Source organism: Arvicanthis niloticus, chromosome 26 (assembly GCF_011762505.2).
Source record: "Arvicanthis niloticus isolate mArvNil1 chromosome 26, mArvNil1.pat.X, whole genome shotgun sequence".
Classification (NCBI taxonomy): domain Eukaryota; kingdom Metazoa; phylum Chordata; class Mammalia; order Rodentia; family Muridae; genus Arvicanthis; species Arvicanthis niloticus.
Genome location: NC_133434.1, coordinates 32566636 through 32707986, shown reverse-complemented (window position 1 = coordinate 32707986; position 141351 = coordinate 32566636). Strand labels below are relative to the sequence as shown.

Sequence of the window (141351 nt, the reverse complement as noted above, 5' to 3'; positions counted from 1 at the left end):
TCCCCCTTCCCTGCCCCAGCAGATGAATTTTTGCAGGTGCTCTTGGTTCATCTCTCCTCTGGCCTCTCAGATGAATCTCTTGTCTGGCCTCTCAGATGACAAAACAGTCTAGAAGAGAGCACACTTCCACGTGCTTTGGCAGTGACCTTTCCCTCTGGTCTCATCCCCCATGGATTTCCACACTAGAGAAAGACATTTTCCTTATCCTACACTTTGAAGAGCTGACTTATGAGAGGCCAATGTTTTAGCAGCTTTCCTACAAGACATCTTGTGTGCATATGTCTGAGAAAGCTATCTCATTCCATTTCCATAAATAATAATTAAAAAAAAAAAAGCAAACCCTCACCAAGTGCTTCTGCATGGTTTGGGGAAGCTGAAAAGTGAGCGCAGACCACATTATGAAAGTGTTATCTCACAGGGAACAAAGTCAGGAGTCTTTTCAGTATTGTGTAAAAGGAGCAGCAGATAGCAGGTGAGTTTTACATTTTTCTTGAGTGGCAATCTATAGACTGAGTGGCGTTTTTCAGTTTATATTTGTATCCCTTGCCAAAAACACCGATAGATGAGCAAATCCTAGCTTCCATAAGGTAAGTCGCCAACATTTAAAAAAAAAAAAAAAAAAAAAAAGGTTGGTCTCAAACTTGTAAAGGATGACCTTGAACTCCGGATGACCCTGCCTCCACCTCACAATGGCTGGGGTTACAGGTAAGCATCATGGTGGCTGCAGGGTCCAGGATCCTGCTGAGATAAAACACTGACCAAAAGCAACATAGGGCAAGAAAGGATTCTCATTGAATACATCGAAGGAAGTCAGGGCAGGAACCTGGAGGCAGGAATTGAAGGCAGACCAAGGAGTGCTGCTCACTGGCTTGTTCTCCTATACAACCCAGGCCCACCTCTGTAGGGTGGCCATCACCCACTGTGAGCTGACCTTCTTACATCAACGCAATTAAGAAACAGCCCATAACAGGCCCATAGGCTAATCAGATGGAGGCAATCCCTCAACTGACATTGTTTCTTGCTGAGTAATTTCAGGATACATTGTTTCTTGCCGGGTAATTTCAGTTTGTATCCAATTAACAACAATCCAGCACAAACTTGAAACTGTTTTTCAAATGAAAATAGCCAGGAGCTATGAAAGTCGTGTTGCTGCAATCCAACCTATTGCTGCCTGTGTTAGAGCATGTGTGGTTGTTGAAATAACTCACAAAACCAGGGAAGGCTAGACCCAGATATTATCCAAGTGCCCCATTTAGTTCCCTCATAGTGTTCTGGTTACAAGCTGTAAATCCTACTTATTATCCATCTTCTTTTTTTGTTTGTTTGCTTGTTTTTTGTTTTTTGTTTTTTGTTTTTTGAGACAGGGTTTCTCTGTGTAGCCCTGGCTGTCCTGGAACTCACTCTGTAGACCAGGCTGGCCTCGAACTCAGAAATCCACCTGCCTCTGCCTCCCAAGTGCTGGGATTAAAGGCGTGCACCACCACCACCCGGCTATTCTCTATCTTCTAGAGCATCAAAGAAGCAAGACAGTAAGGAGAGGTCCCTGGTGTGATGGACTCAGATACTAGAGCCACCTGTTTCCTTCCTTTAAATTTTTAAAATTGTTTCTTCTCTCATACAATACATCCCGGCTGCAGCTTCCCCTCCCCCTTTCCTCACCAGTCCCCAGAAAAGAGCAGGCCTCCTAGGGACATCAACCAAGCTCAAAATCTGATGTTTTCAACAGAGCATTCATCAATGCCTTTCTGAATGACAGAACCAAAAACCCTTGATTTACTCTAGAATGCCTGTTTGTTGATTTAGATGTAACCATCTCATCCTAGATGACTGAGATCTACTTCCATGTTGGAGAACAGACCTCTCCCTGCCAGGGGTGAGGCTATAGCACACCCCCAGATCGTACTCCTCCTACCCCAAGGATGGCAGACAAGCATCTGGGGGTAACCCAGGAGTTTGTCACCTCCCTAGATGGGAGCTAACTCTCAGGGTGACTTTCCTAGACTGATGCACAGCTATTCAGCTGTGCAAATGGGAAAATGGGAGGTGACGTAATCATCCTAACAGTCCCGGCTTTACACGTGACTGAGAGAAAGGGTCCTGGAGGCTATTAGTGACCTCCCGGGTTTCACTAGCACAAAACTCCATGCTGGGGTAGGTGGGGGTGGGGAAGGCAAGCAGTTACAGCTCCTATGAGAAGCCTGCATCAAGGCAGAGTGAGCCAGCTGGGCACACAGATCCAATGACTCTTTTCAGCTATCTACAGGGAAAACTGTGTTCTGTTTTAGTTGCTAGGCTTGCAAGGGTGCTGTACCACGCGCCAGCCTGGGAACAAGCAGGCAGAGCAGGCTTTCGGAAAATTTTCCCGAGAAAGATGGGCCACCAAGCCACAGGCTAGCCACAGCAAGGCCAGTCGGATATTAGTAATATTTGGCCTCAAATAGCCTAAACCCCAAAGATCATCCAGCTGAAAGGAATGTGCTTCCCATTACTGGATAATTGCATTGGTCCTAGCTGGTCTGTGACAGAAAAGGGATAATCAGATAAAAATGGACTTAAATGATTTCTTAACCAAAGGGGAGTCACCCATCAATATTCAGAAAGATCAGACTATAACAGTACTTAAAGATGCATACATGTTTGCAAAAGCTTTCCAAAAAGACGAAGTTACTTGGGTGGGGAGATTCAGGACTGGGGCATGTGATACAATTGACTAGCAACATTCATGTGTGCCCAATCTGCTTTGCTCAGTCTGGGGTTTTTTTTGTTTTTTTTTGGGTTTTTTGCCCTAAGTGGGATGTTGGTTCTGTTGAGTAATGCCATTTTCCATGCTTCTAGAGCTGAATTAGGAATACCAGGAAGGTAGCAGAGACGTCTGGCTGTCGGAGGACAGAAATATCCAGAAATAGTGCAGAGCTAGTCAGGAGTGATGAAGAGATAACAAGATACAGCTAAGCCGCTGGCAACCGGGGATGGGAACATCCTGGGTACTGGGGTTAGGAGGAGGAGAGAAGGGATGGAGGGGGGGGGTGGATTTTTGTTGATTTAGCTTTTTCAAGAACGCTGAGGCTTACAGCTCAGCTTCCTTCTTGTCACCAGGATAACTCAAAACCTGAGAATCTCAATCTCTCTCTCTCTCTCTCTCTCTCTCTCTCTCTCTCTCTCTCTCACACACACACACACACACACACACACACACACACACAGTGGCAAGAACCTGGATGAGGTAATGAATATGATGAGAAAGCAAGGCAGGGACCTGGAGTCACTTGAGTCACTGGCAATATATTATGAGGTAATGAATATGATGAGAAAGCAAGGCAGGGACCTGGAGTCACTTGAGTCACTGGCAATATATTTTTTTTTTTTATTTCTGAGCAGTTATTTTAGCTCCGTGTGACGCTGTCACAGTCGGCCATATGGACTCAGTTACTGTGAAGCAGTCAGCAGATGCGGCAGCACCAGAGTGTTGGAGCTTCGCTTTAGCTAGGCTGTAACACCAGCTACTCCGGAGGGTGAGCGAGAGGTGTGCAAAGTTCTAAGACCTACCAGGGCTGCAGAGTGAGTTCAAGGCCACAAGCCTGGGTGACTTAGCGAGACTTTTGTTTTGAAATAAAATTTAGCCAAGTTCATTGTGGTGTAGCTCAGTGGTAGAAGAACGCTTGTCCAGCATATGTGAGCGCCTCATACTCACCCAGTCCCTGGTACTAGGGAGAGAGAGAGAGAGACAGAGAGACAGAGAGAGACAGAGAGGAGGAGGGGAGGGAGATAGGGAGAGATCTAGAGGAATGACTCAGAAGTAACTTCAGTTTGCCTACCTAGTGACTGCATAAATTTCTGATAGTGCAGGATATATTTCTGGAATCATTGTTAGTGACAGCTGCAAACTGAGCCAAGGATAGACCAGGTACAAACTCTTCCAACTTCCTTCTCTGTCTCCTAAATCCAGCAAGTCCTTCCTTCCTTCCTTCCTTCCTTCCTTCCTTCCTTCCTTCCTCCCTCCCTCCCTCCCTCCCTCCCTCCCTCCCTCCCTCCCTCCCTGTTTCTCTTTATTTCTTCATTGTTTGCTTCCTCCTTCCAACACATATTAAACCCTGGCTGTCTGTGCCTATGGCATGGTTAAGTTCCAGGAAAGAATGGGGCCCCAGCAGTACTTCCGACCATAAGGCTTAGACGCTGCTGCTTTCCGAAGTCATCCACATTTTCATTCCCAGAACAGTGACTGTAATACCATGTGTCGGCTTAAAAACAAATCTGTGCTTAAACAGGATGACATTATTAGAAAGAGAGACTTGCAATATGGTGGGCACTCCCATCTTAGAAATTGGAGAACACCCCAAAATCAAATGAGAAAAGGGGTCTTTTGCTTTGTAGGGTGAAGGAGGGGTGAACAGAGAGGAGCGAGATGGGTGGAGGGATGCTGAAGAAGCAAGATCACCCAGTTCTTGGGAGAAGCTGATGAGGGGTCATATTTCACTGTGCTCCACATGCTCTGACTAGTAGGAAAGGGGTGGGGGCTGGAGGAGGGAGAGGATGCTATAGGAAGTCAGACCAAGGCCAAGCAGGAGGTGAGGCTGTGAACAGTGGGTCAGCCTTGGGAACTGATGCTTTCGATGGATTGGTGGCTGATGAGACAAAGTGACTGCTGATAGATTCTGTTCCTCAACCTCATTCCCGGACGTGTCCTCTCACGTACAGACGGGCCCATGGGGTTCCCTTCCTGCTGACATTCTGATTGCTTTATTCTGTATTTCAGAGTTTTCTAGGCCGTTCATCGGTAGGTTCCCTTATGGTGGGGGAAGAAATAAACCTAATTATATCTGAAAGCACATCCAATAGTCAGAGAAAACTGGGAAGACCAGCTCCAACCTCTTCCTTTGTTTCTTGAATTTAAAAAAGGGCCAAAAGAATAGAAAGATTTGTCCTAATACAGATCATGAGGGAGAAAACGGAATAAAATTTTACAAAATGTGGGCGTGGCACGGCAGACAGAAAATTCAAAGTGTCCCAAACCCAAGCGCACATATCTTTAAGCACAGTAAATTATAACTCTATTATGCTCCACGGAATGAAAGGTATTCCATCTGGATTTCTAAAGTCCAGTTAGATATCCTCCAGAGTATTCTGTTATTTACTGCTATGTGACAAACACTCCCAAAACTTGGTGATCTAGATGAAAGTGGTTTATTACTTTTTGAAATTGTATGTGTTGGCCATCTAGGAAATTCTGTCAGTTTTGCCAGGCTGGCCCATAGTGCTGTTGTCTGCTGACTACTCAGCAGGCCCGAGAGTCTCAGATGTTCTCAGGACATGCTTGGCCATTGGTAATGGGTACCTTGTTCTCACTTTTTTTTTTTTTTTTTGGTTTTTCGAGACAGGGTTTCCTATGTAGCCCTGGCTGTCCTGGAACTCACTCTGTAGACCAGGCTGGCCTTGAACTCAGAAATCCGCCTGCCTCTGCCTTCCAAGTGCTGGGATTAAAGGGGTGCACCACCACCGCCCGGCTTGGTTCTCACTTTAAAAAAAAAAGATTTATTGCCGGGGAGTGGTGGCACACACCTTTAATCCCAGCACTTGGGAGGCAGAGGCAGGTGGATTTCTGAGTTCGAGGCTAGCCTGGTCTACAGAGTGAGTTCCAGGACAGCCAGGGTTACACAGAGAAACCCTGTCTCGAAAAAACAAAACAAACAAACAAACAAAAAAAAAAAGATTTATTTACTTTATGTATATGAGCACACTGTAGCTGTCTTCAGACACACCAGAAGAAGGCATCCAATCCCATTACAGATGGTTGTGAGCCACCATGTGGTTTCTGGGAATTGAACTCAGGACCTCTGGAAGAGCAGTTAATGCTCTTAAACACTGAGTCATCTCTCCAGTCTGCCTTGTTCTCTTGGGGAAAAAATGTCCTAAGAGTGTTCCCGTGCCCACTGTATCAACTCACTAGGCATCAATGTGTGTAGCTTGAGATGTAAAGACAGAAATCTATTGGGAAAATTTGTCTTCTCATCATCCAGGGGTGCCAATTTGTCAGATGCTGGTGCTGATGCACACCTTTAATCCCAGAACTCAGGAGGTAGAAGCAGGCAAAGTTCTGAGAATTCAATGCCATTCTGGTCTACACAGTGAAACCGGGTCTCAAAACAAATGCACTCTAGCATCTGACAGGCAGATAGAGAAAGTTCGCTGGAAGTTTGAAGCCAGCCTGGTCTACATACCTGGTCTACATACATACCTTCCAGACCAGCCAAGGCTACACAGTGAAATCTTCTCTGTAAACAGTCTTGTTATGATAGTACACACCTGTAATCTCAGTATGCAGGGGTTAGAGGCAGCCAGATCAGGAATTCCAGGTCATCCTTGGTTATACAGGAGTTTGAGGCTAGACTACATGAAACAAAAACAAAATCAACAGAACACAACAAAACCTTCAAGTTGACATGCGTGACGTCATACACTTTGTGAATCTCAGCTAATAATAACAGATCTTGATCAAACACACCTAAGAAGAGCCTAAATTAGTCTTTTATTTTGCTCTATGGAAAGTGCTACAGAGTGGAGTCTGGAGATGCAGCTCAGTGAGGAAGTGCTGAGCTAGCATGTTCAAGGTCACAGGTTCTCAATCCTTAATACTTTCGAGGAAAAACAAAACAACAGGTCGGAGTCATTACCATTAAAAAGCAGCTTTGTATTTTGCCAGTTTACTAGGCTGAGCCATTTCTCAGATCTCTTCCTCTGGAATAATTTTAGTTGGCGTGGGCACAGTGACATTTTGGAAGGCCATGGAAGAGAGGTAGCAGCTGTCTGGGTGCTTCCTTGCCAGGTCACCTCCTTGGTACAGAGAGCAGTGGGTCTAAAAATGCTCTCTTGAGTCAGGTGTACATTTAGCTCTGTAAAGTGGATACCAGCTTCTCCAGCAAGAGGCCTGCATCGTCAAAACCAGAGGGCGTTCTTGTCTGTCCTATGGTCCCAGTGTGTGCTCTTGGGTTTCAGCTAATACTTGCCCCCTTTAGTTTACATGTGCACCTCCTGTTACACCCAAGGCTTCTCTGCAGACACGAGGCTTCAGCACAAGAGCCTTGAAATGCACACAGCAGTAGCTTCCACGGTTTGGAAAGGTCAGAGCCTAGAAACAGATACATGGATGGAGAAATAGTCAGAAATATGTCCACCAAGTGGGATCTGCTTCTAGTTGAACCTTGACTAACACTGAGGCCATTAGAGCTATAACTAAGATTTGGGAAAAAAATAAGTTATTATAAATGTATATTGTGCAGTTTAATATTAGTTAAAATTAATTCGTTTAATCTGCTGTTATTTCTTTATTCACAATAAGGACATATTTTTTGATGCATAATTTTCTACTACTGATTGCCTAGTAATTACACACAGTTATTTTAAGTCTTACAAACCCAGGATTCTTACCTGCTTCATTGGAAGACAGAGTGAGGACGGAAGGCATGGACGGCTCAGCGGGTGAGGGGAGGCGAGTGTGAGGACTGAAGTTCACAGACACCCAGCACCCATGACAGTTTTACTTCCATGGGAAGTTGGTTACAGTAATAGAAATAAAATAAGCAAACAAAGAGAACAAGGTAACTGCCAACTTCAAGAACAGGAGGTTGGAAAAGAGAAGAAACTGGAGTGTAAATCTGTAACTGGGCCAGCTGGGAATGTCTGTGTAAGTACCATAATGACAACTTTGAACACCGATTTAAGCAATAGTTGCAATTTAATTATACTAGAAGGGAGGGAGGCATTGAGAGAGAGAGAGAGAGAGAGAGAGAGAGAGAGAGAGAGAGACAGAGAGACAGAGAGAGACAGAGAGAGAGACAGAGAGAGAGAGACAAAGACAGAGAAAGAAAGAGACAGAAAGAGTCAGAGAGAGAGAAAATTAATTCTTCAAGCTCTACAGAAAATCATTATGTTGCATTCAAAAATTAAAAAAAAAAAAGATCCAGGGGAGCATGTAATTTTTAATATGGTAGGAAGTAGCAGAAGTGAGAAGAGTTGTGATGGTTGCCCTGGGGAACTGAAATCAGAAGCAAGGCACAAGGGCTGGATTTTTCCTTAGAGAAATATTTGATTAAAAATAAATTTTAATAATAGAAAAGGATATATTAGGCATATATTATAAAACAAAGGAAAGGAGAATTGCAATCTTAACATCAGGAAAAAAAGAATAGATTTATGCTAAGATCACAGAAGAAGGTGATGACACCTGAGCAGACACTGTGACACTGTGACACCCTTGAATGTCACAGACCCAAGCATTCATTCACACAGTACAGCTTTGCCATGCAGAAATGAGAGAAAAACACATCTGCAACCACAGTAAGGTGTGTATAGTGTGTGTGTGTTTATATGTGTGTGTGTGTGTGTGCGTTGTATGTGTCTCTGTGTATGTGTTTATGTCTGTTTGTGTGTGGCGTGCATATGTGCTTATGTGGTTCCTGTGTGTATGTTTGTATTTTGTATGTGTGCATGTATGTGTGTGTATCTGTGGTGTGTGTGTGTGTGTGTGTGTGTGTGTGTGTGTGTGTACATGATCCTGGATGTTCTGTGTAGGGCTCAGAGGATAATGTCAAAGATGCTATCCATCTCTTCCTTTTAAAACTTTTTTTTTTAAATAAAATGTTCTTGCTTTATTTTATTTTGTTGTATTAATGTTCCCAGAAGAGTGTGTTGGTCCCCTGTACTGGAGTTACAGACTGTTACATGTGAGTGCCATGTGTGTGCTGGAGTCTGACCCTTGGTCCTCGGCTAGAGCAAGTGCTCTTAGCCTCTGAGGCGCCTCTGCAGCACCCATCCTTTCCTTTCTGATTTCCTTGAGACAGGGTCTGTCTTTGACTTGAGCCAGATGACTGGGATAGAGTGAGCATGCATGCATCACCACACCCCCACCTTTTTAGAGGGGTTCTGTGCCTCAAACTCGGGTCTCTACAGCAAATGCCTTACCAACTGAACTGTCTCCCAGTTTCAATATTACAAGACAAAACAAAATAATAAAACAAAAACCACCAATAACAACAGAAAACAAGCAAACAAAATCTTTTCATTTTGCCCAAGTTGCTTTTAAATTTGTTCTGTAGCCCCGGGTGGCCTTGAATTTGTGATCCTCCTGCTTCAGACTCCTGAGTAGCCAGGATTTGGGGCCTGCACTAATAGGCTGGCTAAAGTGGAAGATTTTAAGTAAATTTCCAAGAAGTCCACAGATCAGATAGAAAATAAGCAAATATATGAGTGATTCAGGAATAATTAACTTGACCTTGAAGAGCATCTAATATGTTTTATCTAATAGTTAGAAAGTATTTATTCTCTTCAAAAACATGTGAAATTAAAACAATTTTCTTTTTCTTTCTTTCTTTTGTTTTTTTGTTTTGTTTTTTGTTTTTTGTTTTTTGTTTTTTGTTTTTCCGAGACACGGTTTCTCTGTGTAGCTCTGGCTGTCCTGAAACTCACTCTGTAGACCAGGCTGGCCTCAAACTCAGAAATCCACTCGCATCTGCCTCCAAAGTGTTGGGATTAAAGGCGTGGGCCACCACTGCCTGGCTAAAACAATTTTCTTTTTTTAAAAAAGCCATAGGAGGTCCAGCAAGATGGCTCAGTGAATTAAGTGTTTGCTGCCAAACTTGATGATCTGAGTTCAATTCCAGGGACCCACTTAGTAGAATAAGAGAAGAAAACTGGCTCCCCAACATACACATACAAATTAACTACTTACTTACTTATTTAACTAATTAATTAATTAACTTTTTTAAAAAAGGGAAATTAGCCAAAGGTATACCAAAAGCAACAGTTCACAAAATCATCTACCTGGAAAGTTAAAAAATGTACTTGTAAAAGTCCTTGGCTTAGGAACTGGAGGGATGGTTCAGTGGTTAGGACAGCATGGTGTGGGGCTAGAGAGGTGTCTCAGAGGTTAAGAGCACTTATTGCTCTTTGCAGAGGACTTGGGTTTAATTCTAATCACCTAAAAGTAATCTTGGCCTCAGGAGGAAATTATAAAATTTTGTAGTAAAACATGCATGAGATGATTTTCAGACATTGTACTTTATTTAGAATCAGAGTCCGAATCACTAACTTGAGATTATTTCAAATGTTCTCAAAAAAATTTTTAGGCCTGAGCAATGCCCATCATGTAGAATTTTAACCACGTTGATTGATGCATTTCACCCATCTCCAGAATATCTTCATTCATCACCACAAACCAAATACAGACTCTTTGAAAGAACACTTAAAACATTGCATACCTGGACAAATTACTAAAATAATATACAGAATGTTAAAAGCACCTGTTGCTCTTCCAACAGAGCTGACTGTGGTTCCCAGCACCTATGTGAGACAGTTCACAACTGTCTGTAACCCTAGCAACCAGGGAATCTAATACCTCTGGCTTCCTTGGGCAAGTGCACACACCCACATGTGAGTACATACACTTACACATAATTAAAAATAATCAAACAGAATATGTTTTTAAAGAACAAATAACTCAAAGTCCTAGTCAATAATAGCCTTAGACAATTCTGTTTCAAAGCAATAAAAGTTTTTATAAGCAATCGTATTCTCAAGGAGCTAAAAGAGGGAGAAGAAAAAATAATAAACCCAAAGAAAATAGAAAGGAAAATTGTCAGGAGCCATAATGGGACAAGCTATTAATTAGCAGATGATCATCCTGAAATGCTTGCCTCGGATTATTATATAATCTGCAACGAGTGTGCCCCATTAGCAAGGCTGTGGAGACGTAATTTTAGGAAAGATTCCTGCTATTAATATGCTTCTCCTATTATTATTATTATTATTATTATTATTATTATTAAACATTTGTAACAATCACTAAGCAATAGAACACCCCTTTGGAGCAAATTTCTGCAGATCCAAGAAGATGTACTGTCTTGTAGTGATATTATATATACAAATAGATGACTTCTTAAGTCTTAATGATGATCCTATAAGAATAACTAAAATTATATCAATGATTATTAAGCTCTTTTATAATGAGACTGCTATTAGATCCCTCATGCATAGTCAAAACTGCAATGAGAACTCTGCCAGTCTCCCAAGTGTTATCAGTTAATTGCCCTGAGAGAGATAGTAACCAGACTTTCTCCTGCTCAGAGCACATTCCAAGAAGTTGTAAAACAATTAACCAAGGTCACTAAAAGGGAATTCACAATTTATTATAGGTACCAGGACAGAAGAGTTTGCCTGGGTTTATCTATACAAAACTTCACTAATTTCTTAAGTTATAGTTTCAAAGTTTCAGCAAACCTGTGGAGCTAGACAGGTGATGGATGTTTAGCCAGATAATTACTCCTAATGGATATGCATGTGAACATTCTCTGTTGTAAACTTCTATTTCAATTTATGATTTGATTTTTGGTGTGAACTTGTGATGAACTTTGTAACATGTGACCATGTACTCTGAAAGATGCATAAGTACTGAAGACAAAGACAAAGAGAGTAGTAGTTGTTAGAAGTTAGAATAGTCAGTTTAGAATAGTTAGGGAGTTAGAATAGTTAGATATAGAAATAGAGATAGAATAGATTTTTTTCCATTTTCCCAAATAGAAGTTTTCCTTTTCCCCACTTAGGACCTTTCTGCTTTTCCTCTTAGATAGCTTTCATAGGAAACTTTTTATACTTAGTAATAAACTCTATCTAATAACTTTTCTTAAGTGTCTTTTCTTCCTGCAACTTCAGACTAGCAGATGTAAGTTAGAGCCCAGCAGTTCCTGCTAAGATAGAACAAAGGCCACATTGCTTAATCCTCTGTTGTTAGGCTACAGGTGTTAATCACCCTAGCCTGCAGTCTCTTACCCTCAGAAGAAGTTTTTAGGACTTTTTTAGAAGTTATCACCAGCATTCCAGTACAGGCCAGAGAGCCAGAAAGTCCTGAGACCCTCAGACTTTAAAGCCATCACCAGAGTCCTACTCTGTGCCCCTGCCACTACCCTCTCAGAGCTGGGCTGGCTCCCGGCAGAAAATATTGATGAAGATAAAAGGCAGACATTGAGAGTCTAGGTAAAGACAACCTAAGTCTAGGTTGATTGACAAACACAAAGTTGAGTCTTTCAAATAGTGTACAACATGAGAACCTTTTTATTAAAAGAATAAAAAGCAAGAGAGAGAGGAAATACAAATTAATGACATTAGAAGAGAGAACGAGCCCAGGAGCCCATGGATAAAACAAAGAAGAATGAGTCCAGGCATGGTGGCTCCTCCCTGGGAGACCAGCTCACCTCTCAGGAGGACTCTGTGAAGCAAATATTACTGTGCTCTCAAGGCTAGACTGGTCTGAATTGTAAGATCCTGTCTCAAAAACTAAATGAGGGTTATCTCTAAAACTAACATCTGAGTAAAATGGCTCCGACCTACAACCACAGCACTTGGAGGACTGAAGCAGGTCGACTTCCATGGGTTTTATCAGTATGGGCCACACTGTGAATTCAATACCAGCCTGGGCTACAGAATGAGATTCTGTCTCTAAAAAGAAATATTGTTGAGGTTCTGCCTCAGAAACAAAAAACAAAGCAAAAGCTGAGCAGGGGGACATATGCCTTTAATCCCAGCACTGGGGAGCAGAGCTCAAGGCTAGCCTGGGCTACATGGCGAGCTCAAGGCTAGCCTGGGCTACATAGCGAGACACTGTCTCAACAGTAAAACAATCATCATCGTCGTCATCGTCATCATCATTAATGTGATAGAATTAAAATATCTTTGAAAATCAAGGAAAGAACAACAATTCTTGGAACTAAGAGTGAGTTCTGCAAAGTTGTAGGATATAGAGTCAACGTGCAAAAATGATTGTACATTTATATACTAATAATAAACATGCAAAGAGTAAAATTTCAAACAATACATTTTATAATCACCTACCAAAGAAAATTATATATGTATATATGTATGTATGTATGTATGTATGTATACAACTGAAGCTATACTCAGAGTCTCTCCTGATGAAAAATTAAAAAAAGAAAAATCAAAGCTTACTTCAATAAAAGGAAAGACACTATCATGCTTGTGGGTTCCAAGGTTCATGCTAATGAAGACATCTGTGGGTTAATGCAGCAAGCCTCAGCAAGGCCTCTGTAAACAGACTGCTTATTCTACAGTGTGTAAAGGCAGACACAGGCTTCAGAGAAGCTAAAATAGCCTCGTGGCAGGCAAAATAAAGTGGGAGGCATCGCTGCACCTGACATTCTGGTTTACTTCCTACAGCAATCAATACAGTGGGAAGGATTATATACAGAGCTGGGTGGCACAGGCTGGAGAACCGGAAGCTGGCCCACCTACATGTGCCCAACTGATTTCTAACAAAGAGCACAAAGCATCTTCATGGAGAAGAGACAGCTTTTCAACAGCATACCTTCCACCACACTGCAAGCCTTATACAAAACTCAACTGGAAGCAGTGGCCAGAGGGCGCTTCCGTGCCCTCTGCTCTGTCTCTCCCGGTTCGAATCCAGCTGAATCCAGCTTTCCCCGTGTGACTCTGCCCGAGTTTAATGGGGGAAAAAAAAACCCAACTGGAAATAGACCGGGAGGTCTATTTACTGAACACACACACATACACCACACACAGAAAGTGGGGGGGGGGGGGGAGAGAAGGGAAAGGATCTAGAGCTGGGCAAAGACTTCTCACTCAAGTCTCGGGAAGTGATGGCCACCCAAAAACTCCCAAGACACCGAATCTGGATGCAAACAGCAGAGGCTTTATTCGGGAGAGTTAGTCCGCTAACAGTGGTCTGAATTGACAAAGACCTGCTGGCTAAGGGGCTTTTTAAAAGGGGAAAACCACAAGCCAGGGGAGTGAGGAGGGGGTGAGGGGTTGCTAAGGAAACAAAACATAAAAATAGCAGAAAATTCCAGAGGAGCCCAACCTAAGTGAGTCAGGGTCATGAGAAAAACACTCTGTATACTCATTCTTCTCAAAAATGTGGTCTTGCCATGTCATTGTGGCCTTGCCCTGTCAATTATTTCTCAGTTGCTCCGGACACGGCCCTGCCCTGTTATCGTGGTCACTAGTTTCTCAGTTTACATTCTTCTCTTCCCTTTTGGTTAGCTGGTTCCTGAAACCGGCCAGTCTACATTTTTAGCTTGCTTCTGAGAAAATTTTCCATGTCCTTTAAAGTGAGGCCTAAAGAAAAGCCTATATACATTTTATAAAATGATTTTTTTTATAATTTTTCACTCTACATATCCTGTGAAAGATCGGGCAAAGGGGAGAAGGTCTTTGCACACCGCACGTCTAAGCAGGGTGTGGTTAGAATTTGTAAAGTGCTCTCCAAGTATCAAGCTCATTAGAAAATGAAAGCAGGCATAGGCACAGTTTATTTTAGGACCGACCTGTCTTTGGGGCCAGCGAGGGAGCTCACCAAGGACAATTCTGTGTGCTAAGTCTGACAAGCCCACAGAAGAAAGAACCCGTTCCTGAAAGTTGTTCTGTGACATCCATGTGCATTACACACATGCACACATGCACGCGCACACAGAAACATACATCTCACATACATCAAGAGTTCTGGCTGGCCTTGAAGTTACAATGGACACTTTGCCTAACAGGATGGACAGGAAACGGAGGTCTCAGGCTTCATTAGCCATTAGCTAATGCCAATTAAAACTACTACACAGTACCGACACCATCCCAGCAGAACGCCTCACGGGCAGACAGAAGCCACAGTGAAGGCCCTCAAGGCTGGTGCAAATTGAACTGGTACATTCTGAAAAACTAGGAATTCCTACCAAAGCTGAACATAACTGTATCCTTAGCTTCGATATTCTACTCCCACAGAAATGCCCAGATTTCCCAAAAGACACAACGAGAACATTAATAGCTGTGTTATTTGTAATAGCCCAAACAGGAAACAGCCCAAATGTCCATCAACAAGAGGATGGGGAAATGAGGTGGATGCATTCTTACAACATCACAGCAGCTAGAGTGAAGAACCGTGTGAATCCCAGGGACTGAGGCTGTACAGTGGAAGCTGGGCAGAGTGTGTGAGTTCCAGTACGGGCCAAGGGGCCTAGGGGCAGAATTAGGGATGGGGGAGGGAAATAGATCAAAGATGAGGCAGCGGCCGGGGGCTGGTCAGTCTATTTCTGTTGATCTGGGTGCAGGCTGTGCATGTTTTTCTCTTGGTGGGAATGTTTTGTTTTGTTTTGTTTTGTTTGTTTGCACATTATACTGTTCTAAGAAACAATGGACATTGAGAACATACAGTGCAAAATAACACAATATCATAGGCTAGCTGTCCAGGGGATAGGGGGCAGTGACAGGGTGGTCTCTGCCTTCCCAGCATTAAGATCTTAAAGGCACACTGCCATGCCTGGCTTTTGTATGTGGGCTCTGGGATTGAACTCAAGTATTTATGTTTGCACGCCAAACATTTTAGTGACTTAGCTATCTTCTTGGGGCCAAGACAAACATCCTTTTCAAACTCAAATGAGCACGTATAGAATGGCTATGTATTACTCTTTGGAATAGATTCTAACACTCACCAACCAAATAGTGAGAGATGAAACCTCTATTCTCTGACAGGGATGCATTGAGATGAGTATTAAAGACATGATTTTAAAGTGACAGGAAAACTGTACATTAAAAAATGTAAAAGCATGTATCTAAATTATTCATGGGCCCAAGAACAAATCTTACAGGAATGAAATATTCAAGACTGAACAACAGTGCAAACAGTAGCTATCAAAACTTAGGGGCCTGTAGGAGTGTGCTTAAGAGGGCATTAATAGTTCTACGTGTGTATATTAAGATGAAGAAGGCTTAAAAATTCATGATTTAAAAACCAAACTCTAAAGGTAAACATGCAGAAGAGGTTGAACTGACCAGACAGCCCTTGTCTTATATCTCTGCAGTACCAACCTCAGAGAGTGCCACGTGGATACAACAGAAGCCAGCAGCCACCCCCAGCATTGTCCTGTGGCATTCACAAAGGTAGCCAACATCTCTAAGTCTGCCCAGCAGGAGCTAGTTGAGCCTCCTACACTCCACCTTCTTGGGTCTCCTTCAGTCTGAGCTTGAGCTGCAAGCTAATCCTCCAGAGTCTTCACAGAGCAATGGTTGCTGAGGCAGGGCTGTGTGTGCCTGAGACCTCAGTGTTCAGGAAGAAGGGGAACAGAGAGGTTGGCTAGGCTACCTAGTGAGATCTTGTCTCAGAAGGGACAAGAAAAAGCCCATAAAACAAAAACAACTCTGCTGGACTTACAGCTGGTACCTTGCGCTGGGACACTCAGCGAGGGTGGCACCTGTCAGTTCTGTGTTGGTCCCCATCTGATTTGTCTCACAATATCCTAGGACCAGTGTAACTAGAGATGAGGAAGAGAGAAACCCTGAGTTGGGGTAGTGGCTTTAACTATTTTATGACAAAGACGGATCCACCCGCCATTCATGTGATATAATAAAATATCTTAGAAGGAGCCTAGAAGAAATGAAAAGTGTTAACTATGGCTTTCATTGGCTGGAGAAATTATAAATAATTCACTCTTAATACGTTTTTGTATATTTCAGGAGTTTTCTCTATTCCTTCTGCCCAAACCACAGAAGCCACTGGCTGCGTGTGGCTATTGCTCAGGTGAGATGCATCTGACATGGAGGGGCTGGCATTTTGATTGTATTTAATTTTAACTAATTAAAGCTAAAACCAGCCACAAGTGGCTGGTGATGCTGTCTTGGACAGGCCAGATCAAAAAATAAATGCAATTAATGTTGCTCATTCCTAAGGATTTTTTGTTTTGTTTTCATTTGTTTCCTTTGTTTTGAGATGGGGGGAGTGTCTCACTATGTAGTCCGGGGTAGCCTAGTACTTGCTGTCAAGACCAAACTTGCCTCAAACTCACCAAGATCTCCCTGCATCTGCGTCCGGAGTGCTGCACGAAAGGCATACACCACTCCATCCAGTCCCAGGCATTATTTGTCCATTATTTAAAAGCTTGGGGAGGTGGCTCAGTGGACATTGCATTAGCTACACAGAAGCATGAGGACTGGAGATCAGCACCTAGAGCCCACATAGATATCTGGGCAGGAGTAGTGGCCACCCGTAACCGCAGGACAGGGCTAGCTGGAGTAAACTGGCTAGTTAGTCTAGCTGATTCGCAAACTCAAGGCTCAGCCAGAAGACCCGGCCCCAGCAAACAAAGCAGAGAGTAGAGCAGGAAGATGCCAGACGTCAGCTTTGGTCCTCTGCGTGTGCACATGTGCCATACACACGCAAAATTTGTAGTGTAATAAACACAATGGAAGGCATAAGTCTTAAGTGCAGCTTGGTGGGTGACTGTCACTTAGATGGAGATCTGCAACCTTGCTGGGACCTCAGAAGTCCTCGGAGCCCCTCATACCGCACGGTGTCCCCCAGTGCCCCTATTCCACCAGCCTTTCTTGCTTTTAAGTTTGCTGTGAGTGACTCCAGGCACTGCCGTCTCCTTTGTGGCGGCTCCTTTGTTTAGCACTCGGCCACTGACACTGTCCACACTGCAGTTGGTCTTTCTCATGGCTGAGTAGTGTCCCATTATAGACTGCAGGTTATTTTTTCTGCTTTACTGTTAGGAACTATTTCAAAGACAGACACTATGAGCATCTGTGGGCTTATGTCCCCCCCAAAGACTCTTTTGATGAATCTAAGAGACCCCATATATCCAAGAGTGAAACTAGCAAGTCAGAAGGTTCCTTTGACTTCTGTATATTGCCAAGCATTTTCCTAAGGGGTGACTATCCTGTTTTCAGTAACAACACAAGGGAACTAGTTTAAGCAGGAACTTCATGTTTAAATTTTAAAAGAATATTTTGTGTTTATTCATTGGTAATATCTGCCCCAAGTCCCCCTTTCCCTCTCCCTGAACTTTCTTCAACATCTCCTCCTCTCCCTCCTCTCCCCCTCCTCATCATCATCACCCACTTCGTCCAGCTAGTGCTGTATGCATAATCGTGGACAACCTACCAGTGGCCACACCCCTGAAGAAAAATAACTCCCCCTCCCTCAGCAGACATCAAAGGCCAGTAACTCCCCAGCTAGGGATGGCACCTCATGAATCCCTCCTCAACCCATTCTGGAATTATCGACTGGTTTGACTTTAACCAGAGCATGTGCAGGTGGCCGCAGCTGTAGTAGATTCATAAGTGCAACAGCCATTTCACATCCACAAGACAGCCTTTTAGAATGCCCTCCCCATCCTCCAGCTCTTACGTTCTCTCTGTTCCCTCTTCTGGAATGTTCTCTGAGCCTTGGGGTTTGAGTCTGATGTCTCACGGGGGGGCTGAACACCCAATTGTCACCTTTTTCTCTACAGTTTGATTCTGTATTGATCACTGGTCACTTAAGTTTCTCTGACCAAGGGTGAGCGCTGCAGTAATCTATGGGTTCAAACGTAAGCATTAGGGGACAGCTTGACAACTTGTCTATTGAGCAAAATGACAATAATATGTTGCCACTCCAAGGCCTACAACCTCTGCAGCCATGAGAGTTTGGACAGGTTTAGATCCCAGGTACAAATCCCCCTCTGTAGAGCAGGACTCAACTCCAACCAGAAAATAGCTGGTTACCCCATAACAGGCATGCCCCTGTTGTACCCATGGGCACATTTAGCCTGGTGGTTGGTATTGTATCATGCAAGGTCCAACACTGGGTAAGCCCACTGGTGATTTTTCTCCCCCATTGGTCAGAATATCACCTGCTGGTATAATGACAGCCAAAAGGAAAGGAATTTCCTGGTTAATTCTGGTTTTATTTCCTAGTGTGTCACACAACCAAAGTGTGTCTTGTCTTCAGTAACAGGGTCCTACCATCAAGTCACATGGGAGTCAGGAGCAGTGGCAACAGCCTGAGCAAGAATTTTTAAATATTTAAACTTTAAAGTTTTTATTTGTTTGTCTGGACAAGGTCTTGCTATGTTACTCAGAATAGGCCAAAACTTAGTATGTATCACAGGATGGTCTCAGATTCATAATCCTCCTGTCTTGGACTTAAGTGGGCATTGCTTTTATTGTCATGGGTAGAATGTTATTTTGAGAAATAAAAGACAGCAAGATAAATCTCTCTTTAAAGACTAACTCCGGGGGGCTGGAGAGATGGCTCAGTGGTTAAGAGCACTGTTCTTCCAGAGGTCCTGAGTGCAATTCCCAGCAACCACATGGTGGCTCATAACCATCTGTAACAAGATCCGGTGCCCTCTTCTGGTGTGTCTGAAGATAGCAACAGTGTACTCACAACAAATAAATCTAAAAAAACAAAAAACAAAAACAAGACTAACTCCATAATTATCAGTAAATTTAAAACATATAGAATATAGTATCTGTAAAATCAGATTAATGGGGGAATTAGGAGAGGTTCAGCTTGAATCAGAGAACTCTGAAAATCACCAGCTGTGTGGCCTTCAATAAGTTACTAACCCTCTCTGTTCTCTGGCTTCTTTGCATGTCTGTTGGAACATTCATGGGATTTCCATAAGATTAATAAAATGATTATTGTAAAGCATAATGTGGGGCTGGAATATGAGAATATGGTAGGTATTCAACCAGGTTTTTTTTGGCTATCAATGTTATTATTTGTGTTAATCGTGTTCATCACTAGACTATCCAGTTTAAATGATTAACGAGTCACTGTTATTAAAACCTATCTGGTAATTAATTCCCATCCTTATTCTTTGTCTGTTTCATCAATGATCAATTCTTAGGAAGTTCGTCCCTCTTTTTTGTGACCCTGGCAGTTTTTCTCTCAAATGGTTGAATACTTTGAATGGCTTCTAGACTCAATTTGAGTGCCAGTTCAATAGGGTGTTGCTAAGAGAAAATGTATCTAGTTTGCCAAAACTAAATTAGCTCCATACACAAGAGAGTAAGTTTAATCCAAAAACAGTTGATTTTATATAAATATTATATATATGTATATATAATATATACTTTATATATTATATATACATATATATATATATGCTTTTCTATTCTCTTTGCTCCTCATGGACTAAAATGTCGTTATTAAACTTACATTTATACATCCAAACAATGAACACCCACTAACGCCGTTTGAAAGCTTCTCATCTCCTAACTGCTCACTCACCCGACTGGTGCTGTAAAACCTTCCCGACTGACTTACCCCAATAGGTTAAAATGCTTTTTCTACTTAGCACTGGATATTTGAATGGCTTTTAAAAAAAATGTCAACTCTTCTTAAGAATGCTGGTCTTATTTTAAACTAAATGTTAATACTGCAAGACATGTCATAATGGAATTTGCTCTCCAGGCCAGTCCCAGTAGATCTTTCATTTTCAGTGTGACGCTATTCCCTATTGAGCCCTGAGGGAAAATCATGTCACTTAAATATACAGGTGTGGGTGGGTGTGTTTCAAACACAATCGATTAATTGACCTGTTAGCCATGGAATGGCCTTGTTTCCTGAACCCTCAGCTTCCCAGCTTGGTCTGTCAATATCTATGGTGCAAGTGTATAAGAGAAAGGCGTCTATTACTTCAACTGCGACAGTTTTCTGGTCCCCACATGGAGCCTTTGTTATGTGTGACACTGGCACAGCTTCTCCCCACCCCCACCCCCACCCCCACCCCTACCCCCACCCCCCCAGCATGTACTGTAATGTCTGAGACGGCCTCCCAGTTCCCTGCTCAGTGCTCACTCTGATAGGCCCCCTGCCCCCACCCCCTCTGCGAGTGATGTCTCTGTCCTCTTTCTCTGAAGAGTGTGCCAGACCCAAGCTCTCATGTTAAGACCCTTGAGTGAGAGCCACAGAGAGATGCCCCCTCCCCACTTTACCGACCAAAAAGCATTGCTTTAAGAGCTACAAAGGGCAGTTAAATTTCCTGTCACTATCAGGAAGTGACAGCCTCCATATTTTTTTGGCCTCTCCTGTTCGTCAAGGCATTCACTTTGCTTCTGGTTGCCATCTGGCTATCAGAGGTGGAAGGCTGCCGAGGAGACAGGGACCTGGGAGCAGAGGTCCCCATACCAGCTCATTCCTTAACAGAGAAGCCCCACCTCCCTTTGTTCCTTTGTATAACTCCTTAGGATGGTTCTTATTCTAGCTGATCCTCAGGAAATACTTGCGGGGGAGCCATCCTTCCTAATCACCTTTCAGCAGACAGGCTTCTGATTGAATTCAAGGCCACATCCGGGGCGTCTGGTTTCTACAGCGCAAAGAATTACTGCTCCTGTTAGAATGTTCTGAGTTCTGAGGCTACTGATGTCTGTCATATTGCATTTTCTGACCATTTTCCAGGTCCCTCAACACACACACACACACACTCGGGGGAGGGATATGGAGAGAGAGAGAGAGAGTGAGAGAGAGAGAGAGAGAGTGAGAGATCCAACTCATTGAACTCCATCCTCATCCTTATATATTTTATGACCATACATACACCCTGAGGAAGCCAAAGCTATCACAGCACCCAAAGCACACAGAGGTGCTCAAAGGAGCTGGATTGAATGAGGGGCTGTGGAGTCCTGGAGTCGGGATAGAGATGAGGACAACATCGCCAACCTCCTACAAGTCCTTAAAGAGGCAAAGTCAAGCTGGAGGGGTCATAGAGAGGAGTCACGTTTTAAAAGCTCAACAATGGGCTCGTTGGCGAGTATAAATAGTGACTTCCCCAGCTCTGGAAAAGACAGGTGGACCTATGAATTGAACCTCAAGTGGGTAGCTGAGTCAGAACAGCTGGTGAGAGAACGAGGGGAAAGACGGGTGAGAATGATAGCATAAAATTGGCTTGGAGCTTTAGGAGGAAGGCAGAGGCTAAGGGCGGAGCTTTAGGGGGAAGGCAGAGGCTAAGGGCCAATCTGCGCATGTGCAAACATATGACCAGTCACTAGAGAGCTCCTTCAAGGGCCCCATATCTATGTGCACCGTCAGCAGATAGCCCCAGCATCCTGGACCCCTGGCCTCTGCACCTACCTGTCCTATTCTATGAGCAGAACCGGCAGATCTCTGGCCTAGGGAGCATCCAGCCTAACTGAGCAGTGTCTGCTTCTCTGATTGAGAGCTTGGCCCCAGACAGAGGTTTGAATGCTCGGCTTCCCCTGTTCCTTCTACGCTGACCACTCAGGCTTTCTGGGGGTCTTAAAAGAACTCCCAGTCCTTGGGATGGAAAAGAACAGGAAGTAGCCTTTTTCCCACTGCAGACCCATGACCAGAGGACTTGGCCCAGCCAAACCTGTATCCAGGTGCTATTCTGTATGTAGATCCTTGAACCAGTCCTGGGAATTAAGCCAGTCCCTGTCCCTACCCAGATGTGGGATTAGTCTTCCTGAAAGATGGAATTCCTGATACTGAGTGGGCTGTGGGAAGGGATTTGGCAGGGAGTTAGTACATCCTGAGGCTAGGATGAAATGCTGGCTGTCTGACCTGGGCCTGGTCTGCATCCTACACTAGTCCAAGACCTAGCAGCAAGAAGGAAGAGGAGGAAGAGGAGGAAGAGGAGGAGGAGGAGCAGGAGGAGGAGGAGGTGAAGGAGGAGGAACGGAATTTTTAAATTTAATCCTTCATGTCTCTTCATTCATTCTCATGTTCCTTTCCAATAACTTCTAGCCCTTTCCAGGTACTGATGAAACCCACAGGAAGCTCAACCTCAGTGCATTGGCTGGTGAGGAGTGCAACATCCAGTCTTGATCTCCACCCCTTGTCTCCCAGTCTCCATGTATAGAATAATCGTAGAACAATTAAGTCAGTGTGATTTCAGAACTGATTCGGTGTTGTACCACCTCAGCAACCCCTGACAGCTGCCTATACATTACCATCACTGGTTGAACACTCCCAACCACCCTAGAAACACACACACACTCTTACACACACTCACACACCACACTCACATACACACACATACACATACTCACACATACACACATTCACATATACATACACACTGACACATACACTCACACATATACACACACTCACACAGACACTGACACATACACTCACCATACACACACACACACATACAAACACACATACACACTGACTTCAGATTAAACGTGCCACCTTGTCCAGTGGAGTTAGCTTCAGGCAACCTTTCACTTTCTGCAATCGCCTGCCTGGTCTGAAATGCGTGGTGTGATGTCTCTCTGCAAACCACAACAAGCAGTCCGACCTCTAGGAAATTTCCTCCCCAGGCTTTCCCTTGCCCCCCCCCACTCTGTCTTTCCAGAGAACTCAAAAGGTGGTGCTGAGAAACAAAACACAGAGAGAGAGAGAGAGAGGGAGAGGGAGAGGGAGAGGGAGAGGGAGAGGGAGAGGGAGAGGGAGAGGGAGAGGGAGAGGGAGAGGGAGAGGGAGAGGGAGAGGGAGAGGGAGAGAGAGAGAGAGAGAGAGAGAGAGAGAGAGAGAAACCCAAGTACACCAACAGTCTCAACCCAAAGAGAACAGTGAACACTGCTTTCTCCAGTGCCCCTTGCTCCTTGAGAGCCCTCCCTGTTCTCTGACAGCCTCCACCTACCTCGAGCGGTTTTCCTTCTCCAGCCAGGAGCTGAAAAGCCCCCAAGGGTTAGGGGCAAACTCCTGGAAAAATCACTTGAGCACCAGGCAAATGCCAAAGGAATCCCAAAAGGCACCTTCGGTGGTTTCGGCCTTCAACCCTCAGCCTCCTTCCTTTGTTGTCCCCTGACTTCCCACCCGACCCCAAAAATTCACCGAGTCCTGTTCAAATCGATTGTTTTATTGACAGTTTACATACAGAAGCATTTAGAAAAGGACGTGGGTTTCGGGGTCAACTCCTCCCCGGGCCACCCACGTTTGTGCTGCACTTCGCCCAGAGCCAGAGCCTTGGTCCAGACGCCTGAAACCCCACCCCCTGATGGTTTCCTAAAAGAACTAAAACCTGACCCCACCCAAGTCCCTCGCTGCTCCCGCCCCCTCCCTCCCTCCTTCCTCGTCCACCTGCCCACCCGCTCACCCCTCGTCCCCCTACACTACACCGTCACACTTTACAGGACACGGAAGTCTATAGCCCACGCTCGGCGGGGACTACACGCTGGGCAAAGTCTATTTTCCTGGAAGGAGGAGCGACGCGAGGAAATAGGGTGTCCCTCCCCGACTTCTCACCCCGCTGCTGCCACGCTCAGGCCTAAGACGAGCCCGCCAGTGAGATGCGCCCGGGGAGTCACAGCTCCCTGCGCTCCCAGCACGCTCCTGCTGGGGTCTGGACCCCATGGAGTTGCAAGAGCCACTGTGGCACGCACTAACCTCTAGCATCTGCAAAACATTGACAACGAAACTGGCCGGGGAACCAAGACGGCACCCTGCGAGGAAAAGGGGTGCGCAGTCCGGGAGCGCTTGAAATTAGGAGAGAGCCGGAAGAAAACAGATTCCGACTCTCACACCTGACACACTCACACCCAATTTCCCAGAAGGTGGGAAGGGGATATTAGCACCAGACCCAGAAATGTCGCTGTTTTTTAAAACAACGAAAATAAGAAAATCAGTGCGCTGAGTTGAAAGGCCTACCAGGACCCTAGCTTGGCTCTAACTAAACAGAAATGGGGTGGGGTTAGGGATGGGGGGACGCGCGCATTTGGATCATTATAGGAAAGGAGAGTTGAGAATAAAAATTAGCGAGCTTCTGGCACATGCAACCTTGAAAAGGCAGAGTGGGATCAAGGTGAGAGCCACAGCGCTCCACGCTGGGTACCTGTCCCGGGGATCCCGGGCAAACGCCGGACAAACCCCATTATTATCACTAGATGTGGCCAACGCGACTGGCGTGGCGCGTTCTCCTTGCCTCCAATTTCCACCGGATGGAGTGCGCGATGAATTTCGCTGATCGTCGGCGTGGAATGGAAGGCATAGACGGTTTCTAGCCGCCCATGGGTGGTGTCTTAGAGGAGGTAGGAGCCTGACTCTGTGCTTTGGGTAGGGATAGGGATTCAAACTCGCCAAGAGAATGATCATTGAATTCGGCCCACTCCTAGAAATGCCTAGTAGTGACCCCTGGGGAGGGCTAAGGAGGCAGAGTAACTGAAGGGTGGGGCGGGGTCCCGTGAGGGTGGTAAAGTCCTGCCATCCCTAGGCTACGAGATACCCAAGGTGGAGGTGGGCAGGCCAGGCGTACTGGGGGCTCAGCCCGCTGTCTGCCTATAGTTGCCGTTTATCTCCTGGGCGATGTTGACTGCTTCCGCTCCCAGGGGCAGCCGATCGCTGTACTCAGAGCCAGCCTCGAACTCCTCTTGGTTAGCCTTAGACTGAGACTCCACCAATGAGCAACCCGCCAGGCTTTCCTCTCTCTGAAGGTCCCCGCTTGGGTCCCCCTGCTCCACATCTTCATCCAGACCTTCTTCCGGGACCTCCTCTGGCTCCTCACCTCCCGCCTCTCCACGGGCAGGGTAGCTTTTCTCAGACTCAAGGTATGAGGCGCGCGGGTCGAAATCCGCAGCAATGCGTTTCTCCATAGGGTCCGGAGCCTGTGGCCGCAGGATTAAACGATAGGGTTTGCCCGGATGTTTGGCCAGCAGATGGCAGCAGGCGGCACCCAGCAGGGGCACGGTGGCCAGCACCAGGAGAAAAACGCTCACGGTCACTATAACTAGCAGGGACGGCAATTCTTTCTTGGTGGAAAACACCACTTGCACATGGCACGTCTCGCCCGCCAGTGCCAAGCATACGGAGTAGTTGGTACCAGGCCGGAGGCCACGAAACCAGTAGGCATTGACCCCCTCCTCCACTCGTGACCACTGAACTGCCGTGCCACCCCCTGCAGGACACAGATAGAGTAGGCGCAGTGGCCTCCTCCCGGGCCGCCGCGCTCCGCTAGCACCATCTGGCCCAGGGCCCCAACGCGCAGCAAGAGGCGTCAGTTGCACCCGAGCCTCACGCTCTGCTACATCCAGTGCGATGACGCCCAACTCAAAAACGTGAGGCTTGAGATCTGAGCTCTGGTTGAATGCATGGTTAGACACATAGCGAGAGGGGTCCCCATGGCCACAGTGTTTCTCCCCCATCGGATCTGCAGGGATCTGACCTCCTATCTGCTCTCCTTCATCTGTCTCCTCCAGCTCTGCCTCGATTTCACCGAGGACGCTGACTCGGGCCAGACCTTGGCCTTTGGTTTTGCCTTCAGGCTTGAAGGGCAGGACGCTGTTGCTACGGCCCTTAGTGGTGGTCTTGCGCTCAGAGGTCGGGGCCTGCGCATCAGGTTCTTCCCCTGTTCCAGGAGCGTGTTTTGGCGGCCCCACTGCAGCCACCGTCACCCGTAAGGACGTTGAGTTGGTGCCCAGCTCATTGTGTGCACGACAAGTGTAGATGCCTGCCTCTTTGGCACTCAGGAGGGGCACCAACAGAGAGCCATTTGCGAGGGCCAAGAAGCGCGGGGTGGCCGGAGGCGCTGGCCAAGCAGGTGCTGGAGTCGGGGTTGGCGCTTCAGTCTGCGTAGGCAGGTCCTCATCTCCGTCACCCTCCCCATCCTCTACTTGATCTCCTCCATCTTCTTCCTTGCTGAGAACCGGTGGCATTAAGACTACAGTGCCACCGGGGATCTGAAGTTGCCATTGCAGGCGGGGTGTAGGGTGGCCTTCGGCGACGCAGTGTAACATGAAAGCCAAGCCTGCGCGCAGAGGAGTGCCAGGCGCCTCAGGCGGCGGCTCTGCGCTCAGACGCACGCTGGGCGGTGCGCAGGGCAGGGCGGGCAGGCGGTGCACTGGCACGCCCTGCAGCTCAGGGGGCGAGGCGCACGCTATAGAATCGGGCTCCGGTAAGGAGACCCGGGTGCTCGCCGCCCAGGCCTGCAGCCACACGAGACCACAGCTGCAGTGGAAGGGGTTGTGATAGAGTTGCAGGTGTGACAGCGCGCTTAGTGCGTCGAACGTGCCGGGCTCCAGGGTACGCAGCCGGTTGTTGTTGATGCGTAGGGAGCGGAGGTCCGGGAGCGCGCCGAGTGCATCCCGGGGCAGCGATCCCAGGCGGTTGTGGTTCATTTTCAGCAGCTGCAGCGCGCTCAAGTTACGAAGGTCGCTCCAAGGGAAGTTGGATATGAGGTTGTGGCTTAGGTCGAGGTTCTTGAGCTGACTCAGCACTGCCAATGCCCCTGACTCTACGGTGCGCACCTCACTGTGAGCCAGCCACAGCGAAGTGACCTGCGTGACGTTGACGAAGGCCCCCCGCCTTAGCACCGTAATCTTGTTGGCAGACAGACTAAGCGTGGTCACGTTGGCTGGCAGTCCTTCTGGGACCTCGCGCAGCTCCTTGTAGGCACAGTCTGCAAACTGGTGGGCGTACTTGTCAACACAGGCGCAAGGCTCGGGACACGCTCTGATCACTCCTAGCAAAGCCCAGGCCAAACACAGGGCTCCAAAGGGCCCCATCATGGCTCCTGCAGAGGGAAGTCAAGGTGTCAAGGTGAAGGGGGAGACGGTCACTTGTGCCACACCTCTCTCCCCTCCCCCTCCCCAAGAAATTCTACCTGCTACACCTATGTATCCAGAAACCTTGGGTACTAACTGAATGAAGCCCAGTGAAAGTCTGCAGATTTAATGAAGGCGTGTTTTCAGAAACTGTCTTGTTCCTTCAGAGGGCTTGGAGCATCCTCTCCCCAGCCCCCATCTATCCGGATACTCAGCTGGAGCTGCCCGCTCCAAAGCATCCAATGCCTGTGGTCTGCATTGGGCCCCACACGGATCCTTCTTTCTCGATGTTCATTTAACTCGGTGGTGAAATGGAGATGCAGAAAGATTTTCCGTTCATGACTAACTAACTGTCTTCTCTGGAATCCTTTGTCCCACGCACAGCACTTGCACACACTTCCTTACAAGCAACAACAGCGCAAACAAAAACTCAGGCATCTCCCTGCTGCCTCCCACTACAAGGCACCGAGACTCTACCAGGAGCTTCACAATGAGTTATAAAGACACAAAAACACGGGCACCCAGACATCTACACAATATACCCTGGAGGCCTCATTGTTCTCTCAACTCAATGCAGCTCTGCCACAGTGTTCTCTACCGGGAAGCAGAGCACTTTTCTGTGCACAGTAGAACTGACAGACACAGGGACAAGTCCTCATGTAAACCAGCCCTCATGTAAACTCAGAGACATAGATGCTACACTGCCCTCCTCTGAGACCAAACCACTAGCCGATGAGCACCATGGAGAACTTGTGAGGTGTGGTGTGAGGGTCTAGGCAGCCTCCACCCACTTATGCCTTCTAGCCTCCCTGCCCTGGGCTGCAACTCCCCTCAGGGGAGAGTCACAACTGCTCAACCATTCTTCCATCCGAGAAGAAAATTCTCCCCCCCCCCCCCCATGCCTATAGCAGGCATGATGAGGAGACAGTCACTGGATTCCACAGAGCCCACCCAGGTGAATCCCTCTGCCACAGGTTTTTACAGGACAGCCTCTAGCTAATAAAGCCGGAGACAGTCCTAGGTTCTATACTTCTCTCTAGAGCGCCAAGATGCCTGAGTGTACCGCCTATCTCTAGACACACAAATACATGAACACAGACTCCCTGCCCCCCACTCCCACCCAACCTGAGACTCGGAAGAACCTCTCCTACACCCCATCTCTGAGGTTAGCGGGTCCCCTTCTTGCGTTTGCTCCTAAGGAGGTACCTCCCTTTCCTGTTCCTCCCAGACAGCCACCCAACCCTGGCTACGCTGGACCGATCCTGTGGGCTGGGGTTGTGGGCTCGGTCCACTGCTTACCTGGTGCTCTCTGACTTGCAGTGTGCTGTCTTCGGGCTGCAAGCCTTTCTCCAGACACAGGTGACAGTCTAAGGGAGCTTCTGGCATCTGTTGCTGTGGCGGTGGAGAGAAAAGAGGTAGTGCGTTAAAAAGAACTCCCCTTGGTCCCGAAATCCTACTTCAATTTTTTCCCTTTCTTATCTGTTCGCCCTACTTCTCGATGATTACAGGTTTGAGAGCGGTCGCGCGCCCCCGGGCTCAGCGGGGACGCGCACAGTCTCCCACCTCGTGCCGCGTTTACATTTGATAAAGCCATAGAGATCCTCTGCTCACCCCAGGCTGGGTCCTGTCGGTCTCAAGGGGCTCCATATGCCCATAACCCTAGGCTCCGCCCCTTCCAGCCCACCGTACCCCTATAACCCATTTTCTATTTCTCCCAACATTTACACATCCGATGACATTGTCACACTTCCTCGTTATGCCTCCAAACCCCTCCCCAGCACACACACACACACAAACCTCTCCACATGACCTTCACAGGTTAGAACTACCCGTCAACATGTAATAATCGCGTCAACGCTCTAAGTTCTCCCTACCTTCACACACATTTTCCCGAGCACACCTTCACTCGAACACTCACCGTTCTCTTTTGCGCGCACACAAATATCCACGCTCACTCACCCTCACGCGCCCGTCCCGCCAGCGCCCGCGAGCTTCGCTCCTAATTGAATGCGAGCCGTTCTACGCCCCGCAACACGTGAGACAAACCATCTTTGAGGAATTTGGGAGAAAGAAAAGCATAAGACTGGAGGGGTGTGTCTTTGCCTTTAAACACTTTTTTTTTCTCCCCAAAGCAAGCAGTGGCGCAGAAAGACCTCCAGCAGGACCTGCTGAACTGCGATGCCTGGCTCTCCCGGACCCTTTCCTCCTGGTGGCTGGTGGCTGCTAGCCTCCCCCTCCCCGAAGCCTCGTTCAACACGATGCATAATTGATAGTGTTAGCAGAACGCCTCACCCTCTCTGTCATTTTTTTTTTTTTGCCTGTATCTCAGCAGATACAAATCCTAGCTCCCCTCCACCCCCAATCACCGCCAGACTAACTCGCCAGATGAGTAGGCGCAGCCCTGCAGGGTGCGCGGAGAGGAGACGCCCACCTCCCCTGCCCAGCGCAGACACTGCTCAGACTCTTCAGCCTGAACTCCACGCTCGGGTCTTTTGTGGAAAAACCAGTGCGTGCACTCTACTGCCCGTGGGCTACCTAGTGCTCACAGTGGGGTGGCTGCCTTCTGAGCTCCTAAAATACTAGGTTGAACTCACCCAAGTGTCTCACCCTGCCCTTGCTTGCTGCAGGCTAATAGGGCACCGAGGTGGCCACTGATAGTGGCGACAGGGACCCGGATAGTTTCAAAAAGACGTTTGCTCCTCTTGAGTGTTGTGGACTAGAGACTTCCGACCCCTGAGCGTTTCCTGCACCCCCACTCCTCAGTATCCTTTCAGGATCTCTAGCCAGCATGCCATCAACCCCTGCACGCTTACACACAACACACACACACACACACACACACACACACACACACACTGTTAAAGCCTAGGCAGCAGCCACCGCCCTGCCATCACACACCCTCGTGTAACAGCTGGCCTCAGCAGACGCGGGACTGGCTGTTCTCTTTGGCAAACCCTGGACATTTCTTTTAGTGACAAGCAGGAAGATTTCAAGGGATGTCTAGGCATTTGACTAAAACGTATCATCTCACTCCCCCGTCTGTGGCATCCCAGGAGACAGAGCTGCTAGCCAGAACTGGTAAGGGGGCATAGGTTTTGAGAGACACATAGAGTTCCCTCCTTCTCTTTCATAAACACTGTAATACTGGGGTGCTTGTGTTCTCTCAGCCCTCATCAGAGTCAGCCTTCTGTCTTGGTTGGATGGCAGTGTGTTTGGGGCCTCTGCAGAGATCAATACCCCGATTTGAGTGTTAAGCATTTTAATGAACTGGGGGGGGGGGGGCGCAGAGAGATGCAGGAAGAACACTGCATTTAAAGGGACCACCCGTCAGGGTTTCTTTGTAAATTAAATATGAACACACTGGTGTGTGCACACTTTGGTCCCTCCTTCTTTTCTACTCCTGGCTGCCGGCTGCTGGGACCTCCACAAGCTCAGCCAATTTCGGAATCTAGAACTTCATCACACCTGCTCGGGCCTGGAAACCCCACAGACCGGGAAGAGAGTGCTTGAGCGGTCCAGGGAAGATGTCTTTGAGAAGGGGGGGGGGTGAGAACTCTGACTCCTTCCTGCCTGAAATTCTGCATGTCTGAGGCTGTCCAGCGCAAGGCTCTAACCTGGGACAAGGCCGCGGAGGGTCGGAACAGCCGGCCCGATATCAACTTCTTTGTCTGCAAAGCAAGAAGAATGAATGTCCTGTCGCATTGTTCTAGCAACCTTGGGGGGTGGAGGACAGGGGGTGCCTTGCACCAGAAGAGGGTGTGGCAGCAAAGGGTCTAAGACTTTGTGCTCTGGGGTGGAGAGTCCTGAGGACTTTCCTGGTGGGAGGGAGAAAGACGCAAGGCGTGGACTTTCCTCCGCCAGTGGACACCCACTCATCCGATTTTCACTTCCAGTCAGCTCTTTTTTGAGTTTGGAGGGACTCAAGCCTGCCGAGGGAGAACTTAGAAGGAGCGAAGGGCCGAGGGCTGGAAGAAAGAATGGGCTCGTGAGCTCCCTCGGACCGTGGGGACGTGCAGGCGTGTCTGGAGTAAACTCTCCGAACTCTGGCTTTCTTCCCCAGAGAAGCCGAAGCCTGGGGACTCTCTGTGGAGAGGGCGGTCCCAGCGTCTGCAGGATAGTTTAAGGGCGTGGCGACCACGCTGGCTGAGGTACTGATTCCCGTGGATCCGGGCTTCCCACCCACTCTCCCGAAAAATGCTTCTGTTGCCCGAATTTGCACCAGGGAGGAGACATCCCTTACCCCTTCTTCAACCCTGCAGAACCTAGTGCCGGTCCAGACAAGGCCAGCCGGAGTCGCCTCTAGCAGCGTCCGCAGGGTCTCCCTCCGGTAGGAGCTGCAATTCCTGATTCAACCACTGAGCACTGCTAGAAGACCACAGGCAGAGCCCTGGCGCCGCCCAGAATTGCCGTCGATTGCTTTTAATGTTAATAATAATAGTGACCTAGGGAAGGAGAGCCGGGCGTAGAAACACTTCTCACCTCCCAGCCCTGTCCTAGGGCTCTGATCTTTAAAGGAACGAGTGTTTAATCAGGTGAGTGGAATACATGTGGAGGAAAAGAGCGACAGGAAGTTGCCAAGCTTGAAAAAACAGAGGGCTCCAGATTCAGAATCTGTCCAGTTCAGTCAGGGTCAAGCTTTTGACCAAGCTGAAATCCTGACTCTAGACAAACGCAGAGGCCCAAAGCTAACGCCCCTGGACTGTTTTGTGGATTGACCTCCACAAACTTCAACCTTGAGGTCCCAGATAGTCCTGGCGGTGGGAGTGCTGAAACCGAAGCCTCCACGGACATGCTCCTTCCCGGCGCTAGGTCCGCGAAGATCTGGGGTTCAACCCTAGTCCCCGCGCGCCCCCTGCTGGATACTGCCTGCAGAACGCAGAGGCAAGGCCTTGACCTTGAAGGGATGGTGCGAGTCGGCCTGGGCACCAAAGAGAGTTCTCCCCGGGGCTTTGCAGTGCTGTTGGGAAATGCTATCATGGGGGGCGGGGGAGGGGCGCTTAACCAAAACCTTCGAGTTTTCTCTTGGTATACCCAGCCTGCGCCCCCATGAAAACACAATCGGCCCTCCTTATTCTAACAGGTCTGGCCAGTTCGTGGGTCACTGGTTCCCAGTGCCTGGAATCCACCAGGGCACCACTCTTCCTGCCAGTCAGTCGAGTCAATTGGTGAGCACAGTTGCACTGGCAAGAAAGCTTCCATCATACTTCCCTGGCCCTGGCCGGGAGCGCCTTCTCTTGCAGGCCTGTCCCTGCCTCTCATTGCGTTACCAGAGGCCTCTAAAATGTCTCTGAGCTGACAAAGGAAACTTATTGGCCTTAAGCCGGCCGAGAGTCGGGGAATAAAACTGAAGGAATAGGTGTTTGACGAAAGGTTTAGAACAGGTAGTGTGTGCAGGATTCTGCAGCAGCTGCTCGGTCGTGCACCCTTGTCTTTTAATGTGGCACGTGGATGATTTGATGGACTTGTCAAGGGGTGTAAGAAATGCTTCCAAGAACAAGATGGCCTGGCATCAGCAGCCTGCTCGGGACATCTTCCCTCCAGCTCCCCTACATCCAGAAGCTCTGGAACACACTGCCTCACTCTTTATAGTGCCTGCAAGTTCACACACACACACACACACACACACACACACACACACACACACACACACGTGCACGACGGGGCAGGAGATTCCAGCAAGCACTTCCACTTTCCTTTCCTAATTTTTATCAGAAAGGTCACTCCCCAGAAAAGCCAGGCCCTGTTTCTAAGCCACCACTTCTCTTTCCAGCATCAGACTCTAGCCCACACCAGCTATGGGGTCCTGGTTTAACCTCTCTGCATCTCTAAGAAATAAAGGACAGAGGCTGCAGAGATGGCCCAGCGGTTAAGAGCACTGGCTGCTCTTGCAGCAGACCTGGGTTAGACTCCCAGCACTCACATGGCAGCTCACAACTATCTGTAATTCTAGTTCCAGAGGATCCCCGACACTGGTTCTGGCCTCCCCCAGCATCGGATATAGAAGTGGTACACAGACATATCCATGAAGCCATTCACCCCTCCCCATGAAATAAAAATAAATAAATCTTTAGAAAGAATATGCTTGAGAGAATTTTCTCCTGAGGATTAAATGAACTAAGACTAAGACATTGCAAAGCACGCAGTCTGTGGTACTTGGTGCGTTGTGAAGCACATTCTCTTACCAGTTGCTGGATAGAATCAGCCACCATTGCTGTCTTAAAGACTTGGGTCTACATAGGATGAACATGCTGGCACATGCATCCCTGGTGCTTATGTCCTGCTTAGCCCACAGGGAGAAGAGCTTGGCTCTGCCCCTAAACATCTTTCTTCACCACCTGTCCCCTCTGTAAAGAGTCAGAATTGCCGGTTATTATTTGTACAGGCTTTTGGTTTCATATCCACAGCAGATTGTGATGCATGTGGCCGCCACCAGCATGCCTTCCCGGGAAGCAGGATTTGCCACCACAGCATTGGCAGAAGGTTTTTAATTAAAACCGCATTCTCTTTAAGTATTTACCGAGCTCTGGGACTTTAATTATTTTTCTAGAGAAAAACAAAAGCAAGCATACACGTTTGTGCATGAGAAGACTGTTGATTTCTGAGGAAAAACAGCAACTTGTGGCAGGTACCTGGAGGCAATGGGGAGGGGTTTCTGGAGTGGTTCAAATGAAGCCTGACATTATTAACAAACCCAGGTCTAGCCCACGACCTTCCTTCCAGGGCTTTCATTAAATTAGCTTAACACACTGCCATTGCCACGAAAATTAACGATGCCTCTTCTGGCAGTAGCTGGTGTACTTTGCCTGGGTGTGCTAATTCTGGGGACTTCTTGGAAGGCACAGCACTCTTCATGCATGGTGCCCCACTTCACCTAATGCACCAGTGGTTAGCGTGCACACCCACATGGACACAAAATTTTTTAAAACCTTAAAGAATTTAAGGGCTGAAGAGATGGCTCAGAGGTTAAAAGTAGGACCCAAGTTCAATTCCCAGTACCCACATTGGACAGGTCACAACCAACCACATATAATTCCAGCTCCAGGAAGATCTGATGGATTTGGGCTCTTCCAGGGTACCGTGACTCATGTGTGCAATCCCACACACTGATACATAAACACACATGTATCTTCTTAAAAGATAGTTGTGGGGGTTTTTTGTTTTGTTTTGGTTTGGTTTTTGGTTTTTCGAGACAGGGTTTCTATGTGTAGCCCTGACTGTCCTGGAACTCACTCTGTAGACCAGGGTGGCCTTGAACTCAGAAATCCGCCTGCCTCTGCCTCCCAAGTGCTGGGATTAAAGGCGTGTGCCACCACTGCCTGGCAAAGATAGATTTTCTTAAAGAGAAATCAGGGGCAGGATGATGCTGGGATACCATGCAAGATTCATTTGCCAATGGTAAAAGTCCCACCTTAAAGAGGAGAGACCAGTAGTCACCTTGTCATCTTGCAAAGCAGGAAAAGCAAAGCAGGCTGCAGGGCTAGTTGACTCTGTGCCTCTGCCATATCAGCAGCCCCTGGTCCCTTTCTCTTCTCTTCCCCTTAATAGGATAGCTGGCTGTGCTCCCTGAAGCTGTTAGAGGATTCTAACACAGCAGACCAGTGCTGGCTTTCTGAGGCTATAGGTGGTGACATCACATGGGGTTGTATAGCCGGACGTGTGAGCCGTGAAAACTCTGGCAACAGTAAAAGTCTTCTGAATGAACAGTGATCAAAGTTAGATCTCTACCAGAAGACGTGTTTCTAGCAATCTAGAGTAATCTAGTCTTGAGTCAATCCCAAATTTCCCCACAAGCAGGAACCCCTTCCATTAGCCAAGCTGAGGATTTGCATCTTCAAAGAAAACTAAGACAGGTCCGACTGAATTGCAGCATCTGACTATAGCCAGAAGGAGCTAGAGTCAGTATTTACATGGAGATGAGGCTGGCCTGTCCATTCTGTGACCTGTGTCAGGACTCAGGGCAGTGTGTGTTTGAGGAACTCTTTGCTGGGCATATAAACCAAAGAATCCTTCCTCTGCTTTCACAGAATTCCTGAAAGGATGAGTCTGTTCTTGGAAATGCCTCTGCTGGGATCCAAAGCTATTTTGGTAGCAGCAGACGCTGTATATTTATGAGCAGGATATGTTTATGATCTCAAAGATGTTCCTGCATGACATTACATCCTGAGCTTGTCACCCATCCATGGTAGAGAAAAGAGGCATTACACCGTTGGCTGGCGAACAAGAGGAAAAAGGCGCCAATGGTCACAAGAAGAACCTAGAGGAAGTAGAAAGTCGTGAAGGTGTCGATGGGTTTGGAGCCCTTGCCTTGCCAGTCATAGCTACTGCCACTTCTGGGTTTCCGTTCTTCTGTTTGTTCGGCTGACCTTTGTTTTTGTTTGAAAAAGTCTCATGCAGCCAGGCTGGCTGTAGTGGTTTGCATCAGATGCCCACCCCACCCCGCAAGTCTCAGGTATTTGACTACTTGGTCCCCAGTTGGTGTCTACTTGGGGGAGAATTAGGAGGTGTGGCTTTACCGGACAGTGTATGTCACTGGGGGCTATACTTTGAGGTTTCAAAAGACTCACACCATTCCCAGTGTCCTCTCTGTTTCCTGCTTGCAGTTTAAGGTATGAACTCTGGGCTTCTGTTCTTTCCTCTGCCCCCTCCAGTCTGCGACCGTGGATCCTGATTGTCAGAATAAACCATGAACACATGCCAGACCCTGACCAAGGAACTTTCCGGACCCCTAAGGCTTGCTGAAATCCCCACCCCTATGTTGAAAATACAGCCATTTCCACCTCGATGCCACGCCTAGCTCAGTCACCCAGCAACACCAGCGTCCTGATAACCAAGACGGGCAGTTTCTAGATAGTTCAACCTTGTCCGGACACACGGCTCCAGGAAGCACAGGCTGTGGGATGGACGGGCATGTGGGTTCTCCATTTAACTTTCCTTTCACTAGGTTTCTCTGTGTAGCCCTGGCTATCTTGGAACTCATTCAGTAGACCAGGCTGGCCTCAAACTCAAGATCTGCCTGCTTCTGCCTCCCAAATACTGGGATTAGATTAAAGACAGCGCCACCTGGCAAATTTTATACAAAGTTAAGGATGAGATTGGATTTCTGATCCCCCTCCCTCTGCCTCCTGGAGGGCCATGATTATGCCTGTTTAGGTGGGTGCTGGGGATCAAACCTGGAACTTTGTGTCTGCTAGGCAAACACTATCAAGTGAGCCACACTCCCAGTCCCTGGTCACTTACTCTCCTCAGGAGAGACAGAATACCACAGTTATAAGAGAAGGATCCTTATGACATTTAGCTGGCTCTGCTCAAAACTATTGGTGGGCCAGGCGGTGGTGGCGCACGCCTTTAATCCCAGCACTTGGCAGGCAGATTTCTGAGTTCGAGGCCAGCCTGGTCTACAGAGTGAGTTCCAGGACAGCCAGGGCTACACAGAGAAACCCTGTCTTGAAAAAAGCAAAAACAAAACAAACAAACAAACAAAAAACTATTGGTGGGCCCTAGAAAGGAACTTTATTATTATTATTATTATTATTATTATTATTATTATTATTATTATTTGAGATAGACTGAGATAGCCCCAAGATAGTGTGTCTCAATCGAGTAGACAGTAACAGGAGAACAAACTGTAGGCTTGCATACTGGCCCAGCCGCTGCATTAACTTCCCACTACCCAATCTTCCTGTATGAACTCCAAGTGTCCCCTCTCCTTGTTGAGGGTCCCTCTTTCCCCCCCAGAAGAGTGTCTGCCCTTCACCATTTTGAAATACACAGTCTCTCCTGTAGAGGTCAGACTGGTCTCTTCTCTACCTTCTGTCTCTTTACTCTGCCTTAGAAATCTAACAGGAAAAGTAGAAAGATGCATGCACCCAGGGTCCTTCAGGCGCCACTATTACTGAGATCTGTGTCTGGGGGTGCTGTAGTCTTAGGAGTAACTGGTTTTCAGATTGAGTTGGGCTTCTTAGGCAGGCTGTGATAGCAAGGAGATTGTCCAGAGCAAGCCCAAAGTCTCTAATCCCTTCCCTCATGCCCTCAGCAGGGTCAGCCTTTCTCTTGGCTTCTCCGTGGAGGAGCATGCTTTATCACTCAAGGTCGTTGGAACACTTAGACCTAGGGAGCTAACTCGTTCTCCCCAAATACTGCACACTGCCCTATGGACACAGAGTCCCAAAGGCAGTGGGGGAAGCACTCCTGGAGGTTAGAATCTTATCAGTGAATATGTGATTGGGATATCCACCAAGGCAAGGGAGACTGGGATGCCTCCTTCACCGGTTCGCTGTCACCTGGATCTTCACAGCACATAGAGAGGGGCCATAGTACATAGGCGCAAGGAGTTCTTTTCCTGTAGATTCCCCAAGGCATGACCTGGGGGAGGATCTCCTTCTCCTGTATTCCTCAGCCTCAGGGCTCTTTCCCACCCACTGCCCCATTGAAGCTCAGAGCAGTGTATGGCAGAGCACTCAAACGGTGGGACAAAATCACACTTCCTCTTGGTTCTCGGAGGCTCTTGCTGTTTTCATTATCATTGAAGCTGGTTTTCTAGAAGCCACATGTTTTGCATGCAGGTTAAGGAATACTCCAGAAGACAGTAAAGGGGAAGAAGGGAGAGCAGGTGGGAAGGAGGGAGTGAGACAGTGGTGTGGTTTCTGGGTCTGCATCCCAGGGAGCTCCCAGGCAGAACAACCTCTCAGAGCTCTTCCCACCTCCCCTCAAGGGGACTTGGCTTCCATGGAGTATGGCATCAGACATGGGCTAAGGGCTACCAGAGGGTGGAAACTCATATGCATTTCCCTCTCTGTGCCTGTACACAGTTCTAGTAGCTTGGAAAGTCTGGGTAAGGCCTGTGCTGCCTTAGGGCATCAGGAGAGAGGGGACAAGAAGGGAGCCATGGAGCTGTGGTGATAGACTGACAGAGTCCCAGTGTCACCAAGTATCATCAGAGGCCTGGGGTCCCCTGTCCCTGGCTTCTGTCCTATAGTAGAGAGGAAACAGCTGAGAGGGGACAGAGCAGTAGAGGATGCTGGGAAAGGCATGGCATGTGCCCTCTCCATGGCCAGTTCATGTCAGAGATATGCTGAGCTTGGGGGCCAAGCTTGGGAGACCCTATACAAATGAGGTCTGGGGGTGAGGGAGGCTGCCTCTGAAAGGGGGCACTGGTAGCCTTCCTTAAGGTCCCCAGTTTTCCCATCCAGAGTTCAGGAGCACCAGGACCAGAGCCATGGCCACCTCTACCTGGAACGACAGTTAAACTCCCCCGTTGGAGACCCGGAGGGAATCCTAATGGCAAGGCTGGACCTCACGGAGGAGGAGCACTCCAGTCAGGCCGCTGCCTGGGAGAGATGTGCTATGAAGGCTTCCTGGGGGAGGATAGGCGTATTACAGACCACCCCAGGTCTGCAGCCAGTGAAGGTCAGTTCCAGTGGTTTCATCCTGGGGATGGCCAAGGATAGTCCATCGTCAGGGAAGATTAGGGCTTCACAGGTTGAACTTCCTGCTGAATTCCTGTGAAGCTTTGGGGAAATCTGTCTCCCTTTTCAGACTCAGTTTCCCCTCCTGTGCTAAGTATTCCTTCTATCTTTTGACCTGAACAGGATTTGCTCTTTCCTCAGGTCAGTCCCTACAAAATCCAAGCTGAGGAGAGTCCCTCAGCCTAGCCCCTCCCCCGAGAGGCAGCCCCACCCCCACCCCCCCAGACAGCCCATTTTCAAATGCCCCAAATTAGCTTTGCTGGAGAGACAGCAAAGGGCTGGAAAGGGGACGCTCCTGTGTAGCCATCGTGTGAGCGCCGTTTTCCTCATCTCCCTCAGTCCTTATCTCCAGACCCAGCTGCAAACTTGATGTATTTATTTGCTCTGATGTGTGTAAGGGGGTGGGGCTCTATCCAACCCACAAGTCTGCCGGCACTGTGAGAAAGTGACCTTCCAGCAGATGGCTGTCTGCTAGCCAGGTGGGGGCCAGAGGGAGGCGGCGACTGCTATAAATCCCTCCAGCCTGCTACCCAGGGGGTGACCCCATCAGGGTGAAGGACATTGTCGAGGGTACTTGGAAAGGTGGGATAGAACCTAAATTCTGAATGGACTGGAATCAGGCAAGAGGGGGCAATAAGAAGACAGTGGATAAGAGAGTGGAGGGTATTGGGGGGCAAAGGCCTGTTCTGGGGGGGTCAGCACAGAGGCTTCTCTATTGAGAAGAGAGGTGGATTCTCATTGTTTGTGTTCTTTAGCTGATCAGCTAAAGGTTAGTACTTGTTTAATTCTTAGGAGTTACATAATATTATCACCCTTCATTTGCATATGAGTGGTTTTAGAGAATCAGACAAACACCCTCACCTGTCTAATCACGCTGGTCTTACTGGCTGACTCTTTGGAGATTTTCTATGGTTAGCTAGCTGTTTTCTGTAATCAATCTGGCTATCAAGTTGAGGATATTTACAATATGTATAAAGTGCATTGTTCTCCGGGCGGCTGGTCCAAGGGAGAATTCCTTTGAGCTGAGTTTAAGGAAGTTCCCTGAGCCAAGACTGAAGGAATTTTTCCCCTCACGTGACAACAAACATTTTTTATGGTTGGATATGGACTTTCAGATTTCCTCTGTGTGTGTGTGTGTGTGTGTGTGTGTGTGTGTGTGTGTGTGTGTGTGCATGTGAATGATGGGGAAAGTGAGTGAAAGTTCTAGATTCTTCTCTCCACAGGCATCTTTTTCTTTTTCTTGTTTTGTTTTGTTTTGTTTTTTTGAGACAGGGTTTCTCTGTATAGTTCTGGCTGTCCTGGAACTCACTCTGTAGACCAGGCTGGCCTCGAACTCAGAAATTCGCCTGCCTCTGCCTCCCAAGTCCCAAGTGCTGGGATTAAAGATGTGCGCCACCACCACCCGGCCACAGGCATTTTTTTCATTTAGGCCCAGTGGATCTGGAGCTGACATCTGGGTTCAGAGACAAAGGCTAATGAAATGTCTGGCCTACCATTTTTCAGCGTGGCCCCCACCTCAGCGTAGCTCTCCTGTAGGACTAGAACCTCCACTACTCCGAGGGGGCGTGTCCTCAGAGCTCTCCCCTTGTCTTCTTTCATTGCTTTCCACACGTCCCCACCCCCACAGCAGGCTCAGCACTCCATGACCAGCTCCAACATGCACTGTAACTGGAGATGGGGCCTCTCCAGAAATTGTACATGCTCAACAAAGGCACCCCCCCCCCCAGGGAAGCGAAACTGGTCCCTGACGGACAGCTGACAACCTTATAGAAATCATGACTCTGATTTCTCACTGTCCAAACAGCTGCATTCCATAAGTACAGATGTGAACAAAAGAAAACACTCTCCTTAGTAGTCACAAATCAAAAAAGTCCCAAAAAATTAGGATAAGCTTGAGCAGTGGGACCAGGTTAGGGGGAGACAGGCACTTCAGAAGGTCTCCATTTCCCATTACCCGAGATTGGACAATCAGGGCACCACTGGAAGGAGACAGGAAACTTCTCCCAAGCTCAAGGCCAGATACTTGGAGCTGTGACCTAGGCATGGGCACCTCGTGGGGTTAATCCTACTTCTGCCTGCATAGGCAGGAGAACTGACCTGGAGCAGGATATTGGCCTTGCTGGTCCCTGTGTTCACTGGTAGGATGAAGACAAAGGCGTAATTCAATGGTTTGGGAGGAGGCATTGACGTTATTTGTGCTGGTGGCTAAGTCATGTCGGGCATGCAGTCTCCCTCCTAGTACGACAGCCAGGAGACTATGCACCAAGGTTGCACCTGATGTCCTGGGCTCTTGCCTCTAGAGAGATCTGCACATAGCTCAGTCTTTCTCGTGATTGGTGGACTTGGCCCCACTGGGGTTCAGTGAGCAGCAGCAGAGGGCTTTCTAGATACGTCTAAAAGATGGCCCCAGAAGGTGTTCCTCAGAAGCTTCAGGGAACTTTTCCATTGCTAAAGCCACACCTAAAGAATGAGTGGTTCAGATTTTCCCTGGATTCCCGACCTTTCCTCCAGACGTGACCTTGAGTCTGAGCTAACCCCACATCTAACCATTTAACCCCAGCTAGACTACAGGTCATGTCCTCCCCACTGACAGCTAGCTTAACCCACGTACCCCACCCCCAATTCTGACTTGGGCCCTAACCTGGCTCAGCTCTCATTCTCCCATGGTCCCTGTCCTAATTTTACCGATTAGCCAACATTTTCCAAACGCTTCTATATTTGCAGGCTTGCTGTGCCTGTGTCCTTCCCTGTTAAGTTTATAGTTACTTAATATTGATGATAAGCAGACCTTTGAAGAATTCCAAGTTAGTGGCATTTCGAACAACTGTACCTCAGAAATCAGCAAGATTGGTAAAATTGTTCTTGATAGGTGTTCAAATAAATATAGAGTTCAACATTTTAAAATTGTTCTCTGTGAGTTAGCTACCTAGAACTGTCTCCTGTAGTCCCAGAAGGATGCCCAACACATTACGAAAGGCAGTGATACCTTATGCCGAGGCTACCAACCCTAGCAGACCTGTGCACAATGGTCTGCCAAACCTCTGGTCAGACATGTGGGCTGTGGCGCCCTCTGCTGGCAGAAGCTGGGAGTAGTGTGAGGTTGGCTCCTCTTCTACCTGGGTTCAGAGTCCCGACTTAATGGTTAGTGTACCACAGCCAGGGAGTCTATGCTAACTAGCTGTGCAGGGGAGCCAGACAAACCTAAGGTGTTGGCAGGGAGTCTCAGAAGACCTAGGAGATCTGCTGAGAGGGGCAGGATCAAGGTTAGACTTTGAAGGTGAAATGGAGTAGGGTCCAGGGTGGCAGAACAGCAGACACCTGAGTAGCATTGGGGTGATGTACAGTTTGGAGAAGTATTGTTGGGGCTAAGCTAAATCAGACTTTCAAAGGACAGCCACAAGGACATGAGCTAGCTTTTGTACCCAAAAGAGGGGTTGGGACAGAAATGAGCCAACCACTGCTCACTTGCTATGATGCCTGACTCTCCTTGCCTCCCTCCATAGACCTGGACACCTCTCCCCGAACATGGTGTGTATTCTTATGTTGCTAAGACTTGCTGTTCGTTTTCTTAAAGAGTGGTAACTCTCATCTTATTTGTTTGTAAATTAAGACCTTAAGTCACAAACTCTGATCTTCCCATTTATTCCAGCCAAGATCTCATGAAGCAAAAATATACATTATCTCACTTCACAGAGGACCAGGGGGTTAGGAGTACCAGATCAGGGTCACAGTCTACCAAAATCTGAATCCCAACTTCCAGACCAATAAGGTTTTGGTTGGTGTGTCTGTGGGTAGGTACATCTTGACAACAATTTAAAAATGTGGCACACACAGAGTATTTAAACTTTGCTATATTTTGGTCAAAGGGTCAAGCTGAGAGATTAAAACTCTGGAAGTGGAACTTGGGCATCCGGGACAGGAAGTAGGTACACTGGCGGCGCTGCTGACCAAGCCCGGCAGCTCACCCAGCCAGGGAGCACAATTCCCTAGAACGCTGTGCACTGAAGGTTGGGAAGTTCTAAGCTAAGCTCCATCCAGGATATGAAAGACCATGGATGAACCACAAGTTGCCAATCCCCTACACTGCTCCTCACTTTTCAATTTATACAATTTTATTGCCAGCTCTAGAAACTTGAAGACAGGAGAGGACCCAGCAGCGATGTGCCCGCAGGTCCTGGTCTCTGGCTCGTGGCTCCCCTCTAGGAGGCGACTCTTGAAGTTGGTGCTTCTCACCTTTGGAAAACATCCTGAGGAAAGTCCACCTGGGTTTCCCTACTTGAAATGGAGGATTAATGTCCTTAGCTCTGGACAAGGAGATGTCCAGCTCTGCCAGACTCTGAAAGACTCCCCAAAGCCAAGTTGGGGAATTACATGCTCACCCATGCCTGGGAGAGCCTTTTGTCCCCAGGAAAGAGGGGGCTTGAAGGCTCCTCTAGGGAAGGAGGGAGGAGTGATTTGTAGGGTTTCAGGATTCACATGTTTGCTAAAGGCTGTGGCAGCAGTGATGGGGGCGGGGCTTCCTTCTGTCATTAACCCATCATCAGCTGAAGACAAGCAGCCTGCTGAGGCTGGAACTCAGTGGGCCCTGTTTAGTTCAGGGACAGGCAAGGTATGAGACATGGCCCCAGCACCGCCTTGGCAGTACAGCCAAGCGAGGGTCTCAACTTCCTTTCCTCTCCCATCCTTATCCCCACCCAGAACCAGAGCTCTAGACAGTTTTCAGAGCTCAGCCTTACTGTGGAAGGAATGAGCTTCTACAGAATGCCTTAGAGCAGCCGTTCTCAACTGTTGGTTATGATCCATTTGGGGGCCAAACGGCCCTTTCATAGGGGTCACATATCAGATATTCTCCATACCAGATGTTTACGTTAGGCTTCATTAACTAGCAAACTTGGTCGTGAAATAGCAACAAAATGATGCTATGGTCGGGGTCACCACAACATGAATAACTGTATTAACTGGGAGGGTTGAGAACCACTGCCTTACAACACCCCTAGGATGAGTGAGAGGTGTGAGCAAGCAGGCATCGCCCATGTGAAAGTGGAGGCCTTCAAGCTGCCAAGATTGGCACTCTGGGCTGTCTGGAAAACACCCCAGGAGCAAACAGGGAATGGCTCAAGGAGGAAGGCGGACAGCAGCAGCAGCTCAGCCAACTTCAGGGAACAACTGACCTCCAAGATGGTCATAAGGTCAGGGGCCAAAGGCTCAGAATGAGAGCTGGGGTCCAAGGCTAAGAAGGATGCATCTTATCTGCTGGTCCAGTAGCCTGCTGCCCAACCCTGAAAGCCCAGGGTAGTAGAGCCAGCTGGGGACTGAGGTAATACCTCAGGTCAGCCAGCCCATTGCACAGAACACTGGTGTTCTGGCCTTTTCCTGATCATACTCAATGTGCATGGCCAGGGGCTTTCTCTGCTTCCCTTTGGGTGGGGGGGAGGATGTGTGGTCTGAGGCAACAGAGATGGCCAGAATTGAGCCTACAGAACTACCCGGAGAACTTGGTAACACTACAGTTCCTGGATCTCTGCTGCTAGAAGGCCCCTCTGGAACAAAAATACTTTGAGAAAAATAAAATTGAACACGGTTGGCCTCTGGTCAGTTGGGGCCAAGAGAACCCAAATTCATGAGGACAATTTGGTTCGAAAGGCACTTTGCGTGCTCGTGGGGCTGCTGGTATAGCGGCCAGTGCCACCTAAAGTATTATTTGTGGGCCATCAGCAGGTCACTTGGGACATGGATTGAGCATCCAGGGAGAGCTGCAAGGCTCGTGGTAGTGGTAGCTGGTAACTGGGGCACTTGAGAACCCAGAGGCCATGCTTTACTTTATGCAAGCCTTCCTGGTTCTGCTTCTAGAAGGGAAGTCTAAGTCTGGGGTGCCTTTGGTGTCTGCTGCAGGAATTTTTGAGAAAGGGAGTTTGGTCCCAGAGAAAGGACACCTGTTCTGAACTAAATGACCAGGACCTGGGAATGTAGCAATGGGTGGGGCCTGGCTCAGGAATGCCCCTCCCTCCGTACTAAGCAGCTAGGCCAGGCATCCCTTATTTTCAGCTCTGCCAGAGAGAGAAGCAGTATTGTCTTCTACCCCAGCAGGGGCATGGCCTTCCAACAGTCCTTCCAGGTAGGTGCTCAGAGCTTGCAGGAATTGGGCAACTTGGGTGGAAGCCGATGATGGGGTGGTCTGCAGGCTCAGATAGCGGAGATACTTTTTCAAGCCCTCTTGCCGGTGGCTGCGGTACGCAGTCAGCAATTCCAGTAAGCTCACATTGTGGAGGGCCAAGAGGCGGGCCTCAGGCTGTGGCAGGACATTTGCCTGAATTAGGGGCTGCAGGGAAGCAAAGCACTGCAAGCTACTAAAGGAGTAGATATGCTGGACCAGCTGCAGTCCTGGGGAGATCTCAAGGAGGGAGCACAGGTCTCTCATGGCCAGCACAGCAGCCAGGGCGCTCCGTTCGCTCATGTTTCTCGCCAGGTAGGTCTTGGCTAGGTTCCTAAGTTTGAAGCTGCTGGCGCCCGGTATGCGTTCCCGGATGAGGGGCAACACCGCCAAGAAACCCGAGATGGCGTCCTGGAATTCCCACAGCTTGTTAATATCATTCAGGGCCTGGAAGAAGATGGGGAGTCCGGGCCCCCACAGCCTAGGACATGCCAAGATGGGACGGTGCATGGAGGTGAGGAAGCCGAGGAAGTGCTGCAGCCCCGTCTCCAGGGAGACGGCCTTAGAGTAGACACTGAAGGCCTCGGGCTGGATTAGCACTCGGAACTTGCTCTCCCGGTTCACGGCTGCCAGTTGGCTAATTTTCTGGGCTAGGCAGGAGAGAAGGGCAGGGTGAGGTTTCAGGGTTCAGGAGGTGGGTGCAAGGGTTCGGGCTGCTGACCCAACTGTCTAGAAATCCCACCTTGAAGCCTACTGGCAGGAACCCAGTATCTTCCATTTGTAGTTCTCTCCTGCCTGATTGGGGGGTAGGAATGGCTCACCTGCCCTGCAGCTGGCTCTTCCTATCCCTCCTGCCCTGGAGTTTGCCCAACCCTTAGAATTCTGCCCTTTTTGTATTTTCTCAGCCTCTACCTCCAACAGAGACCCCAGAGTGTTTCTTCTCCGCCTTCTCTTCTGTTCCTACCTCTAACCCCGTCAGTCTCTGCTGGATCAGCCCCGGGCTGTACCCCTTAAGAACATGGCCCAGAGACTCCTCCTGAAGCCCAAAGATGGATCTTTTTGTGCTATGGAAATACCTGAAGATTCTAGCTGGCTAGGCTAGCCTCAATATCGGGCCCATAACTGTTGGCCAGAGTAAAGGCCCAGGGCAAGGATGACAGAGAGAAGACTAGGGGCTTCCAGGAGAAATCACAACTCTCTGTGACCTGGGTTCTGGAAGCCTCCCCTTGTATCCACTGGTGGGCTGGGCCCTGTTCTAGGAACTGTGTGGTCACAGCCAAAGGTCAAGAGTAGATTACTTGCAACAATGGCCTACACACTGTTCCCAGCCTCTCTACAGAGGTTTTGTCAGAAGAATCTGTGGAGTTCCTGTCTCCCTCCTATGTCCTGGTTCCACTCAGGCCGATATGGTAACCCTTGACATCCCAAGTGTCTCAGAGTCCTCTGTCCACCTGGTTGTCACAGCTGGCTAGGGGCTGGCTGGAGACTTAGAGGTGGCTCTACCTGCATTTTCCCTGGGAACTCACAGACTAAGCTATAAAGAGGTAGGGTAGGTCTTGGGGAACCCACTTTCTTCATCAATCTTGAGGTCAAAGAAAACCAGGGTCCTGTCTTCTAAGCCAGGTTCAGCGAGGCTCTCATCCAAGGCATTGAGGGAATTAGAGCCCTCCAGCTGGATGCCACCGGACCCATCGCTGCTATCATCCAGCTCGTGGGAGGACTGCAACACAAAGAAGCCAACAGGTCAGGAGTTCAGAGGCCTTGAGGGTCCAAGGCAGGATGAGTGTGCGCACAGGGGGCTGGAGGGATGATACCCGCCTCCCTGTGCACAGGAGAGGGTGGATTGGTGGGGATGCACAGATGTGTATGCAGGTGTGAATTGGACGTTGTCACATGTAAGGGTCGCACACGTGAGCCAGGGCTGTGGCTTCTGGAGAACGCCTCTGGCTGCAGCAAGAGTTAACATCCCTGGTTGTTGTTTTTGTTAACTTGACACAAGCTAGCGTTATCTGAGAAGGGGGAGCCACAGTGTGAGAGAATGCCTCCTTTTGTAATTAGTGATTGATACAGAGGAGCAAAGCCCACTGAGATGGTAGTCCCCGTAGGCACATGATCTTTGGGTGTATAAAGAAGCAGGCTGAGCAAGCCAGGAGCAGCAAGCCAGTAAAAAGTACTCTTCCGTAGATTCTGAATCAGTTCCTGCCTTGGGTTCCTGTCCCCACTTCCCCGGATGATGGACTACAAGTTGTAACCTGAAATAAGTAGCTTTTGGCCATGGCATTTATCACCCACCCTTCCAAAACACTTGCTTTCCACAAACCTGCAGCCAAGAGAAGTTGTGTTCCTCACTAGAAAGCTAACCAGGCCTGGGCTCTCCTAAAGGAGGCTGCTTCTCATTCAGCTTCAATTTTGTAGCTCTGCAATCAGGCACCCCAACTTCCTCCCAGCCTGCCTTGCACCCAGACACTCCACATTGCTTCTCCTTCCCTGTGAGGACTTTTGGAGGCATCTTCCTAGTTGCAAGCTAAGAGCAGCAGACTGTTCTCTTCCCCACAGAAGAACCCAGTCATTTCCTGGCGTGGCCTCCAGGGTCTGTACGTTTGCTCTGGGTTTCTGTCCTTAGACTCCTAATGTCTATCCTCACACTTGGACTGGTAGGCAGAGCCAGGCCACCTTTTTTGGTCTGGGTTCAGCCTCGCCAGGCGCGCCTGACACTGAAGAGCATCACTGGCCCAGTCAATTCTTCTACCAGTGGCATGACACATGGGCTGCCTCTTCCTTGGTCTTCCTTCTCACTTCAAACACTACTGCAAAAGCGTCTTTGTGGCCCCCAGTGCTTCCACCTGACTCTTTCCTTCTGGCAATGTCTCTTCAGGCCTTGAAGGCAGTCTTCAGAGCAGGACATCTGGAGAGCACACAGCTCTACCTTGTGGTTACTGCCTTCATCTTCATACCACATCACTTATGGCAGGAAACCTCGTTTCCAGACCTGCCTTCTCTAAGGGAACCTGTGGGTGTCTCGCCGACAGGATGCCCCCTTTCTTTCCTCTGAGCTGTGGATGGAGGAAAGGCAGGGGGTCTGTCTTTTAGGCCAGACACAGCCGCATGTTCGTCACCCCCCCTGCCCCCAGGAACTGCCATGCGCTATGTCAGAGGCTGGTCTCACTATGTCAGAGGCTGGTCTCACTGGAACACCATGTACTTAAGTTAGGCGGCTGTAAACTCCTTATTCACCTCTTCTCTTAAATCCCAAGAAACTTGCTTGTGGGGGAAAGAGAAGTGGAGGCAGAAGAGAATAGGGCTGAGAAGGAAGTGGATGAATCATAAGACACAGGGGTCGGGGAGCAGGAGATAAGAATGAGGCTTCTCACAGGGCAGGGGCCAGGCCAGGACTCAGGTGTGGGTCTTAGAGGCAGACATGGAAGATGAAGGTAAGTGCCAACACAGCAGGTAAATCTGTAATTAGGTAGCAGATGCTCACCGTTCCCACCCCGCCAAAAGGGCTTCTGTCCCCTCCCAGGAGCAGAAGGTACAGTCAACAGGTTAGAGGAAGGACCAGGATGAAGCTCAGAGAAGAAGTGTCCCCGAGGAGCCAAATGAAAACAGGAGTATGACCAGAAGCCCTTAGCTGTTTGCCTTCCTGTGTGGCTTTTCTCTAACACGTCTCCAGGGGGCAGCAGAGAGTCAACGGGACCCTGAATCTCCCTGTGATTGTCTCTGCCAGCTGATCTCCAGGAGATGATTGAAAAGGGGAGAGCTGGTAGGAGGTGATGGCAGTGGTCTGAGTCAGAGCAGTCCATTTAGAGATCGTGCTGAGGCACGTGGTGTGGCCATACGGTTGGTTGCTGGCTGAAGTGACTGACAGGCTGAAGATCCTCAAGTTGTGAAGGAGCGGAGGCCAGATGGGGGGTGTTGAAATCAACCAGGAAGAAAGCAAGACATGACGGGGAAGAATTCTAGGGGGAGGTGGGGCAGATGGTCCTATCTTTCCTCCATGAGAAGGGAGGTGGGCAGATGTCTGAGACACTAAGTGCTGGACCTCAAATCCATCAGTGAAGGACTATAATAGTACAGGCCTTGCCCTGCTTTTTACTTAGGATGTTCTTAGTGTGGAGGGAAGAGAGCCATGGGCTTCCCCTGAGAAGAGCTAAGTTCCATTCAGGGAGAAGACGAATGGCCCTGCAGGAACAATCCTGCCCAGGATCTGATGGCCATGGGGAAAAGGGTTCACAACGGAGATTATTTAAATGTATTTATTGAGCAGTCGTACCTGTCAGGCTTTGGGATGGACAGAATCTCTGCATCTGTGGATATCTGGCCATAAGACTGCAGAGTGGGATGGGGTGACAAGCAGCCATGGAGGAGAAATGAATTCAGGTTTTCAGAGGCCAATCTGATGGAGGGCCCAGGCCTGGACTGGCAGTGATGTAGCCTCTTGGTTGGGCAGGGTGGCAGTAATGAAATTTCAAAGACTTCAAGGAGGGCCTTGAACTTGGGGATTCTCCATGGGGGCTTTTTTGAAATCTCTGGGGTGGGGGGACCTGCTTCCTGAGTACCACCCATGGAAGATGCGTTGGGCTGAGAAGCCATGGAGAAGTAAGGGAGAAAGAGTAAGTTGCAAAGCCACTGGTGAAAACTGGGGGAGCCCCGGAGAGAGTGTCCAAGTGACTGGAAGGTTCTGTGCATCTAGCAGAGCATGCTGATGCCCCTCTGTGTGAGGGTATCAGCAGGATGCCTGGAAGCCCTATGGTGGCAGGAGTGGTGGCCTGAGCTACAAGAGGAGGCCTGTGTCAGGATAGAATACTTCTGGGGGACAGGCTACCAAGGGCGTGAGGAAGGCAGGCGGCTCTCCTTGCTTTGTGAGAAAATGCAGATCAGACTTCTGGCAAGTGGTTAGCTGGCTGGAAGGATCAGAGTCAGGGCCTGCTCAGTGGGATGATGGAAAGACCAGCTTGGTAGACAGCAGGTCCTGGTGGGGTGGGAGGTTCTTCAGGTGCTCATCAGGGAGGCGTGTGCTGGTAATGAGGGTTCTGTACACAACCTGTACACTCTCCAATATGGAATCTCAGACTGTGAGCTTGGGGACCATAGGGACCTCCAGTCTATGCTTTTTTTGTTTGTTTGTTTGTTTGAGACAGGGTTTCTCTGTGTAGTCCTGGCTGTTCTGGAACTCACTCTGTAGACCAGGCTGGCCTCGAACTCAGAAATCCGCCCGCCTCTGCCTCCCAAGTGCTGGGATTAAAGGCGTGCACCACCACCGCCCGGCCCAGTCTATGCTCTTACTCTTGTGCTCTGCTTTTCCTGGACACTTTACAGCCTAGTCTCTGATGACATGTCTCCAGGTACAGAAGAGTCATTGGTTTCATTATAAGATGCCTTCAAAGAAGTATTCAACATGAAGTAAAATCTTGCATGGGTCGTCTGTGATGGTTTGAATGAGAAGCTCATGTTTGAATCCTTGGACCCCAGTTGGTGGAACTGTTTGGGAAGGATTAGGAGGTGTGGCTTTGTTGGAACAGATGAGTCACTGGGAGTGGACTTGGAGGTTGCAAAAGTCTATGTCATTCCCAGTTAGCTCTCTCTGTAACTTGTGTTTGTGGATCAGATGTGAGTTCTTGCCTCTGGCTCCAGCACCATGCCTGCTGCCTGCTGCCAAGCTTCCTGCCATGATGGTCATAGACTGACCCTCTGAAACTACAAATCCTAATAAGCTCTTTCTACTACAAGATGCCTTTGCATTGGTGTCTCTCCCCAGCAATAGAAAAGTAAATAAGACATCCCTTGTCTGTTATTTGTTACCCTTGGGCACACTCTATCTATCACTAACCTTCATGGACTGGCTTTGATGTTGCTGCTTTCAGTCAAAATCTTCTACATAGACCTGGCTGTCCTGGAACTCACAGACATTCATACCTGCCTCTGCCTCCAAGTGTTGGAATTAAAGGCATGTGCCACCACAATGCCCGGCTGATTGATTAACCAGGAAATGGATTCTTGTCCAGATTTCCTCATGGAGTACTTAGCAGGTAGAAAATACACAAGGAAGATCTAGAGAAGCTTCTAGATCTAGAAGATATTACAGAGGATAAACAGGGCCTGGAGCAAGCAGCCAGCAAGCACTGCAGAGGTGTTCTTGCCTGGTGCACTAAGAGGGCCAGGATGTAACAAGCATGCAGCTAGTATCTGCAGACTGTCCTTGGTACGGCTTAGGCTTTATTGCCTTGCCAGGAAATTTCCCAGGTGCCAGGTGAGCCTGAGAGTCACCTGCTATGGCTGTGGCCTTTGGGACCTTGAACAAGGGGAGGCAGAAGTCCTAGGCTGAACTCCAAGCTACTCACCATATTCTCGGCATCCGAGTCTTCTGAGCTGCTGATCACCACGACTCGCTCCTCTGAAATGGAGAGGGGGTGGCAGCATTAAACCCTTCCTGGGATGGCCACTGGCTGGGGTGAATTCCAGGAGAATCCTTGTAAGCCAATGGTCTGGGGAGGGTGGATGCCCTGTCCTGTGTGCATCCAGGAGGAGATGGAGTGTTTATGTCCCCAGAGCACAGAGACCAGCACTGGCAGTTTTCGAGGGAAGGAGGCAGAGCTAAGACATAGCCCCTCGGGTGTCCTACACTGGAATCATAGCCAAGTGCAGGGTAAACTACTGGTGCCATACTCGATGGCTGCTCAGAGCAACTTGGGCATGGGAGTCCTGGTGGCTTTGAGTGCCCAGGTGGGCACTCAGAATGTGGAGGTGGGGCCTGGGGTGTTCCAGATGACTGAGGGCAGCATGACAGTCTTATACAGGTGTCCCCCTGCATACTCCTCCTACCTGTTTTCCCTGTGTTACTGGTAACATGATTGTTGATAGGCAGGGGGGTCTCTTTTTCAGGGACGGTGCTCTCAGGGCTGGAAGTCCTATCCAGATGTGGAGGTGAGGCCTTGGAAGTGCTGGGTCTGGGCTGCTCAGGGGAGCCTGTGTCCAACCTGTCCTCATTCTCTCCTGTGGACTCCATCTTGATGAGCTTCCTGTAGCAATCTGGGTGGCAGCACTTCCTCTTCATGGGGCTGACTGTCTGAGACGCCTCCTGAAGAGTGGGGAGTTATAGGTGACGTGGGTGCCTCTGGCGTTGCTGGGCTGAGACACTGAGCTGAGTGCCAGGGGTCTGTGGCATGTCTCCCCTCCCATTCTTTTGGCCATGCTGAACATGTCTCTGCAAACAGGAGGCTCTCTCAGGTTGCCATGCACGTTGGTCATGGCCACTGTACAACAGTCTGGGTTGGTCTCATAGCTTTGACTGCCTCAGCATCCCAGCTAGGCTGAGAGTGGCTCAAGCTTATTTCGAGCTTCCCAGGGGAGCAACCCAGAGCAATGGAGAATGTGGAGCAGATAAAGGCCTTAGAAAGGCCCAGATTCTTATCTAATCACACCTCACTGCTGTCGAAGTCTTTTAGATTGAGGCAGGGCTGAGTAGAGGGCTTACCTCTTTGTAGGTGGGGCCTTTCATGGAGAAGGCATACACTGGTACAGGGTGCGCTCCAGGCACTGACTTTACCATAGCCACAGGTTGGGTCTTAGGCAGCTCCAGGGCCTGAGCCTGTGCCCTCTGCACTTCTTTGGGCTGAAAAATGAGGTAACCAGAAAGTTAGAAATGAGCAGACCCTGGACCTACAATCTGCCTCAGGTGTAAGCTTTTTAGTCCCAACTGAGGAGCTCCCTGGGACAAGGAATTCTTCCCAAACCCTCCGTGATGTCACCTCCTTCTGACCCTGGGTTGCTGGTACCCAGGCACCCCCTTCAGGACAGTCTGTGTGTGTCCTGACAGGGCAGGAAGATACATCAAGGACCATGGTGCCCAGTTCCTCAGAACATGCTTGACAACCTCTAGCCTGCATGCCTCTAGAGACAAGCTGCTTGCTGTTGAAGGCAGCATTTCCCTCAGCAGCGACAGAATTGCAGCAGTCAGGAACTCAGAGGTCAGGCTCCTAGGAGCTTGCCTGACCCCTCGAGTCTTAACTATCTGGTAGCTACTACACAAGTTGGAATTACTTAAAACTCACTAGGCCTCAGTCTCCCTCCATAAAATGGAATAATAACACTTGCTTCATCTGGCAATGTGGGTGAAATGTGCGAAATGCCATCAACATGCCGAGAAGAGTATCTAGTACTTACAGAGACCCAGGAGTGAGGGAGATGAGGATGGCTAATGACTATAATACTAGCTTGCTTACTACTCTATGTCAGACTTGGTGTTCAGGGTTTTGTGTCTCTATCTCTAAATAAAGCAGAAGCAGCTCCTCAGATGGTGAAAAGGGAGCTAGAGAGATGGCTCAGTGGTTAAGAACATTGGCTTCTCTTGCAAAGGAGCCAGGTTCAGTTCCCAGAACCCACATGACAGCTCATAACCACCTGTAACCCCAGGTTTAGGGGATCTGACTCCCTCTTCTGGCCTCTGCAGGTACTGCACACATATGGTACACTCTCATGCAAGCAAAACATTCATATACATAAAATAAAAGTAAACAAATCTTCTTTTGTAATGAAAGAATCACTACATGGCTTACCAATTCTAATCCTAGGTACTGCCTCAAAAGTACTGAAGGTAGACTTTCAACTGCAAACTACACATGGGGCCGGACAGGAAGCCCAGTGGGAAAGCACCCGGCTGCCAAGTTCCAAGCCCCAGGTATTCAATCTTCAGAACAGGAGCAGGAAGTTTAACCATCTTATTTTTGCCCTCGGGCTCTGCAGTTGCTGACATATAAAAGGTTCTTGTTTTACATAAGCCAGGAACTCCCTGTAGGCAAGGCTGGGTGCTTCTGCTTCTGTTCCCTCAACACAGTACTCACCAGCATTGAAGAAGCAGAGGATAGTAAGGTGGGGGGAGACTCGGGGAAGGGCAGTGCTGTGTCAGCCAAGCTATGACAGCACTGGCCAGCAGCCATATCTCACCCTCATGTGACCTTTGCTCCCACACACAGCCACCCACCTCTTTCCTGAGTCCTCAGACCCCAGGCGACAACCACGGTGAAAATGAGGAAGTTTTGTGCAAAAGACTGCAGCCCAAATGCAAGTTCAAACTACCTCCCAGCTGAGTCTCTTCGGAGTCTTAACGACATCCCTGCAAGAGGCTTACCCCAAGGCAAAGCCAGAAAGGTTTAATACCCTTGCTGCCCACCAGAAGAGCTGCCTGGTCCTGGGCCCATATCTTGACTTGCAGCTACACGCAACAGTGTCCAAGTTGGGGAGGGGAAAGATGCCAGGCACAGGAAGGAACTGAGAAAGCTTATCCTGCTGCGGGGACGCTGTGCTGATGAAGGCCGGTGAAGGAGAACGAGTGCAAGGCTGCCTGGGAAGTGCTCAGTCAGAGCAATCAGAACAGGAAGTACCACCTCAAGAACTGACCTTCCTGTTCCCAAAAGCACGTGTATGAAAGCCACTGAATCAAGGATACAGCAGAGGGAGTGCCGACGTGAGATTATCTAAGGGTTTTTTGGTTTTTTTTTTTTTTTTTTTTTTTTTTTTTCGAGACAGGGTTTCTCTGTGTAGCCCTCACTGTCCTGGAACTCACTCTGTAGACCAGGCTGGCCTCGAACTCAGAAATCCGCCTGCCTCTTCCTCCCAAGTGCTGGGATTAAAGGCATACGCCATCAATTATTGATCATTATTGACTATTGATTAGAATTGATTATTGATTAGCATTGACTGCTGATTATTGATTGTTGATTATCATGATAATCACTTTTGGTTATTGACTACTATTGATTATTGGCCATTGATTAGTATTGATTATTGATTAGCATGATTATTGATTATTATTCCATCACCATCATGCCTCTGCCTCCCAAGTGCTGGGATTAAAGACGTGCGCCACCACCGCCCAGCCTAAAGGTATTTTCCAACCCTGAGAAACTAGTTTTTTAGGTATATGATGGCCCTGAAATCTGTGGGATTGAGCTCTGACTCTTAGCCTTAAATCTAAAAACCATGTTCGTGGGACTGGAGGTCCATCTATGCCAGCCCCACAAAGTGGCTCAGTCAGTGTAAGCTTCAGATATATCCTGTGTCACATCCAACAGGGCCACTGCTTATATTCTTTATATTTGCTGCCTGCCCACCGCTAGGTCTGACCCCTCTTGAACTGGCTCAGGGCCCATCAAGAGCTACTCGGGCATTTCGGAACCTCTCCCCAGACAGCCAATTCTTCCTTGACCCTCTCTTCCTAAGAGCTCCAGCACAGCCGCTTGCTGTCCTCTCTCAGGCACTCTCCCTCCAGTCATAGGATATCAGGACTCCCAAGCATCTGCCTGCTGTACCCTACCACCTCTCCTCACACATCAAACCCCTCTTACCTGCTCAAGATCAGTCGAGTCCTCAGGAGTGCTGGCTGCCTCTGGGTGAGTGCTGGCTGCCTCTGAGTGAGTGCTGGCTGCCTCTGGCTGAGTGCTGGCTGCCTCTGGCTGAGTGCTGGCTGCCTCTGGCTGAGTGTTGGCTGCCTCTGGCTGAGTGTTGGCTGCCTCTGGGCTGGCTCTCCTAGCTACAGCTGCATCTGGAGGGAAAACAAAACAAGACAGAGAGCACAAGAGCACTCCGGTAAGAATTCTTAGCTGGGACAGTACCAGAAAGGAAGTCCTTGATACCTCTGAGGGGCTGCAGTTGACTGTTGTAGGCATGAATCCAAATAGAATGGGGGTGGCAGTAGCACCGGGCGATACCTTTGGCTCTAAACCCCAAGTGCACATCTTTGCATCCCCAGGGAATCATTCACTGCCGAGATAGAGAAGATAGAAGTCCATCTCCATTCTAGGACCATATCTTTTTTTTTTTTTTTTTTTTTTTTTTTTTTTTTTTTTTTTTTTTTTTTTTGGTTTTTCAAGTCAGGGTTGCTCTGTGTAGCCCTTGCTGTCCTGAAACTCACTCTGTAGACCAGGCTGGCCTCGAACTCAGAAATCCGCCTGCCTCTGCCTCCTGAGTGCTGGGATTAAAGGCGTGCGCCACCACCGCCCAGGTCTAGGACCATATCTTTATAAGCTCATGGCTCATGAGGTCCAGGAGGGAGCCCTCATATCCTTGGAACCTGCCTGGAGCCAAAAGGGGCACCCCTCAATAGTTGCTCAGAACCAAAGTCCCAGTTTAAAGATTTAAACAAAACCCCTGAGGGTGTAAATGTGTACTCATGGTTTTTGTCTGGAAAGCCACTCGATGTCACATGAGATTCATTCAGGACGGACACAGCTCCTGGATTTTGATTCAGAGCCAAGCATGTCTCTAGCTATGTGATGTGGACCAGGATTCTCTCCCAGTTGGACAAGACAACACTTGAGGTCAGGAACTGGCCTACCACTTCTGTAACAGAGGCTCTAAGACCTAGAGGCCTGCAGATGGCTGCTTTTTTCTAGGGGAATTCTTCCTTTCAGTGTCTGACCAAACACCCCACAGTTAGGTTTTCTGAGCTTCCTCCTCTCCTAACCTTACAGACCAATTGACGTCTCTTTTTCCTGGGCATAGATGGCTGACGCCTAGAGTGGTTCGCAATGATACCACATCTGGTTCTCAGCTTCTCAGTTTCCACCTGTTTGTTCCCCAAGGCTCACAAAATTACATCTACTCCTCTTAGAAGTTTGCAAAGTGCCTGCCACACCAGATCAGCATATCCTCTCATTCTGTCCCCTGGATCCCCAAACCTGATACTCTTTCATCTATCAAATGGAGATCATCTTTTTTGCTTTGTCTTCCCCTGGGGGCAGCAGTGAAGCACGGGAGCCTTTAAATGACAAACCAGCTGCCTACGAGCATGGCCTCAACCTTTACCTGTCCTCTGGGTGATGCAGGAGATGAGGTCCTGCAGGCACAACTTGAACTCCTCGAAGCCGCTGGTGCGCAGGTGGACTTTCTGGTTCTGGGGCTCCTCCTGGCGCAAGAGGCAGAGTGCCTTGCGCAGAAAGTCGTGCATATCCAGCACCTCCTGCTCTGAGGCGTAGAGCTTCATCCTCTTGACCAGCTCTGCACTAGTGCGGATGCGCTGCAGCACAGCCTCTAGGTGGCTCAGCTGGCCAGCTATTTCCTGGTAGTCGCGCTGGTAGCGCTCATTCACCGCCTCGAGCAGCTCCCGCTCCCGAGCCTGCACGTGTTCTACCACCTGGCGCACGCGTGCGCGGATCTGTGTCTCTGTGTCCGCGCGTGCGTGGTCCAGCTGGCCTATGGCTGTGCGCATTTGTGCATGGGCACTGTCGAAGGTTCTGCCCTGCTCCTCCAGAGCCTGTGTCATGGTGCCCAGCTCCTCATGCCGCTGCTGGATCTCCTCACCAATTTCGCACTGGAGATGGCTGTGGGTGCGGTCCAGGAGAGCGCATGCGCAACACAGAGGCTTGGCACAGCCTCGGCAGTAGATGCTGCGGAGACATAAGACCAACAATACTGTTTCTCGGTTTATGCTTTTTCCCACTCAGTGTCTATAGATTTGGTTATAGTACCGGATCTATCCATAAAATACCGGACAGTAAAAAGAGATGGTTCAACAAGTAAAGATGCTCAAAGTCAGGTGTGACAACCTGAGTTGGAGCTCTAAGATCTATATGGTCGAAGGAGACAACCAACGTCTGCAAGCTGTCCACTGAGCTCTCTACAAGTGTGCCGTAGCACATGTGCACCCATACACATACACACATAAAAAAAAATACATGTTAAAAAAAACTACCACGGTACCAGTTCCTCCTCTGATGCAGCAATGCAGACACATACACACATAAAAAAAAATACATGTTAAAAAAAACTACCACGGTACCAGTTCCTCCTCTGATGCAGCAATGCAGACACATACAAGAGAAGTAACTACTTCCCACCACTTATCCCCTAACCCCAGCTCTGACCCTGCTCTGCCCACTTAGGCCCTAGTTGAGTATGGTGTGGCTTTTTCCACAAACTCTGAAGTACCTGACGTACATGGCACACTGGTTGAATACTTTTATCATTCTCTTTCACAGATGAAGAAGCCAAGACTTACAGCTCAAAATTGCAGAGAGCTAATATTTGATCTTAAAAAATAAAAACCAGGGCTGTAGAGATGGCTCAGCGGTTAAGAACATTGACTGCGCCTGGCAGTGGTGGCACACGCCTTTAATCCCAGCACTTGGGAGGCAGAGGCAGGCGGATTTCTGAGTTCAAGGCCAGCCTGGTCTACAGAGTGACTTCCAGGACAGCCAGGGCTACACAGAGAAACCCTGTCTCGAAAAACCAAAAAGCAAAACAAACAAACAAACAAACAAAAAAACAAAAAATAAACAAACAAACAAAAACACTGACTGCTCTTCCAGGAGTCCTGAGTTCAATTCCCAGCAACTACCTGTAATGGGATCTGATGCCTTCTTCTGGTATGTCTGAAGACAGCTACAGTGTACTCATATACATTAAATAAATTATATATATATTTTTTTAAAAATCAAAGTACTATCACCTGGTAACTTCCTCTCTAATCTTTCATTCAGGACATTCCTTTAGTTCTACAGGGACAAACCTAATATATTCTTTTTAATAGCTCCATTAAAGCCACACAGACAGCTGTTTAGTTCATCAGGCTTCCTTTAAACAAACACTCACGTGATTTCCTGTTTGTGCATTTTCTTCCTTCCCTTCCTCTCTCTTTTATTTTTTGACTGATATGAACAGTCATTTAATAACATATCATACATGTTAGGCAGCCTAATATATGGATGCCCTTCTCTCTATGAAATATAGTACAAATAATAGACTGCCAGATCAATGAATGTATATCTATCTCTCTTAATATTTTATGCATGTAAAATATTAATTAATGTAAGGTCATGAATATGCTAATTAGTTGGATATTTTACAATGTATTTCACAGCATCAGAGTGTACATGATAAATATATATAATTTTTACTAGTCAATTTAATATATATAGCCTAACAGAGACTTTCACAGCACGTATTGTAATCATTCTATCTAGTTTTAAAATATGTTACAAGGTGAAGGGACTATACATGTGTGATTAATTAAGAATCGTGAGATTGTAGGAGCTGCAGACATGGCTCAGCAGTTTAGAGCACTTGGCACTCTTGCAGAGTCCCCAGTTTGATTCCCAGCACCTACACTGCGGCTCACAATGATCTGTAACTCCAGTTCCAGGAGATCTGATGTTCTCTTCTTACCTCTGTGGGCCCCAAGTACACACGTGGTACACATGCACGCATGCAGGTCAAACATATAAAATAAATACAGTCTTTAAAAATGCTTTAATAGAATTTCAAAATTGAGAAATTGTTCAGAGACACTAGTTCCTTCCGGTCTGGGCCTGAGCACTGAGCAGATTCCTGGCAGCAGCTCTGCTCCCAATCTCTAAGAACCCAGAGCAAGCGGGGCTCCCAGGTGCTCTAATCCTGGCATTATCTTAGGTAAGCAGACAGCAATGCTTGCCCCAAACAGGGAGTAACTGGGACCCACTAGGACCCAGGAAGTCACTCCTGGCCTGAAGCTCTGAGCAGATCTTGGGCCCCAACTCTTACCCCAGTAGTAACACCCACCCCATACAGTTCTGATAAAACCAAGATAATAGGAAAGACAGGCTCCAGTCAGAGACAGGGCAGGTAGCACTAAGGAGATCCAGATGGTAAAAGGCAAGCGCAAGAACATAAGCATCAGCAACCCAGGGTACTTGGCATCATTAGAACCTAGTTCTCCCACACTAGAAAGTCCTGAATCCCCGATATCACTAGGAAAGCAAGATTCTGATTTAAAATCACTTCTAATGATGATGATATAGGACTTTAAGAAAAACATAAATAACACTCTCAAAGAATTTGAGAAGAACACAGACAGGTAGAAGCCCTTAAAGAGGAAACACAAAAATCCCTTAAAGAATTACAAGAGAACACAACCAAACAGGTGAAAGAATTGAACAAAACCATCCAGGACATAAAAATGGAAGTAGAAACAATCAAGAAATCACAAAGGGAGACTACCCTGGAGATAGAAAACCTAGGAAAGGAATCAGGAGTCACAGACACAAGCATCACCAACAGAATACAAGAGATAGAAGAGAGAATTTCAGGTGCAGAAGATACAATAGAAAATATTGCCGGGCAGTGGTGGCGTACACCTTTAATCCCAGCACTTGGGAGGCAGGGGCAGGCGAATTTCTGAGTTCGAGGCCAGCCTGGTCTACAGAGTGAGTTCCAGGATAGCCAGGGCTACACGGAGAAACCCTGTCTCGAAACACCCCCCCCCCAAAAAAAAAGAAAGAAAATATTGACACAACTGTCAAAGTTGTGTCAAAATATGCAAAAAGTTCTTAACACATCCAGGAAATCCAGGACACAATAAGAAGACCAAACCTGAGGATAATAGGTATAGATGAGAGTGAAGATTCCCAACTTAAAGGGCCAATAAATATCTTCAACAAAATTATAGAAGAAAACTTCCCTAATCTAAAGAACGAGATGCCCATAAACATACAAGAAGCCTATAGAACGCCAAATAGACTAGACCAGAAAAGAAATACCTCCCATCACATAATAATCAAAACACCAAGTGCAAAAAACAAAGAAAGAATATTAAATGCAGTAAGGGAAAAAGGCCAAGTAACATATAAAGGCAGGCCTATCAGAATTACACCAGACTTCTCACCAGATACTATAAAAGCTAGAAGATGCTGGACAGATGTCATACAGATCCTAAGAGAACACAAATGCCAGCCCAGGCTACTATACCCAGCAAAACTCTCAATTACCATAGATGGAGAAATCAAGATATTCCATGACAAAACCAAATTTACACAATATCTTTCCACAAACCCAGCATTACAAAGGATAATAGCAGGAAAGCTTCAATACAAGGAGGGAAATTATACCCTAGAAAGAGCAAGAAAGTAATCCTCTTCCAACAAATCCAAAAGAAGATAGCCACACAAAGATAATTTCACCTCTAATAACAAAAACAACAAGAAGCAACAATCACTGTTCCTTAATATCTCTTAACATCAATGGACTCAATCCCCCAATTAAAACACATAGGCTAATGGACTGGATACATAAACAGGGCCCAGCATTTTGCTGCATACAAGAAACCCGCCTCAGTGACAAAGACAGACTCTACCTTAGAGTAAAAGGCTGGAAAACAATTTTTCAAGCAAATGGCTCTAAGAAACAAGCTGGAGTAGCCATTCTAAAATCTCCAGCCCGAGAACACAAAGGGAAGGACTCATGGCTCCACCTGTATAGGTAGTTGAGGGTGGCCTTGCCAGGCATCAGTGGAAGTAGACAGCCTAGGTACCTGAAAGTTTGGATTCCTTAGTGTTGGGGAATTTCAAGAGCAGGGAGGTGGGAATGAGAGGATGGTGGGAGCACACCCTCATAGTAATTGGAGGAGGGGGGATAGGGCAAGGGGTTAGGCATCAGTGCAAGTAGAGGGCCTTGGTGCCTGAAAGTTTTGATTCCCTAGTGTTGGGGAATTTAAGAGCAGGAAGGCGAAAATGGGAGGATGGTGGGTGTCGCGGCCAGAGCAAAATGTTGAGGCCCGGGCTGCCCCGCGTTTGGCGGCCACTGTATCCCGGTCCAAGCTGCCGCTCCGGTCCGAGGGTCGGGGTTCGGCAAGAGAGAGAGTGAGGGCAGTCTCGAGGAATGGAGACCAGACAGAGTGTGTTTCAATCCCATTTATTCTTCAGTCTCTCTTCCTCTAAGTGTCTCAAGTCCTAAGTTCCTAGTCCCTAGTTCCTAGTCCCTAGTGCCTCCATGTTCCAAGTTACTTCTTCCAAGTTCTCTTCCAAGTGCCTGCTACCTAATGCCTAATTCCTACTCCAAGTTGTACTCTCTGAAGTGTCTGATTCTCTACCGTCTGCCTCTGCCTTTTATATGTCTCACTTCTAAGCCATGCCTTTTGGTTACACCTTTAATCATGCCCTCAGGTCTTATCTCTAAATCTGATCTCTACACTTCTAAGTCACACTCTTAAGTTACACACCTTTAACTCACACACCCAAGGTATCTAAAACAAGATGCTATCAGAGTGTGCTCAGCTGTTGTAGGCTATTGTAATCCAAGTCTCATGTCAGGGTATATGGCTCAAGATGGCTGCAAAGCTGATAGCTGTTTTCTGCTAAAAGTCGGCCCCCAACAGGTGGGAGCACAGCCTCAAAGAAACTCCCAGAATTATATGGATTAGACATGACAGAGGCAGGCCGCCTGAAGACTAGATTCCAGAATTCAAACAAAAAATTATCTTGATATTAAAATTTGTTTTGAGAATTGTATATTGCAGAATACACAGCCTTGGTGTATCTACTCATCAAACAAGCTGAGCAGATCTGCTCAAACCTCTGATGTCCTGGAATTGCAGCTGGATGCAGTGAAGACACAGACATCAGAGGCTTATCAATTTACTCTTCCCCCTGCCCCTCTTCTAATATCTCAACGCCCATAATCAGCTTGAAGAAGTTAACGAAGAGTCGGCGCCCCTATTCCCTGGGCTTGGGGACTGAGGTGGTTAATATTGGGCTGTCTTTCTAGGGAAAAGTAGTGGTTTTGTTGGAACAGGGAGGATTAGCTAGGATTTATTGCATAGCCATAACCTATTGGTAGAAATATGTATAATTGTTATTAAGACGAAGTTATAATTTCTTAAATGGCACAAAATTTACTTTGATTTCAAATTTAAGGTTTTTCATTGGTATCAGCTTCTTATTGATATAAAAGTGAGATTAATATTGTTACTCTCATAGGCATTGTGCCTATATAACACATTTAGGAATACAAGGCTTAGACCCAGTCCTTCTTTAACTTTTTAAACTGATTTGAGATGGTTAGCCTGTGAGTTAAGGGCCTATGGCAAATTCATGGCTCTAAGTTTATTATTAGGGTGTTTTCTATCTTTTATTTAGCTGAGAGGAGTTAACAAACAATAGTCCAGATTACCTTACACGGATAGTTGGTTTTCAAAACGTCAGAAGTCCACAGAATTGACGTTACAAACATTTCTGTATTAATGTCCATTTTGATTAGAGACCTGTCTGCTCCTGACAGCTTCCTGTCTTGGATTCTAAGAAGAAATTGAGCATCTTTGGAGTTACTCCAGTTGTGGTGAGACAGCCACTAGGCAAGAATTGCCTCTTTTCATCTACAGACAAATTACTGTCCAGAAAAGGACACACTTGTGGAATAGTCGACTGATTATATCTGCCAAGACAGAGTAATCAGCCCTTAATAATTCTGCATCACTAGGTCTGTCAGATGATCCTGGGCCAGAAGGCTGAAGATCGAATGCTCCAAAGTTTTGTAGTATAGAGACTCTCCAGGTGCTCAGCGGTCTCTATAATTTGGCTAAGTTTTAGAAGCTATGCTTTGTGCTTCCCATAATTTCAGTTAACTCAGTCATTCTGGATTTCTGACGGGTTGAAGACTTATAGTCTCATAGCCAATCCCGGCCATTTACTTTGAGAGAAAAGGTTTGAGAGGATGGTTTTCAGCTGACATTCATTCTAAAGCCAAGAAAAAAAAAGCCAGGTTCAGAATTAAGTCTGTTAGTTAGGAGGGATGACAGAGGTTCTGTTTAGTGAACAAAATGATGGACTGGGTATTAGGTCTGTCTTGCACCTTACTGACACAAATTGGTATAGTTATGCTCTAATTGTATTCTAAGAGAAAAGTTTTATTTTAACAGGAAGGGTGTTATGTAGGAGGACCTAAGGTGGGAGTAGTAAGGAGAGGAGGAGGAGAGGAGGAGCTAGGTGACAAGGGGTGGGGGGCATGGAGGTGGATGTTTGCATGTCCCCGCCAGTCAAAGATAGTTGATATATCTAGGTTGGGTATTGGGTTACACTTCTGATTGATATTGAACATTACCAAACTTATAAAGCCTTTGATTAACATTAAAAAAATAGTATAAAAGCAAAAGCAGGGATGGGATAGGGGTTATCTAAGGAGGGGAAATGGGGAAAGGGGATGGCATCTGAAATGTAAATAAAATATCCAATAAAGATTTTCACATAAAAAAATTGTTCTGTTATCTGGGTGTTATCAAGAGTTGTAATAGGAGAAAGGAGAGAGGTGGGGGCGGGGTGTTGAGAGAAGACCTGGGAGCAGAGGCTGGAGTGATATTCTCTCTCTGGCTTTGGAGATGAAGGAAACATGTACCAAGGTAGAGGGGGCAGCACAGAATGGAGAGAACAGAGTCTCCCCAGGAGTCTGCCAAGGGAGCCAAGCTTAGCTGGAACTTTGATTTATTTAATCTCAGAACCATTTCAGATGTCTGGAATCCAGAGAGACAAGATAAGGGAGCTGTATTGTTTTAAACCCCTGAGTTTGTGTTGATTTCTTATCGAAGCAATAGGAAGTTAACACAGAAACCAGGTAGCAGCCTTGGAACAAGCTCTTAACTGTTGTAAGGCTGTTGCTTTAAATGTCAGAGGAAAGTACTTTTAGTTACTTCTCCAGAGATATTCTACAATTGACTCTCACCCCGATGTTAAGAAAATGCTCACTTGAAATCTGGGGAAAGAGCTGGGCAGTGGTGGCGCACGCCTTTGATCCCAGCACTTGGGAGGCAGAGGCAGGTGGATTTCTAAGTTCATACACAGTCGTGCAAATACACAGTCACACACACATACACACACGAGTCATGCACACACAGAATCATGTACATATACACATAATCATACACACAGTCACACACATATACACACAATCATTCATACATGCACATAGTCATGCACACATACACGCACACACAAAGACAGAAAAAGAAAATCGATTTTCCCTCAGACCTCTGCTTTCTTTGATGCATAAAACACAGTAGTCCGTACAACATTCAGAAGGAAAGAGAGTGTGACCCATGAACACTCCTTTCTAGCTAAGACAACTCTCAGGTGTAAGAGTGGCTATGAATATTCTTGAAACCAAGAGACTTAAGCAACTTGAAACACAAAAATCCTCCCCGTAGGAAAATATTTACTGACAACATCCCTTCAGTCAGGAGCTCAACCAAAACAAAGACTCTGGGCGTCGACAGCCTATAGCTCAGAGACAGAGAGCACATGTCCTGAGTCCCAGCTCCAGTCTGAGGAACACGGTGCTAATGTAATGCTAGTGGGTTGATCACTAGAGGGGACTATCCACGGCTGAGAGTCCATTAATACTAAGATAGAGTGCTTCATTACAAACAAACTGTAAGACTTCAACAGTTTTTTTCTTTTTAAAAAGTATTTGTGTGTATGTGTGTGTGTGTGTCTGTCTGTCTGTGTATCTCTGTGTGTGTGTGTGTGTGTACCTGTCTGTCTGTGTATGTCTGTCTGTCTGTGTGTGTCTGTGTGTGTATCTGGTGTGTCTGTCTGTGTATCTGTGTGTGTGTCTGTCTATCTGTCTGTGTATCTGTGTGTGTCTGTCCGTGTGTGTCTATCTGTGTCTGTCTATCTGTGTGTGTGTGTGTGTACCTGTCTGTCTGTGTATGTCTGTCTGTCTGTGTGTGTATCTGTGTATGTATCTGTCTGTCTGTGTATCTGTGTGTGTATCTGTGTGTCTGTCTGTCTGTGTATCTGTGTATGTATCTGTCTGTCTGTGTATCTGTGTGTCTGTCTGTATGTGTATCTGTGTGTGTCTGGTCTATCTGTGTCTGTCTGTCTGTCTGTCTGTGTCTGTCTATGTATCTCTGTGTGTGTCTGTCTATCTGTGTCTGTCTATGTATCTATGTGTGTGTCTGTCTGTCTATTTGTGTGTGTGTGTGTGTGTGTGTGTGTGTGTGTGTGTATGGACACAGTTTGTGTGTGAAGATCAAAAGACAATTTGTAGGACTCACTTCTCTTTGCCGTGAGGACTCTGGGATCACCTCAGGTCGTCAGGCTTGGGAGCAAGTGCTCATACCCATTGGGCCATCTTCCCAGCTTCTCCAATAATTTTTTAAAGTCTAGGGATTGAGGTTTAAAATAGGTAATCTTGGAAGAATCCTTTTGGAAGGGTGGTCTTTCTTCTTCCTTCCTTCCTTCCCTCCTCCCTTCCTTCTTCCATTCTCTCTCCCCTTTCTGGTGACAGAGAATTGAACTCAGGGCTCACGAAACTCAGTAGCTACTCTACTGAGCTACGTCCCCAGCCCCTAAACATACTTTGAAGTTGGCAAGTCTAATTTGATTTTTCTGTTAAATTCAAGGAAAATGAAACTCTACATTGCTTTAGCAGCATGCTGCCTTTGACAGTACAGTTCTAAAAGGAAACAGTCTGAGTTCTAAATAAGCAACCTGCAGGCTCCTTCTGCTAGCTGCAGGCTGGTGGGCAGGTGAGCCCAGCCCCTGTAGTCAGGAATCTTTCATCCTGTTCTGTCCCTGGGTGCGACTGCCCTCCTTCTAGGTTGGCTCCTATACCCTCCCATGTCAGTCTCCTTTGGGCAGTAGAATAGTCTTAGATGAGGGCCAGGGAGGCAGAAAACACTTCAGAAAATGGGCGGGTGCTCTTATGTAGGAGGAAGGAAGAAAGATTCTTTGATTCCTTTGCAGTAGCCGTTTTTCTGAGACACACCAAAGGTGTTTTCCCTTCTGACAACAGGATGGAATCAGACTTCCCTTTAAGGAGGATACAGCTTGGAGCTTTGAGAAAGGACTTAGCTGAGTAGGCCAGGCTGAGTGGCCCCTAGCATTCCCAACAGCTTTTCAAGGAGAGATTTTGATCCACTGGAGATAACACCGAGACTCAGCTTTGAATTTGCATAACAGCTTCTTGTCCAGTCCACTCTGCCACCTCCTAGGACTCAAGACTAGTTATGTGTAACCTCCTCAGCCCCTGCAATCCCCTGGAACTCTGAGGAGAGAGCCTTTTGTAAAATGAAGTGGCCTTGGCAGAAAGAACTACAAAGCCGTCCTGGTAGCAGGATCTACCTGTGTATAACCAGGCCCAGGTCAGGCCTGAGCCAGACCACCTTCCTGGCTTAAGTAGGCTATTAACCATTTTACACTCCAGAAGCTAACTAAACATTTCTCGCTCTTTTTGTTTGTTTGTTTGGTTGGTTGGTTGGTTGGTTGGTTTTTTTGGAGACAGGGTTTCTCTGAGTAGCCCTGGCTGTCCTGGAACTCACTCTGTAGACCAGGCTGGCCTCGAACTCAGAAATCCGCCTGCCTCTGCCTCCCAAGTGCTGGGATTAAAGGCATGCGCCACCACTGCCCAGCTTTGCTCATTTTTACAAATTGTTTTTCATGAAACTCATAGAACTCAACATACTTCTCTAAAGTATGATTTAAAGACTGACTCTTAAGCCAGGCGGTGAGTTCCAGGACAGCCAAGACTACACAGAGAAACCCTGTCTCAAACCCCCCGCCCCCCCCCCAAAAAAAAAGACTGACTCTTTTATCAAGGCTCTCATATCCTCCTCACAATCAGATAAGAGATCCCAGTTCCTTCAAACTGCCCGGCACTGTATCATGAAGGCATCTCTGGAGGCCTATGTTCCTTGCCAGGGAGCCCGGCACTGTGTGGACCTAGCACAGCCTTTGGATCAAAGCTGTATATTCAGACTCCAATTCTCATTTGCTCGGCAATAGCCGTTTCAGTGCCCAGCACAAAGTAAACTGTTGCCTCCCTAATTGATCGTTCAGTGGCTACACAGACAGAGAGACAGATAGGGTTCCAGTTAGTTTCACTTTATGGCTCAACATTGATCCCTAACTCATAAACGTAATTAACATTAAGTCCCACTGTTAATCACTCTTCTACACTGGTCAAGGTCTCACGTCCCATCTCTGCTGAGCAGCTAAGTCAAATACCATTGCTGGAGAGGAGAGAACAGCCTCTCCAGGGACTTACACCCTAACCCTGATCTTGCCTTGAGTTATTTTAAAATCCTCCTTTCTTCTCTGAAACATCACAAGGGCCAGATGTGCAGGGGAATCTCCTTTATACACATAGTATCCTACCAAATGGACCATATTTATTATCGGGTCTGAAACAAGTCTCCTGGGTAAGAGCTTATAAAAAAGGAGAAAGGAGTCATTTCCTATCTTTTCTGTTATGTTGCCTGACTGCAGGCAGCAGCCTCTCTTCTGCCACATGGCTGTGCTCCTCCCTGGCCAGAAACCAATCTTAGTACTGAGCCCTGAGAAGACGCAACGCACTAAAAATTGCACAGGGTGTGGGTGGGTGGGAATGTAAGGTGGGGACAGGCAGGGCTGGGAAGGAAGTAGCTGCTTGGCACCCAGGGTGCAAAGCTGGGGTAGATTCTCCCAGACGGTTAATTCAGGCCAGGCAAGGTCACTGGTTCCTGGAGCTGGCTTGTCACCTTTTGCCAACCACTCCAGCTTCTCATCTTGAAGACTTTCCCCTGAGTTTTCCATCCCACACACTTCTTTAATTTGATGAGCAAGTCTTTCATTATCTCCATATGGCTACAGTATCTGCCCATAGACGTTGATGGTCCTGGATGAATTCCCTCACCCCAGCCCCCCAAACTTTAAAATCTGATATCCAGTCCACAGAGAGTCCTAGATTTCTATCACTCATGTGCAGAAGGCCTCCAGGTCCTTCGAGCTCTGACAGTGTGAGACCCAGTCATTCCTGTCCCCCGAAACCCACACCAGCTTCTTGCAGACCTTGATTTCCTAAGGGATTTCCTTTTCCCTCCAGATCCTACACTTTAGTTTCTGAATATATACAACATATGGTAATATGTCCCGTCAAAAATCTTTATGAACAGGAATAAAACAGAGCTAAGAATGCAGCTAAGTGAAACAATGTTGGCCTTGGAGCTGCCAACATTGTCCACTTGAGACAAAGAACCAGAGTACAGGGAGAGGACCTAGCCATCAGCTTAAGCAGTGAGCTTCCAACAGTGTAGTCCCCGTCTCATTAACACTACAGCTATTCGGTGACAGGATATGCATGTGCATGCATGTGTGCATGAAAACAAGGAGCAAGCCGAGCAGGTTCAATGTTCTGGAAAGTGTGGAATAAAATGATAACTTCACTGAGCATGGTGGCTCACTTCTTTAACCCCAGCACTCTCTCTCGGGAGGCAGAGGCAAGAGGATCTCTTGTGAGTTCAAGGCCAACCTGAACAATCTACAGAGCCAGTTCCTGGACAGCCAGGGCTACACAAAGAAACATTGTCTCGAAAAATCATAAAAGGAAAAAAAAAGTCCTAACATCTTGCAAACCCAGCTCACCTTTCCCGTTTCTGTTCAGCTCAATCTCTAAGGCCTGATCAGACTCTCGGGAGCTCTGCCTTGCACACAAGCCTCCTCCTTGCCGCCTTTCTCTTTCCTTCCACCGGGCACTGCTACTTTGAGTCAATATGACACCCGCTTACAAGCTTCTGTCAGTCCAGGCTGGGCACGTGGTTTTCAGCAATCTAGACTGACATGCCTTCCTTCCTTCTTCCTTCTGCCCACACACTAGCTATCAGTGTCCTGAGCAGGTGACAGTGTCAAGGGAACACAACAAAAGAGGCAGTGTAATCAGAGTCACCGTGAAAACACAGTTAGGTGGTTAGTAAGACAGGCTCCCACCTTAGGTCACTCTGTGACCTTAGCTGCTCCCTGCTGGTCCTCCACAGGTTCCCAAGAGGGCAAGGCTGGATCTGTGTGTACTCACACTCCAACACTTAACAGAGAATGCGGCACACTACAGGTGTAACATGACAGTGGGCTGAGACAAGCCACACCACGGGGGTGGTGATCAAATGCCAAGGATCTGAAGGCAGACCCTAACCCCAAAGTTAAAGCCAGTTCTTGTGCCACTCCCCAGCATGACCTACTCCTCAGCTCAATGACAAAGGCCAGGATGGTATATTTTAACTTGTGGCCAGAGGCAAATTGTGGGTTATTTATGGCACAGAGGTTGGAGAAAAAAATGTTTTTTTTCATAACCACCAGTTTAAAAACCAAAAAAAAAAAAAAAACAACCAAACCCAAGATAGTGACAAAGGAACAACCAAAATTGTCCCCTGGCCTCTACATATATGAGCACACACACACACACTTGCATGTGCACTCAAGTGCCACATACACACACACACACACACACACACACACACACACACACACGTCTATTGTACCTGTACAGACTTTTTCATTATTCCCAAATATTAAAGTATAAAAACTATTTACATGGTATTTAAATTTTTAGCATTATAAGTAATTTGTTTAAAGGCAGGGTCTCACTATATACTACTGGCTGGTCTAGAACTTGCTATGTAGACTAGAGTGTCCTCAAACTCACAAAAATCTGCCTGCCCCTGCCACCCCAGTACTGGTATTGAAGGCAGCATCCTGACTCATGAGTAATCTTGAAGTGGCTTAGCATTTGTAGGAAGACCATCACTTCTCTGTGGTGGTGTTGGGGGGTGTCGGGGGTGTCAATCATCCCCTCTATTATGATGAAGGACAGCATTATCATGCTCAAAGAAATGAAAGATTTCAAATTAAAGAGATTAGTATAAAGCAGACAGGAAAACCTAATGCAAAACCCATACAAACTACATTAGAAATTCATTGTACTTATTGTTTTGCCAGGCAGTGGTGGCACACGCCTTTAATCCCAGCACTTGGGAGGGAGAGGCAGGCGGATTTCTGAGTTCCAGGCCAGCCTGGTCTACAGAGTGAGTTCCAGAACAGCCAGGGCTACACAGAGAAACCCTGTCTCTAAAAACCAAAAAAAAAAAAAAAAAAAAAAAAAAAAAAAATTATACTTTCAAAGCCTAGTTAAAATATTTCAAAATGTAACCCAGCTAGAAACAAGATTAATAATATATCATGATCCCCATTGAGTTTTTCCTCCTAGGAACCATAATCTAGTTCAAAGAAAAGACACTGATTTAATTCATCATGCTAAAAAAGCAAAGATCATATAAGAGATTATTTTTTAACAAAGGCGTGAGCTCTTCCTTGGGCTGATTCAAAGTCATACACTATAAGAGAGAGACTGACACATTTCATCCCCTAAAACTAAAGAGTTATTTAAAATATGATACCACATACTAAGTGAAATATTACCACAATAGATTCTTACAGAGGGACCTGTAAGAACTCCTCAAAGGAAAGAAAAGAGGGCACCAAACAGGCAATTCACAAAGGAGGGAAAACACAAGGGCCAATAAAGAGAGAGAAGCCATTTGATCTTAACAGTGCACCAGAAAATGCAAATTAGGCAGCAGAGGACAGGGGTGGGGGCAGGACTCGGCAGAAGGCAAGCTCTGGAAAACAAAGATTAAAGAGTGTCCCCCGAAAAGGAAATGGTTTCTGTTCCCATTGATTCGGCAAAAACTACTAGTCCCAATGTAGGCAGTCTACTTCTGAATGGCCAAAAGTTCATTTATCATACGCTACCTTATTGGCTAAAAGGGTGGAAACAGGCCCTGATAAGGTTACCCGACCTGCATTTTATTCACAAAAACAAAACAAACAAAACAAAAAAAAACCCTTCCAATTTAGCAACAGCAGCTGCCCCCTGAATGGAGGGAAAGTGTTGAAAACTAAGCAGATGGGGACGGAATGGAGACAGCACTCTCTTTTCTTTAGTATAAATTTTGTTTGTGAGCTATATAGATTCCCTATATAAATTGAAAATATGCTGTTTAACAAAAATAATTATAAGCGACTTTCTTTGCTCTTTGCATATAGTCATTTTCAGATAGCACTCCCGATGATATTGAGGTATATATATATATCTCAGAGGGGCATTAGAAACAACTACAAGCCAGCGGACCCCATTTTGAGAGGCAATTCCCTGAAGCTCTCACCCCTGACTCCAGGATGCTCCACTTACTTAGTCTGCGTAGGGGTGCGGTGGTTGGAATTGGAGCAGAAGATGTTGGACTTGCGCGTACTGTCGAGGAATTCGCTCACTGAGCTGTTGCGGAGCTCGTCCAGAGGCTGGGCCTCATGCTTGAGGTACCACTGGTGTGCATCGAAGCACTTGGTGCACATGAGCTGTTCACACTCGAAACACCAGAAGTCAGCCGACTCTTTGCAGCGGGTGCACGCAGCCTGCGCATCCACGATCTGCCGGAACACCGCCAGGCGCCGCTGCAGGCTCTCGAAGAACACGTTATCCAGGGCCTCCGCATTAGCACCGGCCGAGTCCGGTGCCTGGCAGGTGGGGCACTGAAAACGGCGCGCCTCCAGGCATGCGGAGCACAGCGTGTGCAGGCAAGGCAGCAGTTTAGGGCATTTGGCTTGAGCCTGGCAGCCCGAGCAGCGCAGAAACTGAAATTCCTCCTTTATGGCTTGCTGGTGAACCAAAGAGAGAAATGAGGCCTACAGAAAGCCCAGAAGTCCTGTCCCCTCCACTGGCCGCCCATCCCTTCAGCTGGAGGCTGGAGCCGGTAGGACCTCACATTCCATTCCAGGGAATCATTGGATCATGTCCTGGCTTACGGGCACCCCAGTTCCTCATTTACTCGGGCTTTGCAGCTCTCACTGAACAATTTACCCAGCCCCCATCTACTTACCATTAGACTAACTAGTAGGCCCTGAGATAGAAGTTTGGATATATCTTTGCCTTTAAGGGACTCAAGTTTAGAAAAGTACCAACTTCATATAAAGTGCTTAACACAATTGGCGGCGGGATGGTCCTTTAAAAAGTTAGACTTAAACTACCATATGACCAGGACTTCTACTCTTCATATATACTCAAAAGAACTGGGAAAAATATCCAGGCATATAATTATAAACTAATGTGCCTAGCAACACCACCACAAAAGTCACAGTGATCCAAGCGTCCATTAGCACATGAGTGCATGAACAAAATGTGTCTGCAAATGTAACAAAATATTATTCAGCCTTTAAAAGGAATGACATTCTGATACAATGTGGATGAAATCCTGAAGGCATTAAGGTAAGTGAAATATGCCTGCCATAAAATGAGAAATATTGTGCAATTCCAGTCATATAAAATAATAGGGATAGTCAGTTTATAGATATAGAAGGTGGAGCTATTGTGTAAATGGTTTAAATGCTCAATACTAAGACGTACTCATAAAAGTTAACTAGTATTTTTTGATCCTTAGCTATATAATGCTAATAATAAAAAAATATGGCAATGTGGCCTTATTTGTGCTTTTGTGAAGGGAAAAATGAATTAAGAATAACAGGGTGCAGGTAGTTCTTTCCGGGGTAAGTATGGAAGGTTGAGGTAATACTTCCAAGAGGACCATGAATTAGGCTTCCTTGGAAAATGACACATGACCCTGGTGGCTCATACATTAATCCCAGAGCTCAGAAGGCAGAGGCATGTGGTCTCTATGAGTTTGAAGCCAGCCTGTTGTTACATAATGAGCTCCAGTCCAGCCAAGGCTACAAAGTAAGATCCTGTGTTCAAAAAGATAAAATAAAATAAATTTTAAAAATCCCTAAACCTCATACACATAAAATAAGTCGATGAAAATTAAAAGAGAGAGAAGTTGCATGAATCACGTTGGTCTTAGCAGGCGCTTTGGTCTGGGCCAGGTTTTGTTTGTTTTGTTTTGTTTTGAAACAGATCTTGCTGTGATGCCCTCAGCAGGCTTGAACTCTCTTTGTAGCCGAGGCTGGCCTGGAACTTGTCATCCTCCTCCAGCCCCCACATCCCAAGTGCTATTACTCCTGGGACGTGAAACCACAGCTGAAAAAACGGGAAGTGTTTGGGGGAGGAGGGGCGCTATAGTTCTGCCATGTCTGGGACATGCCTTTTAGCTCCAGGCCAGGGCAAACAAGACTCCTGGCCAGGCCTTCTCCCGGGACTGTGGTCTCTCATCTGAGGTAAGAACTAAAAGGCAAGGCTTCGGGGAGTAGGAGTTACAACCCAACTATCCCCAGTGCTACCGTAACTCATCCCGGTTCCTATTTTACTTTATGCTGTCAGTTCTACTCCTGCCCAGCCTGGAGGGTCAGGACTTTGGTGTCTCTTTAGGACACTAACTCACTTCTCTATAACGACCTTCTCCATTCTCAACTCCCCCAACCAAAGTAAACGAATAAAAAAAACCCTAATAGCCCTTCATCTCCTAACCCAGTAGTACCTCCGCAGAGCTTTGGGTGTGTTCATGGTCTCCGGAGGGTTCCTCTGGGGGAGGCATGGTGGGCGTGGGGGTCAGGGCAGAGTCCTGTGGTCGACAAGGGGATCCAGGAGGTGCAGGCGCCGTCTGCATGGTGACCGGTTAAGTTTCGATTTCTGGATTGGGTCTGTGAGGGCGGGAGATGGGTCCCAGACTTGAGCTGCGGGGAGGTGCCCGCGGAGTGCCCGCCTCCCGAAAGGAAGTGAGACAGGGCTGGGCGGGTCTAGGGGAGGAGAGGCTGGTTCTGTAGTCTCCCTTCTAAAGTTAAAAGAAAGACTGTGGAGCTACAGAAGCAACTCTGGTAGAGCCAAAAAGGTTAACCAAACATGCAAGTAAACAAGCCCGGCATGCTGGCACGGCTCTGTAGCAGAACGATCGCGAGTTTGATTGCTCTACGAGGAAAGATCCTGGTACGCACGCAGCATGCAACTAGAAGAGATACAGGGCTGACAGGCGATTCCTTGTCTGTGAGCTATTCAACTCATTTCACAGCTATGTGTCTTTCTAGTTAAGAGCCAGGTAGAGAAATAAAACCCTCTTTGAGAGAGCCCCCAAGTCACCCAGAATGGAGACTTCGACCCAGTATTGGGATAGGTTTGCCTAGAAAGGCATCCCTCAGCCGAGAATGCAGCACGAGATAGAAAATCACCGGGGATTCAGAGTTGCGCAAACACTTTACAGAGAGTCAAACCCAGAGTTTGGATAGGAGTGGAGGTCTGAAACAGGAGAGCCCATTTGGGAAGTTGTCAGGGCCATTTTCAGATTTGAGATGGGGCTCCGGCAAAGTGATACCAGAGGTGAGATTAATCATAAGATGAGAGTCGGGCGGTGGTGGCGCACGCCTTTAATCCCAGCGCTTGGGAGGCAGAGGCAGGCAGATTTCTGAGTTCGAGGCCAGCCTGGTCTACAGAGTGAGTTCCAGGACAGCCAGGGCTATACAGAGAAACCCTGTCTCGAAGAACAAAATCTTTGGCCAACGAGAAGCAATTCAGAACCCAGTGGGTGAGGAAAACACATACCTGCAGACACTTTGATTGGCCAGTGCCTTTGGCTTCTAACTTCAGTCTATGTGCATCTATCCTACTCTCGGTTCCTATGTGATTAAAAGGGATAGTGACAGGTCCCTGCTTTTTAAACTTAGAGTTGGGGTGAGGTGCTAAACCCAACATCCTGGAGACTATGAGAGGCCTTGAAAGTATGCTACACCTCCAAGCTGACCAGTATCCTTTGGCCTTTAAAATTAGGCCATCAATCTAAGATAAGTCAAATGTGGCAGGCAGTTGTTTCAGTCATATTGTGTACAAATATTTGTGTTTTCTTCCCTCAATTTCTTTATCATGTGATGTAACATCTATGAAGCGAATATCAGCACCGAGCGGTGGTGGCCCACGCCTTTAATCCCAACACTTGGGAGGCAGAGGCAGGCGGATTTCTGAGTTGGAGGCCAGCCTGGTCTACAGAGTGAGTTCCAGGACAGCCAGGGCTACACAGAGAAACCCTGTCTTGAAAAACCAAAACCAAAACCGAAGAGAGAGAGAGAGAGAGAGAGAGAGAGAGAGAGAGAGAGAGAGAATATCAGCAATTATCATATGGAAGTTTGAGATTTTAAAGGAATATCCCTTAAGAAACAGTCATCTATTCTAAATTTATAATGCATTTGCAGTTGTATGAGGGATAGTTATATCTTGTCAGGTGTAATTATAGCATAGTTAAATATACAATATGTTTGCAATTGTATGTCAGACAGTTATCTCATGTTTAGGCATTATTATGATCTGCTTATTGTTTTCACTTGGTGATTAATAAAAAGATGTTAATTGTGTGTCAAGTTGACAAGGGGTGGATTTGTGATGGCAACTCTGGGTTATCAACTTGACTACATCTGAAATTAACTAAAACCCGATTCCTGATAACAACTCATCTTAGGGTTTGTTGTTGTTGTTGGTTTTGTTTGTTTGTTTGTTTGTTTGTTTGGGTTTTTTGAGACAGGGTTTCTCTGTAAACATCTTAGGGTTTTTATTGCTGTGACAAAACACCATGACCAAAAAGCAAGTTGGAGAGGAAAGGCCTTATTTTGCTTACGTTTCCACATAGTAGCTCATCAATGAGGGAAGCCAGGACAGGAACTCAAATAGGGCAGGAACCTGGAGGCAGGGGCTGCTGCATCCATCAGCAGAGGCCATGGAAGAGTGCTACTTACTTACTGGTTTGCTCTCCATGCTTGCTCAGCCTACTTTCTTATAGAACCCAGGACCAGCAGCCCAGGGTTGGCCCCACCCACAGTGGAATGGGCCCTCCAACATCAGTCATTAATTAGGAAAATGCTCTTCAGGATCACCTACAGCACAAACTATGGAGGCATTTTCTCAATTGGAGTACCCTCCTTTCAGATTACTCTAGCCTGTGTCAAGTTGACATAAAACTAGCCAGCCTAGAGGTCAATAGGCAGAGGAACTTAGAAATGGGCTATGGCAGGGATCCGGGGAAGGCAAGACTGGGAAAGGTCCATTCTTTCCTTGCTTTGTAAAACGGCCCGTCAGCCTCCCAGCATCCTATCGGAGTACATTTTCTACCTTCATACGGGCTTTCTGAAGCCACGGAAAGACAGTTACCTCAAGTGCCTGGATCAAGGAGTCTGGTGTAATGCTGCAGTAGCCCTCCTGTTTTATAACTCTGTGCTATACCCACCACCACCACCTCCGCCACCATCCAATGACAGGCTCTATTTTCTTGGCTGTGGGGAAACAAAAAAAAAAAGCCAGTTTGCTGACCACAACAGAAGAAATCCTAAATCTGGACGAGCACATCCTTCAGTGTGTTAAGTTTGGAGGAGTGATTTGAGGCCCAAAACATTTCCCTGATTCTGGAAAAAAACGTTCCTGTAATGCTCTTTTAAAGCCAAACTTCCTCGCCTCCTTTCCAGGTAAGAGACCAGGAAGGAGGTCGTCAGGAAGCTTAGAACCAAGGCCACATCCCCCAAACTGTGCGCCCGCCGTTCGGTCCTCCCAGCGCAGGGGGTGCTGTGGGGCGGCGGGCATGGACCCGGCCTGATTACTGAACCTACCCAGCCACTGTTGTTGATGGCGCAAGTGAAGCCGGAAGCAGTGGGGACGAGGAGGGGCGGAGCTGCCACGGGCTGGGCAGGGCAGGCTCCTGGTGGAGGATCGGGGCGTGTCCCGGTTAGAAGTCATGCTTGGCAGGTCGGGCTACCGGGCACTGCCTTTAGGGGATTTTGATCGTTTCCCGCAGTCGAGCTTCGGCTTTCTGGGTTCGCAGAAGGGCTGCTTGTCCCCAGAGCCGGGCGGCGTGGGGCCGGGGGCCGGTGAGTGGCTGCCCAGCACGGCGGACAGGAGGGGCTAGTCAATACCCCCAGACCTGTACCCTGCCTGTAGGAGGAAGGAGTGAGAAGGGGATAGGATATGAAGAGGGTTCCAGACAAGGCGTCGGGGTGCTACTACTGATTTGTCCTCCATAGGGCCACCAGCTGCAGCTTTGGAAGCCGCGCAGCCCCATCTTCCCGAATCTTAGTCCATCACGTTACTATTTCCAGGGTAGCCCATCATGCTTTAGAAAGAAAACAGAGCCCTAGGCAGAGGGAGCCACAACCCACAAGGCATCTGTAGAGAAATGGAAAAAGAGTCACCCTAGGGTAACAGCGCAGGGAGCAGGAGTCTCTTGTGTCTTGGCGAAGATGCACAGAACAAAAAGCCAGACCTGCAAGCTGCTCGGCTTGTTTACTTTGGCTTTCTCTCTCCAAAGCCTGACCTTGGAGTATTCAGGGCTTCTGTGGTTCTCCTGTATTGACTGTGCATTGAAAGCTTTGGCATTGCTAAATGAATCCCCCATTTTCTGCCCCCTGTTCTTAGGATTGCCTCTGACCAAGGATTCCTTCTTTCAGGGAGAGGTCAGGAGTTAGTTTATGACTTAGAATGTCCTACAGGCAAGGGCTTCTTGAAGGATAGAACAGACACTTCTTGTCACCTTCCTGTCTAGCTAGGGCTGAGGAAGAGAGAGCAGATAGTAAGCTCACCCCCAGATTCTGGGCCTGTTTGCTCAACACCCATTCAGGATTCTGAGTTCTTCAGTCAGTCAGCATCCTTGGCTTGAGCCTCAGCTTCCCTCCAAGCAGCTTAAATTGAAATACAAATTAAAAATATATTTTCAGGACGTTACAGTGGGAATAAAGATTAAAGCAGAAAGGGACACTTTAGTCTCGCTGTGACTGTTACTGACAAGCAATTTTATCCTTGTTAGCTGAGGCGCTTTCTCTGTAAGGACCCCTTGAAAGTCTACTTGTGGGGCTGTTGGTAGAGTGTGTTAATGTGTTAACACCAGCAGTGTCCGTTCCACTCAGCATGTTCTATTCCAGGTTTAGGTGGGCGACACACGTTAGACAAGGGGTTGTTGATTTGTCCTAGGTCCAGCAGAGAGAAATTCATGGATTGTGTTCTCAGGGCTCTCACCTAGGAGAGAAAAGTCTTGTGTAGGGTGTTGCACAGGTTAGTTATGATGGAGATCCCCTAACTAGCTATGGGAAGCCTCTGAAGCAGAATACACATAAAACATACACGCCGCCCACTTTAGTCTGGGACACTGTGCTTGTAGTTGTCCTGCCAGGCCCAGCGCTGGTGTTCTGTGGTTGCTTCTGCTCTTTTGTCCCCAGATGCCCCGGAGAGCTGGCCGTCCTGTCTCTGCCATGGCCTCATCAGTTTCCTGGGGTTCTTGCTGCTGCTGCTCACTTTCCCCATTTCCGGCTGGTTTGCTCTGAAGGTAAGGCTGGCTGGATGCTGGGAGGTGGGGGTGGGGGCTGGGAGGCACAGTGAAGCGTTGATGAATGGATTTCCTGTAATTGGCCCCTTGCCTCTAAATACCATCACACCTCTGAAATAGGCGAGGTGAGGGTTGCTCATTTTTTTAAGACTCATCCTGGTTGTCAACTTGACAGGATGCCTGTGAAGAGAGAACCTCAACTGAGGGATTGCCTCATCCCGTGGCCACATCTTTGGGAGCATTTTGATTGCTTGATTAGTGTAGGAGGGCCCAGCCCCCTGTGGTGCAGTCCCTAAACAGTTGGGTCTGAGCTAGCTGAGCAAGAGAACGTGCAGGTCAGATGGGAGATGGGGGTTGGGGGTAAGCGGGTACTAATAATCCTTCCTCTGTGGTCTCTGCTTCACTTCTGCCCCCAGTTTCCTGCTTGAGTTCCTGCCTTAGTTTCTTCCCTCGGTGATAATCTGTAACCTGGATAAATAAACTCTTTTCTCTCCAAGTTTCTTTTAATCATAGTGTCTCTCACAGCAACAGGAGAAAGTAGGGCAGTTCCCATCTTCAGATGGATAAGCTGAAGCCCAGACTGAACCAAAGGTATCTTGAGAACCAGGAAGGAGCAGAAATTGTTTTCTGAGTCCTGGAATCTGGACAGAGAGACTTACAGACATACAGACAGATAGATATATCTTTGCAAAATCATCCTCCCTTTGGCTCAGGTTCGGTAGGTCGAAAGAAAGGCACCCAGCAAGCACAGAAAAGCATCCAGCCAGCACAGAATGAAACTCAGGTGTCGTTTTGCATAACAGTTGATGCTTATAGGCAAGGATGAGAGAGATACAGTTGTAGTTGACAACACACCTGACAGGTCCAGGGTAAGTGAAGCCCAGGCAGGCCTTCCCCTTTGCATGGCCCTAGGCAGTGAAGTCCCTGGAAATCCTCTATGTTTGTGGGTCTAGAAGGGAGCACTGAGATTCACCCAGGTCCTACTTCTACAGTGCCACCGAAGCAAATGTCCTTTAACCCCTGGTGTGCGACCTGGCCCCTCTGGCCTTTAGTTCTCCGATTTAGACTTAACTATTTATTAAGGCGATTTAGGGATATGAAGGTGGTGAAGCCATTTGTTCAGGGTATTTGTTAGAGCAGCCCAACCTTCTCCTCAACTAATCCAAGAGCAAACAGTTCCCTGGAATGAGTCATGCCTAGCTTCAGGCCCCAGAGGTGAAGTTTCTCTGATCAAGTCAGTACTCGTGGTGACTAAGACATGGCCCATCACTGAGCTCTGTCCTCAGAGCAAGCCCTTTTCACGCTGTCTCTGACTGGCTGTGTAATTGCTGAGTTTGTCTCTGAGCTCCCAGTGTCTCTCGTCTGAGCCCAGCTAAGTGTGTTAGTGTTCTTGTCATTGTGACAGAGAGTCGAGAGGGCGGGCTTGGTTTGGCTCTCAGCTTCGCAAGTGTCAGCTTTTGGTTGCTTGACCCAATGTGTTTGATCAGAGAGAGCATCACAGTGGTGAAGGTGTACCACAGGAAGTCCTTCACCTCATGGCAGAGAAAAAGGAATATAGGAAGTAGCCCAGGTTGACTTCTGGCCTACACTATACACACGGAAGGGCATTTGACTGGCTGCGGCTGGGTGAAGTGCAGAGGACAGAGGGGGACCTGGCAAATGACATTGAATAGTCAAGGCTAACCGTTTCCAAACCCTTTTCTTGGCCATCTTGACCAGATAGTGCCCACCTATGAGAGGATGATTGTGTTTCGACTGGGCCGGATCCGTAACCCCCAGGGACCTGGCATGGTTCTTCTCCTGCCCTTCATTGACTCCTTCCAGAGGGTAGATCTGAGGACCCGAGCCTTCAATGTTCCTCCTTGCAAGGTGAGAGGCTTCTCAGCCGCCCTGCACAAAAGGAATGAGGCATGCGCGCGGTGAATTGTCAGCATGCCAGGGCTTTGACCTGTACCTGACGCCACCTTTTTGAAGATAACATTTTGCATTTGAGGAGCTGGCAACCAGGCCTGTGGGTCAAGGTGAATAGTCCCAGTGGGTAACACCTCCCAGTAGCCTCCAGCCCTTTTAATGTTATCTCTATCATGGTCTTCTGAAACAGCTGGCCTCTAAAGATGGGGCCGTGCTGTCTGTGGGAGCCGATGTCCAGTTCCGCATCTGGGACCCAGTGCTATCCGTGATGGCTGTGAAGGACCTGAACACAGCCACTCGCATGACAGCCCACAACGCCATGACCAAGGCCCTACTCAGAAGGCCACTGCAGGAGATCCAGATGGAGAAGCTCAAGATCGGCGACCAGCTCCTGGTAGGTGGCTTCTCACAAGGTAGGGCCCCAAGTTGAGGAATAGAAGGCGGCCCAGTCATCCATATTTTGAGCATGTGTCCTGAGAAGAAGTGCTCTAGTGGAAACTCTTGGTCTGCTGCTCTGGCTGCTTTGTTTTGCCCATCACTGCTGCTGTGATCACGGCTCTGGGCCTCAAGCCCTCCAGTTTCTGTTTTGGTGGGTTGCTGTCCTCTGCATACAGCCAAGTATCGGTATTTCTGTACATGTGGTTCTATCGGCTTTTTTTTTTTTCTTCCTTGTTTAGAACAGAAGAGAGACATGGGAACATTTGAGTCTTTTTCCTGTCCCCACTTTATGTATGAGAAATTAGGTACACTGGAGTTTATCGTCTTTCCTGTGTGCTACACATGTGGTAGTGTGTCCCCCCCCATACCAAGCTTGTGCTTGTCCCCTGCGTTGCCGAGCATTTATTTATCCGCCTTCAGTGAGGACCCCCAGCCCCCACAGAGCAGGGTTCAGCCCTAACAGTGGTCCTCATACCACAGTGGTTGTTTTGGTTTGATGTTTTATGGCAATGCCAGCTGGGGATGGAACCCCAGGCTGTGAGCATCCTAGACAAATGTACCACTGAGCCCACTGGCCCCAGGCCCAGCATTTTATGATGTACAGCGGCTCTGTACCTGTCCAGCAGCATCTCAGCTTTTCGTTTTCATTGTGAGAGGGCCCGTGGAGGAGGGGGACCGAGGCTCAGAAATTATTCCACTTGGTTCTGAGAACCATTCACGGTAAAGGACAGTACTGGGCCAACATGGGCTCCTACCCATAATCCAGGGTTTAGCTAGTACAGCTCTGGTAAGACAGTGCTACCAAATTCTCTTCACACAAGCACAGCCCATCATAACTCATCTTTAGGCCAGGCAGTGGTGGTGCACGCCTTTAATCCCAGCACTTGGGAGGCACAGGCAGGCGGATTTCTGAGTTCGAGGCCAGCCTGGTCTACAGAGTGAGTTCCAGGACAGCCAGGGCTACACAGAGAAACCCTGTCTCGAAAAACCAACCAACCAACCAAACAAACAAAAAATACCTCATCTTTAGGGAGATAAAATGGATCTTAAATGAAGATGTGTTGCTTTGGTGTGAGATGGTCGGTGAGGAGAGAGTCCCTCTAGGATGTGAAAGTCACTAGTGTCCATTGCCAGGATGAGTTGGCTCCTGTTACGATAGGAAAGAAAATCTCAGGAGCTGTATTCTATTCTGTATTCTCAGGGCCTGAGTATTCTCCGCGTCCCTTTCCCCTCCCACTCCCTCCCTAGCTGCCACTTTCCCTCTTCCTCCTCACATATTCTGGCCCACAGCTTTTGGGGCCCCCCACTCCTCCCCTGCCTTGCCTCTTCACTGGCAGAAGAGACTCCAGGCAGAGCCTTCATACCCTCTGCATCTCTGTTCAACTGTGCTTCCTGCTTCCCTCCCACAGGGCTCTTTCCTGTGCTGGCGCTGCCCTGCTGGTCCACCTCCCCCAGGGATCCTAAGGAGTCGCTTTGCCTCCTCAGTCAAGCTCTCTTCCCTTCTCCCCTAACTTCCAGAAGGTTCTGTTCCTCTCCCTCCAAGATTATGAGGTAGCTCTGCTGTCACCACAGTGACCGCCGCGCCCCCCCCCTCTGAGCAATGGGTGTTTCTCAGCCCCTCCCTTCTTCCGTCTAGTGGCAACATTCTTCTTTGGATCTCTCTGCCCCTTCCCTCCCAAACTTGCTTTGTCTCCTGTCCTCCAGTGTCCAGGTTTCTGTCATTGGCCTTCTCATGTTTGACAACCCCCTGCCTCAAGAGAGTTGTTCACTGGAGGGCTCACAGCTGTCCTGGTCTAGTCTGATGCTTGTGTGCCCTGCTTCTCTTTATCCTTTGGAAACTTAGTAAATCATTTTTGCTAAACTGACAGTTTTAAAATAGCTGTTACCCTCCCCTGTCCACCCCTGTGTGTCCTCTCCAGGTGAATGCCATCATCATGACCCTAGGAACCCATGCCAGGAGCCTGCCTTCCTCCACCCCTGTGCCATGCATACCGATGGCACAGCCTGTTCCCTTCTCCCATGACTTTTACAAGAGTTTTCAAGGCAGGCCTCCCTTGCAGCATCTGCATCACCACACACCTCTGCCCTCTGCCCTCTGCCCAGCCCCCCTCATTTCTTGTCTGCACTGTGAAACCATTCCTCCACTCCCAACCTTCTCTAACACAGTGTCTACCCAGCAGCCAAGAAGCTCTCTCTCCAAAAAGGGAGTCTGCTTGGTTGGTCACCATCATGTCTATATATTCCCCTCTGGGGTCCCTTGTTGTCTTAGAACAAACCCAACTGAGCAGAAAGAGGCTACCTGGAACCCTCAGTTCTCACCTGTGCCCCAATCCATACTTGAGAATCCAAGCGGAACGTTCTAGAGCCTACTGTCTGGGACTTGCTGAGAAGGTTCCACCTACTTCTACTTGGAGTTCTCACCTCCCTCCCTGACCCTGCACTTGCCTAGCCAAATGATTGGTGCTTCTTGCTGAATTCCAAGCTGGGACCTCCATGTCCATGTGTGGCTATCGTGAGTTGTCCGGAGAAGATGTTCAGGGGAGGGCCTTATCAAATGACTCTTCCCTCTTCCCTCACTGCCCTCAGCTGGAGATCAATGACGTGACCAGAGCTTGGGGACTGGAGGTAGACCGTGTGGAGCTGGCAGTAGAGGCTGTGTTGCAGCCACCCCAAGACAGCCTATCTGTGCCCAGCCTGGACAGTACCCTCCAACAGCTGGCCCTCCATTTGCTGGGGGGAAATATGAACTCAGCAGTAGGACGTGTTTCGTCCCCAGGGTCAGGTAAGGAGTGTGGCATCCTCTTTTCTTCTAGTCCCTTTGGCTTAACTGATACAGTCTATCCCATATCTAGAGCTGAACAGAGTGAGGGCTTAGGGAAGATCCCAAGTGTGCAAGTGTGCAGAGGCCCTAGGTAGCCTCTGTGAGAGAAGCCACAGTTCTGCAAGAGTAGCTGGAAGGAGGGCTGTGCGTTCCAGGCCAGAGTAGCTCAAACACATGGGTTTGGGCTTTTTGCTGGGAATCAAGAGACAGCATCTTAGGAGGATTAGCATTTCACAGGGGATGAAGGGCTGTAAGAAGAAACTTCACAAAAGGATCCGGACCTTTGTCGAGCACTGACCTATTCTCTGTCACCCTCCTCAACCCTGTTGGCCTCCTGTGTAGACACCTTGGAAATGATAAACGAAGTGGAACCTCCTGCCTCTCATGCTGGGGCTGGGGCTGAGCCCAGCCCGAAGCAGCCAGTGGCTGAGGGGCTCCTCAATGCCCTGCAACCCTTCCTGTCAGAGACACTGGTCAGCCAGGTTGGGGCCTGCTACCAGTTCAATGTCATCTTGCCCAGTGGCACCCAGAGTATCTACTTCCTGGACCTTACTACAGGTGTGGGGTTCTCCCTGTCTTTCCCTTCCCTTTCCACTCAGGTTGCTTGTGGCCCCCCCACCCCCGTGGTCTTTTAAAAGACTGTCCCCTGCTCCGGACCACTGTGTGGAATGATAATGACAACCTGACCTCTGGTCTCCCTGGGATCAGCAGGACAGCACAGTTCCATAACCAGGAGCTCTCATATAGAGCAGGGCCTGTCACATGCTGGGCTCTGCCCAGAGCACTCTACCTGCTTGTTACTGTGAACCTGTGAGGCAGGACTGCTATCTTTGTCATTCATAAATCTGCAAACAGAAGCAACAAGCAGTCCCAGTCAGTTAGGCTTAAAGCCACTATGTTAGAACCTGGCCCACCCCTACCATGTGTGTGTGTGTATGTGTGTGTGTGTGTGTGTGTGTGTGAAGTCTAGCCTACATGCCCAGCTCTAGACCTTGAGCTAACCAGCGCTTGCTACTGTTAGTGGGGTGGGCTACCCTCCCCTCCCCATGTAGCATTCTCCTACTGATGCTAATGCTACCTCCCAACAGGACAAGGCAGAGTGGGATATGGAGTACCCGATGGCATTCCTGATGTGGTGGTGGAGATGGCTGAGGCAGACCTACAGGCCTTGTTGTGCAGGGAACTTCGGCCCTTGGGGGCCTACATGAGTGGGCGGCTGAAGGTGAAAGGTGACCTGGCTGTGGTCATGAAGCTGGAAGCTGTCCTTAAAGCCTTGAAGTAGCCGTGTTAGTTGTCCATCCGACACCTAGCCCTGAACCTGGTGCCAAGCCAGAGAAGCCTCTTATAGTAGGAGGCATTGGTCTGGGCCACGGATAACTGAGGCCTGAAGATGTTCCAGGCCCAATGAGGAACCCAGGAGGCTGGGAGACATCTGTAGCTGGTCACAGCTGAGTCAGGTGTCCTGTACTTAGCCTGTGGTAGTTCTCTGGACAGGCCTTTGCTCATTCAATCCCCCAACAAATACTTAGTCCTGAGTTGCTACAGAGTGAAGTCAGAGAGCCTGGCCTGCGCTACTCAGCTGATAACCTGACTGGAGAGACAAGAAGCACAGACACAGCCTGAATGGCAGCCATGTGAAGGATCAAAGCACATTATGGCTCTGACATTCAGGGAGATCAGCGGAAGGGAAGGCAGGCGAGGGAGGGTAGCCCCCAAGAAGGGGTTACTGCAGTGGATCCAGGCGGCCCTAGAACAGGCTAGGTGGGGAGGGCATGGGATAGAGCAGTGGGTCTTGTGGGTCTGCTCCTGAAGTCACCGGGCCTTATCCACCAGCTCCATCCTGCATGTTTGAGGAGCTGGGCTCAGGGCAGCATGTGGGAGAGCCCTGCTGTTCTGTGCTTACTAGAGGCTTGGGGCCTCCAACAAATAAACGTGACATTTACAGTGTGGAATGGAGACGTGCAGCTGGCTGTGGGGTATGGTGGGCCAGGGAGGGTCTGCAAGGCACTATGCCCAGCCAAGGGCCAAGGCTAGAGGCTGACATAGGCCCTCAGCATATGAAGCTCTTCCTCTGGGGTGCTGTAACAGCCTTGGGCTATGGTTGATCTGTTTCTTTTATAGTGGGGGATCAGATTTCCCAGGGAAGTAGGATATAACTACAAATACTTACTGAAGAGCAAAAGATGAGGGGCTCTTAACGTGTTTGAGAGAGGAATGGGAGGCGCTGTGAGTAGCCCTCTTGCTGCTCTTGGATACTGTTGCTTCTCTGGGTGAGGAGAGAGATACAGCTGGAGGCCTGACGCTGGGCTCAGCTGGCTTCTGATCCACTGATAGACCCCCCCCCCCCAACTCAAAGCTAGGAAGTGAATCTCACATCCCAGAGAGGCTTGTAGAGAAGAACCAAACACACTGGCAAGCCCATAGCCCTCAGCTTGTATTCTGCTTTCTTCAGGGCCCTTTTACTGGTACCAGGCTTGCAGCGTGCCCCTCTGTCTTTTCTGGTGACAGACACTCACTCATACTGCTGTGGGTCCTCTCTCTGGTTTGGGTACTTCCCTCAGGGCCACTATGGGCCCCACAGGTAGTGGACATCCTCTTGAGGATGCTGGCCTTGTCCCTGTCTATTCACCTGGAGAACTCTCTTGGTCTCTCTAAAGCCTTTCCACTGGAGCTTTGTTCCAAAGCCTTCTATGTAGGCCACACTTTGTGGGGAGCCTACAGAAGGCGGCTATCATCCTTGCAGCCATCTTGAGCCATATACCCTGAAAAGAGACTTGATTGCATTAGCCTGCAACAGCTGAGCACACTCTGATAACATCTTACTTTAGATATCCAGGATTTTCCCTTGGGTGTGTGAGACTTAAAGGTGTGTGACTTAAGGGCGTGACTTAGAGATCAGATTTAGAGACAAGACCTAAGGGCACTATTAAAGGCGTGACTTAGAGGCGTGGCTTAGAAGTGAGACATATAAAAGGCAGGGGCAGACAGGAGAGTTCAGAACAATTTGGAGTAACAGATTATTAGGCACTCGGGAGTACAACTTGGAACTAGGAATTAGGTTAGAGAGTACAACTTGGAGTACAACTTGGAGTAGGAATTAGACATTGAGGAAGAAGACACTTGGACTAGAGAACTTGGAAGAATAATTATTAGGTATTAGGCATTTGAACCTGAGAGTAGAAACTTGGAACTTGGAGGCACTAGGGACTAGGAACTAGGGACTAGGGACTCAAGACTTGGGACTTAGACTAAGAAGAGAGACTGAAGAATAAACGGGATTGAATCACACTCTGTCTAGTCTCCATTCTTTGCATCCATCCTCACTCTCTCTCTTGCTGAACCCCGACCCACAGACCAGAACAGCTTGGGGCAGTGCAGACTCTAACAACTTAGTCCCCAAGGCTTTTGGCAGTGCAGGTCCAAACATTGACAGAACGGTCTGAGACATTTTGGACCCCAAACGTGGGGTAGAGCAGTTCTCAACATTTTTGGCCCTCAAACGTGGGGCAGCTCAAGCTGCAACAACACTTGCTACCCAGTGCCCCCAAGAGCTTTTCCTCCCGCCTGAGTGCCCTCTCTTACAGAACCATTTCTTTTCTTTCTTTCTTTTTTTTTCAGAATCAAGCCATTGTCATTTTATTTTGCTAAACAACTAGAATTTATTTTTGTTTTTAACAAAATAAAATACGCCGGGCAGTGGTCTGCACACCCTTAATCCCAGCACTTGGGAGGCAGAGGCAGGCGGATTTCTGAGTTTGAGGCCAGCCTGGTCTACAGAGTGAGTTCAAGGACAGCCAGGGCCACACAGAGAAACCCTGTCTCAAAAAACAAAAAAAAAGAAACCAAAAAAAAAAAAAAAAAAAAAAAACCCAACAAAATAAAATACATTAAGGTAAAATGAAAACCATCATACCTAAGTTGGACAAGCCAAGCCAGCAAGGAAAAAAAAAACCCAAACAAACAAACATACACATACACCCAAACCGACCAACCAAACAGCACAAGAATCAGAGAGCCATTTTCCATATTCATGCACTGTCCTGTGGTAGCTGGCACTGTGCCCAGGAAAGGTGAGATCATAGCTTAAAGGAGAACTGAAACTTTCTTTTCTTTATGAACTTCAGATTAGTGTGACAGTTCTGGGAAATGAAAACTTCAGTGGGTATCTGTGTAGATGTAGATAAGGCATACACCAACCATTAGTGTAACCTAAGTGGGCACCTCTCTGGGTGTGCCAGCATGCCAGAGGCATATCCCACAGGCTCTATCCCCCCTGGGCTTGGAAGCCTGTAGACCAGGCTAGCCTGGAACTCAGAAATCCGCCTGCTTCTGCCTCCCGAGTGCTGGGATTAAAGGCATGTGCCACCACTGCCCGGCCCATATTTTCTTTATCCACTTTTCTGTTAAGGGACATCTGGGTTGTTTCCAATTTCTGCCTGTCATGAATAGAGCAACAGTGAACATTTCTTAGCTACCTCACTTCTCCATTGGGCCATGAGCTACCTACAAGCCTTCAGCTGCCAGTGCCCTGCAGGGCTCCTTTACCTAAGGAACCCAAGCCATTTTCCGTATTCATGCACTGTCCTGTGGTAGCTGGCACTGTGCCCAGGAAAGGTGAGATCATAGCTTAAAGGAGAACTGAAACTTTCTTTTCTTTATGAACTTCAGATTAGTGTGACTGTTCTGGGAAATGAAAACTTCAGTGGGTATCTGTGTAGATGTAGATAAGGCATACACCAACCATTAGTGTAACCTAAGTGGGCACCTCTCTGGGTGTGCCAGCATGCCAGAGGCATATCCCACAGGCTCTATCCCCCCTGGGCTTGGAAGACAGGGCAAACTGGGCAGTTGACATGGGAGGAAACACAAAAGTACCTAAAGGGTCAGTCAGACATCTTCCCTGAGACTGCCAGTTGGTAAAGCATTAAAGAGGGAAAGACAGGACAAAAAGACACCTCGTTAGAGCACAAGTGGGTAAGATAGGCTAACGCCTCTGATTTGAATTGATGGAATTGAAACGTGAGGGCTGTGTGTGGGGATTCTGAGGAGATAAAAACTGTAGCTATTATAGTGTTCCTAATATAACCTGGTGTGCACTGGTCAGACATTTCTATTTTTTTCCCACCAAAATAAACTAGCGAGTAATGTGAATGGCTATCCCTTGATAATTGATATGTAAATATAATGTGGTCAGTCTTTCTATTTTGAATAGGTGTCTTAGTTATTTTTCTGTTGCTGTGAAGAGACCCCATGACCAACTTATAAAAGAAAGCATTAAATCGGGGTCTTGCTTATGGTTTCAGAGGGTGACTCCATGACCATCATGGTAGAGAACATAATGGCAGTAACTGGGCATCTTATCAGCAAGCAGGAGGCAGAGAGAGAGACACTGGGCATGATGGCCTGCTCTCATTGACACACCTCCTGATAGTTCACACCTCCCAATCCTTTTCAAACAGTTCCACTAACTGTTTGAAGTTGTCAAATATATGAGCCTATGGGGACCGTTCTCTTTTAAACCACAATAGCTAATATATCCACATGGTTTTAAAAAAAATTAAGTGGATGGAGAGATGGCTCAGCACTTACATGGCAGCTCACAACTGTAACTCCAGTTCCAATGGGTCTGACACTCTCTTCTGGCCTCGGGCACAAGGCAAGCATTTAGCACATGGACATACGTACAAGCAAACCAAAAATCCCAACACTTAAACCAATAATATAATATTAATAGCAACTTACATTGCTAAGGAATAAAGGGAACTCGTGGATTGTCCCTAACATGCACGACCAAGGAATAAAGAGAACTTGTGGATCGTCCCTAACATGGTTAAGGAATAAAGAGAACTTGTGGATTGTCCCTAACATGGTTAAGGAATAAAGAGAACTTGTGGATTGTCCCTAACATGGTTAAGGAATAAAGAGAACTTGTGGACTGTCCCTAACATGGTTAAGGAATAAAGAGAACTTGTGGATTGTCCCTAACATGCAGGACCCCTTCTAAGTGTTCCCATACCTTCCTCCACACAGCTCTTGGTTTCTTGGTTATTCTTCCAGAAGGTTTTTTATACAATGACACTAATTATTATTATTATAGGTCTTGCCCTTAGCCTAAATCTATAAATAAATTTATAGATTTCCTTCCACTCCAGAGTACTACGGTGTTCACTATCATGGCCAGGCATACCCACCCAGTCCATTTGTTCGTTTGAGACAGAGTCTTCATATATAGGCCAAGCTGGCCTTGGACTCGTGGGGTCTTCTGCCTCAACATTTTGAATGCTGGAAGTACAGGTATTCACTGCCACACCCTGCTGCCTCCTTTGTCCCTGATGGTTTGCAATGTTCTCTTGTTTCACTGCATTGTGGGGAGGACATTTGATTAAATCGGTTTAAGAGGTTTCTGTTCCCAGAGGAAAGAGCCTGGGATTGGTGGTAGTTTCTAGAGAAAGAAAGAATCTATAGTTGGAGGAACAGTAGAGTAACAGAGAAGAAGAGAAGGAAATATGAGGGGGGAGGGCTTGAGCATAGGAAAATATCTGCAGGCAGCCCCTCCCCCAGGTTCTAACCTTGTCAGCAGAAGGTTAAATTAGCCACCAAGTCACTTGCATGGGCATCCCAGCCTCCAGACAAAACATTATACAGGGATGGAGGGAGCTCCAGGGAGATTTTTTTATTAGACCAGTGGAGACTGCAGGGAGACTGTGCCAGCTGCTACTTGTGGGTGCTTCTCAGTTCCTCCTCTGAGAGTCCGGTGGAGTCCCTCCAGACAGCAAATCTTTTTTAGTATTTTCAAGTCTGGTGGGGGATACCTGGTATCTGGCTAGTGTGAGGACAGGAAAGAAAACCTCAGGGTGCGGAACAAGAAGATGTGTGTGTGTAAGTTGCATGTGTAAATTGTGGGTTTAAGTGTGTGTGTGTGTGTGTCTAAGTGTGTGTATGTGTGTGCTGGGGGTATAGCTCCTACCAGCTCACTTCCTAGATGAGGAGACTGAGGCAGGTAGGCCCAGGGTACATGTTTCCCTGAGGGTTTGTAACAAAGCAGGTTCCCTGTTCTCCTAACTACTATGCCTGAGGAGACAAGGGTTGTCTCGAAACAGAGTGTTTCAAGACCCTGGGGCCTCTACTCCTGTCAGGCCTGAATCTTCTGTAAAGGCTGGATACAGACTTGGAGGTGGGACAGATAGCAACCCATCCTATGGACCCAGACCCTCCTTAGCACAAGAGAAACAAGGGAGAGACAAAGAGACTGAGGCAGAGAGGGGAGACTGGATAGAGAGGAAGGAGACTGAAGAGCAGAGACTGAGGGGTCACCCCTCACAGTCTCCTGCCAGTAGGAGTTGCCTGTCTGGAGTTGGAACTCCAGTCCACATTCAAGAGATTTCTAGCAATGGCCACTATCTAACTTTAATGGACACCAGCAGCTGGCTTTGAAAGTTAGCTTATTGAATAAAGTGAAAAAAAAAATCTTGTGGCTGGAGAGATGGCTTAGTGGATAATTTCTGTCATACAATCATGAGGACAGGAATTTGAGTCTCCAGAACTCATTTACAAGCTGGGCAAGTATGGGTGGAGACCATCTGTAATTACAGAAAGGAGATCCCTAAACCAGCCAGAATTGGCAAATTCTGGGCTCAGTGAATCCCTGCCTCAGTAAATGAAGTGGAGGAAGATTTAAGAAGACACCTAGTGTTGACTTCCACGAGTATGCGAATTCACATATTGCCCCCCCACAAGTACATACATATGCAAAAGAGTAATTTGAATGTGTTGAGAAACGAAGGCGGGGGGAGGGGGGAGGCAGACAAATACGGAGGTAGTTCAGGAGAAAAAGGAAAAAAATGACGGAGGAGGAGAACAGACAGTAGAGGAAAGGGCAGAACGTGGACAAGAGCTGGACCCCAGAAGGGGGAGGAGCCAGGTGCTCCCAGAGTTTCTCTAGGGGCACAGCTCTGTCCACACTTAGACAGGTGTCCTAACTTTGACTTTGGAGCTGGGAACAAGAATACTGGCTTCGTAGCATCTAACTGGCTTTAGACCCTGGTGTACCCACTAGGCTTGCCACTGAGATGAAAATAAAGCCTGATAGTCACTCTGGAGTGGCCAAAGCCACCTAGAAGAGAAAAACCTAGAGAGGGACACCCAGAGGTCCTTCTGCTTTCTGCTTTAGGAGCTGATTGCCAAAGGAAACGTGAAAAAAAAAAATCCGAAACAAAACAGTCTGTAATGTGTGGCGCCATCTAGTGGTGGCTGGGTAACAACAGATTCTCTTTCAGATCCTGCTTTCTAGGGATCAAGGTTTGAAGGATAAGGAGGTACTTCTGTGGAGGTAAAATGTAGGGGCACAGGAGAGTTCACCTGGCCAGATCACTTCCATCTTAATAACAAACAAACGTCCCTGCTGTACCTGGACCTTGATGGATTTGGTGGGGCCGAGGGTAGAAAGGGAAGTGACCAGGAAGTTAGCCAGGAGATATTAGAGAAACGGCAGGTTGTGGATTAACTGAAAAGTGGGCTATTTATAACAAAGGCCATTTCCCCATGTGTTATGAGGATTCCTCCATTAAATGTAACGCCCTGTAAGACAATACAATGTGAATTTCGTAGGCTTTTCTGTGGGAGTGATCAGGCTCAGAGCTCTTCTCAGCCTCCTTAAGCTCTCCCTCCACTCCTGATGTGTTCACAGTGTTAAAATGTCTTCTAACCCTACAAATCATTTCCAAATACAATGCGACTCATGATTGCTACATTTAATAATGAAAGAAGCTGACATGAAATTAATTACATACATTCATAATGGACGACTTCTTATAAACACTTGATTAAATATTAATTAATTTGTATTATTCTTCGATTTTTTCACCTTACAATCAAGCCTTCATTTCAGGTTTTAACCATTTATTTGGGTCCCTGAGACCCCCAAGGGCTCTGTGCATATTCCTGGGCAAGGACCCCTAAGGAAAGCCATAAAAAAATAAAAGTGAGGCAGATTATGATGGTGCATGCCTTTAATTCCAGCACTCAAGAGACAGAGGCAGATGAATCTCGGAGTTTTGAGGCCAGCCTGGTCTACATAGGAAGTTCTAGGCTAGCCAGAGCTATGTAGTGAGACCCTGTCTAAATAAAAGTCTGGAATAAAAGCGTCTGGGCAATTAAGAGTGCTTACAACTCTTGTAGTGACCCTGGTCTGGTTCCCAGCAACCACATGGCAACACAGGACTGCCTATCAGCTCCTATCCCAGGGGATCTGGTACCCTCTCTAGCTTCTTGGGCTCCTGCATGCATATGATGTCCATAGACTCACACATATAAATATCACATACAAATAAATAAATCTTTAAAAGGTAAAAATTAAAAAATATATATATATATCAGATGAAGACAGCTCCGTGCTTGGTGTACTCTTTTTTTTTTTTTTTTTCTTTCTTTTTTTTTTTTTGAGGCAGGGTTTCTCTGTGTAGCCCTGGCTGTCCTGGAACTCACTCTGTAGACCAGGCTGGCCTCGAACTCAGAAATCCACCTGCTTCTGCCTCCCAAGTGCTGGGATTAAAGGAGTGCGCCACCACCACTGGGCTGCTTGGTATACTCTTAAGCACCCCATAAAAAGCAGTTTTATGAAACATGTCCAGGGCACATTCACTCACTCAGTCGTTCACTGCCCGTTTGGGCCATGCGGATGGCTGGGCAAACTGCTGCTGTTTTGTTAAATGGATATGAGGAGCCTTGTCAGATACTCTTCTAAATAACTCTGCTGATGTCCACAGAACAGTGCTGCTGTCAACTTTGTCAGAACACCTTGTCTTTGTACTGGTCGGGAGTGACTGTAGAGACTGATGACTGGTCAAAGTGCAGAGAATAAGGTGGCCGTGGAATGCTCAGCGGAAATGGAACAATACTGACCAGGCTCCGCGCTCAGGGAACGTCCGGGAAGAAGGGTTAGAAGGATGTAAATGCTGGAGGGGGTGTCAAGTGAGGTGTGGGACGATCACTTGTGGGTGTGTCACGGCTTTGCCTGCTTGAACACACAGCAATGTGATTACCTGCACAAGATCTGTGTAGGATTGGACCTGTCAGCACCTTGTCATGGGAGAGAAAGGGACTCATGGGACCCTACTTTTTACTCTGATAAATAACTCTGATGTAACCTAACCTTTTTCTCTCTGTCTCTGTTTCTCTCTCATGCACACAAATATGCACACACAGAGAGATATACGGACACACACAGACACAGGAACACACTCAGATATACACAGACACAGGAACACACACACACATACACAGACACAGGAACACAGACATATACACAAACACAGACATACACAGACACACATACAGATACACACACACACACACAAAAGGAAAAGTAGTTGAGAAAACTAGAAAGATTAGCAGAAGTGAAAACAGGATAAAAGGGTAACGGAGGATGACAGTGGTTGAAATATTATATGTGTGTGTGTGTGTGTGTGTGTGTGTGTGTGTGTGTCAGAGTGAAACCCACAATGTACAACTGGTATATATTTTAAAAAATTAAACGTTTTACTAGGCACTGACTTTTTGCTGGGCAAGGCAGTGTTCTAGGTGGCACTGTTAAAATAGTGAATCAAATCAACTAAGCTGTAAATCCTGAGGAAGTTTTGTTGTAGTTGGGAAAACTAGACATGAGCAGTAGTATTGAAGGCTGAGCGAGCGTGTCTTGGAAGAGGGCCTGGTGCATTTCAGAGCAGCAAGGAATCTGCAGGGTTAGAATGGAAAGAGAAAGAAAGAGAGACAGATGAGGCCAGAGGGGAAATGGGACCAGGTCAGGGGAGCATGGGAGGCCACTGGGTGTACACTGGGAGAATCTGAAGATGCTCTAGGGAGACCAAGCAAACAAAAACAATATGTAAAGTAGAACTCTGCCTCATAGCCTGAACCATTTGCCCGGGGGAAACCACTCCCTTTGTCACAGTCAACTGCCAAGAAGCCAGCTTGCTGTCAGCCAGACTTTAAGAAGCCAAATTGAGAGCCCAAGCAACCACCCAGGAAGCAAAACAGCTGCTTCACCGAGCCCAGTAGCTGGAACTGTGTGAGTAACTGACAGGTCTCTTGTGTCCTTGCCTCCAAGTTAGGACAAGCCAGTGAAAGACAGATATGTCCCTGTTTTGATTATGTTATGTCAGAAACAGATACATTTGCCTTTCCACAATGTCAGAATTTATTGGATAACCAATAAATTCACAAGCTACGTGGTTTTATTGGATACGATTAGCAAAACAGTCCCAGTTGTTCTTTATAGTTAGCTACTGGCAAGCAGGAGTTCTTTTATTCCAAACGTACTTTATTGATATTCCATTTACTTACTTTATTTATTCACCGTGTGTACACACTTGCATATGTCACACTGTGCATGTTGCGGTTGGAAGACAACTTGTGGAAGTTCGTATTTTCCTACCATATGGGGTCAGGGATCAAACTCTGGTCATCATTCTTGGTAGCAATCACCTCTGCCTACTGAGCCTGCTCCCCAGCCTCTCTGTTACTAATATTAACTCTCAGATCACACATTAACGCTTTGCAGAATAATATGCAGATGCGCGGTTTACAGAATGGCTAAGAACAGGCTGGAAAGGCTGCAGAGCTGAGAAAGGTGGTGCCAAGAGCTGATACAGGAAGCTGGAGACAGGACTCAGCAGTTCGGACTGTACACATAATCCTTTTGTAAGGCGAGGAGCCTATATATGGCCTCTGTTCCCAGAGCTCTTCAAAACTGGGAGTGTCTTTGCTTATTCATAAGAAGACTCTTCGCACTGGAGTTTAACTTAAGAAAGTGGCTCTTAAAGGGGATGCAGTGGCAGGATGCAGGATGCTCACCAGGAACAAATGTTTTCAGTTAGGACTTTCCCTGTGACCTCTAGGGAAGGGAGACGGACAGGGATGAGTTCACTTGCCAGTGACAAATGTTATATGTGATTTTGCAAACAATATAGAACTCTCTCTCAAAAAAACAAAAACAAACAACAACAACAAAAAGAAAAAAAAACCCCAAAAACAAACAAACAAAAAAATCCCTCTAAATAATAATGAGGTCTGGAGAACTTCCAGGTCAGTAGACACATGGCGATGCTGGGAGGGGTTTGACTAGTTTTATGTCAACTAGACAGAAGCTAGAGTCATCTGAGAGGAGACAACCTTATTGAGAAATCCTTCCCATAAGGTCAGGCTTTTAGGAGGCCTGTAGGGCATTTCTTAATTGATAATTGATGCCAGAGGGCCCAGTCCATTGTCGATGGGGCCACCCCTAGGCCGATGGTCCAGCATGCTATAAGAGGCTGAGCAAGCCACTAAGGAGCACTCCTCCATGGCCTCTACCTCTGCTTGAGTTCCTGTCCTTGGTGCCTTCCAGAACAGTGATGTGGAAGTGTAAGCTGAGTAAACCCCAAACTGTTTTTGGTCATGGTGTTGATCACAGCCACAGAATAGGAGACTCGTAAACCGAGAGAGAGGTAGTTAGCATTAGAATGGAACTGGGAGAATCCTGAGTTACAATCAAACTGGGAGAGGTAGTTAGCATTAGAATGGAACTGAGCTTCCTGAAGAGCTGTCTGAGAATCGGAAGATTGTTGGAAAGGAAAGTGCTCATTTGTCGGGGCACAGTCATTTTGAATGTTTAGCCAGGAGCTGCAAACACTCCACTTCACCAGCTCCCTCAGGCTGCCCCTTTAGGGTTACCCCAGTCTCTCCCATTCCTAGCCCCTGAGAGCAACTTACCTGTGTCTGTGAGTCTGTCATTTCACCCTATTGATGTATAAGTAGATACCTGCCCGCAGTATCCTTTGATACAGCGTCACTCAGCATTTTGTCAGGAGGTCCACCCACCAAAGCTGAGTTTATTCTTCACTGCTGAGTAGCAGTCTGGGATGTAGACGAGCCAGTGTGCTGACCTACTTACATTTGGGGAAATAGCCGAATATTTTATTTATGGGGGGCTATTACAAATAAAGCTGCTATGAACAGGTGCCACTGGGGGAAAAAAATGTCACTTTTTTTCTGGGACCAATATGAGACATTGGACCTGCTGGGCCTTCTGGTAAGTCCATTTTTAGTTTTAAGAAGAACTGGTTATGTTTTGAAACTTGAGTCAAACATGGTAGACAGGAAGAAAGGAAAGAGAAGGGGGGTGGTGACTAAGGATGGTCACATACTGGATGGTACTAGAACAGTGCGGTGCATGGAGGTGGTGGCAGCTAGCCATTCCAGAGGAAGCAATAACCCAAGCTACTGAGAAGTGAAAAAGCCACAAGACACTGTTAGCTGGGGACATTGCCTCAGAGGGTGTCAGGAGTCAGGCAAAGGATGCGTGGTGTGTGGAAAACCCTGTGATCATTTGCATATATGAAAAGTCCTTCTGAGCTTGTAGAAAGCCACGGGAGAATCGTGAGTTACATTCTAACAGGGAGAGGCAGAAAAACCTACAAAAGCATGATTTACTAAAGCTGTCAGAGTTGAGGTCAGGGGCAAGTTAGAAACTGAATTCCAGTGGCAAGCTCTTCCTGAGAAAGACAAGACCAGCTGTTCTCCTGGGCAGGAAATGTGGGGGTGGGGCAAGACTGTGCCCTTCCTGTGAGCTCTTGTCCGAGGCCCTTTCCTGGCTATGCAGGAGAAAGGCTGGGAGGCACCACTTGGCAGTATCGCACATACCCTCCAGCTGCTGCTTGCTGCAGCACAGGCACCTTACCCTATTGGTTCCCTAGGGTAGTTGCCAAAACTGTGTTCCCCTGCCCTGAGGTTGCTGCAGAGGAGGCAGGAACCAAGACTCTCTGGGCTCTCAAGGCAAGATAAAAATTCTGACACCGTTGTCCTGTAGGTAAGGCAAGGAACTCTGTCCCAGGCACACTGGAGATGGATGGGACAGAACACCGCAAGAACCTCACCTTCTGATACCTTAGGAGGCTGGGCCAGAAGAACCCAGCAGCACCCAGAAGTGTCCTACTGCCTCCAAACACAGTGACCCACATCCACACTCAGCTTCTCCAAGGCTTGCACAAGAGAGTAACAGTAACCACCCTTACCACTAGTGGGAGAGCAAGAGGAGAGTCTAACACAAATTAACCTCAGACTTGGGGAGGGAGGGTTGGAAGTTTGAGGTCATTTTGGGTTGTCTTGAAAGATAAAGTTATGTCAACAATAGTCAAAGGGAAAGCAGTCCGAAGGTACCGAGTGAGGAAGGAAAGGCAGAACGTAAGAGTGGGCTTGTCAGACGAGATAACGGTTTCCAAGGGTGTGTGCACTGGAAAACAGCATCTCAGGGGACAGACAATTAAAACCATGGAGCTGAGAGAAGGCATGGAGAGAGTCCCCTCTTAGCACAGTAAAAAGCAAGCACACAATCTTGGAGTGGTTATGGGTCACTGGGTAACTTGAAGAACTCTAACCAATTTAATCTTATGAACATTTGTCCATGAGATGTCCCACCCAGCAACAGCAAAATCCACATTCCTTCCAAGTGAATGTGTAGCCTTCACTAAGGCCACATTCTGAGCCATAAATCAAACCTTGATGAATTAAAAATAATTGGAATCATTCAAAAATATGTTCTATCATGATAACTTACGCTATAAATCAGTAACAGAAAAATATCTGGAAAACCACCAAGGATTTGGAAATCAAACAACAGTCTTCTAAAATAACTTATGGTTCTAAGAAGGAATTAGGAGAATATTAGAAATATTTTAATTAAGTGAAAATAAAAACACAATTTGTCAAAATGTGCAGAGCCCAATTTAAAGCCGTGTTTAAGAAAAATATTTTCAAAATAGAAAAGAGGGGATGCTGGAGAAATGGCTCAGCATTTAAGAACACTTGTTGGGCTGGGCGGTGGTTATGACAGTGGGATGGTCTAGGGCAATAAGGATATGACAGTGGACTGGTTTTAGACAATAAGGATTCCATAGTAGGATAGCACTAAGCAATGACCCTTGCCCATACTTCCCGGCTTGCTGCGTCTTTATAACCTGTCCCCCAAAATTAAAGTTTCAGAGCTTGATCAGAGCTCCAGACTTGCTCTCATTCTTTGTGTCTCTTGTCCTTTCATTGGTTCGTCCCCTTCTCTAAGGTCTTGTCGAATCCCTGCGGGCCGGGGCAAGTCTGAGGCCAGCCTGGTCTGCAGATCGAGTTTTTGGGACTTTCAGGGTTACACAGAGGAACCCCATCCCCACCCTAACAAAAAAGATTTAGATTGAGAAATGAAGACAAGCCACAGACTGACAGACTGGGACTGGGATACTCACACAATGCATCACAAATAAGGTCAATAATGTACAAATAAGTCAATTAAAAATGGGAATTTTTGAACAGGGACTTCATTGAAGAAGAGATACGATGGCCCATAAGAAATAGATACCTAATAATATTAGTCAGTAGGGAAGTAAGTTTAAAGCCACAGTGAGAAAGGGCTCCCTAGCTACTAGAATGAATTTACAAAGATGAGCCTGTGTGCTGGAGAGCGGTGGGACAATAGTCTCTGGGGAAAGCTCCGTAGTTCTAAGACAGTGAAATCTATGCTTGCCATGTGACTCAGTGACTTCATTCCTAGCTTAACAAGAAAAAGTGAAAACACAGATGCCCACCTCAGAAGCTTGTGTGAGAATATTGAGAGCAGCTTTCCCATGAGAGCCCAAATCTAGGGAGAAAACAAACAAAAACAAACAAGCCGGGCGGTGGTGGCGCACGCCTTTAATCCCAGCGCTTGGGAGGCAGAGGCAGGCAGATTTCTGAGTTTGAGGCCAGCCTGGTCTACAGAGTGAGTTCCAGGACAGCCAGGGCTACAAACAAACAAAAACAAAACCAAGCGTGAATCTACCGGTAAATGGACGAACAATTGTGATATGTCTGTGAAAATCATGGTACGTCCATGAATATGGAATATGAGGAAACAAGGAAAGAAAGTTCTGGAGATGAGATCACAGCTGGAAAGTCACGTGGTCCAGTCCCAGTACTGCAAAAAGAAAAACAATGTAACAAAGTACTGAGCTTCACAATGGACTGAGTGAGTCTCAAAAGCATTACTCCTGAAGGAATGTGGTTTTTGCTTTGTGATAATTACATAGCAAATACAGTAAATTGAATGTATGTATGCTGAGCCTGAGGTGGACAAAGTGACATGGTTCCTACCCCTGGGACAGGGCCCTGGTGTGAGCCTCCACAAGTCTCATTGCTGCTGTGGGCATAAGTCTTATTTGTCCAGGAGTCGAGGGTGTGGCTGTGTCTCAGCAAAATGGTAAGTGGTGGAACCTCCGGGACAGCCCTTAAGGCTATGGGAAAGAGCTCTAAATACATTTCAAAAATGTATAATTTTTCAACTATGCAAAAATATAAGGATGCAATATGAATTATGAGAATGAACCTAAAGGAACAGAGGTAGCTACACTAGGAGCCAACTTGTCAGAAAGATACAAAGACAAACAGATGCAAATGCAGGCCGATTCTTGAGTTCAAGGTCAGCCTGGGACACAACAAATCCAGGACCCGGTGTGGTGGAAAAGGTAATTTCAGGGCAAGGTCCCACCCAACTACTTTATTCTCTGTGCTTAACAAAGGCAGACTGAGTTCTGAATTGTTTGCAACATTAAGAAACAAAAGTATACTTGCTGTCCTGCAAATCAAAGGGCTGGGGTCGCAGGATGCCGGTTCATAAAATAATCTAAAGGCAAACTGGAGTAAATGACGGTTTTAATATGTAAAATAAAAGACTGGACCAGAGTTCTGTAGGAGATGAGCTATCCAGAGAACCTTTGGTTTTTTTAGGATAAAAAGAGAACAGCTTAGAGAACTGACACACGAGTGCACGCGCTTACATGTACACGCACACAAGCACACAAGCAAGCAGGACATGGACAGAGAGATCTCTTAGAATAGCCAGCAAGCCAGAATATAGACAGAGAAATCTCCAGAGAGAAAGCAGAACATAGAAGCAGACTGGAAAAGCTGTATCAAGCAGAACACAGGTCGTCAGCTTGAATCCACAATTTGACTTCAAAGTCGTTCTTTTCCTGGCTCCCGGGGCCCCCTTTCTCAGAACTCCTCTCCAAGCTGAGGTCCTTGGCAAATGCACATTCCAAATTTGTGAAGAACTGTGGTCCCGTGGGCAGAGTGCTTACCTAGCAGGCTTGAAGCCCAAGGTTCTGCCCCCTGCATTGCAGAAACAGGGTGTGGCAGCACATGACTGTATTTGCCCCACGTGGGACAGAAGTTCAGTGTCATTCTTGAATAAATCGCAAGTTCAAGGCTGGCCTAGGCTAGAGGCCTTGACCAAAAAAAGCAAACAGAAGTCACCCAGAGAGTGCATTTGGATGGTCTCATCCCAAGAAGATTAGTGCTCGACATGATGGCTATGTTAATAAGCTTGACCAAATTGTTCTGTCATGTTCATAAATCACGGAGTACTTCACTTGGTACCCCATAATATATGCAGCAAGATTATTTCAATTTACAATAGAAAAATAAAAATTAAATTAAAAGGCATATTCTGTAAACAAAATTAGAAACAAAAGATTGCGTTTTACATGACCCTATTTACAGAAGTCAAAGCTACAGGGACAGAAAATAACTCAGGAAGTAACTCCAGGGGTCTGTGACTGCGAGACTCACTACAAGGAAATGACACAGGATAACAATTATTAGATACTGACTTACTGATTTATTTCGTGATTCACTTAAAGCTCTTAGAACGCCTAGTGCCAAACATGGCTTCACTTGCCTACCTGGAACAGAACCACCTGGAGAAATAATGGAAACAATGAGCTGTTGCCCTTAACAACCTGACTGCCACACAAGCTTCTCGCTGACTGCCTTGTATCAGTAAAATCTCACTAGCTCCCCCTTGTGGTTTTAGATATAAAATGGGGACACAGACTAGTCCTGGCTTTGGTCAGAGTGCTTATTCTAGAAGGATTCCCACAGTAGATGAGAGGAGTGGGGGGTTTTGTTTGAATTTTATGTGTATGACTGTTGTGCATGAATGTACAAGTGCCATCTTCATACGGTGTCCATGGAGGACACCTTGGTCCCCGAAACTGGAGTTACAAATAATGTGCTCCACCATGTAGGTGCTGGGAATTGAGTCTGGGTCCTCTGCAAGCATAAGTGCTTTGAATTGTTGAGCCCCAGGAGGGAATTTTTAGGGCAATGGACTTTCCCTACATTTTTATTGTGGGGGTCCATTTATATTTATTTATACATTTAAAACGTGTCAAACTCTACACATAAAGGAATTGAATGTAACTGTACGCAAATTATTCATTAGTATTCCTTGGTTATACTAAACAAGCAAAAGACACAATGGGTGTGACTCAGAAATGATGTCATATATCCAAAAAAAAAAAAAAAAAAAAAACCAAAAACCCACCCCCAAACAAAACAAAAAACTGCTACCTCTACCTCTGAAATAGCCCTGAGGAAACAAAGTCCTGCTCCCCCTGGTGGTCTCCGAGTGCACTGACGGTCTGTTTCCTGACATTCTGCTGGGACTCTGCTGCCAGAGATTGGAGCTCCTTGAGGCCAGAAAGTGGTTGTCAATGTACCACAGCATTGTCCTAAAGCTTTGGGGCTGCCTTAATTACTTTTCTATTGCTGTGACCAAAAGCAACTTAGGGAGGAAAGGGTTTCTTTCAGCTCGCTCAAGGCTCTCAGCTCTCAGGTTACTGAGGGAAGTCAGGACAGGAACTCAAGCAGGAACAAGGAGGAAGGAACTGACCATGGAAAAAACGATGCTTACTGGCTTGCTCACTTCGCATGGCTTTCTCAACCTGTTTTCTTGTACCACTAGGAGCACTTGTCCAGGGTTGGCAATGAACCGGGCTCTCCCACATCAATCAATCAATCAAGATATGCCTCCTGACACCCAGACCCACGCCCGCGTGCAGGCTTGCCCATTGGCCAGTCTTGTGGGGGAATTTTCTCAATTGAGTTTCCCTCTTCTAAAAGGAGTCAATTTTATGTCAATCTGACAAGACACTAACCAGGACAGGGATTATACATATTGACAAAGCAAAACCAGACTTCTGTCAGAGTTCTGAACTGTAAAATCAGCTGCAATCAAGCCTCACAGGAAGAAGGCAGAATTGGCAAGCTATTTAAAACACAAAACAAGAAAGGCCTGATGACATATGTCTATCGTTCCAGCTACTCAGAGGGCTGAGGCAGGAGGATGACAAGTTCCAGACCTGCCTACGCTGCAAAAGGACTTAAAGTCAGACTGGGAAACTTAATAAGACCTTGTTCTCATTTTTATAAAACAGTGAAATGAAAAGGGCTGAAAATATAGCTAGCTCAGTGGTAGAGCATGGCCAAGACCCTGGGGCCATCCCAATTACCACAAAACACCCAAGAGCTTCTTCAGGCTAGTGTGGTAGCCTTAGTCCTATAATTCTAGTATTTAGGAGGCTGAAGCAGGAAAATAGAGAGATAGAGGCCAGACTGAGCTACGCGATGAGTTCAACGCCTGCCTCAGCTACCTAGTGAACTGCTATTTCAGAAACCAAACCAACAAAAATTCTCCCAAAGGTAGAGAAATGTCAAATTATCAATCCAATGGGCTTGTCCAGCGAGCCACACACTGCCAGCAAGCAGCAGGGATCCAAATGGCAGCCCTTTCATATTGTATTTTTATAAGCTGTGCACACTGGCCTTGCTGACTTTCTCTGCTTCCTGAGGGGGCGTTTAGGACCACACAAAGTAGACACTGTGTCCAAATTGCTTGGACTCAGACCTTGACTCCCTGCATTGCCGTAGCATAGATCTGAGAAACGGGAGGAGCAAGCCAAATACCAATGGTGTCAGACCACACTACGGTTCTGAGCTCCATCTGCTGACATTTTTATCCAGGTCTCTGATGTCTGCCATTGTGAGCTAACCCAGTCTGTGGCTGTCATGTGAGCATGCGTGGGCAGGATGGCTATCTCTGTCATAGTTCTGGTGTCAGGATTATGTTTACTTTATAATATTGGCTAAGGAACATAAAATCACCCCAGCGTTTGTCTAGTGCTCTGGGAGAGTTTATGATATGATATGATATGATATGATATGATATGATATGATATATGACATAGGCAGTACCCAATTCTCCACTTCAAAAGACCTCATTCTAGAATTCTCTTAAGTCTGGCAGAGGTGACAAATTCTAAAACCCTTCAGTGGTAATTGGTCATTTTTTTTTCCTTCTTACTCCTTGGTATTAATTTTGGCAGTTTAAAAATATATTCCTGGGGAAATATTGAATGTTGAAACACTAACTTATAAACATGTATGAATCTTAACTTTTAAAACATTATATTTATTGTGTGTGTGTGTGTGTGTGTATGTATGTATGTATGTATGTATGTATGTATGTTCCAGGGAGCTTCCCAGGCTACCCAACGCCTGCCATTCTCTCTGGCCAGCAGGGGCCAAATCTCACTGGCCTGCTGGTAGGTACCATGACTCCATCTGTGGGTTGCAGGGAAGTGTGGGTGTTTCCCAACATGTGCCGTGGTTGTGGGATACACCAGGGTGTGGTCAAGGAGGAAGCCTGTTGGGAGGGAGAGTCTATCCCTTCATGGGACCAGGAGAGGCACTGAACCATGTGTCGGCATCCAAGGGCCATCCAATTCCCTGACTATGATGGGGAGAGGTGCTTGGCAGGAACTGGGAAAGGGGTCCTTACCCTGGATGGGTGGATGTTACCAACAATCTTCAGCAGGCACCAAGACAACTCAACACTGGCCCAAGGAGCAAGTGTCAAGGGTAAGCCACATCTGTGGGTTGTTAGAGAATGCTCTGGAAACAGAGACCTCCAAAGCAAAGGATGAGGAGTCAGGGCCCTGGATTCCTCTTTCTTTAGGGCTAAGTTTCAGAGGCTTTGTTTGTATGGGATATGTAAGTATATTCAAAGCCCCCAGGCCCAGGTCAAACAGCCCAGTAAAGCCCAGTAAAGCCCCCTTGGAGACACTCAGGATGACAAGACTCTTTATCTAACAGTCAGCCCAAAACTGGATTAGTGTCTCCCATTCACAGCTGTTATCAGCCTCCTACTCCAGGTCTCGCTGGGTTCCTCAGAGGGATTTTTGTTGAGTGGGGGGAAGACACGAAGATGCTTTAGTAAATTACCCTGGGGTCTTGTGGAAAGGGTGCTACTCCCTTGGGTGGAGATGGAACCTGAAACTATCAACATCCTGGGGCATGGGACAGGGTAAGGTCAGGGTGTGGTCAGGACAGTTAACAGAAGAGGTGCCCAGATCTGGCTAACCTCATCCCGTTGGCTTTTGTAGCCTCTCCACCTTGCAGGAGCTCCTTGGTCTCAATTGGAGTCTTTCTGAAGCTTCCACGCCCAGCTCCTGGTTTGGAGGTCTAATGCCCCATTGCAGGCCAGGCAATGCCGCAGCCTGTGCAGCTACAAACCCAGCAGTCTTTCTGGTCACTACCCTGCCCTGAGTCCAACAAGTGGTCTGTCCCCACCTCACTGGGCTGGATTTTTCTCTTTCCCCTTCCCCTCTCTCTTTTCTTTCCTGTTCTCTCTTCTCTGCCAGATAGGGAATAGCACAGGGACCCAAGAAGTCAGGCCCTCAGATAAGGGAGACGGAGGCCCACCACAGGGTAGTGAAGGCCTCTGCTCTATTTTTCCTGAATTACTTTCTTTCTTTTCTTTTCTTTTCTTTTCTTTTTTTTAAAGATTTATTTATTTATTTTGTGCGAGTAAACTGTAGCTGTTTTCAGACACACCAGAAGAGGGCATCAGATCACAATACAGATGGTTGTGAGCCACCATGTGGTTGCTGTGAATTGAACTCAGGACCTCTGGAAGAACAGTCTGTGCTCTTAACCTCTGAGCTATCTCCTCAGCCCTTTCTGAATTCCTTTCATGTTCATGCCCATTGCACCAAATAAGGGATCCTACAGGTTAGACCAAAGGGAGGCTGCAGGGCCCAGTGCAGGCCAAACTGTTCCAGCAGGCCTTGGGAGAGGCAGTGAGCCCTGGGTACTAGGACTGAGCCAGGGATAGATAGTGCAGGTGCTGGGTAGCTGACCCTGAGGCTCTCTGTAATGAGTGACCAGGACCCTCCCATTCAACAAAGCACATGGGCCTGGAGTGGAGATGATACCTGTGCCCTTTGTTTTTTTCTGAGGGAGGCTGAGGAACCTTCTCTTCCCCCACACCTGTCTATACAGCAAGTGGGTGAGAAAGCCATGGGTGGAGATGTTCAGGGCTTCCCAGACTCAGAGGAAAGAAGGGAAAGCCCAGGCTTCAAGGAACAGGATTTAGGCTGGCCCTTGAGGGGACATGTGGGAGACTGAGGTGGTAAGTGGATCAAGTCCCTGCGCCTCATGGCCTATCCTGTGGGTCTGATATAACTCTGTCTGAGTGAAGCTTGGGATGGTGCAGGTCATCTTCTACTAGGTGAGTCCTGGGTAAGAGTCAGAGCCAGGTGACAGCAAGACAAGGGCAGTGGGGATACTCTTCCCCCACGTGACATGCTGAGATAAACCTCGAGGGACCCCCTTCTGTCTCCCTCCCAGAGCTGCACCTCCTGACTTCAACACACTCACCCAGCCACTTAGGACTCTTTGGCCACAGACCCTGCCATGCCCTACACAGACAAATGCCCTACAAGTAATTTCTCTGAGGTGGGTGGAGCACATCTCTTCTTCCAGAGGGAGGAGCAGTGCTGACGGATCTCTCAGACCATGGCAGTTCTTCAGAAAGAACAGTGGCCACCCACAGTCCCTGTGTATCCTAGCTGTCATATCTCCTGTGAGGTGGAGGCTTCCTTTCCTTTTTGTCTCCACTCCAGACTGCTCATCTCAGAAGGTCCTGCCAGAGTGTGAAGACTGGCCTCCAGGATTATGGCTCAGGTGCACATAGGAACCCTGTGTCTGGAGTCTGTCCCTTCCTCGTGGTTTGAAATGAGACTCCTTGGGGGAAAGTCACCCCATGCCTCTCCTTTTCCAGTTTTCTGGCCTGAGCCTCTGTTAGCATCACTGAGGATAGGGCTCTTCTCCCCAGAAACTGCACACTCCAGCCATCTAGCCTGACTGGGGCTCAGATATTTGGGTTCCAGTCCTATTCACCTGTGGTCTCCCATAGGCTCCCATTCTGATCTAGGAATTGAGAACTTTTAACTCTACCTACTTCTAGGATCCTTCTAACTTCTGGGGGGGGGGGTCCTGGCTCACTCTGGGGCACCTAGAGAGGAATTGTGGGGGCAGGTCTGGAGAAGCATCTTTAAGAGGGCTTAGTGGGACAGCAATCCAAACCCTTGATTGCTCCTGAGTTCCTGCTCAGCCACCTAGTCCAGCCCAGATGCAGAATGGCTGGCCAGGACACCTCCCTCATGCCAGGAGACTTGGGTCTTGTTGCCTGGGCTAATGCCTGGCCCAACCAATCCAGCGGGATGGGGCCAGGATCCTTCTGGGAGGCCTTCCTACCAACCGACCAGAAGACCTCCTAGTTGCCAGGGACACCAAGGCAAGAACAGCAACAGAGCCCAAAGTTGGGGTGGGGTGGCATTTAAGAAACTGAGTCCAAACGGGCTCAGGGGCAGATACTGACACTGTAGCTCACCGAGTGCCTTCCCTATAGAAATGACAGTAGCTTTGCCAGCCAGAGGGCAGTTCCATTTCATTGATGGTAAAACCTGAGGCACAGAGGTATGGCACGCCTGGTCCAGCATCAAACAGCTAGAACTAGATCCTTGAGCCAAATCTCTCTCCTGATCCAACCAAAAATTCTCCAGCTTGGCAGCAGCAGGAGGGTGGAAAGAGGGCTTTAAGCTAGTGGGAGAAAAGGGAAGGAGTGGACATTATGTCCTACTACTGCCAGGTTCAGACTGGTGTCCAGGAGTTCTAGAATATCATATGCAGGAAAGGACAGAAAAGCTCCTCCATGCTGCACTTCCTACAGCCTCCAGGTCCACTATTCTACCTCACCCTAACCCTAACCCTAACCCTAACCCTAACCCTAACCTAACCCTAAACCTAACCCTAAACCTAACCCTAACCCCAACCCCAACCCCAACCCCAACCCCAACCCTAACCCTAAACCTAACCTAACCCTAACCCTAACCCTAACCCTGATTCTACCTCACCCTAACCCTAACCCTAAACCTAACCTAACCCTAACCCTAACCCTAACCCTAACCCTAACCCTAACCCTAACCCTGATTCTACCTCACCCTAACCCTAACCCTAACCCTAAACCTAACCTAACCCTAACCCTAACCCTAACCCCAACCCCAACCCCAACCCCAACCCCAACCCTAAACCTAACCTAACCCTAACCCTAACCCTAACCCTAACCCTAACCCCAACCCCAACCCCAACCCCAACCCCAACCCCAACCCTAACCCTAAACCTAACCTAACCCTAACCCCAACCCCAACCCCAACCCCAACCCCAACCCTAACCCCAACCCTAACCCCAACCCTAACCCCAACCCTAACCCTAACCCTAACCTAACCCTAACCCTAACCCTAACCCTAACCCTAACCCTAACCCTAACCCTAAACCTAACCTAACCCTAAACCTAACCCTAACCCCAACCCTAACCCCAACCCTAACCCCAACCCTAACCCCAACCCTAACCCCAACCCTAACCCTAAACCTAACCTAACCCTAACCCTAACCCTAACCCTAACCCTAACCCTAACCCTAAACCTAACCTAACCCTAAACCTAACCCTAACCCCAACCCCAACCCCAACCCCAACCCTAACCCTAACCCTAAACCTAACCCTAACCCTAAACCTAACCCTAACCCCAACCCCAACCCCAACCCCAACCCCAACCCTAACCCTAACCTTAGCCCTAACCCTAACCCTAACCTAACACTAACCCTCCAGGCCCACTACTCTACCTAACCCTAACCCTAACCCTAACCCTAAAACCCTAAAACCCTAAAACCCTAAAACCCTAAAACCCTAAAACCCTAAAACCCTAAAACCCTAAAACCCTAAAACCCTAACCCTAACCCTAACCCTAACCCTAACCCTAACCCATGCTATCCCCTCTGCCAAGAATTTATGTGTCCTCTCTCTTTGGGAAGGTAGCCTTTTCTCACTTTAAGGCTCCTCTGCCTTTCCCCAATTGTCCCACGGGCACCCAGCACTGTGAAAGCTGTAATTAGTTCCCAGGGCTCTGCTGCTGCTGCTGCTGCTGCTGCTGGTGATGTTTGGGGGGGGGAGGTGTGGAGGGGAAGGGGGAGGTGGTGGTGGTGAGCTACAGTCTGAGAAGGAAAGGAGGAGCAGTAAGGTGTGGAAGACTGGAGGTAAGGGAGGAGGTTAGGAGCTGGAACCACCTACCACCTCCGCCCTCACTTCATGAGACGGGGGGGGGGGGGTTGGGGGGGTTGGGGGGGTTGGGGGGGTGGGGGTGGGGGTGGTCCTCTAACCAGGAAGACAGGATGGCCTTGGACTAAACTCCTCAGTATTTCCATGATAGCTAAGGCTGGCGACCTGAAAGTTGCTGGAGTCCTGGCCATCCAGCCGCCACCCTCCCAACGTTTTCCTACACAAAGGCTGAAACCCCAGAATATCCCTTGGGCCTGACCCAGCTGTGGTCCGCCAAACCACAGGGCACAGCAGAGTTCCAGACTAGAAAACCCTTGTTTTATTCAGCACCTGGGCAATCTTGCCGTGTGGGGTGGCCAAAACATAAAAATTAGAACCAACAACAGACACCGTGGTGTTGTGGAGGAGAAGTAGGTACAAGACAGGGGTCTGGCATCCAGAATCCCTGTGGTTTGGGTCCATGTTCACTCCCTGAGGCCGGCAGGGAGGGATGCCCCAGCGGCCAGCTGCCCTCGCCCTTGGGCTAGATGGCTGAGCTTCTTGGGGGAGGCTGCCTGGAAGCAGGCCCTGCTTTTCAAGGAGAGACAAGGGGGCCTCCGTCCACTCAGATCAGGACCTAAGGAAAGAGAGAGAATGTGAATAGTGTGACATCTGCAAGGTGGCCCACCTCTCTGACAGATAAGGTTCCTTGAGGTGTAGAGGTGGATCCATCTCCCCTTCAGGGCCTCTTACCTCTTTGGGCACAGTCTCAGCATGCCTCCTGCTGGCTGCCCAGGCCCCAGGCCCCAGGCCCCAGGCCCCAGGCCCCAGGCCCCAGGCCCCAGGCCCCAGGCCCCAGGCCCCAGGCCCCAGGTTCTAGCTGTTTTTGTCAAGAAACACTTGCATGCTTGTTATTTTCTAAGTCTGACTCCCCCCTCTTTTTTTTTTCCTTAAAAAGGAGAAAAATGTTCTCTTTTCCCCTCTTCAGAAACATGATGGAAACCCACATGTGTCAGTCCCGTGGCCTTTCTGGGAACGCTCTGTGCAGCTTCCTGTGTATCCTGGCCCAGCAGCCTGCCTGTGGTCAGGGTCACAGAGCCACCCTAATAAGACCTGGGGCTTTCCAAGCACTTATGTAAAGAGGTCTTGGAGGAAGGGCCGTCACCTCCACAGCCACAGGCCTCAGGGGAGCACAAGGGCAAGCCCAGATGTCTACCCTCTGAGAGGGCCCAGATGGTGTGATGGGCTCCCTGTGACCTGAGACACACGGATGAGTAGGCAGGCAGTAGAAACTCAGGCTTATAAAAGCTATACTGTGAAGAGCAGGCGTCAGTCACTGGCCATGTCCCGGGTTATAGAAGCCCGATTCTGCTGGGCGGTGGTGGCGCACGCCTTTAACCCCAGCACTTGGGAGGCAGAGGCAGGCGGATTTCTGAGTTCGAGGCCAGCCTGGTCTACAGAGTGAGTTCCAGAACAGCCAGGGCCCAGGGCTACACAGAGAAACCCTGTCTCGAAAAAAAAAAAAAAAAACCAAGAAAACAAATAAAAGCCCGATTCTACTTCTTCCTGCCTCTGCCTCCCAAGTGCTGGGATTAAAGGCGTGCGCCACCACTGCCCGCCCGATTCTACTTCTAAGTCACCTGATCTCTGTACTAAAGGAGAGGTGGCAAGACCCATTCTTTCAGGTGTGACCCTGTGAGTGGGAGTGATAGGTTAATGAAAGGAAGAGCTGTCTTTAAATGTGCTCTGGTCACACACTGAACCCTGATCCTTGTCATATACTAAGTCCTTGTCATACACCCAGGCCTGATTCTAGTTACACAATGAACCCTGATCCTGGTCATACACTGAACCCTGATTCTTGTCATATACTCAAGCCTGTTTCTAGTTACACACTGAGCCCTGTCCCTGGTCACACACTCAGCCTTGATCCTGGTCACACACTGAACCTTGATCCTTGTCATATACTAAGTCCTGATCCTGGTCATACACTCAGGCCTGATTCTAGTTACACACTGAGCCCTGTCCCTGACCACACGCTGAACCCTGATCCTGGTCATACACTGAACCCTTATCCTTGTCCACTGAGCCTAGATCTTGGCCACATACTGACCCCTGATCCTAGTCACACAATGAACCCTGACCCCATAGACTTAAACTCCCATACTTGCCATCCTTACACACTTTGGGGTAACAATACCTCTCTGGGGCCTTGGAGTTTCATAGCCTGACCACAATGGATGAACTAAGCTTAAAGTGCTGGGACATTTTTTAGTAGAAGAATATTGCTGTGGTCTAAGCAAACATTATAAATTCACAGGGAGGGGCTGGAGAAATGGCTCAGTGGTGAAGAGCACTGACTGTTCTTCCAAAGGTCCTGAGTTCAATTCCCAGCAACCACATGGTGGCTCACAATCATCTGTAATGGGATCCGATGCCCTCTTCTGGTGTGTCTGAAGACAGCTACAGTGTACTCATATACATTAAATAAATAAATAAATAAATAAATAAATCTTTAAAAAAATTCACAGGGAGTAGAGGGAAGTTGTAAGTTTGTAAGCAGAGAAATTGATGCAAAGTGCTTCCTGGAAGGAGAGATTCAGAAGAATGAGTTCAGTTGGTCTGGGACAGCAGGTCCTTAAGACCCTGCTTAGCAACCATAGGACAAAAGCCCAGGACCAGATCCTGTTAGCTTTATGTATGACGAAGACCAGGAATAGAAGTTGGCTTATTCCATCCAGAATGACTCCTAATCTGGGATTATTTTCACTCAGTCCACTTGATAAGGACACAGATGACCGTGCCTGCTGTTCTAGGAACTGGAGACTTGAACATGCTGGCATCAGGCCTGAGGTCCTCATCTCAAGCTTATGTGGGAAGTGAAGAAGGTAGTTCTGAGAGCAAAAGGTGTTATCAGAGCAAAGACACACAGACTAGAATTGCAGAGCCCGTGCATTTAACCAGACCATCCTGCCTTCTGCCGGTTTCTATCTGAAAATCCTAGGGGATTACAGGGCTGGACCCATGTCAATACCCCATAGGCTGAGCTCCACTGTGAGCATTCAGCTTGGGGCTGGTACGCATCTGTATTCAACCATCAACGACTCAGCTCCAAAGTGCAGGAGTCTTAGGTATTTCAGGGAGTCCTGTCTGCTTCCCAGGCAAGAATGTGGTTGAGGTAGGAGTCAGGGGGGTGGGCAAACACGTACTGGACGATTTTGCAGTTTGTTGTAGAAACGTAGCGACCTGTGTAGTGGATGTTGCATCTCACCACGTTGTTGGTGAAGTCAGACTCCAGAACAATGTACTTGGGGTTCACGTGCACCTGGAGAAGAGAAATGGAGACAAGGGGTCTGTCAGGAGGTTGCACCTCACCTGGTTATCAGTGGAGAAGTAGACACAGACGTGACAGAGAGGGAGACAGATGTAGGGACAGATCTGGGGACACAGAGAGAAGAATGGGAAAGAAGGGGCAGCTGTGGTCCAGGAAAGCATCCACTGTCTCCTCAGCAGGAGACTGGAAACTTTTGCAGAGCCAGGGACCATTCCATAGGTCCCCGCATAGGCATTGTTGCCAGATTCTGCACCAGAGAATCCTGGGGATGTGGGGGTGGAAGAGAGAGAGTCAACACCTGGTCTACTGACTCCAGCACTCACAGCTGTCTACCATGACAGGTCCAGCTGACCTGTTGAGGGCCCCAATGCTTGCCAGGGTATTTACCATATACCCTGACGCCACCACTTCTTAAGAAGATGGCCCAAGCACACCTCTGTGTTCTTTGGTTGAAAGAGCTAGAGACAAGCCATGACAGTTTGGATTAGCAGTCACTAAAGGACATGTGGTGGAGTTGTGGGGTACAACCCTGTGATAGAGCACCTGCCTAGCATGGATGGCCCCCATCTTCAGTAACACACAGACACACACAGACACACAGACACACAGACACACACACACACCCCCCACACCAAGAAGAAAAAAAAAACCAAAATACTTAAAGAGAACAGGGCTGGAGAAATGACTCAGCCCCTAAGAACATCGACAGCTCTTCCAGAGGACTCAGGTTTGGTTCCCAGCACCCACAGGGCAGCTCACAGCCATTTGTACCCCAGTCCCAGGGGATGCAATGCCATTTTCTGGTCTCTGAAGGTGCTGCCCACACACAGTGCACAGATATACATACAGAGGAGACACCCATACAGAGAAAAAAGAAATTAGAAAAATTAAAAAAAATATTAAAAAGAACAGACATTACTTGAAATCTTAGTGAGTCTTTACAGCTTGAACTATGTGCCATTTATGTGGTTAATTTGCCCCCCTCCTTCTCTGTTTTTTTTTTTTTTTCAAGACAGGGTTTTTCTGAGCATTCCTGACTGTCCTGGAATTCACTCTGTAGACCAGGCTTTTGGGGGCCACCTCTCCACCGGCCACTTCTTACAGGTACTTGCATGGAGGAACTAAGATGTAACTTCCCGGGGTCAGGCTGTGGGGACATAGCCTTACACTGCACATATGGGTGTCCCAAGCTGAGCAGGGTTTCATCAGTACGTGTTTTATTTGTCCCAGTAACACGGACTGGGTGATGAGTAAGCTAACACCAGTCCAGGTATCAAGAGGGGTTCCTGCCAGAAGGAATCATGGTCACAGATGCCCTGAGGCTTGGCACATGTCGGGTGAGGAGCTGAGAGCCTGCCATCCCAAACATGGGAGGACAGTCTAAATGTCTTTCTGGGTCTTTGTCATTTAGAGGGGACGGTATCATCACCTCCCCTGTTGTTACAGCTGAGCTAAAGATTCCTTGGCGTCTCTAGGGAAAGAGAAGTGATGTCTGCTTGAGACAGAAACCACCAGAAAGGAACATAATCTCAGATAACAGTTGTAGGTGGCAGCCCCGATGAGCAACAAGGCTGGTGGGGGCACGGTCAGAGAAGGGAGCGTCTTTCAGAAGCAGGAGGCAATACACATGGGTACCAGGTTGGAGAGAATGTTGCAGAGCAGGGACCCTACCTTGAGGATGTAGTTCCCAGGCTGCACATCGGTTATGTCGATCCACTGGCAGTCAATGTCTGCGTTGTAGGTGTCATAGCAGCCTGGACTCAGGCCCTGAGGAAAGGGATGAACATGGGTCACATCTTAAAGCCACTTCATATCCTGTGCCCTCCACCCCTACCCCAGGGCAGTCTGGCCCTTCTACCTCTGTGCTTCCTCCCTGACCTGGGCCTACAGTGGTTCAAGCCCTTTCTGAGCCACTGGATGGATGAGCCAAGGATAAGGTGGAGATGCCATAGGCAGAGGGGGCATGAAGTGAAGGGGCAGATGTTTAACGGGGCTTGACAGAGGTCGCTGGAGGAAGGGCTGAAAAGATATGGATGTTCTGTGGATGAAGCAGTGGAAAGATGACCTTTGTCCCCCTTTTGGTAAATGAGACATGGTGTTGTCTAGACTATATGGCAATGTTCTTTTTTTTTTTTGTTTTTCAAGACAGGGTTTTTCTGTGTGGCTCTGGCTGTTCTGGAACTCACTCTATAGACCACGCTGGCCTCAAACTCACAGAGCTCTACCTGCCTCTTCCTCCTAAGTGCTGGGATAAAAAGCGTGAGCCACCACTGCCTGGTGTAGCAATGTTCTTTTATCGCCAAGACAGACACCCCTTGAAATGAGGGGCTTGAACAGGGCCCTTTGATGGTCTCAGGTCTGGCAAGAAGATCCCCAACCAGAACTAAGTGGGCACAGCCTCGCACTTGCTCATTCTTCCCGTGGATGTCCCATGCCCATCTACACGCCCCTGCATGCACCCTGCCACATTAGCCAGACCTGCGTGTGTGAGGTGCATGCATAGCGCTTGAGGTTCCCGAAGTCACAGGTGCTGTCCTCCAGGCAGAAGCTGGCCTTGTGTCCCTCGGCCACTTTCTTGCCCGTAGATGCGTCAAGCAGGTCATAGTGGCTGAACTCGTCCATGCTGTGGTAATGTCTGGGGGAGGAGAGACAAGAAGATCTAGTTTCCCCAGGGCTTTTCTTCATGTCCTCTCATGAAGTGGCCCAGATGATCTGCTTCCTAACCACGGGGCCCTTCTAATTCCATGTCCCACAGGATAGCATCTTGATGCTTGTCATCTCAGAATGACACCTCCAAGGTTCCTCACTTCTTTTCTGGACTCCTTCCTGTTCTGGTCTCCCGTGGGCAGAATCCTGTATTCTAGACATTTCTATCCGTTACCAAGACTGATCATCCTGTGGCCCATCTTTTCACTCAGTTTTGCCGAGGGTCCCGAGGATCCTTGATCTGTGAGGTCCTTTCCAGGGCGGGAATGAGCACCCGCATCTCCCAGTGCTACTGGGGAGGGATTCAGGCACTGAGAGAAAAAGAGGAAGCAGGGAGGGTGGGAAGAAGCGGAGGAGTCTACTTACTGGTGGCAACTATGCCACTCCCAGGTGTGGCGTGGCCGGTTGGGGAGGAAGTCCGCTGTGCCTTGGTTTTTCACACGCTGGGGGAAGCGTAATAGCACTCGGAGGTCGTAGTCGGTGGCCTCAGGGGCATAGGCTGTGCTGTGGGGACAGGGAAGGAGACTGGAATGGGGCTGTGACCACAAAAGTCAGCGAATGCTACGTCAGGCTCCTGTGTCCAGTCCTAGCCATTGTCCTGCCCTGAAGATCCTGTCATTTGATCTCTGCATGACAGTGAGGTCTGTCCTCTTCTCTCCAGACACCATCCAGACCTGGCCTCCTCTCCTTTCTGGCCTTCTGTGCGTGACTGGCAGTCGTTAATGGACTCAGATCACAACCTTGATGACTATAAGGTTCCAGGCAACCTGGCTAGGGACAGTGCCTGCCACCATCCTGGGAGAGGTCAGGGTCATGTGAAAATCTTCTGAGGATAATTTAAAAACAAATGGTTCTGAACCGATGAAGACAGCTGAGCCGGTAGAGCGTCTGCTTTGAAAGCATTTAGAACCGAGTCCAATCCTCAGAGCCCAGTCCAAGAGCTCTGTGCTCCTAATGCCAAAGCTGAGGAAGTGGAGACCGGGGAATCTGTGGCGTTTGCTGGCCAGTGGCCTAGCCTAACTGAAGACTTCATACTAATGACAGACCCTCACTCAAAAGAGGTGGGTGACATCTGGAAAATGACCTGAAAGGTTGTCCTTTGGCCCTTACTTGTACATGAATACACATCACACAGACATGCACACACGCACACACACACACACACACACACACACACACACACAAACAAACAAATAAACAAATATAAATAGATCCTAACAGTCACATCCAGGAGCTTCTAAACTCTTCCTTCTTCTGGTCAGAGCCTTAACTGGTGACCAAAGTATGTGCCACGGGTGTCTTGTATGTGCAACTGAAAGTCAGGTCTGAGCATCTTGGGCTAAGTCTTCATGTTCCTGGTCCCCTGTGCCCCACTACACTACAGACTGAGAGTGAGCTCCAAGGACTTTTTACCCATAAGACTTCTCTCTTATTTCTCCCCTTCCTCCCAAGCTGTTTGTATGACCATAGCCCTAGGGTTCGCTAGTTTCCTATGCCCGATTCAAGTCCCTTCCTCCAGGAAGTCTGCCATGACTGCTCCACTTAGAAGCACCCTGTTTGTCTGTGAGCTCTCTACTACCTATGGTTCATCCTGATGTCACATGCACCCTGGCTGGTGCAGGTGTGATTAGACCACCTCTCCCTGATGGCATGGCTCCAGGACCCGCAATGTGCACTTTGTCTTCTGGAAGCTTGCTCTCTGTGTGACTTTAAATTCCCAGAAGAAGAAAGAGAAAAGAGTAATATCTTTTGTGAGAGAAGGGCACACACACACACACACACACACACACCAGGAAGCCTGGCTGCCAGCTCTCCTTTTTGCAGCTGACCGCTGACAGCTGGCCTGGCTGGCCTCATTTGGGGATGGGTTGTAAGGCCAGAGGCGAGAGGTGGCCCGTCGTGGGGATTAGTTCTCTCTGAGAATATGTCTGGACAGCAGACGGCTCAGACGCAAGTCCCTGTCCCTGTCTGAAGGAGGTTTGGAATCTGTCTGTGTCTGGGTTGAAACAAAACATCCTCCTTGCCTGTTTGGTGAAATCCTGCCCTGCTGTTCGTCTCAGAACATCGTGGGAAAGCAACAGGATCTAGCTTCTAGGCCTAGCTTGGCCACAGGCTCATGGCAAGACTTGAAGCAAATCCCCTCCCTTCTCTGGGTTCAGTCTGCAGTGTGGGACCTGGCCCAGGGCTCCAGCCCACACTTGGACTGATTGTGGAGAATCCTCCCACTGCAGGGCCCCAGCTCTGCAGCCTTTTCTGAGTTGGTAATCCCAGCCTTCCTGAAGGCCACATCCCTCCAGGCTCCTCCTTCTTTGACCTCACTCAGTCCCCCCTCCACTCCCAGTCCCAGTGTTGTACATCCTGGCTCTTAATCTCCTCCTGCTGCCTGCTTAGATCTGTCCTCAGAGCCTGGAACGAGGGGACACTCATTCCAGTTTGATGAAGAAGTCAGCCAGGGCAGAGGGCAGGCTACCTTCTCCTCACCCAGCTGGGAGCTCGGGGCTGGGCACTTGAGATGGTCCAGGAAGATGTAGTGAGAGTTTGGTTTTGACAGGAATAATTTAGATCCGTGAAGGCTACCATGGAGGCTGTACCCTTATCACTGGAAGAATGTCAGCTGAAGTGGTGTGTTCTCCTCCCAAGGACAAGGGACACAAGACAAGGCCTGAATGGTCAGGTCAACTGAGTGGCCGTCCATGGACAGGATAGGGATACTTTGCTCATCTGTGATAACAGAAGGAACTTTCACCAGAGTGTGAATCAGCTCCTGTACCCATCACTCTGATTAGCGTCATTAAAAAAAAAACAAAAACAAAAACAGATGTCTTTATGAAAGAAACATTACATTGAGTTATATGCTGATGAAAGTTCTTTATCTGACCACAAAGAGATAAGAACTTATGGTCAATGACTCTGAGGGGTGCAGAGTTAAAGGACTAGAAGTGAATAAATGTTGACATTCTAAATGGTTTCCTAGAGAGTAGAAGCTAAGAGAGTTCTCACGTTAAAAAAATTATAAAAAAATGTTTTTAAAGTGAACAATGAAAGAGAGAGAGAAAAAAAAAAAAAGCTTTGGGCATTGAAGTCCAGAAGAGTAGCAGATGGAGGTCTCCTTTAACCAGGTCTTTCAACACAGGGAGAGAGCCCCAAAACACAGAAGCTGAGCTCTGCAGGGGCAGGGCAATGGTCTCCTCTCCGCAGAATAGAACAGTGTGTAACTGAGGCCCCCTTGTCACCCATGCCCAGCTATTCCCTGCTATGAGACAGGCTGCCAGGGCCAGACGAAGCCATATCCCTCCTCGACTTATGGCTTTGTGCCCTCCAGGACTTCCCTGTCACCCACACTGACCACTGGGAATTCAGACAGCATCAATTTCAATTCCTTTCCTTGTGCCTTTGTTTCCTAATGGGGCAGCCCGTTCTGCCAGGGCTGGTATTAAGACTGACGTCACGCTGTAGTAAAGGGCCTTGTAGATAACAAATGTAGGTTGACAGAATCCGTCCCTTCCTTCCTCCTCATGCCTTGAACCAGGCAAGATGGAGGGCAGGGCTCTGAGAGGCTTGGATGCTTTGCCAGGCTCTGGGTGATGCCCGCAGACTGCTTCATGCTCTACCCCAGCCTCTTACCTGGCCAGACACTTCTCCTCTGCCGCACATCGCAAGGAGTACAGATGGGCTCTCTGCACGTATGTGGACGCCTGCACGTAGTTGGGGTCCGGGACTAAGTCAGGGAGGCCTGGAGAGAGTGGGAGAGGAAGAACACAGCACTAAAAGGGTGAGGCTGGTTACTGCTGGCTCCAAGGACCTCCTCCACCAAACCGTTGGCCATTCTTCCTGGTCAGTGGGTCCTGGGTTCAAGGAGGTCAGCAGCAACTCACTGCCTCTACTGCTTGGTGGTGTGGGAGCCATTGAGGCATCCTTGAAGATTTGGAATGAGAACAAAACCCAGGAGCTGGAGGGAAAAGCTGTCTGGAGGGTGGAATGGCATGCCAAGAGGAAAGGCTTAGAAACAGGACCAGGGAGACCAAAGGATTTCCTGACAGAGCTACTCCCTCTGTCCTCACTCCTCAGGCCTTGCACACTAGCCAACACACCCCTCTCACCTCTATAGCGAGCCGCCTTCAAAGACCACCAGGACAGCCTGGGCTTATGGCCCAGGGTGGGCCCCAGAAGGTTCACAGGCAGAGCTAGGTGGGTGTTAGTTGGTAGGAGGAGGGGAAGGAAGAAAACACTTTGCCTGAGCCAGCAGAATGTGAAGCCGGATGCCAGCTGAGCTGCTCAGGATATGTGCTTCTTGGCACCTGCTGCCACTTCTGGCTGTCAGACTCCAGGCCAGGCCACAGCCATCCCCTGTGGGCAACCTCTGGTGCCCAACATAAGGAAAGGCCTGGCTCCTACCCCTGCAGGGTTCAGGGGACATCTAAAGACTGCTCCAGCCTTTGGACCACTTGTTCTCTAGGCTACACCAGGGTCAGAGAGCCTTCCCTCTTTTATTCCATTAGTAAGAGTCCTGGTAAGTTAGCACCAATAAGCAGAAACCACAGGCAGGAATCAGACCCATCTCAGTAGAATAAGGACAGGAGGATCTTGATGTTGGGATGAGGGCTCAGGTGGAGGGGCTCTGGTGGAGGGGCTCTGGTGGTGGAGTTGATCCTTGCTCCACAGCTAGCTTACCAGGGAAGTGCCTGGGGCTTTAAATTCTCTAGAGCCTTGGAAATTCTGTCCAACAAATGATTAAAAGAGACTGAAGTCCTAGTATCTTAGACCTCATTCTTGGGGAGTGAGGAAGGGTAAAGGCAGGTAAGGTGGGGTGCTTGAGTCATGGAAAAGGGTGTCTAGGCTCCCTGTCTGTCAATCCCTCCCATCAGCTTGAAGGTTCTGATAGTGAGGCAGACAAAGGAAACCTGGCTTCACAGCCTTTGACAGAGGTATGTGCCTGCATACCCTTCTCTTCTCTTCTCTTCTCTCTCTCTCTCTCTCTCTCTCTCTCTCTCTCTCTCTCTCTCTCCACACACACACACACACACACACACACACACACATACAATTACAGATTCTTTACATACACACACTTACAGACTCTCTCACACACACTTTTGCAAACATGTAAACACACTTGTATTTACAGACATGCACACACACACACACACACATACACACACACTCACACTTACATACATCCCTTGAGCCCCCACCTTGGACCTGTTCTCCCTGGGGTCTGGGCCTCAGGGGCAGCCTGGTCTGGGCAGCCAGGGTGATCTCACTTACTTGGAATGGAGAAGAAGCTTAGAGTACAGGGTGGGTGAGGATGAGGTGGCTCCTGGCAAAAGGGGGACTTCTTGGCCAGCCTAGGCTCTATGACATGAGACCCCTGGAATGTTTGCAGTCATTTCCCCAAGGGACCCTCAGGACCTCAAACCAGCTGGGAGATGGTTCTCACCCACTGATTCCCAGAAGTTTCTGGAAGAGGAGTAAGAAAGGGAGGAGGGGTCCCCTTCCCCCACCCTCTAGCAACTCAGCAATGGGTGGGTGTGGCAGCTGGTCTTAAGCCTCGTGGGCCCAGCATTCAGCACCAGACAGTCTGCCGCTCCCACCCAGGCCCTGTTTCAATAAATACTCCACAGATGGCTCCACAGAGCTTTCCTGGCCCGACCCTTCCTCTCTAGGCTGTTTCATGAGCTGGCCGTGCAATCCTGGACAGTGAGAAGAGCCAGAGTCCAAGGCTAGGGGCACTCAAAGCCAGTTATAGTGTTCTTGTTCCCTGACTAAGCTTGACCCTGGCCACAAGACTGACCACAGTGACCACACAGGAAGTCCTGGTCTAAGTTATGCAGTGAGCATGCGTTCTGGTCACACTTTGACTTGACCATGGTCACTCACCGAGCTTTAACTCTATGCACTATGACTCGATTGTGGTCACATGTTGAACCCTGATCCTGAGCACATACTGAGCCCTGATCCTGCTCATATTGAGACCTAACCCCTGAGCTTTGATTCTTAACACACACTGAGCCCCGATCCTGTTCACACATAGAACCCAGAGCTGGTTAACACACTGAACCCTGATCCTGGGCATACTGAGCCCTGATCTATCAACAACTCTGAGCTTTGTGGTCCTTGGTTTCTTTCTCTACATAGCAAACAAGAGCAAAGGACTAAGAGAAAAGACCTTTCAGAAGGAATCCTTTTTGGTTCTAAAGGAGGCATAGCTTTGGTGTAAGCCCAGGGGCTGCTGGGAGGAGTTATCCGAGAGTACACTGGAGAGACAGGGGCCCTCACACTTCCTGAGGTATAGTATGCCCTGTGGTCTTAAAGAGATACGTACATAGTTACAGATGTGGACAGTTGTGTATTCAGTCACCAGCTGTTAAAGAATCAGAGGATGTGGCCTGCAGGCAATGAGTGAGATGCAGGTCCTACCCTCAGAGAGGCCCCCACCTGAACAGAAGGAACCCACAGAGGAGTATGAGGAAATCCGACTGCAGGAAAATCCCAGTAGGGACTGAGGTATGCCCCATAATCCCAAGTCTCAGCTCTCTCCTTGTCGTTCTTCTGTTTTTTAAAAAATAAACTTCTGGGCTGAAGAAATGGCTCAGCAGTTCAGAGCACTTGCTGCTCTAGCAGAGGACCTCGGTTCCACTCCCAGCACCCACATGGTGGCCCACAACCATCTGCAACTCCAGTTCCAGGGGAGCTGACACTACCTTCTGGCCTCTACAGGCACTAGGCACACACATGACACACATGAATGTATGGAGGCAAAACCCTCATAGAAATCAAATCAAGTCAATAAATACAAGAAAATGAACTTCTTTTTGAAGCTTGCTCTACACACAAAGACACAGATTTTTTGGTGTAGTTTGGCAAGGTTCTCACAGATGTATGATGTCATCAACCACCACCACCAGAGAGGGCGGAAGTATCCCCAGCCCTGACACATACCGATAGGGTTTTAAAACACTGTGAATTGATTTTGTCTTCTTGGGTAGTTACATGAGATCACTCGTGTTATGACGTCAGTATTGTCTTTAATTTTGACCACTACCAAAGTCCCTGTGACTCATCTAACTCCTCCCTCCCTACCCGTGTCCCCACCCCTTGCTATCCTGGAGGTTCAGGCTGGATCTCCTACCTCAGCCTCAGGAGCCCCTTCTGAGGTCCCAGGGAGTGCAGGGCCCTCCCTTTGCTGGTTTGTTTTACCAGGCAGGAATAAAGCCTCCTTCTTCAGGCTGTGATCTACACAGGACAGTCTGGCCTGTCTTGTCCTGTGTGGGGCTTGGGTACGGAGGAAGGCTGGATGGTGACTGAAGTGAGAAGAAGGAAGCCTTACACAGAGATCGGCAGGTTCAGGGATAGGGGAGGCTGGCTTGCCATCAGCTTGTAGGACACAGGCAGGGTGGTCAATATAGAATGAAGTCGAGGTACTCTCAGTGTGATCACCCTTGTTTCAAGATGGGTCAAATTCAAGGGCACCATCAGGTATGGAAAATAATTCTGAGGTAGGGTGGGGGTTGGCATGTATTTTCCAACAAACAAGGAGTCTGTTACTCAACTCTCAGGGCTGGACCTGGAGACTAGAAACGTGGGTTCCGGGGAGTACTTTTCTCTGAGACTGTCACGTTTTTTATAACTATGAAGATTAGGATCAACAAATTTTCTCTTCAGCCCTTACCGCCAGTCATGTTAGGTATGTCCTAGGGCACCTGCAGACCTGTACAGACTGAGTAGTTCACGTCAGATGGGGCTATGTTTTTAAAACACAAATTAGGGCTGGGCATGACTGCTCACATCGTTTATCTCAGCACTTGGGAGGCAGAAGCAGGCTGATTTCTGAGTTTGAGGACAGCCTGGTCTAGAAATTGAGTTACAGGGCAGTCAGGGGTGGAAAAAAAAGGAAGAGGAGGAGGAGGAGGAGGAAGAGGAGGAGGAGGAGGAGGAGGAGGAGGAGGAGGAGGAGGAGGAGAAAGAGGAAGAGGAGGAGGAGGAAGAGAAAGAGGAAGAGGAAGAGGAGGAAGAGGAAGAGGAGGAGGAGAAAGAGGAGGAGGAGGAAGAGGAAGAGGAGGAGGAGGAAGAGGAGGAGGAGGATGAGGAGGAGGAGGAAGAGGAGGAGGAGGAAGAGGAGGAGGAGGAGGAGGAGGAGGAGGAGGAGGAGGAGGAGGAGGAGGAGGAGGAGGAGGAGGAGGAGAATAGCAGAAAACACAGAACAACAACAACAAAAACCCCAAAACCATAAATGAGGGGAGTGGAGAGATGGCTCAGTGGTTGAGCACTTGTTGTTCTTACAGAAGTCCCAGGTTCAGTTTCCAGCACCCACATGGCAGCTCCAAACCATTTGTAGCTCCACAGATGGCTCCACAGAGCTTTCCTGGCCCGACCCTTCCTCTCTAGGCTGTTTCATGAGCTGGCCGTGCAATCCTGGACAGTGAGAAGAGCCAGAGTCCAAGGCTAGGGGCACTCAAAGCCAGTTATAGTGCTCTTGTTCCCTGACTGAGCTCGACCCTGGCCATAAGAATTCGCCATGGAATTTGATGTGACACCCTCTTCTGATATCTTTGGGAATCAGGCAAGAATATGGCGCACATGTATACATGTTGACAAAACATTCATATACACATAAAGAGATGACAGTCTAACAGGACCTGTACTGTATTTTCATTTTTTTCAGTCACCATAAACCTTCAGGACCTCTTATGTGGCTTGGCACTGCTAAGGAGGAGTCTACAGAGAGTCTCCCCAGCATCTCATCCCACCAGGCTCCTGGACGGAGTGGCCTCTGAGTCCTGTTCTCACACTTGTTCTCACTGGCTTGCTGAGCACACATAACCAGCTTCCTTTTGAACCCACAGGGGACCTGTAGCCCTGTTCAGCTTCCTCCCTCATCTCTGTCTCGCAGGTTGGGTGTGGGTTAGAGCCCAAAGACTGTGTGACAACTTTACCTCACTGCCCGTTCTGAGGTTGGCTGGGTTCCTCGTGTTGGAGACTCATATGTGGTCCTCTCCAGGCCTTTCTGCCTCCATGTGTCCACTCTGATCCCCTCATCCCCAAGGCCTAGATCCCTGTGCCAGGTCCCTATGTTCATTCTTCTCTAGGGAGAGATGTGCTGTCCACAGCCTGGGCCAGTGTACTGGGAACACTGAGTCAGAGGACAGCAAAGACCCTTGGGATAGCTGAAGCCCAGTGCTCAGCTGGGGAGGGCCTGGGTGTGAGTGAACCAGGTCCCAAACCATTAAGCAATCAGGCAGAGCTTCCTGCCATGGTGGGCCCCTGTGCCAAGGTACTGAAGATCCAGCCCAGGGAAAGGCCAGACACTGCATCTCAGCTTTGTCCTCAGAGTCCTCTGTGGCAGTCAGGGCTCCACACAAGGACCGGCCACATTGATTCTTGTGACCAATGGCTTCAGGATAAGCCTTGTCCTTCTGTGGTTGGCTAGGCCTAATACTGCTGGACCATTCTCATGATGGCCTCTGGGAATCTGAGGACAATGACCAGGGGCATCTTCCTGGACATAACACAAGTGTGGTCTTCTAGTGGGCAACTAACCCCAGGGGTTAGTTCACCCCTATGTTGATCTCCCAATGTTCTGGCCCATTCCCTGATCTGAAGCTCAGTTTCCCTGTCTGAAAGATGCAGAAAAGACAGAACTCACTGACTCTTGAGCACAGGTTGGAAGGATCCAGAAACACTTGGAGATAAAAATACTTTTTCAGAACTATTCAATCCTTTCCCCAGCCTTGGGTAAGAGCCCGAGACCTCTCACGACCTCAGCAGCCCATGCTTCAACAGTCAGGAAATTATCCCACTGGCTGACCCAAATCCTTCCTGCCTCATTAGAAACCTGTTCCCTCCTGCCCAGCGTGCGCCTTTGCATGTGTCGCCTCCTTTCCTCGTGCTTTGCAGGTTCTGTGAGTTCCATAACCCTCCCCTGGCATCTGTGTTCCCTAAGCCCCTGCTGCTGGGGCTCTCCGAGGATGGGAAGTGGAATTCAACATAGCCCTAATCTCTTGAGCCCAGGACTGGAGGATAAACACAGTCCAGCAGAAACCCATCAGTCGGTTGTGAAATATGTGCTGAGAGGGATGTTTTGGCAAGTGAACACAGCCAGACTCCAGAGGAGCCCCTAGGTGGGGAAAGCAGAAGGCTCTGCCCGGCTCAGACTTGAATAAAGATGAGCCAGCGCGGGGCAGAGCTGGCAGCTCCCAAACCCAGGAAATTATTAGCTAATAATTGAAACATTAAGTTGTCAGCACCCGCCCAGAGGTGCTCCACCTGTTCTTGCTAGCTTGTAGACAAGGTAGCTACAGAAGCCACTCTGCTCCATGGTGACAGGCAATTCCAGGCTGGGGAAAGGGGCTATTATAGCTACCGAGCCATGTCTAGAACCTTCAATGGCTCCCAACTGCCAAAAGAGTGGAGCCTAGACATCGCAGGATGGCTACAAAGGCCTTCTGTGGTCTGTCCTGAACCTTCCTGCCACTCTGGAACTCTGAGCTCTCTCTTCTCTGTGCCCTTCTGTGGATGCATACCCCTCCCCGCTTCTCCTGGTCAATTCTACCCACGCTGGGGCAACAACCCAGAGGCGACCTGTCAAGCCTAACTTCCTCCCCCCAGCATCCTGCTTTCTCTTACCTCGATCACACCCACACCTAACTTCTCAACTCCACACACCCAGCACAGCTGTCAGGCTCTTGCAGTGGCCCCCTAGTGCACAGGGTGTAAAGACCAAAGACTTCATAGTGGCCCTGGAAATTCTCTGTCGTCTGAGCCTTGTTAATCTTTCTGCCCAGTCTCCTATTACATCTCTATTTCTCCATGTAAGCACGCCGGAGCACGCTTGGGAATTCCTGTCTTTGGATCTTTGCACCGCTGTTCCCCTGTCTGTAATGTTCCTCCTCCTCCAGATGACTGAATAGCTAGCTCACTCACACCTCCTTCAACTCTTGGTTCATATAACCCTTTGCTGAGGCCTGCAGTGGTCACCTCTGTGAACTGCTCCCTTCTCCCTACTCTTCATCTCCTTAGACACCCCCATTTTAGCCACAGCACCTACTACTTTCCCTATGAATTATGTATGTAAATCACAGTGCAAGGCCCCCCGAAAGGCAAACATTTCGCATCTCTTTTCACTAACAGTGCCCAGCTGTAAGTGCACAACACACAGTAAGGCGCTAACATCCCTGCCAGGTGACTACACTTCCTCAAGAGACGTTATGCACAATCCTAAGCTGGACAGGAGTTCCTGCGAGCAGCTGGGTTGGTGGGTATTGTCATCTTTTGCCTGCACTGAGCTGCCAGCCTGGGTACCCCATATGTACAGTAGGAAGCTGGGAGCTGGACACTTATGCCAGGTGGTTTCTTACTGGTTGGCAGAGAGAGAAGGCAAGGATGAGTCTAGGGCACTGCTCACCTGCCTGCCCAGGTGCTCAGGGCCAGCATCTGCTGACACTCAGTGAGCAAATGTATGAATGCCTGTACTCACAAAGACTCTGGGAATACCTGCCTTTGTGAGCCTCTCTTCCTTATCAAGCAAAGCTGATGTTAGTTCTCTAAGCCTCTGTACTTTGGGCTTGGGAGACCCATGGCTCCAGTTGGCCCAAGAGCAGGGAGGGGAAAGGGTAGGCTGCCTCCCAAGGTTTGACACTTCTGACAGCACTGGCCTCTCTCCTTTTTGTCTGGCATTCTGACTCCCTCCCCGCTTCCTGGAAAATAGTCAGATGCTTGGTTTCTAGGGGCTTATCACAAGGGGGAGGGACAAGAGACCCAAGCCCAGCCCTCACTCTGTAATCCTGAATCTACACAAGACGCCCCTGGGTTCAGCAGAAGAGGCAGTTGGATCAGTCCATGAGTGGGAACAAGGTTCAGCCTCTCCTTCCAGTCTCCTGCCCCCGCTGCTGCTCCACAGGAATGCTGGGCACAGGAATTGGAAGCAGGTGTGGGCTGCCTGGCTGGACTTCTGGCGGCCTCCTGTTCCCTTCCTCTCCTGCTCGTTCTAGTCACCGCCTAGGGAGTTTTCCATGTGTTCTTGGCTTGGAAAGGAAGTGGGGTGGACTCCAGCAGGGTGCTCCTGGGGAGAGGTGCCCCTCCTGAGTCCAGAAGATACACCCAAGGGCATCAAGAGAAAGGAAAGAGGGGGGACAGAACTTCCTAGCTAGGCTCAGCAGTAGCTTGCTGCCAGCAAAAACACTAACAACCCTCCCTACCCGCACTTCTACGGAGCCCCAACAACAGGGGTGGGCGTGAGGAGTGGGACAGTGTCTGCAACCTCAAGGCAAAACCAAAACAACACAAACACAACAAAATATTGCCCCCTTTAGAGGTTCAGACAAAAGAGTCACTGAACACAGAGTCAGGTGCCACTGTAAACAGTTCCCCCAAGGGGCAAGGCAGATTGAGAATGCGGCAGAGAGAGAGGGTAGACACCCTTCCTAGTCCAGGTAGGCTGCTCATAACTCTGTGGCCTTGGCTTCTCTGTGCCTCAGTTTCCTCCTGTATAAAGTGGGTGATAATGCTATCCTATACTATTAACTGTCTCTCAGGTTGTTAGGTAGTCCAAATGAGAAAAATAGGAAGAAAGTGCTTGGCACAACATAATTCATTTATAAGCAGTGGCAGCTACCATCAGACGCCTGTTTAAACAAGGGACGCTCCACAGAGCCATCCAGGCCGAGGGCAGGAGAGCAGAGACCACATGAGAGGGTAGTGAGCCAGGAGACAGGAAACCTGCCTGGGAGGAGGCCCCTCAGAGCTGTGTGCATTCCCTCAGACATCCACCTCTCCCTCGCAGCCACTCACCTGAGTGACCCTCTACAAATTTCTCAGCCTGGAGACGCCATTGTTCACTGAAGGGGCAACTGAGACTTGAGGTAAGAAAGAGGGATGCTGAGCCATGATTCTTATTCCGGGCATGTCACTGAACACCTCATTTGCAGAGGTGCCCGTCTTACACTGTCTTACACAGACGTTATAAGGACCACGCGACTTTAACTGTGAGACTGTAAGAGTGTTAGCGACTTGGCAAGTGCTTCGGTGACAGGGATGTGTCCTGCCACTCCCGGGCCACCTTACTGTCACAGCCAATACCGGAGTAGCCACGGAGTGATTGAATACATGAACAAGTAAGTGAGTGAGTGAAGTGTCTCTGCTATGCAATCGACACTGAAGAATTTTAAAATGCAGAGCTGTGAACACAGGATGAGCTCACACGGAACTCAAGTCCTGGTATTCCTATCAAAAGTCATGGAGTGACCCTTCATCCTGTCTCTGGAATGGGACCACTAACAGTACCAGGCTGAGACCTGAGGGAGATGAAGAGTGGACTCACTTAGAGCTTCCTCTGGATGTGAGGAGGGTGAGAGGGAGGGGCCCAGCTGGCAGAGAGGCAGGGCTCTTGTCCTACTTCCCTTGCTTATCTTGTACAAAGCTTGTCTGTGGTCCCTCTGAGCCATCTCACCAAGCTTCCTCTTCTCATATTCCTAGGGCCTGTGACCTGTGTCACTAAGAGCCTGTAGGAGCAAATGCAATCATGACATCCCACATGTAGGCCACAAGGCTCAGGAGGTTCTGCGGTTCAGCAAACACTCCATCCCGGCTGTAAGGCTCTAGTTCTGGAAGCTCACTGGGTGGAGGCCTCTGCCTGTCTGTGCGTCTATTCAAAGTGTTGTGGAGGAGAGCAGAGGACCTGGAGGGGAAGGCAGGCTGCGGAAACGGGGAACCAGCCTCAGATGAGTGAGGGCAAGAAGCCAGGACAGCTCCCAGGCTCTGAGGGCCTCTGTAATGCACGAGGCTGGTTAGAGAGGGCACTACCCTGGAAACACCCTTAGATGTTAGGGGAACATGTGGTTCCAGAAGCAGCACAATAGTGGCTGTGGGTGCCTGCAAAGGAGGGAGGAGAAAAGGAAGGGAAAGAAAGTACCTTAGACTCTGAGGTATCCGGTGGAAGAGTCAACATCCAATTGGCCTTGTCAAGACAACAATGGATGACACATGCCAGGCAAGGCTGGCACAGCCACTAGGGATATCCTGATTCACAGCCATCTTTGTGACCCATTCCAGATTCAGTGACTGTGTCTTTTACAGGTTGCCTGGGCTCATGAGACAGGCCAATGTAGAAGAGGAGGAGGGCTAGTCTTTTGAAGCTGGGAGCATCACAACACTGAGACCATCAGTTCAAAACCTTTGAGGCTGTGATACGCAGGAGTCAGGGCAAGGGTGCTGGAGGAAGAGGGTCTGGCAGCAGCCTCAAGGAGAGGTGACATGGGGGTGGGCACAGGGCAGGAGACCTAACAGCCTTGGGAAGCAGCCAACCACACCCCAGGCCTCTCTGAGTGGAATGTGTTGTGAGAGATGAATGAGACATGTGAACCCCCTGGGCCTCTGGAAACCCTCCTTCACCTTTGTGACCTGTCTCAGAGTTAGAGACAAAAAGGGTACTGCAGAAGCCTTGGGGCAGCCCAGCACGGAGCAGGAGAAGAAAGAGAAGGCTGCTGAGGCAAAGGCTGAGCTCAGGACAGACACTTGGAAGCCACACACACAAGGGGGGACGTGGGCGGCGCTCACATGTGTTTGGTGTTGTAAGGACAGATGAACACACCCACACACAAGCACAGGCTGCCAGCGCTGGGCCTCAGACCCCTGGGTATGTGGCCAGGAGGGATGAAGTCAGCCTCGGAGAATCTGCCCTGGGCTCCCACACCAGGCCTGGGGGGCTGATCTCAAGTACAAGGCTCGGACTTCACTGGGCTGGGATTTTCCATGGTCCTAGCCTCATAGCAGGGTGGGGAGGGAGAAGCCAATAGTAGGGGAGTCTAATACCCCTTCTCTGGCTTTGTTGTGAGCCCTAGACTAGAATGTACCCCAAGTCCCTCCCCATCCCCTATTTTCTCCATGATCACAGGAGAGGGAACTCAGAGGCTGCTGATCACCTTTCCCCTGCACAATGCTTGGCCACCTCCTCCTCCTCTGAGAAGTTCTCTCTGAGCCTCTGGATTGGAGGCACTCAGTGTTGCATTACAGATGTTCCCCCTTCCCAGTCTGATTCACTTCCACCTCCTGAGATTCCATTTGCTGTTTGCTTTTCTTTTTGTTTTTGTTTTTTGAGACAGGGTTTCTCTGTGTCCTGGAACTGACTTTATAGACCAGGTTGGCCTCGAACTCAGAAATCAACCTGCCTCTACCTCCTGAGTGCCTAGATCAAGTCTTGTGATGCCACCACTACCACACCTGGTCCAGTCCCTTTGATTTTTGAAGTGGAATTCAGATCCCCCACTCAGGGCTGAATTATGGATATGACAAAGTGAGTGCTCCCCCCCCAGCTGAGGGAGCACTACTCTGTACCTCCCACAGCTCCTATTCTCAATACTGACCTGGTTCACAGCATCAAATTGTGCTTTTCGCCGTGCTTCTCTCAGAGCAAAGCCCGAGTTTGATGCACGCCAACCTACCCACATGGGTCCCAAGAACAGGGCCTTCAGGGGAGAAGCGCTTTTGGTCCAGAATGAACTGTGGGGCTCAAGAGCAGTAGCCAGAGCCCGCTGAGTGTCGCGCACCCCACTCCAAGCACGGGCCTTACCCTTCTCTATCCTCCTCAGAGCCAAATGACTTCCTTGAAAATTCGCAAGCCACAGAGGGTCCCTGGGAAACAGGCTGGCTCAACGCCCAGATGTACAGCCCTCGGCCAGCCCTGTGCCATTTGAGGCCTCTGTTTTCGCCTCAGCCTAAAAGGTGGGGCCCTCCTGGCTGAGCTTCACTGAGCTAAGTAAGGTCTGACATTCTAAGAAAAGCAGCCACTAAAGTCAAGTACTTGATAGGTAACACACCCTTTCCTTCAAGGGACTCCCAGAGCAAGATAGCACAAAGCCATGCTAGCCTGCTGCAGACTGTGCCAAGCTGGTGACAGGACAGGGCTCCGTCAAGGCGTTTGGCATTGCATCATAGAAGCCCTCAACCCTATTTTGAGTCACCATAGCTCCTCCGATTTTCAAAGTGGGATTCAGAGTTCGACTCAAAGCTGTACACTGACCACGACAGTGACTATGACACAGTACTTGCTCTCCTGCCCTTCAGACTCTCCTTCCCCTGGTCTTCAGCTCCAGGATCCCCCCATACAGCAGCCCTTCAATTAGGCATCTTGGCTGGAGAGATCGCTATTCAGTGCTGACAGAGGCTGAGGAGCCAAGGCTGGGCTAGGCATCAGCACCCTTGGGTCCCAAAGGCTCATTGTCACCCGACAGCCCTGGTATGGCAACCCTGGTCTGGAGAAGGGAATTGTGGAAAGAGGAGGCTACCCCAGGGTGTACTGTGTGTGTTGAGAACTCTGTGGAAACCTTGACCGGAGAGCAGACAGCCCTGTATGGAGAGTATCCACAAGGGGATTCTAGGACAGCTGAGGATGGGCGGATGGCCATCCAGCACTGGCCAGACGCAACAGTTGGCCCCTGTCACAATAACAGCACATGTGGAAGCTGCCCATCTGGCAGAAGAAGACTGCTCCACCCTGACCCTTGTGTGCAGATGACATGGCCTTCCCAAGAATAGGTCCCATCTTCATCCCTGGGGAAAGCCAGAGGGTGGCCTGTCTCCAGACATTTCCTAGGACTCACTCTCCCTCAGAGCCAAGACCAAAGTGAAGTAGTGGATCACTGGCCTGGGTTATGTTTTACAGAACATCATGAAGTACAGTGCCCAAGAGAAGTAATATTTAATGCGGTGTGTTTAAAAACAAAATCAATACAAAAAAAAATCTGCAATGAACAAATATCCCATTTCAAATAAAGAAAGGACCCATATTGATTTTTCAGTTTGCCTCAGGTTATGGAAACATTATTGAGTCTGTTTAAAATGTGGACATATTTGTTCATAAGAGATTTTTTTAATGCATTAAAATAGTACTTATCTTCATTACTAAGTTTTTTTTTTTTTTTTTTTTTTTTTTTTTTTTTTTTTTTTTTTTTTTTTTAGTGCTCAGTTGAATTTGATGTCCTGGCCAGTGGGCTCTGGAGTCCCAGCCTTGTGGGATCCCCACAAGGGTCTGAAAATTTTGTCTGTTCAAGTGCTGCTCTCTGACTTACCTCACCGACAGCTAGCTAGCTCACAGAGGTCCAGGTACGGGACACTGCTGTGCCTCCAGAAGCATCCTTAAGGCCTCTTGACCCTGAAGGTCCAAGATTCCCATGATCCTTTGCCTCAGTCTGCACCCGGCATAGGGGAATTTCATAGTGTTAAGAGATTCCCTGACTGGAAAGGAAGAAGCAGGGGAGCAAGGCTTTCCCCACTTGCCCCTAGATGACCCCAGCTAGATCTGCAAAGTACTTCTTAAAACCACAATTCTCCCCAAGCCAGAGTCAGAACACAAACCTACCAGGTAGGCCTTTAACCCTGATGGATAATGGGTGGATTTAGGAGGAGAGGCACACTGGGGCCGTCAGCTAATCGGTCCTTGCTCAGCCACTACTGGGAGGACTTTGGTAAGACTTTGGTCTGCACCCCTGAGGCAGCAATTCACCAGTGGCCAGAATGGATTGTACTCACCGCGGCCATTCTGGTTGGGTCGGTACACACTACCCACGCTGAGCCGGCCCTGCTGGGCGCCATTCCGTTCCCCACCCTGGGAGGGCGCATCAGAGTTTCGTACAGGCAAGTAAGGTGGCTCCAGCACGCGGAATGGGGGCTGTGGCTCCACCGCACGCGGAGGGACATAGGTCTCGGGTGGCACATTGGCAGCATAGGGCGGGTACCAGCCGAGGCGGGGATCCCCAGCAGCACCATAGGTGCCACCGGCCCCGGCGGGGGCCTGCGACACGTCGGTGCTGGGATCAGGGTAGGCCTGCTCGAATCCCGGGGTGCCTTCATTGTACAAGCTGTGCGAGTAACGATGGTCAAGGCCGTCGGAAGGTTGGGGCTGGGGCTGCGGTTGAGGTTGGGGCTGGGGCTGGGGCTGGGGCGCGTAGGGCCTCTCTGGGGCTGGGTAGAAGCCCTGCGCCGGGTACTCGGGCTGCTCCTCGCCCCCACCGCCGTACTCCTCGTAGCGCGCCCGGGGCTGGAAGGGATAGATGACCCCAGCCGAGGCTACAGCCGCCGCCCCCGCGCCCATGCCGCCGCCCGCACCGCGGTAGTACACGTAGCCCTGTTCGTAGGTCCGCGCTGCGGGGTCGTAGTTCTCATATTGGTTCACGAAGGGCGCCTGCGGATAGGGGAACTGCTGCGGGTAGGAGGATGGCTGGCGATAGGTGGTAGCGAAGGCCGAGGCCGAAACCGAGGAGGAGGCGGAGCCCCCGTGCCGTTGCTGGGAGACGGAGGTGCGGGCCCGAGCCATGCCGGTACTGTCCCCGACGGCCACCTCTCTCCAGTTGTCGGGCACTTGGCCGAAGCCAAACGGGTGCCGCGTTTGGCCCCGCACAGTGTCCGAACCCACGCGTCCGGGCAGGGGCAGGGACGGCGCCTGCCGACGCCGGGGTCCCCCCTGACTGCGCCGCTGCGACGTTTGGGGCGCGCCTGCCAGTAGCACCCTGGAGCTACTCTCCCCTCGTTGGGGCCCCGCGGGCACGTACTCAGAGCCCGAGTTGAGCAAGCTGTACACCTGCCCGTTGTTCTCCCACTGGATCAGCTGCCGCCAGCGTCCTGGGTCCGAACCCTGTCCTGGCTGCGCCTGCTGCCCGTGCACCAGGACGCACAGGCAGGCGCCCCACACCAGGGTCCCCAGCTGGCTGCCGGCTCCGGCCAGAGCCATAGTGGCCCTTCTGCAGAGGCCGGGTGGGCAGAGAGGCTCTCAGGAGTGGGCCCCGGTGCGTGCTTCTCTTCCCACGGCCTCGAGGACAGGATGGCTTCTCGCCCGCCCAAGCTCTAGCTTTGTCCATCCTGGCCTTGTCCCGAGCGGGACGGCTCCTCCGATGACAGCATTTCGAGGCCAAGGGGTCAGGGCAGGGCAGGGGCGGTGCCCAGGGCTGCACGAGGCTTTCCGCAGGGCACGGGACGGGCAGGACCTCCTGGGGCCCTTACATGGCCAGCCCCACACTGGCTGGCTGCTCGCTAGGCTGGCGCTTTCCCACTCTGAATGAATAAGCAACAGGCTGGAAGTGTCTGGAGGTTTCAGAAACCTGGTCCGCCTGCTGGGGCCTCCTCCGCGGGGCCCTACGGCCCGCCGGCTTTTAGCTATTTGGCTTGTCCCACAGAGCAGTGCTCCCCCAATCCTTGTAGCGTCCAGCCAAGCCACAGACCTGCCTCTGAGGAACGGAATGAAGCAGGGAGTAGGAGGGGCCCCTGGGGACTCAGGCCTGGTAAGTGGGGTTTCTGGCAAACACAACAGGATTAAGATGTGGGCTCTACCCTGCTGGTTCCACTCAGCCCTGGATACAGGGTTGGTTTGTTTTTTTTTTTTTTTTTAAATTCACTTTCTTCATTGACTTCACCTCTTTCTAGGGCTCTTGGGGTGCCTTCTCTCTTCTCCAAAGCGAGTGCTAAGAGACATCTTTGTTGGTGTGCCTCCCTGGAGAGATGCCCACCTCTGCAGCCCCCCTGTAATTCTGCATCCTGAAGACATTTGGTATTTGGTCTTTAGTACAAAGTCACTAATCCTTCAGCTCTTCCACAGGTCTCAGTCTACAGGCGTGGGGACTTGGGTGGGTATGTTTCTGAGCTGAACAGGACTTGGGAGCTCAGGGTAGATACTGACATCACTAACCCCCAGTGGCTTCTGTCCTGTGCTTCCTGAGTTGATAGCCAGAAATAATCCGAGTATACACATGAACAAGGTGAACCCAGCAGGTGCCTGCCTTGGATATGGAATATGGCCATAGTGAGGCAAGGGGATCCTTTAACATAAAGCAGCGGAGAGGGAGGACTTGGGAGAACCATGGCCTGGGAATCCTATGCTTCTTCCCAGCTCTGGTTTAGAGGACACATTTGATTATTGGGAGATAATTCCACCGAGCTCCATTCTTGCCGATCCTCTGTACCCTCTGAGGATGGCAGGAATGATAAGAAAGGTCCCAGAAGTTTCAGCTTACTTGGTAACAAAGTAAGAAGTTACCCTCTAAATTCTGCTCTGCGGGCTTCCCCTAGGCTGTATTCTGCTGTGGCCTTGGGAGCTGGAGGGTAATGATTACCCCCTGAGACTTATAAACAAGACAGGGAGGACCTGTCCTCAATGCTGGATGACTCTGTTTTTGTAAACTCCTGGACCCCATTTAAAGAGGAAACAGCCAGAATGATACTCTTTGGAAACAAGGACCCCTCTGCCCTCCATCCTTACCAGGAAGCATTTACTGACCCACTGAGCTGTTTTTCTGGACTGATAAACTTCACTTATGTGTCTTGGGACACTGGATATCTATAACCTAGCCAGAGAAGTGGGGGTTTGCAATAGCACTCTTGCCAGTGACACCCTAGATCCAACATGATGTCTGGAGTCCTACAACGGCGACTGATTAGGCTGAAGACAAGCAAGTCTTGGCTCAATTCAAGCCTGGAACCTGGAGGGTTAAGCCTTCCCTCCCTCCTGCTTGCCCCCTGCAGTGCTGGCCTCAGCTGCTTGGAATCCCTGGGGTCCTGTAGGGCTTTCCAGCTAGCCAGATGGGCAGCAGAGGAGAAGTGGAAACAGGCCGTAGGGTACCTCGTGCTTGGAGGGGAAGGAAGAAAGACTTAAGGGAGAATATGGGATGGGTTTGGGGTGAGAAGGGGGTTAACAAGACCCTTTTTTTGCTGACAGGGTAGGGTGGGGGGAGCAGGGAACAGGCACTGCTGCCTCAGGGTTTTGGGGTGGGGAGATCAGGGCACAGGCTATGGTGTTCCGCACTTTGTTGGGAGCCAGCACTTGGCATGAAACCCTAGCTGGAGTTGGCTCTGTTTCTTTTTTCTTTTTTTCTTAATAAGGTCGAATCAGAGTGAGTCAGAAGAGCCAAGTTTCCTGTTAGACTGTGTTTGAATAAACTGCTCTGAACAGAGCTTGGGCCTCTACACAGAATCCCTGGGCCAGGACCATGGGCCTGTCAGCCAGCTCGGCTGGGACCAGAGCCCTGGGGTCTACAGGATGCCTTGAGCCAGGAGCCTGGCCTAGCTGGCCACTCCCTAGGGAAGCTGTCAGCTCTCTTGCAACCTCAAGGTTTTGCCTCTGACCTGGGGAAGGGGGCAGATAAAACCTTTCTTGTGGCAGATTTAGGAAGAAGTGAGGGATTATGAAAAGCATCCAACACAGCGCCAGACATATGGCCACTGTTTTCTTCCTTTTGCCTCCTGGGAGAAGGGAGGGGTTTATCTCTGGACCTCATTCTCTCTGTCCCTTTCTTGTTTTTAATCTGTGTTCATCTTCCCTTGCCCAGGGAAGGTTACTGTCCATCTTTCTTAAGGACAGGGTCTCTCCCTGGCATGGAACACATCAGTCAGGCTAAGCTGGCTAACCTTGGAGCCTTGGGGGATCCACTCATCTTATTTTGTGCAGAGCAGGGCCCATCCTCTCCCTTTCTTCTCTTTCCGGGGAGTCTGAGAGGCCAGTTTGCCTCTACCTCTTTACATGCAGGGGTAGGACCTCGCCTCAGGAGCTGTCAGTGTCTCAGCATTCCTAGGTTGAAACCTACAGCTTGGGGATCTGAAGGAGACCTAGTCAGGTATGGAGGGTGCAGCACACAGGTCAGGTGAGGGCTTGGACCCATCAGTCTAGTCTGGGACAGAGCCTTCTTAAGTAGGGAGGCAGGTCCTTGGCCAGCCCAGACCCTACTGCAGTTCCTAGCCATGATTTTAAGACACAGGCATGTGACTGAGTGACCAGGGCATACCGCCAGTACCTGGCACTAGGAACTAGTCTCAAGTGACCCGTGGAGGACTGGTGCAAGGCTAAGAGAGGTTTGTCTACTGTGTGCCTGTGCTCCCAGGGAATACCATTGTCCCGTGACTCAGATGGGACTCCAGGACTTGGGGCTGAGGAGGTGATGTAATCGTGAGGACCTGAGTTCAGTCTCCAGAACCCATGTGAACAGTGATTGCCTCTAGTCCCGGTGACAGGGAGGAGCAGATGAGAAGATCCTTGGAGCTTCGTGGCTTGCCAGCCTAGCCCAACTGGCAAGTTCCAGGCTAGGAAGAGACCCTGTCCCTGAAAAAAAGGTGGACAACATGTGTGATCGTCGAACACTTGCACACATGTGTAAGTGCAGTGCACACATGTGCTTCCCCACAAACGTGTGCAAATGCACATGTACATACCCATGAAAGAATCTCCAGGTCTTGGAAAAGCCATGGGGGAAACAAGGAAGCAGCAGCAGGCTTGCTCTGCAGAGGGTTTAGGAAACAGAAAAGGGACAGAAGCTGTGTGCTGTCCCCTGCTTTGTAGAAGAGGGGACCAGGGAGTGAACTCTGCATCAGAATTTTCTGTGGTTGAGGGAATGAGGGTAACCCTCAGAGGCCAACTGATCTCTGCCATTCACACAGACTTGGCTGGGTCTCTTGTCCTCCCTGTCACTGTAGGTTCAGGTTAGACAGCCCAGAAAAGACCACTGATGGAGTCTGCACTGAACTGGGACTCTAAGGTGGTGGCTGGGGACTGTGTTGCCCCATCTGCTGCTGCCTTTGGAAAGTGGTCTAGAGGAAGTGCTGAGTGAGGAGGCCAGGCTGGCGCAGGAACCGCTGACTCTGCAGGGAGAGGACCACCAAATGACCACTGCCAACTGGGCCCTGTGCCCACCCATCCCCGCAGCCACATCTGGCGTAATGGTGGGGGTAGTGGGGGGAACTTTGGTTGGTCCCCAGAGCCAAGGCCGTCATAGAGGGGGCCCAGGGAGGGGGCTGAGGCCCTTTGGTTTGGAAATGTCTCTAGGGCTGGAACTTTGGAGCAGAAGTGGGGGAGGTGAGGGGTGAGGGCAGAGCCTCTTCAGAGGGCTGACAGGGTTGGGAGACCCACCCTTCTCTAGGACGGAGAGGATTCTGTGACTCTGGCCACTTACCCCTTCAGTTTTCCATCCCAGCTCTCCTTGCCCCACCCCGAGGGTTCTTGGAACAGTATAGAGTGAACATTAAGGCCAGACTCCATGGAGGCAGGAAGCCTTCTTGGTTGGTAGACAGGGGAAGAGTGGGTAACATTCCTCACCTCTGACCCCAGCCAGAATTGCAGATAGGAGGCTGACAAGGAGGGGTTCACTTCCAGGAAGCCTGTATTGGGAGAGGAACTTGGTGTGATTACTGGAGTCTGATGGGTGGGAGAGCCTCATCTATTAAAATCCTGGAGATGGACATGAGCCAGCAAAATAGAATGGAGGCAAGGGTGCTCCCTGTCCAAAGGAGCCGGCAAAATCTAAGGAGATGCCAGGCCCTTAGGCAGAGCTATCCGGGAAGCAGAGAAACTAAGGCTCAGGTTCTCCCCCCTCTCTCCCTTGCTCCCTCCTTCTCTCTCTGGTTTATCTTGTCTCTGTGTCTTTAACTTTACCTGGGATCTCTCCGGGTTTCTCCGTCTTTAAGCCTTCATCTGCAGATTTACCCATTCACTTGCTAGTGGTCTGTCTCTCTCTGTGTGTCTTGCCATCCCCATCTGTTTCTGTTTGTCCCCATCACCTCCCCTCACTGCCACCGTGTGACCGTGTTTCTCCCATGTTTCTTCCCATGTTCCTTCCCTAGTCCACTCGTTCTGGGTGGCTGCCTGGTGCCAGGCCTTTGTGCCAGCCATAGGAGTTACAGAAACAGGACAGGCCCACCAGGTCTCCAAAGAGCCCCGGTTACTTTGTGACACAAGTAACAGTCCTAGATGGAGGTGAGGCTGGCATTGCACTAGCTCTCTTGTGTGTAGAGACAGCGGGTGACACTGGGTGTCTTCTTCAGCAGCTCTCCATCTCAGTGTTTTCGTTACATTTATTTATTTCATGTGTGTATGTGCCATGGCCTGTTTTGGAAGGTCAAAGGACAACTTGCTGGAATCAGTTCTCTCCTTTCATCATGTGGGTCTCAGGAATTTAACTCAGGTCGTCAGGCTTAGTAGTGAACACCTTTACCCACTAAGTCTTCTCACTGGCCGGCCCCACTTTACTTTTTGAGGCAGAGTCTCTTGCTGAACCAGGAGCACTGGGATTACAGATGTGTTCCGCTGCACACAGTTTTCTGCATGGGTGCTGGGGGTCTGAACGTAGTTCCGCATACTTGTCCAGCAAGCACTCTTACTGAGCCATCTCCCCAGCCTCTTTCTCTTTATTTTTTTTAAATTAAATTTTTATTTCTGAACACAGAAGAAACCCAAATCCCAAGTAAGAATTAAGGAAAACAAAACACCCCACACTTCCGTCTGTACGTGACGGAAAGCTACTACCATGCTAGGCTCTCTCTCTCTCAGTCAGTCATTAAGGCCACCGGTTAGTTTACAGCCTGTGTGGCAATAGCCAAGGGAACATGTCTCCTGTCAGCATCAAGGGGGCTCAGAGCTGCCCAGATAAAGTGGAGGTTGAACCTTTGTTCTCACAGATGCCCCTGTTGGGGGCCATGAGGGGAGAAGCCTGCTCAGGTGTTAGTTCAGTCACCAGGACCAGATCCTGAGCCTGTAGGCTGATTGCCAACTGTCTCTAAGGCTGTGTCTGCACATGGTACTGACAGAGCTGTGGGTGGAGGAAGGGCGTGAGGTAAGACAGGTGCCTGCTTGATTTCTTCCTTCCTTTCTCTCTTTCCCTTTCTTTCTTTCTTTCTTTCTTTCTTTCTTTCTTTCTTTCTTTCTTTCTTTCTTTCTTTTTTCCTGCTCGTGTAAGAAATAATGAGTTTCATTGTGCATTTGACCATATTGGCCCCATCACCACCATTTCCTGGCTCTCTCTACTCAAACAGGCTCCCTTCTGCTCCCATGCCCCACCCCACAATAAGAGGCAACCTTTGTCTTTCCTTCCTTTGTCCTTCACTAGCCTCTCTTGTTCTCCCAGCCTCCTCCCGTGAGGTCCCTCATTTCTGTTCATGTCTTCCTTTATGTTCATACGATATGTGGATGACAGGATTCCTCACTGGCTGGTCTGAAAACCCAAGATCTTCCCCTCTCTGTTCCCCACGGCTGATACAGCATAGTTCTTTACCAGCTGAGTTATTTCCCTGGCCCAGCTAGATTCTTCTAGGGAGAAGGGCCAAGTTGTTCTTGGCACCTGGTTACATCTCAAACTAGTTTTCTTCGATGAGTTTTGTTTTTTAAAGTTAGTATTCATTTATTGCTAATTTTGCTTTATTTTTATATGTATGGGTGTCTTGCCCTGCAAGTGTGTAAGTGCACCACATGCATGGTGCCTGGGGAGGCCAGAAGAGGGAGTCAGATCTCTTGGAACTGGAGTTATAGTTGTTTGTGAGCTATCATGTGGGTGCTGGGAATCAAACCCAGATCCCCAGGAACAGCAGCAGCCAGTGCCCTTAACCGCTGAGCCATCTCCCCAGCTCCTAGATGATGAGGTGGGTTTGGTTTGTCTTGTTATTTTTTTCATTTGCTTGTTTGTTTGTTTTTGAAATGGAGTGTTAGAACACACAATCCTCCTGCCTTAGGCTCTGAGGTACTGAAATTATAAGAGTATACCAGAATACCTGGCTTAGATTTTTTTCTCTCTACACATGAGAACATACAAGTGTCTCTGGGTATTGCAGTTGGGTTAATTTGTAGATTAATTCAGTGCTAACTGGCTTCTTCAAAACAGTACTTCGACCCAGGAGCACAACGTTGTAGCAGGATATTTATTCTGCTACATTGTATTCACAGTGGAGCTCGGTGATTAGGCAGTAGAAGAGGAGGTGGAGCTGGGAGAAGAAGAGAGGAAGGGGAGGGGAGAAACACTGGGAGGGGAGGGGAGAAACACAAGAAGGGGAGGGGAAGAAGGAGGCTATCAGTCATGGAGAACCACAGATGGGTTGGAAGCTGTCCTGGGTAGCAACGTCTATCAAAAGGTTAGATATTGGGTAACAACTCTAATTGTGTGGGCATCTTGTTGATTGAGCATTTCTAAATATATAAATCCTTCAGATAATCATTAAGCTTTAAGAGTCTCATTTCTACTGGGTACTGTGACAATGGCAGATATTGTCTTGGGTTCAGCCGAGCTTTGTGGATCCAGCATGGGGGATTGGCAAGGCCATCCCCCACACTGGCGTCTTGTGGGTGCCAGGGCCTGTGCATCTAGCTAGCTGGAGCCCCGGTCAGAGCCGAGGAGCAGTGGGAAAATGGCGGC

The 141351-nt window shown here is 48.6% G+C and overlaps 4 protein-coding genes and 1 long non-coding RNA gene across 13 annotated transcripts; 1 reads left to right on the top strand and 4 right to left on the bottom strand.

Moving 5' to 3' along the window:
- Positions 1-23644: 23644 nt before the first annotated feature.
- Islr2 (immunoglobulin superfamily containing leucine rich repeat 2) lies at positions 23645-31929 on the bottom strand. Of its 5 annotated transcripts, none has more exons than XM_076925540.1 (3): positions 31577-31929; positions 28636-28728; positions 23645-27305 (listed from the first exon to the last, which is right to left on the bottom strand). In XM_076925540.1, exon 3 carries the CDS (start codon positions 27298-27300, stop codon positions 25060-25062), a length of 2241 nt encoding a protein of 746 aa, XP_076781655.1. In that variant the 5' UTR covers positions 27301-27305; positions 28636-28728; positions 31577-31929; the 3' UTR covers positions 23645-25059. The 5 variants fall into 5 exon arrangements, with proteins under 5 accessions (XP_076781655.1, XP_076781656.1, XP_076781657.1 ...); XM_076925541.1 differs by lacking the exon at positions 31577-31929 and adding an exon at positions 29296-29621; XM_076925542.1 differs by lacking the exon at positions 31577-31929 and adding an exon at positions 29255-29310.
- Positions 31930-42427: 10498 nt separating this feature from the next.
- Pml (PML nuclear body scaffold) lies at positions 42428-74129 on the bottom strand. 3 transcript variants are annotated; one of them, XM_076925532.1, is made up of 9 exons: positions 73919-74129; positions 71686-72149; positions 56752-57332; positions 55293-55489; positions 52424-52561; positions 51772-52027; positions 51291-51343; positions 46522-46672; positions 42428-45602 (listed from the first exon to the last, which is right to left on the bottom strand). In XM_076925532.1, exons 1-9 carry the CDS (start codon positions 74045-74047, stop codon positions 44821-44823), a joined length of 2751 nt encoding a protein of 916 aa, XP_076781647.1. In that variant the 5' UTR covers positions 74048-74129; the 3' UTR covers positions 42428-44820. The 3 variants fall into 3 exon arrangements, with proteins under 3 accessions (XP_076781647.1, XP_076781650.1, XP_076781648.1); XM_076925535.1 differs by having other exon boundaries at positions 45448-45597; XM_076925533.1 differs by having other exon boundaries at positions 45469-45602; positions 46479-46672.
- On the top strand, positions 72226-85846 carry Stoml1 (stomatin like 1). Of its 3 annotated transcripts, none has more exons than XM_076925537.1 (7): positions 72226-72244; positions 78618-78724; positions 80444-80593; positions 80826-81029; positions 83660-83855; positions 84237-84452; positions 84983-85846. In XM_076925537.1, exons 3-7 carry the CDS (start codon positions 80465-80467, stop codon positions 85174-85176), a joined length of 939 nt encoding a protein of 312 aa, XP_076781652.1. In that variant the 5' UTR covers positions 72226-72244; positions 78618-78724; positions 80444-80464; the 3' UTR covers positions 85177-85846. The 3 variants fall into 3 exon arrangements, with proteins under 3 accessions (XP_076781652.1, XP_076781651.1, XP_076781653.1); XM_076925536.1 differs by lacking the exon at positions 72226-72244 and adding an exon at positions 73545-73658 and having other exon boundaries at positions 80448-80593; XM_076925538.1 differs by lacking the exon at positions 72226-72244 and adding an exon at positions 77070-77276.
- LOC143439326 (uncharacterized) lies at positions 82092-82658 on the bottom strand. The gene is made up of 2 exons (XR_013107617.1): positions 82438-82658; positions 82092-82220 (listed from the first exon to the last, which is right to left on the bottom strand). It is a non-coding gene; the product is annotated as an uncharacterized LOC143439326 (long non-coding RNA).
- A 23638-nt stretch (positions 85847-109484) lies between the features above and the next one.
- Positions 109485-134278, bottom strand: Loxl1 (lysyl oxidase like 1). Its single transcript, XM_076925531.1, has 7 exons — positions 132728-134278; positions 118832-118940; positions 115574-115711; positions 114980-115136; positions 114173-114268; positions 112377-112492; positions 109485-109804 (listed from the first exon to the last, which is right to left on the bottom strand). Exons 1-7 carry the CDS (start codon positions 133923-133925, stop codon positions 109798-109800), a joined length of 1821 nt encoding a protein of 606 aa, XP_076781646.1. The 5' UTR covers positions 133926-134278; the 3' UTR covers positions 109485-109797.
- Positions 134279-141351: the final 7073 nt, after the last annotated feature.

Excerpts from the sequence above, each read along its gene's own strand:
- Islr2 (XM_076925540.1), bottom strand. The coding sequence starts at position 27,300 with ATGATGGGGCCCTTTGGAGCCCTGTGTTTGGCCTGGGCTTTGCTAGGA.
- Pml (XM_076925532.1), bottom strand. The coding sequence starts at position 74,047 with ATGCAGACGGCGCCTGCACCTCCTGGATCCCCTTGTCGACCACAGGAC. Across the intron at positions 72,150-73,918 it reads ACACCCAAAGCTCTGCGGAG|CAAGCCATAAAGGAGGAATT; the intron begins GTACTACTGGGT and ends TTGGTTCACCAG. Across the intron at positions 46,673-51,290 it reads ACTCGGATGCCGAGAATATG|TCCTCCCACGAGCTGGATGA; the intron begins GTGAGTAGCTTG and ends TTTGTGTTGCAG.
- Stoml1 (XM_076925538.1), top strand. The coding sequence starts at position 77,144 with ATGCTTGGCAGGTCGGGCTACCGGGCACTGCCTTTAGGGGATTTTGAT. Across the intron at positions 78,725-80,443 it reads CCGGCTGGTTTGCTCTGAAG|ATAGTGCCCACCTATGAGAG; the intron begins GTAAGGCTGGCT and ends CATCTTGACCAG. Across the intron at positions 83,856-84,236 it reads TGTTTCGTCCCCAGGGTCAG|ACACCTTGGAAATGATAAAC; the intron begins GTAAGGAGTGTG and ends CCTCCTGTGTAG.
- Loxl1 (XM_076925531.1), bottom strand. The coding sequence starts at position 133,925 with ATGGCTCTGGCCGGAGCCGGCAGCCAGCTGGGGACCCTGGTGTGGGGC. Across the intron at positions 115,712-118,831 it reads GAGGAGAAGTGTCTGGCCAG|CACAGCCTATGCCCCTGAGG; the intron begins GTAAGAGGCTGG and ends CTGTCCCCACAG. Across the intron at positions 115,137-115,573 it reads GAGTGGCATAGTTGCCACCA|ACATTACCACAGCATGGACG; the intron begins GTAAGTAGACTC and ends CTCCTCCCCCAG.